Source organism: Perca flavescens, chromosome 1 (assembly GCF_004354835.1).
Source record: "Perca flavescens isolate YP-PL-M2 chromosome 1, PFLA_1.0, whole genome shotgun sequence".
Classification (NCBI taxonomy): Eukaryota; Metazoa; Chordata; class Actinopteri; order Perciformes; family Percidae; genus Perca; species Perca flavescens.
Genome location: NC_041331.1, coordinates 23681986 through 23826164, shown reverse-complemented (window position 1 = coordinate 23826164; position 144179 = coordinate 23681986). Strand labels below are relative to the sequence as shown.

The following is a 144179-nucleotide window of genomic DNA, read 5'->3' as shown; positions in this document are numbered from 1 at the left end:
TTCACTCTGCAATCATAAACCAAACAATATACATCAAACTTGATCCCGTTTGAATTGAGCCATGGATTACAAATATGATGTTCGTCAATTTAAAAGAAAATTTTTCACCCGAAGAAAGTCTCAGTTAACTACATCTCTCGTCTTACACAATTTACGTCACCTAGCTTGATGCTCAACTTGAGCTTAAGGAAAACTTAAGCAAAAGAACAAGCAAGATCCTCTGTTCATTTGAGTAATGTTACATCCTCGATACGATACACACAGACATCGTAGCTTCAGCGTGACGTCATCCATGCAACTTTGAAGTGTGTAGTCTTTCTAATTATGTATTTTCAGTTTAACAATAAATTGAAACTTTCTTCGATTGAAAAATTATCTTTTAAATTGACAAACATCATATTTGTAATCCATGGCTCAATTCAAACGGGATCAAAAAATAATAATTATCTCTCCATTGACTCTCGTTCATATTTTTCCAAAAGATAGGTCCCATTGGCCGGAAGTAGAAGGGCCTGACTTCGGCTCTCTATAAGCTTGGAAAGGGGCATGGTTTCAGTGGTGATTGACAAACCATGAATGAGGCAGGTCAAGTGGAAACCTAGAAACCAGTGTTGTCTACAGCAGCGGTACCAAATCAGTGCGTTTGTTGCCATTGCCATCTCTTTCTCCTTCTCTTTCTCCTTCTCGTCATCTCCTTCCCAGTGTGTAACTTGTTTTTGTCAGCTCTCTGCTCACCTCTTAAAACATGGCCTGTTCAGGTGACTCACATCAATACCAATTAAGCACAGGGGTAAAGGAAGGAGAAGTAACGCCACACAGCACAAAGCACTACAAAATAAAAGCATGCAAATCAAACACTACAAAATAAAAGCATGCCAGGCCAAAAGCAACATAACAAAACAAACCATGCAAACAGAAATTGAATCAAAAATTAAAGCACAGCAAAGAAATTAACATGCAAAACGGCGACAAATCAGGAATAAATAAAGCACAGCAAAAACATGCTTGCACAAAATTATAACCAAACACAAAAATGCTACCATGTGACATTTGCATGATCCAGCAGACCAAGGGAAAGTAAAAGTCAAAAGGTGAAACCAAATCCCTTCAATGCAACAAATGAGAAACATTTATTTAAAAAGATTCTACAAAAAACATTGTGTGCAGGCGTGAACCATAAGGCACGATAAACCTGTAATTATTGCCAAAATTGATAAGCATGGCTATGCATAATGTTGAAGATTATAAATGCAATACCCAAAGGGATATAATAATTGTAAATTACAGGCTGGATTGGTCCTGCCTGCTCTATAATGTGCACTTGAATGTGCATTGTAGCATAATTGGGCATAGGATATGAATAATACTCAAGTTCTAATCATTCTTGGTGGAATATAAAAACACAAAGGCATCAATCATAATATTTAAAGGTCCCATGGCATGGACATTTCACTTTATGAGGTTTTTTAACATTAATATGAGTTCCCCCAGCCTGCCTATGGTCCCCAATTGGCTTGAAATGGTGATAGGTGTAAACCGAGCCCTGGGTATCCTGCTCTGCCTTTGAGAAAATGAAAGCTCAGATGAGCCGTTCTGGAATCTTGCTTGTTATGAGGTCATAAGAAGCAAGTTTACCTCCCCTTTCTCTGCTTTGCCCGCCCAGAGAATTTGGCCCACCCATGAGAGAGAGACATTGTGGCTTTCAAATGAGCAAAGTGGCAGTTGGTCAAGGCCACACCCCCACCCTCCACCTTGCCCTTGCCCCTTCATTGATTTTCCTAATTTAGTCACACTCTAATTTATCATCCCAATAATCAAAAACACAAAGCACCTTGTGCTGTCTTATTTATCTTTTTTTTCTTCAAAACCTTCAGGTTCTCAAGTTTCAAGTCAAATCTCACAGCAGACAAGGCCTAGTCATGTTCCAAGTCCTAATTTTCATAACTATCTGTCAGTCTGACTCAAGTCCTCAAGTGACTCCAAGTCTCAAGTCTATGGCTCTGAATAGGTCCAATAAATATAAACTAAGAATACAATGTTTGCTATGCTCTTTAAAAGTTGTGATGTAGTTCATTTTACTAAATTAAAAACATCACTTTAATTTCATCTGGTTTTCTACTCAGTAAATTAAATCCCACATCCCAGAGGGTGCTTGAACGCTTTTTAACATCTCCTGAACATTTGAGTATGCATAGTAATTTAGTATGCACAATATCTAGTAATATTAAATGTGTTTGTCCAAAACCCTGAAAGAAAAATCACTGAAATGATAATAACAAAAATTGTGTGAGTGCACTTTTAAGAACCCTTTACACCTGCTCATTCTTCGTACAGAAATGTAATATTATAATTATAATAATGGTCTTTTCATCCTTTCCAATTTCATAAATGCATAAGCTACTTACAGTATGTGGCCTGTTTCTAATATATCCAGGCTTTTACATGGAGACTCACTTTGCCACACGCTGTAACGCGTCTCTGATTGGCACCCGTGGGTGGGCAGGGAACAGGATGTTCCTGTCCTCAACAGTTATTTTTCTGAAGTGACCTGTAACACCACATAATATAGTTAGCTAATGACATGCACCCTGCTTTGGCAAGTAACACTACAGGTTAGTACTGTAGCTGGGCAGGCGAACATTTGCAGCTTACATTAAAGCAGATAAACACAATCCATTTCTTATACTCAGAAAACAGATAGGATCCTCCACACTCTTGAGATACGGTATGGAGAATTGGTCATTTGGAACGAGACGAGGGGAGAGCAGACAGGTACTTCTTTAGAGCTTAAGACAAGAAAATCTTAAAGGAAATTGAACACATGAAGCAACATAAAAGAGACGTTTTTAATCGCTGTCAGTCAAAGAGACGTCCTTGCAGATGAACACTGCGTGACTCTATAATGTGAGCTAAAGATGACAGCTGTCCAATGCACGGTAAAAATGACATACAAGCTTAAACCACTGCAGACAAAGGTAGTGACTGAGCTCTTCTTCATGGATTTGTTTTAGTAATTGTTGTTGTTCTGTGTAGTGTGTAGCTGATTGTCACATCTACAGGGGGTAGACACAATAACATGAGCAATACAGTACAATAACTCTAACCTTTGTGAAAACTTTTTCTTGTGGCTGTAAAAGCTGTTGAAGTCCAACTGATATTAAATTGCATTTTTGTTGTCCGCTACAGCATACACATGTGTAAATCACTTGTTCAGAGTTCTCCTTTGAGAAAAAAATCAGAAACCAAAGGAAGAAATTTATATTCTATACGTTTTGGTTTCATGGCAGTGCCCCTCCAGCTGGCCGATACAAAAATAGCGAAAAGAGCACCTTTCTTCTTCCTTTAAAAACAAACAAACTATAAAACATAAAAAAAACATTATTATTGAGTCATACCCAAAACGGGATGACTAATGTGATTTCAGCTGGACTTTTATGTTTGAGGTTGTAGCTTTGTGGTGGTGTTTTTGTATTGGATTGCATCTTATTCCACAGGTGTTCATGTTATTCTGTCAGCCCCCTGATGTGATGTACCTGAGTGAAAACATACTGTACACGTGCTGTCCAGTCTGATTTAAAACAGAAAAAATGCTGTTAATTGAGCTTTACAAGTTGAATAATGACCATTGTTTTTTTCTGCTTGGACACAGCCGCAGGCACAAACATCAACACACAAAAGAGAAACCACACATTCCATGAACCTCGCAGACACGACAACTATGGTCAATACATGGAGGGGTTACAGTACTTCATCTGTCCCCAGGCCTTCTGTCCCAGGTTAAAAAGAAGAGCTGGATGTTTGGATCAAACAGACTCTGTGGGACAGGTTATCAGAATGCACACAGCCACAAGATTTCTCTAAAAACTTGAATAAAGAAATACATATACACTAGACACTACTGGGTCTGTGTATTGCCTGTTCATTCAATTATTTAATTAAATCTTGACACTAAAATATAAACACTAAAGCATGATTAAGCTTAACCAGCATTTTAAATGGAAGCCCACAAGGAACTGATATCCATAATAAGCCTTGCAGCATCCAGCATGGTAACTGTGACAAACTACGAGGAGGCCAAGGCTGATGCACCAGACTAAATAAGTCCTATTTTCATTCTCAGACAAATGTTTTTCATTCTTTAGTTTTACATTGTTTTTATTGTTTGCAAATAAAAAAATTTTTTGTTGTTGCTTTTTTAGGATAGTGAATAGAAGAGATGTGACGTGAAATGAGGAGCTGAAAAGAAGGGATGACATGCATTATGGCCCCAAGCCATTTGTTAAAGCATGCAAAGTACAATTATATTTCTTAAGTTTCAGCGTGGTTAAAAATGTATGAATGAGAAAGAGTTTAGAGGGAGTATGACACTTTCTAATAAATCTTTCTCATTTATTTACTTGCTTGAAAACAAAATTAACATAACACAAATTTCCTTAATTAATCTTCAGTGATTTTTATGTCCCTTGGCTAATGTTTTTAGCAGTATCTGACAAAGAGGCTGTTTACTTTTTACACATTCATTTACACATACAGTACCCTTCTGTATACATATTGAGTTGTAGTGGTGTGTATTGCTGTCTGCCATTGTTTCTTTTTTGATACTTTCTCTTGGAGAAGAGGCAATAGCTAGAATGTTTCATATCTTACACATAGTACTTACAAGGAAGAAAAGGTGAAGTACAATATACTGTATTGAAAAATTATGTTAGCAGATGATCATCATGAACCAGATTGCTTGTTTGGTGCAGATTCAATGCCTTGTGTTAAACAGTGAGCCTGAGGATGTGGATATAACAATAAGGATGCAGTACAGACCACCAGAACACTGGGGTGAATAAAGAAAAGAGATAATAAGCCAAACCCCAGATGAACGATGTTAGTGTGCTGTGAGGAAGATGATGAGTGAAGCCTCAGGGTGGAGCTGCTGCCTGCAAACAAGTGGTATTCACTGGGGGAATGAACAGAATATGTTGAGCCAGACTATCTAGATGACTGAAAGAGGAAGTTAAGACAATGGTTGATGTTCTTATTTACTGGAAGTAAAGCCCAGGGGAACTTACCAGACCCATCATCAGAGCAGTGGCAGCAGAAAAGTAATTAGACCATCCCCTGAGAGCATTTTATTAATTGGAATTATTCAAGGGTGTCATAGTGAGAGGTCAGAGGGAGGGTGAACGAGAGCAAATCAAGAGAAGTAAAAGATAAAGTAAAAGAAGGTAAACAAACCAAATACACAAAACACATATTAATTAACATGGCATTTAATGCAATATTTTATGCATGGATGCTTATCTTAAATTAATTTTGTATCAGCAATCAAGCTGTAAATGTAAAGTAACCAAGAGGGCAGTCGAGTTACAAGAAACATGAAGGAAGGCTGTTAGGCGGTGTTGTGTATTCTGTAGAAGTTTGTAGAATAAGACCTAAGAATCCTCATGAAGCAATGTCACTTGCCATTTTGACCCTTATTATTCTGAAAATAGTTCAGAAGTGTGGTGGAAATATTGCTGCTGTAAAGTCAGTGATACTGTTTTTCATTTAAAAGAAAGACAGAAGTTGATCCTTGTCTGTTAAAACACAGGCCTGAAGGACAAACGACAAAATGAGGTGCTGAGCCACAATGCAGGCTCCATGTGTAAATGCCACTGAATCACTCACTAATAATTTTAAGAAACTTATGTATGCCCTGTGCAGATTCAAATGGCCTCATCACTCACTCTCAGTCCCAGGCCAGATCATCCTCTCTTACATCACTTCCACAGTCTAAAACCTAATCAGAGACAGTCATTTATCCTGCTGAAGGAATATGACTGCCATTACTGCACTGAAAGTGCTGTGTGTGCAGGAATACCACACACTCATATATAATGCCTATCAAACTGCTCATTAATATTGTGAAGCTATTTCCAGCTTCCCTCACAAGGGTCTATGTTTTATGCTATTGTGCACAGTGGAGCAACACATGTTTTGTTTGGCAGATAGGGTTCGAGATGGAGAACCTCAGGGTAGCTATCATATATTGTAGCCATAATTACTCAATGATTTATCACTTGCATTTTTCCACATAGCTTGAAGGGACAAGGATGACATCATTTTTACAAACTTCCTGTCAAGAAAAATATCACAGCTAGCTACTGAACATGTTGGCTATGCTGGATAATGAAATCATTGCCATTTACAGCACATTTGTCCGTCACACGTAACTGCGGTTGTAGCTGCTAATCAAACAGATTGCAGATAATTGCACTGAAAAGAAAGATGTAGTTTGACATTTTGCATTTGTTGGCCCTGAACCCTGGCAGTCGATGTCTTCTTTTAATACAAGCATATGGGAACAGGAGACTTCAGATAGAAGAATTGGAGCAGTTATGTTATAAAATGTTAAATGCGATGATTGATTAAGGGATAACCTTTGCACCAATGACTGGGTTTGTGGTTTGTTGCTTGTCTTTTCAAATTTTACCCATTTTTGAATTCCAGTGTAGTGTCTGTAAAACATTAAAATACCCATGTGAGATGTTGTGATTGGATCTCAATATGCAAACTAGAAAATGCATTTCCTGCAGAAAATGCGTGGGAATGCTGAATAACTAAAAAAGAGAGATGGAGAGAACGAGAGAACGAGAGGAAAGAGAGGAGATGAAAAAAAGAGGAAAGAGAGAGAATGAGAGGATAGAGAGAAAGAGAGAATAGAGGAAAGAGAGGAAAGTGAGAAGCGAGGAAAGAGAGGAAAGAGAGAAGTAGAGGAGAGAAGAGAGAAGGAGAGAAGGAGAGAAGAAAGATAAGGAGAGAAGAAAGAGAGGAAAGAGAGAAGAGAGAAGGAGAGAGAGGAAAGAGAGAAGGAGAGAAGAGAGAAAGAGAGGAGAGGAAAAAGAGAGGAAAGAGAGAGAAAGAGAGGAAAGATAGGAGAGAAAAAAGCAGAGGTGTCAAGTAACGAAGTACAAATACTTCGTTACCTTACTTAAGTAGAAATTTTGGGTATCTATACTTTACTGGAGTAATTATTTTACAGCATACTTTTTAATTCTACTCCTTACATTTTCACGCAATTATCTGTACTTTCTACTCCCTACATTTTAAAAATAGCCTCGTTACTCATATTTCAGTATTTCTGAACATCGCCGCACGGGACGCTAGTCAACACTACAGTTGAAAGCAGGTTAGCCTAGCGTTAGCTAGTAGATGGAGTAAACATGATAAAATGCTGAGAGCTAAACGGTGTAAAAGTGTGTCTATATTTCACTGGAGAGGAGTCTGACACCAGACTGTAGCTGCCGTTGTCTGAAAAACACAGAAGAGATGTAGCCTACGTGTGACCTTTTTCAGCCCTTTTGAGTTTGCAGGTATTATTTTAATATACTGTAACATTATTATAGTCATATGATTTTGTCCCCGCGTTTTAGAGTTAAGCTGTTGTCCTTAATGGTATTTCCCCACTTGATCAGGGGTCTTGAACGTTTTTTAAGCCAAGGATCCCTTAACTTAAAGTGAGATGTAGCAGGGACCCCCTACTACATATTGTATGAAATTAAGTTGCATATTACACTGGGCCTACAATAACTGTTAGGGTAACCTAAAGCCTTCTTACATACCTTTTTTCATAAGCTATTAAAATATTAATTGTTGGCATGATTTTATAAATCATATTTTAATGTTACATACTGTATGTGACATACTGTATGTGGCACAGTAAATCTAGGATTAACTGTATCTGTGGGCTGATATCTTAGTGACTACCTTACCTATAGGCCAGTAAGCCTATCATCAGTGGGAATTTATATTTGCTAATAATATGTTGGAATTATGTTAAGGCATTTTATTTTTTATTTTTTTTAAAGACTCATAAATGTACAATAATTCGGAGGCCCCCCTGCAATGACTCTGAGGACCCCCTGTTGAAGATCTCTGCCTTACATTACTTTTACTTTTATACTTTAAGTAGTTTTGAAACCAGTACTTTTACACTTTTACTTAAGTAAAAAGCATGAGTTGATACTTCAACTTCTACAAAAGTCTTTTCAAACCCTAGTGTCTATACTTCTACTTGAGTAATGAATGTGAATACTTTTGACACTTCTGGAAAAAAGAGAGAGCAACTTTCAATTGCCATTTATGTCAGATTTTTAAAACAACTTTCGGAATTTTGTTTAAGTTTAATACATAAGATTGGACACCAGACACAGTAACGTCCTCCTAATCAAGATTTTTATTATTCAACTGTGACCGTAACTTTCCCTTACCTTGACCAAGTGTTTTAGATGCCTCACCTTGACATAATTGACCCAGTTAAGTGTGCAACAGGTAGAAACAATAAAGTTGATGCTGACAATAATACACAAAATTAAATAAGACAACGAGAAATATGATGAGGTAGAAGGTGACAAGTTGCAGCTGCCACAATAAATCACTGAAATGCAGCAGGTGTTTTAAAGGGAGGAAAGACAGCTGAGCACACACTGCCACACTAAGCAGGACCAACACACTCAGAGGAGCCTTATGTAAGCAACACACTCTGTCATGCCGACAGCAGACAGCAGTGACTGTAATGATGCAGCCCACAGACAACGGTCGGTGGCTATACTAATGCCATGTGTCGAAGCAGGAAAAGAAAGAAAGAAAAATACTGTCAGGCACAAACTAGACAGGGGAACTAGACAGAGGAAGCATTGGTTATATGGCAATGAAAATAGATTGGGGTTTGAAGTTTTTCAGTTTTGAAGAATTAGCTAGAGGAAGTTGGCTCCAAAATAATGGAGCTTGGCAGGAAAATGCTCGGCGGCCTCCTTATTTTTCTTCTTGAGGTTTGAGACAGCAATAAAACTGAGACCCTCTCAGGACATGAGGGGACAGAGAGTTCAGATAAACAGGTTGGTGAGCACTTCATTCAATGATTTACACACTACCGAACCAGTTTAAAGTGAAATGTAGCTTGATTTGGTAGTGAAAGTGTTCAGTGCACATACTGTACGAACAATTCCTAAAGCTGAACTGACAACACTGAATCATTAAGCTGAACTAACAACACTGAATCATTACTCACTGATTCAATCAGACAATTTTTTATTTGAAGTTTCCCTCACAGGTGACTGAAAGTGCAGTTGAGCTCAGCAGTGATTTACACAGGCATGGAACAAGTACTAGAATATTAACTCAATTATAAGTTTGTTATTGTATTTTAGCATTTAGCATGTTTGCCACATCCACCATGTAACCTGTTGGTGGTGTGTGTGTTTTATCTGGGTTAGTTAGCGTGTTCACCGGGTAGCAGTCTTATAATTTTTTTCTTATGTGTGCCAGAGTGTCAGCTGAGTGCAGTGTCACCCTCTCTGAAGCTCTGCCTTCCTGCAGACCCAGACACACATCACCATTTTCGAAATCACCAGCTTTGACTCTGCTGCAGCTGCTGATCTGGCTCCTTTCGTTTGTTCCATTCTCACAGTTTATCAGCTTCCAGGACTTTGTCATGTGACTTGTCATGAGTACAATACTTCAGATAAAGCTTTAATTAATATTCTAGCAGCAGAATGTTTTTTGAAGTTTTAATAATGTAAGTTTATGATAATGAAGTTAAGGACAGTAGGCCAGGTAACTGGACATTACAACAATCAAGTTTAAATGAAAGAAAAGCAAGAGTTTCATAGTTGTTTGCATGAACCAAACAAATAATTCTTGTCATAGTTTTCATGCCCACAAGTAAAGGAAATAAGCGAAACGTGAAAGATCTGAAAGATGTGACAGTGACAATGCAGACTGAGCAGAGCCGGCCCGAGGCATAAGCGAACTAAGCGGCTGCTTGGGGCCCCCAGGCCACCAGGGGGCCCCCAATCAAGTGTTGTTTTTTCTCCTTAACATTCGCCGACGGTCCCATCTGGGCTCCCGTAGTTCAGAATGGGCCCAGCCCTTCCCCCCCGCGCGTTTGCCATCGAGGTACACAAACAACATGGCAGCGATAGTGGCTAATATTAGTTATTTTCTTAACTAGTCGTTTCATTACTTACTTAACCGTAATCTCCGCCGAAATGACCGGCAACACATGGTGCTCTTTACCCGGCTCAAAGTCACCTATTCTCGAATAACTGAACCACGAACTACCGCTGACCTGACGGAGCGAGTATTGGACGGAGCACCATGGAGCACCATCAGCTGTTGAGGAACTCGGTTGCAGCTCAACACATCTACTAGAACGCGCCATTAACCCGCTAATACGACCGAGCTGTGACGGAGGTCTGTAGCGGCTTAAACAACTAGCAATTGCCGCTTTATAGCACGGAGCTCCTCTTCAATGTTTTTTTTTTTTTTTTTTTTTTTTTTTACCGCTAGTTACTACGATGGAGCTTGCTACAGGTATGCTACACTCATGAGACCATGGCATGTTAATGTACGTTACTCAGCAACAGGTGAAAACAGGAGCAAGTCAAACTACTAAACAACTAAAGTCAAAATGAATTGAACTTTTACTGAGGAACGAGAAGTGAATTACCTGTATGTGTGAAAACAGCTTTATCTCACGCATCCGTTTAGTTGTTGTTGATAGCATAATTATATAATTTGTTGAATACATAGCATAGGATTTTGTCATTCTTTTACGCAGGATGCCCCCCCAATACAATAGTAGGGAAAACACTCAAATGAATTTGCATAAAATTGGCATGAATAATCATAATGGTATACATGTCCCATGTGTGTGTGTGTGTGTGTGTGTGTTTGTGTGTGTGTATGTGTGTGTGTGATCTTGTCATTTATTTGTCATCTGCAGATTGATTTTAAGTAGGGGGGAAGAAACAATTTAAATCATAAATCAGATTTTTTGTGAAAAAAATCAGGGATTTTTTTGAGGGCATATCGCCCAGCCCTACTTCCTACTAACACACTGTATGTCCGGCAAACCCACAGCTGACAACCACGCAGCTAAACTAATTGATGTGGTTGCTAACTCTCCCAGAAGGGTGGACTTGGACTTAGTCGGCTGATTGTTAACGGTTAATAAGCAGTTAACACGGGCGGGCTATCGGTCAGGACAAAAAATCTAAATATGCATCCCTATCAGGATAAATAGAGAACATGAAGTCCTGTGGGATTGAACGTGTTGTTTGACCCTGAAGCCCAAGTAGTTGTGTGAAGTCACTACCTTATTAAGTCAAAAAGCAAAAGGCTATGAATCTGAACAAATTTAGGTATTGCCCTTTCTGAAGCTGACCACCCCAAAAATGCACCAGAATACAGGAAATCACATCTATCACATTCAAAATTTTCTGGGGGGGCACCACAAATGAGAGGATTTACACTAAAAATTAATTCAGCAAATGCTCCCCTCTCTTTTGCACTGGAATAGAAGTCTGTACTGAGGCAAGAACAAGTCCATGATGTAACACAAAAATTAGGGCTGTCAGCATTAACGCGCTAATCGCCTTGCGATTAAGGGCCGTGCATAACGCGTTAATTTTTTTTAATCGCATGCCGCCATTTATTAATTTATTTTCACTCTGCTTCACGTGATGCATAACAGGCTACTATTTTGACCCTTTGCCGCACCTTTACTTATCATCAAGCTGTCATACTTCCTCGTAACACATCCTACTGCTGCTGGCTGCAGGAATGATGGAGAAATGCAGCAGCAACACAATTCTGAATGGCGCTTTTTATTTTCCTCGTAGACAAGTTGCCATATGCACATTGTGTAAAGCCGCATTAAAATATCAACCTTGAGCTACCACCTACGAGGTAAGCATAGTACAGTTTTAACGTGACTCAGGTTGATGCTAGTGGGCTCAGGCAAAGCACTATTGTTATTGAAACCAAAGGGCAAAGTGAAAACGCTGTCTCATCAACCGGTGATCACTGGACGTCAGTGAGTAATCAAAATTATTTAGAAGTTACTGCACACTATATTGACTCTGGTAAGTAGGGTTGGGTACCGAAACGTGCCGACCTAAACGGTAGTAAGGAGACCGAATAAGAACAAAAATTTCGGTGCCTGACTTTACACTACACCTGACAGCAGATAACGTTAGCTTACCTTTAGCTAGCAGCTGGATTAAACATGGTTAAAATGCTGACAGCTAACGTTAAACAGTGTAAAGTGTGACTGTATTTCACTGTAGAGCATTCCAACACCGTAACAGTCTGCTCTGCAGTGAAGCAGCTGCCGTTGTCGGAATTAAACAACACAGACGGTGCGTTCACTTAAAACAAATAGCCTCGTGGTGCATTCACAGTTATTGTAAAATACCCTTTTCCCATCTGGTCGTTGTTTTTGTCGTTCAACAGCAATTTACTGGTGAAATAAGTTATTGTTAAAGTTATTACATTATTATGAAATCTTTAATTTTGACCATGGCCTTAACAATAAACAAGTTCCTGACTGTTGTTTAGTACCCTGCTTTTGTTTACAGTAAATAAATAATAAACTAATACAAATCTTAAAGTCAAGTTCATAAAGTAACTTTCTTTGCATTCATTTGATTCCCAATCCAGATACACTGGTAAGAATTGCTTTCCATTGTTAATATGTACTTAAAAACAGTTCTGAAATGCAAAATAATAGAATTGTAATCATGTGATAAAACATCTAAAACATCTAACATCTAATTAACGTAATTAAAAAGAATGATAATGATAATAAAAGAAATGATACACATATGCTTTATGGAAGAGAACAAGGGAACATACAGCACCATTTCATTAAGCAAATTCAACAAAGTTGAGGTATTTCTGTGATTGTGGGCTACTGAAAACTGTTAAACAGGCAGTACAAGTGGGACACATGGGTGAGAGGTGGATCAGAAACCCTATGTTTGTCTGTGAATAACATACTGTATAATGATCATAATAAATAAACATAATGAATAAATATGAGCAACACCAAATTGCAACAGTAAAACACAGCTGCTGCCAAGCTCCCAAAAAGATGGCTGGAGGAAAACTGCATGTGTAAGTAAATAGGCTTATCACTGCCAGGTCATTAAAGCACTGTGGGGATTTTTTTTCCATTAATACAGTATGATGTCTTTACACTGAGGTAGTGGAAGGATTTTCAAGTCACAAAGCTTTGCTTTGCTCTGTGTCCCCTAAAGGCTGTGCTGATGTAAATATGAGTGCAATCTATTGCTTCAGTCACTCTCAAGACTCAAATGAAGGAATTTCAGCACACTTACTGTAATATGCAACTGTAAATGTCATTCAGTAAAAAAATAGTATGACTATCTTTTGTATTCTGAAAAATAAATTCTAAACATTTATATGTGTCACAATAAATCATCACGTTCCATCCCTCATCCACAGGACTGCCCCATTTTTCCACAGAGTTTATGAAATTTTTTATATTTGGATTCCCACAGCCTGAGCAGGTAAGCTTAGCTTCAAACTGAGTCATTGTCGTGAGACAGAAAAGCCAGGGCTAAGCCCAACTTTAGCTTGGTAACCCACTAATCCTGCTTCGTGAGAGACCCTTGAAAACAAAATCTTAATGTCACATCTAATCCTAGAAGCCTCCATGCCCCAAAGTTCTTTACAACTAAGCTTCTTCATGTAGCCACTTGCAGTGCAAAGTTGAGCTTGTGAATGGAAAATAAGCTTTTTTCATCTTTCATAGCCCTCACTTTCACTCATGTGTACCCTACGTAAATGTTTACCAATTGTGGTTGCCAATTGAAATTCAACAGCTTGCAGTTTAAATACGCCCTACAAGACAAAACAAAATTTCAAAAGGATTTGAAAAAAATGTAGAAACACAAACCTTGGAACAGGATAGATGCAGTAAAACACTAACATAAGAGCAATGAATTGTAAAACAGCTTTGAAAGAACATCCTGCAGAGTTGCATTTAAATACAAGGACAAAAATGATACACATGAGATAAATTATATGTTTATTTTCCTTGTGATTTTTTTCACAATCAGTTCACAATCCAAGGTCAACAGAAGATGACACCTTTGTACCCTAGAAAAGAAAGTAAAGTTATTAAATGGATTTTCTTTTCACTCCATGTCATATTAAACTTAGAAATATTGTCACACTTACTTTTTTAGCTTAGGCTTTTGAGTGTCAGATTCAATAATATTGCCCTCCAGTGATGGGAAACCACCACCCCAGCTGTCACAATAAACAATGGCTCCCAGTAGAACCACCCCACTGACCTATAACTCAACTTTTTCTGCACACAAAGTCTTCTCTGTTTTTCTAACAGTACACTTAGACTCCTGCTCTGTGCTCATTGACATACCAAAATGCCTGAGACACGTGAGATACACCTGCTCTCTTCTAATCTCTGTCAGTGCAGGTGTAGTAACATGATGCACATCAGATTACTCTTGTGTCTGTATCAAATGTGTTCTTATCTAACACAGGTGTGCCATTCATAATGATTATGTAGCAATGGAAGTGAAACTTCTATAGACAATTATTAAAAGAATGCTTCTGTTGTAAGGCCGCTACACAGTATATAACCATATATGTGCAATTTTGGGCTGTTTCCGGTGAAAAATTATGTATTCTTGTTGTTGGTAGCAGGTTAAAGTTGAATAAATGCCATGGACGCCATGCTTTTTTTATTCCATTGGGAAAGGGCACTACATAGTGGATACATTTACACACTCAGAATTCAGATATTCAGTGTGATATTCAGTGTGATTTGCAATGAACTTGAAGGATCACTGTTATCACAAATAAGAATAAGAAGAGACAGCTGCAGATACACATGCATATGATCTTTTTTTATTCCACCAAGACAATATGGCAGAGAGAGATTAAAAATGGACAAATTTAATATTATTGATATTTTTATTCTACACTTTAAAGCAAAATGGTGTTTTTTGGTTTTTCACTCCATGTCTTACTGGTGGGATTTGTTGTTTGTTCTAATCATGTGGTGCATCTGTGAGGGCTTGTGTTCAAAGCCTTTCTGCTCTTATCTCCACCCTGAGCGCAGGATAAGACAGGGCAGGACTTGCTCTCTTAAGTTGGCCCTCTTTAGGCAGTTTGGCTCCTTGCCTATATATCCTACTCTGACCTGGATATGAAAAGCATGGAGTGAGGGCTCTGGAGAGATGACAGAGCTGTGTCCCCATCTTCCTGACAGAGCTGATCTTTAATACCGCTTTGCTTCTCCTTAGCTGTCAATCTGCTCTCCCTCCAACCGATAACTGGCTCTTTTTGCCGTCTCCTAATTGTGTCTCCTAAGCTTAAGTTTGTCATAACATATTGGTGCATGGCATCGTGGCGGTTATGAGCATGGACAGCCTTGACTGCTCTGACAGCTTGCTGCTTTCCAAGCTTATGCCTCAGATGCCCTGTAGTGAAATTGAAGATTTTTTTTTCTTGTCCATATTTCAGCAACATATTTTGCAGTGCAGAGGACAGAAGAGTAAGATCGCCTCCTTCATCATCCTGTGGTGCCACAGCTGTCCAGCTGTGGTGTAGTACTGTTTGCACAGCATGGCTGCACTTCTCTGTGGTCATTGGCATTTAGGAATGAGTTTTCCCTGGGACATTTTCACGCTAGCAGGGGCTTAATAACACATTAAGCTGGAAGGGAAATGGGTGTCATTAGCGTACACAGGATAACTGGCAATTACCTGCTTATTAGATATAGGTAGGTAATATACATTTAAATAGATAATTTGAGAGTAAGGTGTGCCATATGGAAACTTCAACAGCATCAGTGGCTAATTTCTGCAGCCCATAAGCCATTTGATTACTGTGGAAATATGTTAATGTGGATACTGCCTCTCTCAACCTGACAGAAATTACAAACTGAGAGTAAACTAATTACCGTAAGTAGGGGAGACAGAACCAGTCCTTGTGAATTGACATTGCATCTACCAAATAATGACTTCAGAGAGATGAGTATTCTGAAAAACAGACAGAAGTGCCTATATATACATATATACATATATATATATATATATATATATATATATATATATATATATATATATATATATATATATATATATACATACATACGTTTTCCCTATGCAGTAACTTAGAAATAAATCCTTTATATGGCATGTGTTGCACTCTTCACCCTGTAGGTTAAGCATGTCCCTTTGCACAGGGGTGCAGTAACTGGTTTAAGAGATTGGACAGGATAAGTTTCAGCATCAGCAGCTTGACTTGCTGGGCTTACAGTGCAGAACAAGGACTAGACTGCTGATATCACTGGATTCCCCACCTGTGGCTCATGCTGTCTCTCAGTGAAAACAATACACCCAAAAACCTGTTGTTTTTACTGTAAAAAATCTGGCAGCTGTGGTTGCCAGAATTTTACCGTAATAAATACAGTAAATACAATAGTATAATTAAAGTTTTTGCCATTAAATAAGACAGTGTTTTACTGTGCGATTAACAGTCTGAAATATAAAATAATACTTTATTCCATATAAATTCTCTTGAAATGCCATATTAGTAAAGTAGGGCTGTCAATCGATTAAAAAAAATTAACTAATTAATTGCACAATTTGCTGTAATTAATCGCGATTAATCGCTTTTTTAAATTGAGACTGAAGCTTATAATAATGGATATTTAAATGCTAAATATGAAGAAAAAAACAAACAAGGAAAGGTTCTGCTAAGTTCAGAATGTTTAATATCTTTCAGAACAACAGCAGCAACAATTTGGCTTATTTAGTCCTGCTGAAGGCTGCTGGAAACGACTAGAAACTGTCTGACTTGAGAGCCGATTTTTGTCACCGTCCCCGGCTGCTGTCGCCTGCTCTCGTCTACTTTACAGGCGAGGTGCAGTTCATCTCCAACGAGCCGAGAGTTCAGTCGGCGGCAGGGCAGTCGGGACTCACCCGGAAATGGCGAGCGGAGTGAGGTGACGTGACTAGTCTCTCAAAATCTGACGAAAATCTTCTAAACTGACCTTTGTTGAGCTGAAATGAAGACAGATTCAGCAACTGCACGGCCTATTTCTCGCTTAAAATGTTTTCAGAAACATGTTTCAGTGAACTATTTTAGTACAATATGAGATCGTATTCTGAACGGCCGCCATGACAGTCTGGCTCTCAATATCCGGAGAAAACAATCCCATGTGATGCGTTCGTCCAATCAGCTGCCGGTTTTCATTACTTGGGCAACAATACAGAGTAGCGCCGCCTGGTGTTATGGAGACGTATTACGTTTCTCAGCCGCCACATGAAGTAAACAAACACAGCTGCGTTAATTTCGTTAAATTTTTTTAACGAGTTAAATATTAAAAAAATAACGCAAAAATTAACGCATTAATTTTGACAGCCCTAAAATAAAGTTTTGCCATGAAATATGGCAGTGTTTAATGTGAAAATAAAAGTCTAATGATTTCACTTCTAATACTAACATGTTTGAAAAATGGTGGCTGACTGTTAATCAGGTTAGAGAGTCAGGTTGTCTGAAATCTGTAATCAAAATCTTAATATATTCAACTTACGTAAATAGCACAAGAAATACTCAATGCTATTTACATATAACAGTGAAATACATGCTTCTGTAAACCATAAAATAAAAATACATCAGTGCTCCGTATGACACTTACGGCTAAGCTTGATGGGTAAGAGAAATGAAACAGAACTGGCTCCAGATAGCCAGATAGCTTAAGGTGGCAGTTTGGGTAAAACAATGTACTTGAATAGAATTACCACAGTAGATGGACAGAAGCCCAACATTTTGAATGGTCCGTTGGCATAAAAGTGCCTTATATAGATATTTCCAAGGTGTTGCTTTTACTGTAGCTGTTAAGGCAAGGGAGCAGTCTGTGGACATCGAGGGTCCCGCCTGGTTGGATGGAATGAATTACCGAAATGGGATCCCAGGACCGAACATCAGGGAGGGAGCAGAGAGAAGAATCTCAGGATCAAAGGTCGTTTCATATACACTGTATATCACAATGTTTTTAGAATTTTGGACTGTAATGATACAGTATGTCACAGTACACTGCTTTTTCTGGTAATTTAAATTGAAAATGGTTTATAAATGAAAAGACACTCTCAAACACCTATTTTTTCATTATAAGTCTTGTTGTAACATATAATGAAAGCATTGTGTCCAGTTGAATCAATTGTAAACAAGGGCAATATGCCATAAAGACAGCCATATCTACGAACACACAGTACAAAGCGTTGAATTACTTTTTACAAACACCATTACAAATGCAAATGTGTAGCAAATTGTTGAACTGGAAGTTTTACTTTAGATTTTACAATGGATGACTCTGCTGGATGGAGTGCAAAGCTATACTGGTTCACTGGTCTGTGCATCGCCAAATGACAGTTCCACAGCCAGCTGCTCAATGTACAGAAGAACAAGCACAGATCCTGTCAGTGAGGGAGTGACCTAAATTCACCCCTTTCTGCCCCTGGCTGCATTGCGCACAATGGGAAAAATTATCTTCCACTTGATATATGACGTGTTGATACTCTGCTAGCAGTTGGAGTAATGTCACTTCATTAACGATAGCTATTGTAACACGAACAAGGATTAGCCATTGATAAGACTGCATTTCCGACTGCGTCCCATGAGGTTTCTCAGGATTCAGCTTCTAGCATCTGATAAAACTGTGGGTTTCCGATTGCCTGTTCCTTTCTCTGATTATTAACGTCTCTTGTGTGTAGCTGTCTCATTCTTGAGGTGATTAGGTGGTTTCAGTGCCTTGCCTAGACTCTTTCCTCTTCCCTCATTTTCTTCCCACAATCACAAACCACAAACATATTAGTCCCATTATGGATTTCTTTAGGGTGGTATCCTGCTTCCTGCCCAGTTGGTACTTCAGCCACACATAATGACAAAAATAACCATAATAAAGGCAACATATCAAGAAAGTAAAATGTGTGAAACAGCATCAGACATCTGTGATGCTGTTTTTCTGAAAGACAGGACCGTTCAGTGTGCTCAGTAATGAGCCTCAAGGGTCTGTCCCTAAACTAATATTTTTCTCAATAAGTGCACTGCCCTTGAGGCATATCATACAGTAGACATGATATTGGTTTCCATTGCTGCAAGGATGACACTTCCCATTGACTCTAATAGAACAAATCAATGTGACACTCTCTGGAGCTTTCTTTAGAGTCTGACAAATTCAATAATTCAGTAAAGATTTCACACTGAGGGGGACAAAAAACATTTTCAGTATGTGATTTAGATACTTAAAGTAGTAGTAAAGTAAACTACTAAATAAAAATAAATATCTGCCTTGCTTAGCTACACCTACAAGGATTGGGCTAAATGGAACACTTCACCATCATGATATTTGGTACTGACATTCATGGTCCCAAAAATAATCTCTGTAATTTTGCTGACTCCTTGACCTTCCAAGAGGCACCACTGTCGGGTCCAAACGTCCTCTTGCCTAACACTTGACATGTAATCTCTGAAATTACAGGCCATGATAACACAAAATGAACACCACAGTTAGCTGATACCTCAACACCCCATGTCTTGTTTTTATATGTCTGTGTGAATGTCTCTTTGTGATTGGAGGCTTGTCAAAGAAAAGTTTCTGTAACCCTTGTGTAACAGACAATAAAGTATTATCTTATCTTATCTTATATTTGTTGTGGATATCCATGGTTTCCCGACCTTTCCTCTGGAGCTATGCTTTAAAATATCCACAAAAAATGTAAAAAAAATAAAAAAAAGAAAAGAAAAGAAAAGAAAAGAAAATTATGATTTTTTTCCAATGTGGAGACTACTTGAGCTTTCCTCTGGCACCATCAAAGAAAGCACGTCATGTCAAATTACATTCATGCTCTCAGGGAAATTAAATCCATTTGAGTTTTATGATGCTATGGCATTTCGTTTGGCACTACCTTCTAAGCAAAATTTACATTTTTAGCTGCTCCGGGTCATAACAATGAACAATAAAGGCAGCAACCTCGCAAGACTTTGGACTTTGTGCTCTGTTGTTTTTTTTTTTTTATTGCAACAGTATTTTAACCACTGTGCTCTATTATCTAACAAAGAGATCCACTGCTGAGTGTGGTCATGTTTATTAAACTCAGTCGCAGTCTATAAGCCTCTATTTTCACAGAGGAATCACATTTCCTGAGCCAAACCTTACTTCAAAAAGAATCAGCTATGACTTATAATGCTGCAGTAACAGTCTAAACACAGAGAAAGGCTGGGAAGCATTGAGCAGGTGCCTTCTGGTCAAGTGAGAACAAACTCATGATCCACTTGCAGATTTTGAGAAAAACATCTCAGTGTCACCCAACAAACAGTCAAGGTTAGTGATTTTACTTTACTGGACTATCCATCTACAGTGGGGGAAATAAGTATTTGACCCCTTGCTGATTTTGCAGGTTTGCCCACTTACAAAGAATGCAAAAATCTACAATTGTAATCATATGTACATTCTAACAGTGAAAGACAGAATCCCAAAGAAAATTCCAGAAAATCACATATATGAATTTATTAAAATTGATAACCATCTGATGAGGAAAAACAAGTATTTGACCCCCTGGACAAACAGCAAGTATTCTGGCTCCTACAAGCCAGTTAGTCTTTCTTTAAGACACAGCCCCAATCCGAACCAATTATCTACATCAAATACACCTGCCTCACCTCGTTACCTGTATAAAAGACACCTGTCAACACCCAAACAACCAGCATCCAACATCACCACCATGGGCAAGACCAAAGAGCTTTCTACGGACATCAGGGACAAGATTGTTGATCTGCACAAGGCTGGGATGGGCTACAAGAGAATCGGAAAGCAACTTGAGAGAAAAGATCAACTGTCGGTGCAGTTATCAGGAAATGGAAGAAGCACCACACCACCGCCAACCTCCCTCGGTCTGGGCCTCCACACAAGATCTTGCCTTGTGGGGTGTCCCTGATCATGCGAACGGTGAGGAATCATCCCAAACCACAAGGGGGGAACTGATGAATCAACTGAAGGCAGCTGGGACCACAGTTACAAAAGAAACGGTTGATAACACACTACGCCGTCATGGATTGAAATCCTGCAGCGCACGCAAGGTCCCCCTGCTCAAGAAGAAACATGTACAGGCCCGCATGAAGTTCGCCATTCACCACCTGGACGACTCAGAAGAGGCCTGGAAGAAGGTGATGTGGTCAGATGAGACCAAAATAGAACTTTTGGCCTCAACTCAACTCGTCGTGTTTGGAGGGCAAAGAACACCGAGTACAACCCAAAGAACACCATCCCCACCGTCAAGCATGGTGGTGGCAACATCATGCTTTGGGGGTGCTTTTCAGCCAAGGGGACTGGACAACTCCATCGTATTGAGGGGAGGATGGACGGTGCCATGTATCGTGGAATTCTGGACCGACATCTCCTTCCCTCAGTGAGAGAGCTGAAGATGGGTCGAGGATGGGTGTTTCAGCACGACAACGACCCTAAGCACACCGCCAAAGCAACAAAAGAGTGGCTGAAGAAGAAGCACATCAAGGTTCTGGAGTGGCCTAGCCAGTCTCCAGACCTGAATCCGATTGAAAATCTTTGGAGGGAGCTTAAAATTCGAGTTGCCAGGCGACAACCTCGGAACCTGAATGATTTGGAGGCTGTCTGCAGGGAGGAATGGGCCAACATCCCTGCCGAAATGTGCACAAACCTTGTCACCAACTATAAAAACCGTTTGACATCTGTGCTGGCCAATAATGGCTTTTCTACAAAATATTAACATGCTGTTTGTCCAGGGGGTCAAATACTTGTTTTTCCTCATCAGATGGTTATCAATTTTAATAAATTCATATGATGTGATTTTCTGGAATTTTCTTTGGGATTCTGTCTTTCACTGTTAGAATGTACATATGATTAGCAAATCAGCAAGGGGTCAAATACTTATTTTCCCCACTGTAAATCTGAATCTTCCTCCACTGGGGGCTGCTCAGATGAAAAAGTAAACACCAACTCCTGGACAATGAACACAACAGCTCAGAAAAGGTGAAATGGGTTTGAGTTTGTTGAAGATTTATATTCTATCACAAGTAAGGCATGAGCCAGGAAAAACACAGCTTTGTGTTTTCCTGCCAAAGCAGGTGGTGCATATTTATTAATGTTTCAGCAGCTTCCACCAACTGTTCAGCCAGGTTTTTTCAAACTCTTTGGTATGGGATATCTTCATATTCTGTTATTCAAAAATTTCTGATTAAACCTACCTTTTTGGAAACTTGTTACTTGGAGTCGTATCTCTGACGACCTGGCAAATGCAAGACCAATATCCACTCTCTTTTAGCTCAGTAAGTTTGTCAGTCAAGACTAACTGTCTACAGCTAGCAGCTCTGTGAGGCTGTACTAAGCACAGTGGTGCTTAAAGGTGCTGTAGGTAGGATTGCGAAGATCCAGGATTTAGCCAAACATTTTTAACATCAACAACTTCTCAGTCCCTCCCCCTTTTCTGCTAAAGCCCAAAAGGTCTCCTAAGCCCCTCCCCCTACAAGGGAGAATGAATGCGTGTGCATGAGCAGTGATTGACCCGCAGTTAGACACCTCCTTGGCCCCGATTGGTGTATCTGAACAGGGAGCGGTGGATCTTTGCAAATCGCACTACAGGCTGTAGGTGGTGCCAGAGGAGCCAGATTTTTTTTAAATTACCTGCTTCATGTAGTTCTACTGGAACATAGGGTCAGTTTCAGCAAATATGAGAGAAAGTTAGTTTTATAAGTCTTACCTACTGCACCTTTAAATAGTAATGTCAGCATGCTAACATGCTCACAATGATAGTAATATTTTTAATTGTTTAACTGGATTCAAAAAATTCCTACTTTGACCTGGTGATAGCGCTGAATGAAAGGTCAGGGTATAAAAATATTACAACTTGTCCTCTTATAGAGACGAGTGAACTTCTGGTTATGTGCTGTTAAATAATTACAGCTTCACTTGCAATGAGCAAGCTGAATTTTGAACACATTGTATTGGCATTATTAATAAGGTAACAAGCTAACATTTTTTACTAGCAAAGTATTGAGAGCATCTCGCACCACAGTGTTTTTATATTTTACAACCATAAGGATGTACTAACAACATATTAATTAAAACAAGGGCTGTGTAAACGCAATAATAACAAGTTACGAAAAAAATCCTTTTAGTGCTACTCATCTTTTTGACGTGCAATGTAACGCGTTTTGTGATTTGGGCCTCGGGCCGCTCCATAGTTTGGGAAATAAGATAGCGATGCAGAAGTAATGTTGTGGATGGCTAGCAGAAAAAAACCTCCTTGAGCAGAATTCGATAAAGAAAAGGGTCTTTTGAATGGCAAGTTCAGTTTCAAAGCCCTTCGAGATGGTTCTCTCAACAAGACTAAAGTTGTTTGCATGTACTGTCGATGTGAATTGAGTTACTACCTTGAGTATGTCAAGTCTTAAATACCACTTGCTGGCCAAGCATACGGCTGATGCAGAGAAAACCCTCCTCCCCCTCGCCAAAGACGCCCTTCAATGGCATTTGCGCACTATGATTGGCCAGTCATCCATGCTTGCGTGGAGTAATGGAACCCGATTTGTTCAGGTCCTATACCTTGACCAATCGGCTATTCTGACCTTAACTACTCAAGGTCAATGCATAACCTCAACCAATCAGTCTGCTTCGTAGGGCGGGTCTTGCCAAGAAACCAAGTGGGATTCATAAGAACACGCCAAAGACAGGCCACGCTGGATAACAGGCTATGTGACGTGGTCTTATGTGCGCATCTGTTGTTTTTGATGGGCTTGAGTTTGATATTTGATACAAATTATGAAAGCATAATTTGGTATTATGATTTTCATTTTTTTTTAACATAAAGTAACTTTGAGATTATTCTGGAGAAAATTCTAGACAGTATTTGTCATTGTTTTGGATTGTTGTACTAATAATAAACATTTGCATAAAGAAAGCATATTGTCCCCTCCCATGTTGATAAAAGCATTAAAAACTTGAAAAATATCCCTTTTAAAGTACATTTAGAACAGATAAAAAATGTGCAATTAATTTGCAATTAATCACGAGTTAACTGTGGACAATCATGCAATTTATCGCGATTAAATATTTGAATTGATTGACAGCCCTATGAAAAACATTAACGCTACTCACTTAAAGTTAATATTTGCTTATAATACATGTTGATTTTTTTTTTTTAATTTTACTGTAGTTGCATCACTAAAACCATTATACAGTCTCATGTTAAAGTTAAATAGGTTTTTCCAGATGACAGCAACTACTGCTAATTTTCTCATAATGTTTTTACCCAGCCATTTGTTTCCCCAAATTAATAACCTTTATTGAGGTGAATTGCCCAGCCTCAGACAATGTGTGGTGTCTGTTAAGGAGCCATGAGTAAATGTGGAAATGGTTTGGAAGGAAAAAAGCTGGCAGATAAAAACTGAACAATAGAATCCCTGAATGCAATTAAGCAAAAGAATTAGAAGTCTCTGCAGTGAAAAAGAAATGTCCTGCCTCAGTAGATCCTCTTGTTCATGCAGCGAAATGTACTTATAAAGTAAAGCCTTTCATTCCTCTGTGCCGGGAGCTCCTGGTGTCCAAACATTGAGGCAAAATTCATTTTCATGCTGCAGCAGCGAACTCAGTGTGCATGATATTAAGACCACCTTCTGCGCATGGTGCAATATTTTTCTCTTAAAAAAGATGTTCCACATGAAAGCCAGCAAATACTTACCTTTGTGCCTTTCATGTTTCTGCTAAATTTGCTCATGGTGGGTCTCCACCTCTACTTATTTTGATTGCAAGCAAAAGCCCCTGATGTGAGTTTAAATCGCTTGCATTTTTATTAAGCCATTCCAGGAAAATGTAATCCTCGAGGAATGACGAATTATCAGATTTAAGCATGAAACAGCTGTCATATTGGAATGTGGCTAATTAGTGCTGATGTTAAGATATGATGTTACATTTAGATTGCTCTATTGTAATAAGGCTGCCCAATTCAGTATGTGCGACAAAAACACATTATTATCACCAGCGTGTCAGTGATAAATGTATTGATCGCAGTTGCATCTGTTTTTTCAGACAAATGCTGGTAGAAAACTAACACTATCTGATGCGCTTAAAGGGCTAATGTGGTATGGATGTGGTAATGGTCATAAAAATTTAGAAAAAACATTTCATTACATATCTCTCACTCTCGAACAACTGGGTTTACCGGAGGCAAAACTACAGCATAGCAGAAGAAAACTTTTGAATCACATCACGTTCTACTAAACAGCACTGCACTGCAACATAGTCAACACTCACATCAAAGACTGCACAACCTCCCAGGTGAACTGGACAAACAGGAAACAATAACACACTTGGGATATAAAAGAAAAACAGGATGGTGGAGCGTTGCTCAACCACACTGTTTGTGCAGGATTGCTGTGTACTGTAAATGCTCTGTCTGGTTGCTTCAGCTGATGATTATACTGTAGGTCTGAGTGAAGCAATAATAATGCATTATATAACAAGTGCTCCTTTTTTAAGTGATTTTGGATGATTCAGAGAACAGTTTCCTGATATTGAATGAAAATGTGTGTATTATTAATATTTGGTATGTATTTATTGTTGCTGATGTAAACACATCAAAACAACACTACCTGCACTGTAGCAAAATAACTACCTAATGTTGTTTGAGCTGCAGGGTACAAATGAGGTGTTTGAGGGGAAATAGCTTGGGATTATTTGCTTTCCAAATATAGAGCGAGCAATGGCCTGAGGGGAAAAAAATACTGTTAATAAGATGAGGATTTACACAGCAATCAAGTTCGGCTGCTGAATTAACAGACTGCAGTAAACTTGCTGACGATGCTGATTAGTAACAAAAGAGATAAATAATGAAAAGTCTGTGTTAAGCCCAATATAAGACATTAACTGTGTGGGTTATTAAGTTTTGATTTATGGCTTTTTTTTATCTCAAGACACAAAAGTGAGATGATTATCAGTATTGACTGAAAAACAATCTTTATTTTATTCCCCAAAAACATCAAGAAAAAGTCGAGGTATTACTTTTAAACTTTCAAAGCCAAAGTGAGAAAATTCTTACAATCACGGTGTTTTCAGGCTTTCATCTCTGGTTGTCACTGTTGCACATCATCATTAATTCATTTTTCTCTCTCACTTACAGTAGCAGATGACACATTTCAAGCAGAGAAGCAGATGTACAAGTTGATTGATGTGATTTGTAGAACAGAAGCATGCCATGCGTGGAACATTATATCGCAAAGTTTTGCATAGTTAGTCAGTTGGTGTAAGACAGATGTCAGGAAACAGAGGATGACATGACTGCTAAATTATCTCTTCTTGCTTCCCTTCCTGTTTGTAATTCAGAAACAATGTTGGTATCATTTGTAAAGTTTGACTCCATCTAAGCCTGAAAACACCTTTTAAATGAATCTTGGACTGTTGAATTTAGCAGTATAGAACACTTACTTAGCTACTTTACACATACAGTAACAGTTGGTGCAGTCCTATCAAAAAACAAAACACAACCTCATCTTTCTTTAATACCCTTCCCACATACAATACACAGCGGTTTGATTGACATGCTTCTGCTAAACAAGATGTACGTGTGTATCATGTGCCCACAACTCTGCATTGTCAGCCTTGAGGCATAATTAATACACAATAAATTTCACTGTTCACTTTATTGCTTTGGTTTTTGCAGCAACAGCAAGCTGCAGTGCAATGTGCTGTATTTATAAAAAGTTATTAATAGTCCTGACAGCTTTCAGTCTGTGACTTTGTTTTCCCTTTATTAAGTGTGGAGACAAAATGCTCTGTTGTGATCCTCCTGTGTTAGAGGCACAGTGAAAGTCTGCAACACAAGCAAAGACATACATACTGAGATCTGTTTTGTAAAGCCTTTCCATACCCTGTGACCTGTACTATCCAATAATACTTCATGAGCAAGGACCATACCATCGACTGAGGTACAATTTTGATTTAACATGAAACGTATGAGTAGTGAATGGTGGAGCAGTGTGGGAAAGGCTACAGGCGGATCAAGCATGGCTTTTTGAGATCGGCAGACATCCAGAGGACCTTATGAGAGAAGAATGGGAGAAGAAGGAAAGGGAGTGTGAGCCATGGAAAGCAGGAACAAACAGGTATGCAGGTCAGGAAGGCCTTCACAGTAGACACATGAGAGTTTGTGATGTGATCCTGCTCTTGAACGTTCTAGCTAAATTATTTCTATTTCCAATAACTGGATTGACAGTGAGGAAATGTCTGCCTTACTGACTGGACAGAAGCTTTAGTAATGTGATAGTAACTTGTACCAGGTCAAAAAAATCCTAGATCAAGGTCACATCTATGAATTTGTTGCTACATTGCCTTGGCAACAGTGTTACTAAAAACTCAATGACTGGATTTCAAGCTACTGTACTTCTTCAATGAAGTATTAAAAGCCTTTCTCACTCTATTGCTCTCATGTTGTGACAACAAGGCATAGAGGAAAGTTTGAGAATTTATGTTTCTTGCATCAATGGTTGACTAAGCCCATTATATGGAGGGTAGCCAGTCGGCACTGGAGTCATTACCAGTCTAGGCAGACAACAACTGTGCTTGCTCTGCTATCACATCCAGTGTTCCCCTCTGTGCACTTGTTTCTTTATCAAAAACAATTTGAAACTTTAATTTGGTCCCACTGACAAATTGATTTAGCTTACAGTTGGAAAAATGAAGAACTGTATATTAGAGTACATGCAGTAAAGAGAAATCTAGATGACCAGCATGCGTGAATTTACAAATTTTAATATAAAAAAAAAATACTATGAGACGTGAGAGCCATGCATAAGCAAGTTCAGTAGCCAGAGGCAAGTATTTATCCCACAGGTTTTTACCCCTCTCATCTGTGCATACAGGTGTGAGTTATTAGCTTGTTCAGTTGTTTGAGTGCTGATAACAAAGTACGCCTTTTCCAATAACCTTTACATTTTTAAAATCACATTCTGAACTCAGTCAGCACAAAGCTTGAAGGACATCCTTTGTTAAGGTGCAGAGCTTTAATACCCGACACTTAGAGGATTAAAGAGGGTGCGTGGGCGAGGGGGTGCAGTCAGGTTAGTGAGACTGCAGAGTTCAGAGAGGTCCACACCTGAACAAAACACTGGTCGGTCAGACACAGGTTACTGGGCGGTAACATACTGCATGAACAGTCCTGGAGGAGTATCAGAGCTCACAGGAACACTGGTAACATAAGATCCAGTGAGATGCTGTTTGATAGTAAAGTCAGACACAGATGCAACAAAAAAGAAAAGAAAAAAAACAGCTGTATTGTTTTGTGTAACATGTTCACAGTTTTTTGTTTATTTTTTGTGATTTAAAATGTCAAACCTTTCTTCTTTGTTTTATTAGTGAGTGTAATTGTTCTTGTAACAGTGTATAGGCTTGTCACTAGGAGAATAAATAATAATAAAAGTCATACATGTACATGTTCCAGATAATTAACCTATTTACAAAAATAAATCCTACTAATACCCCGATATTATTTGTATTATCATGATATAACCCAATTTTTTTATTTTTACTGTGTTATTACAACAATTATTTCACAATTATTGTCTTGTTATTGTTTTGAATAGTTAAAAAGCATATTGTGGTTTTAAAACTGTCAGAAATGAAGGCCATGTAATAAGTCTATGGGCTTGCAATTGTGAGAATACATTGAATATACAGTGTATATTGTGTATATATAAATGGTTGAATGGCCATTTCAACTATTGCAGTTTTTCTTGAAAGATTGAAGCTTAAATGTCTATATCATAAGCCATAGCATGATTATTATGGTGCACTATTGAAGTTCTTTATTTTTATGTATGTGTGTAGTAGATGGGGTAAGTATTGATATATATTAGAAGGTGAAAAATAGTTGCAAATCATTCAAGGATTAGTTTTTATCTCTTGGTTCTTTTTATATTGTATATTAGTGTGTAAATCAATGTACAACCACCTCCAGCAAATTATGTTGCTGTAAGTAGCTGAAAATACTTCTGTTTATCATGCTCCCGTGTCCCCTTATCCACAACAACATAATGGTGTTTTGTATGAGCACTATTACATGAACATAATAGATTGTCTACTGTCCTCTACATCTGTTGCCAGTTGGAGAGTGACAAGTTGATTTATGGGACTTGGAGGAACAGTAATGAATTAATTAGGTTGAAAAGATGCACTCCTCAAGGTCACTGTCCAGTGATTCCCTTACATCTGCTCATTGACTGTAAATCTGATGACTACACAAAGAATGAGAATCAACAAACAACAAATGACCAACACCACCATGTGTTATCCTCATATATATGTTTTAGATGTATTTATAGTCTTTAAAATCAGCTGTCGTCTTACTGGGGCAACATGTCCTCTAAACCATAAGTTTATTCCTACCTTCTAATACGACTCACAGGAGCGTTTCATAAATCAGCGCCCCTAGAGGTGGCAGGAAATACGACTCACAGGAGTGTTTTTTATCCTCATATCTAAACCACAGAATGTAAGTAAGTTTGGTTATGTTAAGGCACCAAAACTATTCTTGTTTGTTCTGTAAAGTTAGAAAACCCATCTACCACCCCACCTGCCTCCTTATGCAGAACTTGGCGCTCTTATACTTCAAACACCTTACTTTCTGCTTTGTTCTCGTCATAGGTCATAATTACTATGCCCACTGGAGGGCGCCGCCACTATAAACGTAAATAAGAGTCCCAATTGCTGCTTGAACTGAAATTACATATGTGGGCGTTTTTCAGGCAGGACATTCTCTACTGGCGGCTTAAAAAGTTTCCTTAATAAGCTGTCAGGAGAGGAGTTTCAACATAATGAACCATACAGTAATAAGGCAAAACCAGAGAACAAGACTCTGAATAAAAAAGCCTTAACTGAAAGATTGTAGTGGCAGATTAAGTTATAAGCATTATGTTGTTTAAGTCACAACTGGTACACAGACTGTATCTCATTATGTTTTCTATTTGATAAACACTGCTGAAAGTTTGGGGCCAGAAGTATTAGCACAACAGACAACACACACATTTTTGTTTGGTTTATGAAAAGGAAATAACCATGTTTGCATGTTTATTGTGTTCGGCCTGCAGCGTGTGCTAGAGCCATGGATGTCTGCCTACAATTTAAATGTCATACAAGATTTTAAGAAAAATCTCCTGGTGGAATGAACATTCGTGAATGAACATTGGGGGGGGGGGGTATTAAGGATCTAATTACCATCTGCTCATGCATGACCCACATATTTGACTTTGACATGTTTGCTGGTGGAAAACAGGTTTTATGAATAGAATAGAGTAGAATATAACTTTATCGTCCACAAAGATGTGCAATTGTCTTCGGTTCATTTGTCAGTTCATTTAAACATTAAAAAACAAAGCACATAATCAATGACAGTATGAAAACTATATATAAAATACAGTACACAAAATGTAAACTTCCAGTACATTAACTGATATTTTAGCCACTAGGGGTAGATGTAAACAACACTGATATAGTATCAAACTTTAAGTTGATACATGGCTTTACAGAGAAACATTATCATTAATTTGATGTTGTGTCACCTGGTTTAATGTAAGTCCAATATTCACTCTCTTTTAGCTCTGTTTTGATCTTAACCAACTACTGAGGAAAATATCTTGCTCTTTAGTTGCTAAATGCTCCACTGTGTTCACCAGCTAGTCGTTAACTGTGTCTGTCTGCTGTTTGGTGTTGAGCACATTGTGTAGTGGGTTTTTAGTGCTTTATTGCTGGAAACAGTTGCTTGCTGCGGTGGAAAACTGAACTATAGGAAAAACACCTGAAAAATGTATTAAAATGGAGTCTCTAAGAATTGAGCAGCCAATTGCTAGTGGGATGAATGAGTTCTTATATATGAGGCAAGGCAGTTTTATTTATGTATCACATTTCAGGCAATTGTTGACATTAGCAGACACTTAAATCGTGCACCAGGAGACCAGATTTAATTTAGTCCCAAAATGAATCCGTCACCTGTACTCACCACCGATTTCTTTTAGTTTACCACCAGCGACTGTAGAGATAGGCCTACCATTGATTGGTCACAGGAAACTAAGAACTTCCACTTTGCTCAGCAAAATGCCTTTGACTCCTTCCTGCAGAGGCCATTAACTCTCTGATCAGAAAGAGTACAGGCAGACAGGCTGTTAAATAGAGCCGGCATGTGGTTTGCTGGTTTCATTGATGATGCTACTGAACGTGCTCATGCTGTGTGAAACACCGTAGTGAGCCAGCAGGGAGCTCAGGGGGAGAAACTATTTAGCCAGCTCAGCGTGTATACCAAGCAGGCACCATTACATCCCATTTGCAAATAGGCATTGGGATTCAATGCTGTTGTTTGAGGGAGCCAATTTAATTTTACTGCACAGTATGCCTCAAGGACGGTATCAGTTAGTTTGTCTGACATGAATGCCTTTGTGGTGCTCCTGCATCTCTGTTTCTGTAATGTCATGCAATTTTATTTTGTCCTTGATTTGATATTTTTTGGAGCCATAATGTGCCAGCGATATCTCCAGCAACAGCTCCAAGGATCTTAAAGAAAAAAGTCGATAATTTGGGAAAGTGGCAATCTGATATTGCAGCATGTTAGAGTGTGAATAATTCCAAAGCTTGTTTCCTAGTCCTTCAAACAGACCAATCCTAAATTCACTTGTGGCATTGTGAGATGAAACTTTAATAATCTCTGTGATGAAATTCTCAGCCAGGAATTGGATATAGATTAGAAAGTTAGATTTATAGATTAGTTTATAGAACTCCTCGTAGCTTGAAAATTGTAATTTGTGGTGCTGTAACAACAAACATAAAAAATACATTAACTACTGAACATAAACTCTGAAGACAAGCAATATGTATTGGGTTCCCCTATGTGTCATTTGACTGTATCACAGCTCTTACAGTTGACAAAAATCCATTTAAATTTGACTATAACACTGTCTCCTACAGAAATGATATGTATATACTACTAATTTAAAACAGAGAATATGTTTGGAGAGAAAAGGAATTGCACCTGATTTCTGTTTTTTATTGGATTTAAGCGAATCCGAAAAATGTTCACTGATGATGTGTTTAAGTTATCTGATAGGCGCTGCTTTTTATGTTTAGGCACTCACAGCACTTTGATTAAGATCATCGTCTTGGTTAAACATTGAACAAGTCAACAGGGAGGAGACAGCGTGTTAACTTTATTAAAAATATAATATGTAGGAGGTATCGCTTACTGTTTTTGACCACACATTGTTTAAAGTTGGGCCCTTCACCCTTGCTCATTGAGCAAGAGAGCGGAAGAGAGAGAGAGAGAGAGAGAGAGAGAAAGAAGCAGTGGTCGAGCAAGCTAGAGCGTGAATGAAGAGAGGCAGCACCTAACAAAGCAGTCATTCACAGGAATAAAAAATTAAAAAGTTTATTTCATGGCGTTTACATTCTAAAGCACAAATAAACACACCCACACCTCTGCGGGAAGGTGCCACATTGCCAGATTTTGTGTGAATGCAGAGCTTCATCCTGTCTGTGTGTCGGTTAAACTTGTGCGTCAGTACCTGGGATAAGAACTGGCTGCACAACCTGCACGATGTTATTGGCTGGGGCTTACACACCCAAAGGCTGTGTTAAGGTCTCTACAGATACAGACACCGTCACACACTTCTAGTAGCTCACAAGTGATGATTGAGTGGGATTATTTTTTTATCAATCTTTAGATTGTTTTTTTAGTAAAATAATGCATATTATACCTTTAATGTTTAACCAAAATCACAATTTTTCCCTAACCTTAACCAAAGTGCTTTTGTTGCCTAAACCTGACCACAGACAGGACTCAGGTTCTGAAGCCTGGTCTCTGGAGTCAAAGTCCTGCGCTTTTTACGCCTACCTCCCAGTGCCTCCAGCGCAGTGCATTAATGTGGCACTTCATTCACTCAAAAAAAGCATGGCCTCTGCGATTACGTTTTCCACCATAACATAAATGGAAAAACAAATTTTAGGTACATAATTTCTAGGAGACATGTGTACTACCAGAGAAGAATTAGTTTGAAGACTACATGACTGAGATTTACAGGTGAACAGAGTTTTCAGACAACAGATCTATGCTCACATTAACAGCAGATAACAACCTGTAATAGAGCAGCAGAGTGTTTACAGCAGGAAATGTGTTATTTTTCTCTAGCACCTAGTGGCAGAAATAAAAAGAAGGCTGTTTTGACACTACTGATGTACTTGCAACAATTAAAGCTGTGAGTCATGGAAGCTCACAGGTTCAGACAGTGACTTTAGATGTCCATAGAAACGCATGTTACTGAAGCTTGCAGCAGCACTTGTATGTCTTCACACTATCAAAATAATTCACAAGGACTTTACATTAAACACGGTTGATGTGACACAACTTCATACTTATCTGCAAAGTAAAGCAGTGACTCTGAGGACATATACAATAACATGTCTGACCTCATTACAAGACATTCACATTACATTTTGTTTTTACATGTGATAATTATTCTACACTGTGTGCAAATGTTTTTGTCCAAAAGTTCTAGATTTTTGATAATTTAGTATCTTCAGAAAAGATGCAAAGAAGTGGACAGAAAGATAATGTTTAAAGGAACAATTTCAGATTAGGTCTGTATACGTACATAGAATGTACTAACAGTCCCCTCCTTGGGCCATGTTGTTGTTCAAACAACTTATGCTGTTGTTCTTCTGTCCACGACTTGCCATTATATGGTATACGTTCAAACACAATATGATATATGAAATAGGTATATATGTAGAGCATTTGTTAAATGATGCTTATGATTTTGCTATGGTAGTAGTCATTTATTGTATGTATAACTCAAATATAAATGCATCACTAATTTGGGAGTAATTCCTCTGTCATGCAAAACTGTGAAAACTGTTGGATGGCATGGAGATGCTGTGGGTATAAGGATACAAGTGTATAACACCAAAACTGTATAAAACCCTTCATGCCTAAACAGGTCAGACATACCTTTGCATGAAGACTCATATTTTTCACTTGTTTAAACCTCATAATTAAGACGAATAAAGAGCAAGGCTTGTTATTTAATGTTCCTGTTGGGTTACTGTTTGAACCTCTCTGATCATAAATTCAAAACACAACAATTGCAATTAATGAGATTCTGTGAACATGTAGGGAAGATAGATAACCTATTTGTTTTCCTATAAATAGCTCTTTGTTGTCTCCCTGTTTCCTCTGATGGTCTAAAGGACGACTTGAGTCAGTAAAGTTTCTCTCCAAATTACACTTAAACCAAATGAGCACTTTTGTCTTGTCATCTCATTTCTGCTGAACATCTGTCAGGCAACATATGGTCCCATATTGTTTGTCAGGCATGAATTGTGTACTGTATATTGATGCTCTGGGGACGTGGAACGTCACCTCTCTGTGGGGGAAGGAGCCGGAACTGGTGCGGGAGGTGGAGTGCTACCGGTTAGATCTGGTGGGGCTTACCTCTACGCACAGTCTCGGTTCTGGAACCATACTCCTGGATAGGGGTTGGACTCTTTTCTTCTCCGGAGTTGCCCAGGGTGTGAGGCGCCGGGCGGGTGTGGGGATACTCACAAGCCCCCGGCTGAGCGCCGCTGTGTTGGAGTTTACCCGGTGGACGAGAGGGTCGCCTCCCCACGCCTGCGGGTTGTGGGGGAAAACTCTGACTGTTGTTTGTGCATATGCACCAAACAGGAGTTCGGAGTATTCGGCCTTCTTGAGACCTTGACTGGAGTCCTGCATGGGGCTCCAGTGGGGACTCCATTGTTCTGCTGGGGGACTTCAACGCACACGTGGGCAATGATGGAGACACCTGAGAGGCGTGATTGGGAGGAACGGCCTCCCTGATCTAAACCAGAGTGGTTGTTTGTTGTTGGACTTCTGTGCTAGTCATGGATTGTCTATAACGAACACCATGTTCGAACATAGGGATGCTCATAAGTGTACCTGGTACCAGAGCACCCTAGGTCAAGGTCAATGATCGATTTCATAATCGTTTCATCTGATCTGAGGCCGTATGTTTTGGACACTCGGGTGAAGAGAGGGGCAGAGCTGTCAACCGATCACCATCTGGTGGTGAGTTGGGTCAGGGGTGGGGGAAGACTCTGGACAGACCTGGTAAGCCCAAACGTGTAGTGCGGGTAAATTGGGAACGTCTGGAGGAGGCCCCTGTCCGACAGACTTTCAACTCACACCTCCGGGCGGAGCTTTTTCGTGCATCCCTGTGGAGGCTGGGGGCATTGAACCCGAGTGGACAATGTTCAAAGTTTCCATTGCTGAAGCTGCGGCGAGGAGCTGTGGTCTTAGGATCTTAGGTGCCTCAAGGGGCGGTAACCCACGAACACCGTGGTGGACACCAGTGGTCAGGGAAGCCGTCCGATTGAAGAAGGAGTCCTTCCGGGATATGTTATCTCGGAGGACTCCGGAGGCAGTTGCAGGGCACCGGAAGGGCCGAAGGGCTGCAGCCTCTGCCGTGAAAGAGGCAAAGCAGCGGGTGTGGGAGAAGTTTGGAGAAGACATGGAGAAGGACTTTCGGTCGGCACCAAAGTGTTTCTGGAAAACTGTTCGCCACCTCAGGAGGGGGGGAAGCGGGGAACCATCCAAGCTGTGTACAGTAAGGATGGGACACTGTTGACCTCCACTGAGGAGGTAATAGGGCGGTGGAGGGAGCACTTTGAGGAACTCCTGAATCCGACTAATACGCCCTCTATGTTAGAGGCAGAGCTGGAGGATAACGGGGATTGTCGCCGATTTCCCAGGCGGAAGTCACTGATGTAGTCAAACAACTACACAGTGGCAAAGCCCCGGGATTGATGAGATCCGTCCAGAAATGCTCAAGGCTCTGGGTGTGGAGGGGCTGTCCTGGTTGACACGCCTCTTCAACATTGCGTGGAAGTCTGGGACGGTGCCAAAGGAGTGGCAGACTGGGGTGGTGGTTCCTCTTTTTAAAAGGGGGACCAGAGGGTGTGTGCCAATTATAGGGGTATCACACTTCTCAGCCTCCCTGGTAAAGTCTACTCCAAGGTGCTGGAAAGGAGGGTTCGGCCGATAGTCGAACCTCGGGTTGAGGAGGAACAATGCGGATTCCGCCCTGGTCGTGGAACAACGGACCAGCTCTTCACTCTCGCAAGGATCCTGGAGGGAGCCTGGGAGTATGCCCAACCGGTCTACATGTGTTTTGTGGATTTGGAGAAGGCGTATGACCGGGTCCCCGGGAGATACTGTGGGAGGTGCTGCGGGAGTATGGGGTGAGGGGGTCTCTACCAGGGCCATCCAATCTCTGTATGACCAAAGTGAGAGCTGTGTCCGGGTTCTCGGTAGTAAGTCGGACACGTTTCAGGTGAGGGTTGGCCTCCGCCAGGGCTGCGCTTTGTCACCAATCCTGTTTGTAATATTTATGGACAGGATATCGAGGCGTAGTCGGGGTGGGGAGGGGTTGCAGTTTGGTGGGCTGGGGATCTCATCGCTGCTCTTTGCAGATGATGTGGTCCTGATGGCATCATCGGCCTGCGACCTTCAGCACTCACTGGATCGGTTCGCAACCGAGTGTGAAGCGGTTGGGATGAGGATCAGCACCTCTAAATCGGAGGCCATGGTTCTCAGCAGGAAACCGATGGAATGCCTTCTCCAGGTAGGGAATGAGTCCTTACCCCAAGTGAAGGAGTTCAAGTACCTTGGGGTTTTGTTCGCGAGTGAGGGGACAATGGAGCGGGAGATTGGTCGGAGAATCGCGCAGCGGGTGCGGTATTGCATTCAATCTATCGCACCGTTGACGAAAAGAGAGCTGAGCCAGAAGGCAAAGCTCTCGATCTACGGGTCAGTTTTCGTTCCTACCCTCACCTATGGTCATGAAGGCTGGGTCATGACCGAAAGAACGAGATCCAGGGTACAAGCGGCGAAATGGGTTTCCTCAGGAGGGTGGCTGGCGCCTCCCTTAGAGATAGGGTGAGAAGCTCAGTCATCCGTGAGGAGCTCGGAGAGCCGCTGCTCCTTTGCGCCGAAGGAGCCAGTTGAGGTGGTTCGGGCATCTGGTAAGGATGCCCCTGGGCGCCTCCCTAGGGAGGTGTTCCAGGCACGCCCAGCTGGGAGGAGGCTCGGGAAGACCCAGGACTAGGTGGAGGGATTATATCTCCAACCTGGCCTGGGAACGCCGGGATCCCCAGTCGGAGCTGGTTAATGTTGCTCGGGAAAGGGAAGTTTGGGGTCCCCTGCTGGAGCTGCTCCCCCCGCGACCCGACACCGGATAAGCGGACGAAGATGGATGGATGGATGGATGGATATTGATGCTGATATGATGCTGAATTAGTGAATAAAAGAACAAAGTCAGTGTCTGTCTAGCTTCTTCCAAGGCCTTCTAAAGAGTCTGTATGTGATTTATGGAGTAAAGCTGTTTTCTGCAGGCTCTCGTGTGCAGAACTTTTTAGTCAACTACATTTGAAAAAGTCCAAAAAATCATGATGCGTTGCCTCATAATAATTAGACTTTTTTTATTAGTTTGGCCTTCTGTGTATTGTTAAAAACACACACACAAAAACAATGCATAATTAGATTATTAATGTAGATTTTACCCTGGAACCATGCAAAATTGGAATCACTTGAGACAACGTGGTATATCGACAAAGCAGGCAGTTCATTGTCATAACTTCATAGCAGCTTCTAATAAAAGGAAGCAGTGCGTTTTCAGCAGAGGCAGAGGTTAGTTGCTCATGACTCGTCCAAGCAACAGAGGAAACAAACTATAGAAACAGAAGTAGTTGTGTAATTGGAAGCTAGAGACGCTTATCAAAGCTGCGTCTGGATCTGTAACCCTACCAGCCGAGTGTGGAGAGCTCCTCTCTGCTCGCCCTGATGGCAGAGACAAACTAACCTGCAGTGACCACAGGGAACATAGATTCACACTTTAATTGATTTTGCTTTTATGTTCTCTTGCTTAATGAAAATCAAATCAAAATTAAGCCAGCGGCCACTCAGTCTCTCTTTCTTTTTCTTTCCCCCTTCCTCCCTCTCGCTCTTTTCTACCTCCCCCCTATCCCTCGCTGAGTTGCTTTGAAGTGTAAATCAGATTCTACTGATGTATGAAAGAGCAGACTGTACACCAGAGACCATTTCACAGCACTGAGGGCATGCAGGTTGTAACCAGATGTAAGTGTATCTTTTTCACAAAATGTATAGGTCAATAATGCTTTACCGTGTGTGTGTGTGTGTGTGTGTGTGTGTGTGTGTGTGTGTGTGTGTGTGTGTGTGTGTGTGTGTGTGTGTGTGTGTGTGTGTGTGTGTGTGTGTGTACAGCTACTTACCTTAGGAACATTCATGAGGCTACATAAACATGAAAGTAACATTTTTATATAGAACCTGCTGATTGAACTTTGCACCAACTGTATGGGCAAAAACACAATACGTGGATCACCTGGATTTACCTGATCAGGGTACTAACAAGTTTTAATAGGGCCTCGCAGTCATCCAGGCAGTCGTCTCATATGGTAGTCACATGTTACATGCCATGCAATCACATATGTTCATGTCCTGTCTCTTACATACACTTTGTGGTCCATGTTAACCTTTGGCTCTCGTTCACATGTGAATAAACAAAATGCTGAGCTCTGCATCCTTGCTGCTACAAAACTGCCTGCTTTAAGAAAATGAACTCTCTCTGTTTTATCAACATTCAGTTGTGTGTGAATGTTTTTTAAACAGCAACTGAAAGTCCAACTGAAGTTAAATTGCAACTTGTTGTCTGCTACAGTGTACGTATCTGGTCTATAAATTACTCGTCTAGTGTTCTCCTGGAGCCCATTCTTTGAACAACAACCCACAACCCCAATCTCCTTTATATCTAGCAACATAAACAGACATCTTGTCCTGCAGACGATTACACATCAAGGTTAAATTGTACTTCCTGCTTAATTCTCTCAACTGGGAATTCCTGAAATGCTCCTGTGTAAGTCATCAAAGTCTCCCGAACCTTCTTCACGTATGTGAAATGAGTTGTGCTGCTCCTGAGTTTTTCCTTAACAACCAGATCACGTCAGAAACGCAGGATCACATATCATGAAAATCCATCTTGTCAGGTTCATCCAATCACCTGCCAGGTATTTGTGTGAAGTACCTGCCCTTTCCCAAACAGTTCTGAAGGTTTCCTAGATGGTTCTGTGTAACAAACCATATGGCACGTCCGTTTAGATAAGCAGAGCCACACTGTCAAACTAACCTCAATGTGAGTGAGTATCTTTATTCAACTAATACTACAACTCCATGGTGAACTGTGCTATTTTTGTCTTCACTTTTATTGAATCTTTAATTAAACCACACCGTTTGGATTAAAATACTATTTTTCATGATAGTTCTCACCAACATTGGCAGCAATGACGAACATTTGACAAAAAAAAACAAAAAACTGACTACACATATAAAATGACAACATTAAACATAATGATACTTATGCTACTCTCTTTAAACAATAATAATCTATAAATGTTTTAATCTAATAGGCTACATTTACTGCTCATCACACTTGCCTCATTACACTGCTGCCATTTGTTTGAAGTACTGGGTAATGTTTATTGCACAGCTGATGTTAATAAAAACAAACATTTGCACCTGAATCTCATGTAGATGGAAAGTCTGTAAGTTTATGGATAAACTGATATTTGACTGTAATGTATTAATTCAGGCTATAGGTTTAGTTTCAGCATTGATTGTTTAACATGCATCAGAAGTATTCGACCACATGCCTTTACAGTATGAAAGACTTTGATTTATTATGGTAAGCTGTGCAGTCAGCAGTATGAGCTGCATATGGCCATGCTAGCATCTGATCATTTTTCAAAGACTCATCACTCTCATTCTATATTAGCGCATGTTGTATCTTTGCTTTTGCTGTGATTCAGCACTTGTGCAGAGTTTTAAAGATTTCCGCTCAACGCAATAAACGGACAATAAAAGTTCAATACAATAGAGGATCGTTATATATTCATGAGCAGCAACTAATGATTAAACTCCACACTTGTTTAACATACAGTGCCAGTTCTTTGCTGAATGACTTTGATTGTGACCTCATTTGTAGTGCGTTTTCATATCACATTCTTTTTTTTAATCCTTCAAGACAGAATTTCCTTTTTTTTCTCTCATCACAATAACACACAACCATGAACATGTCGGGTCTCAACTGCTGAAAGACTTTTCTGACTCAAAAGTGTTGAACTCATTATTAAGTCAGTCACCCACAGCCACAGACATGTCATCTTTAATATAAGTCAAAATTGTTTAAGTGGATTTGCTGCATGATTTTCTGCTTGTTACACCTTGTATTTTAGTTTTTATTTGGACAAATTGAGGTTCAGCATGACATGTTTAGGCTTGTTAAGAATAGCAAATCATTCCTGGCTTAAAGGCTTATAAACAAAGGGATTTAAAACAGATTTCTTTTTCTTCTACAAACCTCGTATTATCAGGATTAAACTTGAAGCGCCCAAGGGTGAGTACAATAAAAAGAGGACACACTATTTTAAGAGAAATAAGTGTTCAGGGATAAAGCGACTTACTTTGTTCATTTACTGTGGTAATGACAAAAGGAAACCATTCTGAATATTATACTATTAAAATCAAATATACAAAAAATATTCATTTTAGGCTGAAAGAAATGCCTTGATTGACTAAAGAAATTATCCTAGCCCCCATGATGCCACACAATGCCTTTTGCCATGAGCATGAAAGGATTTACTCATCTTCACCCACGGACAAAACATACTGCAGAGGCTTTCTCATTTTGGGTGATATATCTTAATGCAAGATGTCAAAAATTGGATACTGCTTTGCTCCAACAAGTTCTCCAAACCATAATACGACATAGAGAGACAAAGTCTCTCTCCTTCCAGTGAACCACCATGGGACCTTATTTCGGACAAAAATGTACAGTACTGAATGGAGAAAGACAAATATTTTTTTTATCCTGTTTGAATTGAGTCGTGAATTACACATATGATGTTCATCAATTTAAAAGATAATTTTGCAACTGAAGAAAGCTCCTGTTTGGCGTAGGTTTGCGTAGTACTACTTAGTTTTGTGTGAAACCGCTTAGTTTACAAAACACACAGACATCGTAGTTTCAGCAAGATGTCAGTTATGCGACTTTGGTGTGTAGTCTTTCTAATTACGTATTTTCACAGTCTTACGTCAACAGTTTTACGACAAACTGCGACTTTCTTGACTAGAAAAGTTATCTTTTAAATTGATGAACATATATCGGCAAAACTCCGACCACATCTTCCTTTTTTAAGAATGATTTCTGTGCCGTTCTTTGTTCTTTTATCAAAGAAAAGCTTAACTCCAAGTGTTCCCAGCAGCAGCAGACATAAGCCCCGCCCACCGACTGTATACACAATGTGATTGGCCTGACCAAAATTTGGTTTTTGCAGCTTGAAAGTCAACGGAGAGTGCCTAGACCCCCCCCTGGCTGCCAAATAAATTTGCTGCCACTAGGGGGGAGTCTAGATTTCTAGGCTATGTGTAATCCTTTGCTCAATTCAAACGGGATCAAAAAATTATTTGTCTTTCCCCATTCACTACCGTACATATGTTTTCCGAAATAACGTCACATGAAGGTCCACCGAAAGTGGACCAAACACTTCATTCCTGCATGAGAGATGAAAGGAATCTAAAGCTAAAATGGAGAAAGTAGGACAAATAAATGAGATTTTATGCTGGGCATTAGTTTCTGCTAATATAATGGTCAGTGATGATAAGTTCATTTCTGCTCCTCTGTCACTGAGTAAAAGGCCACCAGACTGAAAATCTTTATCAAATTCTGCAGTGTGATAAGAAATGCATCTAGCTGCAAAAATACTGCATGGAATATATAAATGTAAAAGTTGGCTATTTGACAACTACAATATGACTGGAAAAAGAAATGTATTTGCAATCATGTAATGATGCTCAAATAATCTGTTCAAGTGACTCTTCCCCCTAACTGCTATTGTCCAATCACAGCGGCGCTACAACAGTAACTAGGCAAAGCAAGCCTGTCGAGCTTATGACATTTTTTTTATTGCTTATCCAAAACCAAAAACACAACCATAAGAGCAAAAGGAATTGAATGAACTGTGTGTCAGTCTGCTGAAATGTAGTGTGGCGTGAGTAACACGACAGATGGAGAAAAGAGAGTAAGCAAGGGTCTAGATGGAAATTTGACCCAAAAACACGCCACCCTGGGAATTTCACCCAGGGACTTGTTTTATTTTTAACTGTACCAATAATATAAAGGCATACAGGTTCGTTATACAATAAGCCAGAGATGTGGTTCAGTTTAAAAAGGTAAGTGAAGTTTATTACAAAATACGAGGGATTAAAAACCACATTAATCCAGATCTAAATTGGGGAGAGGGAAAACTTTATCAGAGCTGAGGCACCAAGGGAGAAGAGGGGGTCAAAGAGGGTGGCGAGGTATTCCAGGGAGAGTCACCCCAATCACACGTGGATTCCTAGTTTTTACAGTCTATGGTGGATTCACATATACACACGCAACACACTCCCATCGCATCAACGTTTGGTCAGGTGCCTTTGGCTTTGTTCTTTACACAAAAAGTCTCCTTTATATTTATATTTAGATTTGCTTGGTTGTGAATCTTGGCGTTACTTTTTGACGGTATGGGGGTGGGATTTTTGGCATCACTATTTGATACTCGGGACTCGCGTCTAGCCCTTTGGCGTCATATATAGACGCGCTTGGTCAAGACACTTGGCATCACTTTTTGATGCTCTGGGTCAGGACATCTGTTAAACTGACATGCGGCACAAGAACAGGACAGTTAAGGAAAAGATCGTGGGTGGGTTACAAAATGTACGTTTCAATGACACACGGGACAACAACAGGGACACGAACGGGAGACGAACCCCGGTCTCTTGGGTGAAAGTCTTGTGTTGTTTGACCCATTCACCACCCCAACCAACCTCCTTACCCGGTTTTTCGGTCTTTCATACTACGCGCTACCGTTGTAGCTCTTAATACTACATCATCTTACGGCGCGGTCGAGCTGCTGCTATGCCCATTCCATACAGATGCTAAATGGTGATTTTTGCATCGGTCTGCGACGCTGAGAGCCACTGACCAAGCATCAGTATTTTACGAGTTGGGAGTGAGAACGGGTTGGCACATAAAGAGAGTGTCTTTAATAGTGTATAAAAACATCAGATATCAAGAGGCCTTGTTGTGTAACATGTCAAATGTGTCAGAAAAGTTAAAAGATAGATGTTTTTACCGTACTTCTCACATTCTATTCCACCTGTCACAAGGTGTATTGTGATGTTTTTTTTATAGTTTAAGGTGAGGTTGAGTCATCACAGCATAACAATAAATAATTCGTTAAGACTATTTTTCAGTTTTTCTTAGACAAAAGGATGTTTACAGAGGAGTGTAGTGTGTATTTGGAGGACCAAATTGAGCTTATAAACTCTATTTCCTTTACATTTCTCCTTAAATATTCCGCCAAAACCTGACTGCTACTTCTCCACAAAACCCCTGTCATCACTTTCTGCTCATTTTTCTACATTAAATAAAACAATTGCCAATCAGAGTGCCAATCATCTTGTAGAATTGTTTCTCCCCAGCTGAGAAAGTTAAAACCACTCCCCTCTTTGGTTACCTCTGGGTTTGGCTTTTCATGTTCAACCATAAGCTCATTTACTTTCCTAATACTTAACAAAATTAAAGACAAACACGTCTTGCTTTCTTGGTCCAGTAAGGCAGTGTGCCTACCAACCTGTGGGTTTTTATTTTTGGTGGTTTTATTTGAAAAGATGAGCTGCTGCACTTCACAGGCCCCCTGATGAGCACAACATGTTATCAACACACTGATGTGAAAATGAACAGAGAGATGAGATAATTAAAATTAATTTTAGTGAGGGAATGCTGTACTTCAAATGAGATTTCACCAGGTGGACGGGGCTTTAACCGACACAAAGCAAAGTAGGAGGATTTTCTTGCAGGTTCAAGGTTGGTGGTGTCGGGTAGACAAAGCTCGGCTTCAGTATGTGCTGGACACAATATCAGAAATAACCTGTGCAGCCTAACGCAATCTTGTACAGTGCTGAAACATTTACTACAGGGAAGAGTCTTATGTGAAGCAGAATTTAGCCAATAGCCATTTCCATAAAGATGAAGCCCATTTCGTGTTTTATTGCTTGTTATGTGATGATTTAAAGGCTATTCTTTTTTTGTAACATGTCCTTCATTTCTGATTAGTTCTTCTGGATGAATGCTAATAACAACTTGAGCTGTGTTTCAGGAAGTGTACCTTTTTTGTGGCTGATTTTATTTATAGACTCTGAGACAGAAGACAGTTATGTCGTTGCAATACAGTATGATTATATGTGTAACAAGTTATGTTCATATTTGACAAATGTTTCACAACTGCAACAATATGTCTTTTAAGTCCATGTGGGCTAAACACATGTATGTGCATGACACAATAAATAAATAAATAAATTATATATATATATATATATATATATATATATATATATATATATATATATATATATATATATATATATATATATATATATAGCAAATGTATGAAATTGTGTTCATTGTGTTTAGTCCCCATCAGCTCCACTGAACACTGTACAATATATTTCAATCCACATATACAGAAGTAACAATACACTGTAAGATTCAAGACGCTAGCATTTAATGCAGACTTGTTGAATTGCATTAGATTGTACAGTTACATGTGATATTGTGTCCACATTAATTAGACGTGGGAGACTATTCCGAGTCTTGTGCTTTGTTTGCTGGCTTGCATTTCACTTGTTTCATCATGTATTACAGCACTTCACTTTGTCATGTGTATGATTATGATTCGACAGAGCTAGATACATTTCGTTTTGCCTTCTCCCTGTGAAGTCCTCTGAGACATACTTATGATGAAAGGCTCTATAAATAAATGAGCTTGAACTCAATGTGATTCTCATCTCACAATTCCTGTGTCCACATTGCTGTCTTATTTAAAAGTACAAATATTCAAAACACTTCAGTGTAAAGTCAAAAAAGGACTCTTTTAATGAGATTTTTTGCCCTTCAGCTGTTTCTTAACAAGGTGCAGGTGATGAAAAGTCAGATGGAGACTGATAGCACAGGTGTAATCTCTAGAAAGAAATATTCATCCAACTGATTCTTGAGTAAATGTTGTGATAAACAATTAGAAGAATATCAGCACAGTTATAGCAATTTTCCATGTGAACACACATTCTGATCAGAAAGAAAGGCTTTTTTCTATCATGACATATTATGAATATGTCTGTATAAGTCTATGATCAGAATGGCATCCATAGCAATGCTCTGTTATTCAAAAATAACAGACCGATTGGTCTTGACAATATATTCCATCTTGCATAAGGCCTCCTGTAAGCCCCTTTCTATTGACAGACTGAAAGGACCTCTCACCAAATAGCTCCAACCCAATTGGAGACTAATCTAGCAGAACATTCAACTATCTTCAGGAACCCCATCAAGTTATTCATTATAATTTCACACACAAAACATACTTTACTCCCTGCACATTGCATAGAATGAAAGCTTCACCATCACCAAACTGCACTCTGCACAAAAATTGTGTGGTGTGGGACTGCCCAGGGGTTACAGGGTTCTGGAAGATTTCAGAAATGCTATCAAACATACTGTCCAAAGCCATTCCTAACTTGCCAGAAGTAATATTACTTAACGACAGCTCCAACTTGGAACTCTGTGCAAAGCAGAGACATGGCTAGCTGGCAACACAAATGCTCGCATGTTTTTCTATTTTTGTACTGTTTGTGGTTGCTTGCCAATTCTGTGCTGATTAATGCATGGACATTCGTGATTATATTCATCAATTTTTCAAATTTGTAACCCCTCCCCCTACATGATCATGTTAAAATATTAATAAAAAAAATTATTACAAAAAGGAATAACAGACCATAGAATGCCGTAATTAAACAAAGCCGTGTAATAAAGCATGATGAAATACAGTCCTGTGTATCTACCTGTAGGTTAAATTAATGCTAAAACTGAACAGATACTGTTATTAATCAAAAAGAAACAACTTGAGAACAGCCTTACACCTGGCACCGAAGTGACTATATTTATTTCAAGGCTATAAAGATTTTTTGAAACTCAAAATAATTTACTTTTCTTAGGCTCCTGTGCAATTGGCAGTGTGTGGCAGTTAAAAATGAATTAATTGAAAGTGATCCTGTGTCTCGGGGGAAATTTCCTTTTTCTTATCGGTCCCCCCGCCACTGGAGAGTACAGAGTAAAGGGTCAGCCTCCCACACCATATGAAGGATGGATTTGTGTCGACCATTTCTACCGTTTAATGGGGGGATTGTGAGGCAATCAGAGGGTCATCCTCAGAATAGCACCTTTTCAAGCTGGTAGGATTCAGTTTCTTTTCTCTGCCTCAATGTGGACAACATGCTCTATAATTTATAGCAGTTAATTAAAGGCATCACTTCAGAAGTGGTTGTTGTAAAATATATCACAATTATTTACTTATCTTTCTCGTCAAGGACTAATCCTTACATGTAGAGTGTGTGGTTTGTTGATTAATGGCCGCTGTCTCCACAGCTGAGGAACTTACTGTGGTAGTGTCTTTGTCTCTGGGACCTCGCAGTGATGATTACAGGATAACCTCTTACACACAGTAATTAATCAGCCCACAAGAAGAGCATTCGTTCAGACTAAATGTGACAGCTACTTGGACGGGTGGATCACTCAGTGGGAGGATGGCAGATCCCTAATATCAACTTCAGAGTCCCTGCGGCTTGGCTCCAGTTCAAAAGAAATCGATAGAAGTTGCACTTCTTACACCTGCAGGTGTTTATGGCTTGTCAATTAAATGCGTACATGGCTTTGAGGTTGTCTTCATGACAACATCCAGTGACTGTGCTTGCTAGGACAGGCTTCGTTTTTCAGTATGTCCTTTAAACAGAGAAGAGGGTCATAAATAACATGAACAAAGTGACACTAGAGCTGAAACTACTCATACATCATCACATGTAAGTTAGAAAACAAGCTAATCTTTGGATCAGTCCTTCAACGTGACTGTCTGGTGACTTAGCCGAGATATAATTTTCTCATTATAATTTCAATCCACTTAAATTGTGTTCATCTCTACACAGTGCACAGTTTGCAGTCTGAGAAGCATCAAGCAGGCCATTTGAAGTCAGTGGAAGTAAATTTGATTAGAGTAATTAAATGTTCCTCAGATTTCAATGAAATATTTCTCTAGCTCTCATGTCAAAAATAAAATTTTAGGTGATCTGAAAGTGAAAATATGGCCCACAAAGACCCGCTGTGTGAGGGAAACTGGTGGTTGAATATTGGCTCGTTAGATGTTTTATGTATCATGGTACTAACATGCTAGAATGCGGACATTTTCTTGATTAATCGTCATTAAAATTTGGGAAAATCCCTATCACAATATTCTATAGCAAAATGATTAGTCGATTGATCCAATAGTCAGTTGAAATGAAAGGCCAATTATTATTTACTTTTTTTAAGATTATTTTTTGGGAATATTGACCATATTGTTCCAGCTTCTTAAAGCAATAGTACGTGGTTCTGTCACAACACTGTTGTTGCATGATGCAAACCTTCGATGATTGCACACCACTCCCCTCCTCTACGCAGCTGCTAGTAGTGTTTATCCCGTCAAATCAAGGAGGACACAAAGGATTAAATAAAAACACGATGGACTCATCAGAAGAGGTAATTATCTTGTAGTTGTTATGTCCTTTTTGTCTCCAAAGTTGACGTAAAACACATCACTCGAGCTGCTGCGCGACTAAACATAGCTATACTCAGAAATACAGAGAGAGTTTGTGGAGCTGATAGGCTTAATCAGCTTTATATCAACTAATTTTGCATTGGCTAAAATATATCGGAGAATATATCGGAGAATATATCGGAGAATATATCGGAGAATATATAGTCGCGCATTACAGCTTTAAATGTGAAGATTTGCATCTTTTCTATGTTTTATATTGTTAAAAACTGAATTATTCTACTACAACTAATATGTCACATTGGGATAAGACTAAGAGTAATTGACATTTCTGACTATTGTCTGATGTTTATAGCCCAAGCGACTAATCTATTAAATGAGAAAATAACTGGCAGAATAATTGATCAGACCAAGCTGACGTCTTTAAATTGTTTGTTTTGTCCAACCATCAGACCACAACCCAAAGATATTCAATTTACAGAGATTTAAAACAGACAAAAGCAGAACATTCTCATGATTGAGAAGCTCAAACTAGAAAATGTTTGACTAAAAAAAATCTGTCAATTAACTGATAAATGAATTGACTATTTGTTTCAGCTCTAGCAGACTTACATAAGTGTAAATTACATCCTATCCATAGTCAGCATTTCAACCTTTAATACCAAAAACACAAAATCCTACAGTTTATTGACTTTCAATATAATCTCATGGGTGAAGATGAGATTAAATGAGCAGATAAGGCGAGAAATACTTTTTCGTCACATCAATGATAATAGCAAAAAAGAAAAACCCTTCATATTGCAAACTGAAGAAAATACCTTTTTGCACTCTGGCAGGTCAGTTAGCTGAGATGAATGGGCAGCATGCTCCTGCATTGATCATCTCACAGCCATAAATGGCTGCTGCTGAGCAGGCAGGACAGAGGAGGTGGTCTGTCATAAGGTCTGGATATATGGATGAAAGGGTAAATTAGGTAACACTGATGCTCTTTGACTGAGAAAAAAAATTATCAATTATCGATGACAAAGCATGTTTTTAATAATGAAGCTGCATATATGCACTGCCGTTGAAAATAATCAGGTTTAAAGTGTTTTCTTTTTTAAATGGCAGCCTATTCACAGCTGATTCATATTGTCACTATGATCAAGGTGTATGATAGTCAGCCGCAAAGACAAAGATTTAGTTGCATTTTGCTCTGAAAAGGCAGTGATGCTGTAGTCGTCGAGGAAGAATACTCAAGTGTCATAATAATGCTGTTTATTCTATTAAAAATGTATTTTATTGATGTTACATTTATTTTTCCCATCATAACATGCTTTCACTCTGACAGCCTGCTGTGTTGTAGCTGTCTGGCAGATTGGATGACAAAGGCTGTTATTAGCAAATAATCATCTGGCAAAGATGATATTGGAAATTATCATCAAAATACAATTAAGAATTTTGATAAAAATATAGTAGAAGATCTGACATTCATTCAGTATTGGATCTTGCAGTTTCCATGTGCATTCAAAGGTTCTTCAGTTACGGACAAATGCAAGATGTCCTTAAATTAATAAAATCATCTGATGTTCTTAAAGAGTAGGAGGACAGCTTGCAAGAAATGACAAGTCAACCAGCCTCAAAAGAAAAAAAAAGAAACAACTGTCAGACACAGAATCCAGAGGTGCTGCAGCAATCATATCACACTCCTGCAGATATGAATATCAGTGCATGGTATTTTGAAAGTAAACATACACAAAACCTTCTCAATTGCTACATTTTGAGCTTTTTCTTTTTGCTGTGCCATTTAATGAGCCTTCATCTGGTTAGAGAAATATGCAATTAGGTCTATACTCCAAACAGGAAATTCCACTATTTAACATCCAAAAATTGCCTCATGCAAAAAAAAAGAGGACCTATACAGAAGCAATAACCATGCAAACTTGCCTCAAAAGTATTCATGATCAACATTTGATTTACAACTACTTTGTCTCACCAGGCTCACCATGCAGGTGCTGCAGGTCTTCACGCTCAGTGTATCTACACTATTTGCGCCCTTTGAGCAGGTCTGCAGTAATTATATTTCCCTGCACTGGTCTAATTACAGCAGCGCGTGAAATGAGTGCAGCCTCTCCTCTGCATCCTCCTCATATGGTGAGCTGGACCAGAGCCAGACCTATAGCCCAACATGACCCCACCACACCTTGATTCCTCACGGAGACCCCGTTGTCTCTATCTCGTGGCTTGATCCAGTATTGCAGCAAGACATCGCACTCCTTCATATGTTCGTTTGGGTCTCATCGCATCGCAATAACTCCAAAAGTGTTTACTACTCTTGCGTGACACTGTGAAAGAAAAACTGTCAGAGATTCAGCTGGATTTGTCTCACTGCTAGAGAAACGAGCATTGCACATCAAATGAGCAGTTTAAGGTCGGTGTGGGGCAAATATGTCGCTGTTCGGACAGAAATAGGTCTATGGAAATAGTCCGGTCAGATCCACTTTCACAGTGAATCAGTGCGCAGCGTGGACGCGTGCAGCACGGAGGCTGTCAGTCCTCACCATCCCTCCCATTGGCTGCAGCAGGATGCTCTGTGTGTCTCCTGTTTCCTTGATCCTCACATTCAACTGGAGCCGACGGAGGTTCGCGGTGGAGCAAGAGGGAGAACCTTCACCTGTAGATATTTGACATTAACCTGTGTTTAACCAGCGACAAAAACCCACACACACACACTTTTGAAGTGAAGGCTCGCGCTTCGGATATCGCATCGCTGCACAGTCACTGGAAATAACTTAAATTTTCCAGTTTTTTGCGGGCTGCTGTCGCCCTGTCCTCAGGTTTGACGGGATACTGCAGGCTGTATGGAGGGATGTCGGCATGGCTTGCACCAGGAGAACCAAAACTTTGGTGTCCACATGCGTGATACTGAGCGGCATGACCAACATTGTTTGCCTGCTCTATGTCGGATGGGTAACTAATTACATCGCCAATATTTACATCAAAGTTCCGATGCCTTTACCGGAGAGAAAGTTAGAGGGTGACAAAAGAGGGGACACTCTCCGGATCATGGAGAGGCTTGATCGGCTGGAGAATGTGGTCAACCAGCACATACAAGGTAAAGCCTCTATCATTACTTCACCTACACCTTCACCATCAGGGCTCCATTAGAATGAAGTTTGAATAGGCTAATTGCTTTGCTTTGAATGTGATTTCACAACAAGGTGCATTTGCATTGTCTATTTCTGGAAATGAATACAGCAGGAACATATTCTGTCTGTTAAGATCATTGGAGGGTGTGATAAAGACAAAGGATATGTTCATAGTTCAGTGAGGCAACATATTTAAGAATGACACTACACAAGAGCAAAATAATTAGTTATAAGTAGGCTGCAATAGCCTAAAAGCCTATATATATATATATATATATATATATATATATATATATATATATATAATCTTGTCATGTCATAAATAGATACACATTAGATTGTATTACTGCCGAGTGCAATTTAAAGCAGGCTATACTACAGTATTCTCCTGATTTACGGACAGTGAAATAACCTGTCACATTCATTTATACTGTTAAATACATGCTTGTGCCTTTTTATTATGGTTAATTTCAATGTTGAGTGTGCTAAAACCAACTGCACATTCTTCAAAAAAGTACACATGAAGGTCCTTATATCCTGAACTGCACTCCACCTGAAAATGTAGTGTGACAGAACATAATGCATCCGTATTGAGAGCCAGAATCCAATAAAGTGCTACATTAAAATACAGGTACAACACACTTTTTTGTTCAGATTCCACCATGGAGTCTGACTATGTCCTGTTGATGAGTTCCTAAGATAATTTTCCATTCATCCTTCAGTTACTTTGTATTTTATTAAAGTCAATTGGGAATATTTATAAAACACTGCTCCTACCACATTATTTAACTCATACATGTTCCGTACTTTTAGGAATGTCAGGAATCCTTTTTCTCAAATTCCTTCAAGCCTCTCCTCCACTGCTGGTGTACAGTTACTTTACACTTGATCACACACAGTTAATTTATCTCCCCTCTGTGTCTTTAAAATAGCTATTCTTGTCATCACAGGGGGTTCACTTTGGGCAGTTCCCAATCTGAAATGGCACATAGCTGGTGCAGAAGTGAAATGCAGACAGAAATCTGCTTATGCTGCTTTGAGCAATAAGGGCTCTGTGCTAAGCTCGGGTAAACATTCCTCCTGGAGGCAGGTCTCCATTTCAGCTTGGCACCCATAGGCATCTGCAGGCCGGAGCTTTGTTCAGGTGACTTACCACCAAAGTACATGTTTCAACTATGTCTATTACTCTGACAGAAAAGATCATTTCATGATAGATTTTTGCTTAAAAACATCAGCATGGTCTGGTAACCTTTCTAAAGGGATTTTCCACTTTTGAAGTCCTTCATCTAACAGTTAAAATAATTATGAAAAGTATGCCTGCATCACCTTTAAAGCACAAGTGATATCTCTGAAGTTACTGCACCTGTCCAAGAAATAGTCCCATGCATAACCCCAACTTGTCCTTTTTACACTTTGGTGTTGTATAGATTACAAACATGATACAACAGGTTAATTGTGGAGCTTTAGAAGTGCTGGTAGGTGGATATTTTATCCTAGCTGTTTCCCCCTGTTCCAGTCTTTATGCTAAGCTAAGCTAACCTGCTGTTGGCTATACAGTAGCTTCATATTTACTGTAAAGACATGTGAATAGCATCAATCTAGTATTTTATCTATTTCCCAAAATGTTGAAGTCATCCTTTAAGAACTAGCTGTGGCTCACTGTCTTTTTATGGCAGTTTTAAAAAAGAAAATAAAACAAGTCATGCTTATCAAACAGTTTAACTTTTTTGCATTCCTTTTCTTATGATCTTATCAGCATGCATCAATATTGTCTGCCTTGGGTATTTGTACTTTGTTAATGCCAATGAATACAAAAAATCTCCATGCTTGTCGTTTTTTAGAGTTTAGGAGGCAGCTCAGTGCCGTTGTTGACAACAGAAGCTGTTTGGATGAATGCTGGAGGAGACTGTTGATGTCATATCGGTGAACATTTGCAACAATAAAAACGTTCCAACAAAATGACCTTTCACTTTAAGTACGAGCCATATTGTCTGGATTTCCCTGATAATTGCTTTGAATGCATTCACTGCAAATAGAGACCGATAATCCGAGTCTGTAAGTGGCCGACGGCGTCAACAGTCGGAGAGCTTCGGGCAGAGCCAGAGAGTCATTAGTGCACTTACGACATCTCTAAAAATACATCTTCCTCCTATATCACGTTGTGAGACAAGTGCAGAAATTGTATATTCTGGCTCTTGCATTCTGTAGTTTAGCACGGTGACTTGCACACTTACTCTAAAGGGTCCTGATGCACTGTTCACTCAGCCACATGTACTTAGTTTTAGTGCACTATAAGACCAACATGAGCTCCTACACCACAGAGCATTACTGAGAATGAAAGATTAACTGCAGCTGACTCACTGTGGACAGTCAGAAGAGATGTATCTGGTGTCAGGTCTCACTCGGGGATGCGCAAAAATATTCCACTTCTCTAACTGTGTGATGAAGTTAAGTGGCCTGTTATCAGAGTACAAAGTAACGTGGCAACTGCACATAAACCGGCTGAGCTCTTTGTTGTATTAAGTACAGTCAGCCGAGGAGAATTTATTGGCAAGTTGGACTGAGCAGGTTCACACACGCCCACCATGAGGGCTGTTTGCGGTGCTCTTTGCATGCTATTGCACTAGTGACCGTCTATAGAAGACCTTTCCAGCTTTTACATTAAAATACAAATCATTAAAGTACATTATGTTTGCATACTTATTGCATATACAGTAAATTAAGTACTCTAATATATATTATCCACAGTAACCTAATTGTGCAAATGTTTACACCATTGTGGATATTATATTTCTTTATCAATCTATATACTATCAGAATTCCACGTATAGTTTTGTTTGTTTTTGCTTTGTTTTATTGTAACAGTGTCTTCTTCTATTTATTGGGGGCGATTTGTTGACCTGGGTTATGAACTGTTGCATACAATTACTCTTGCAGGGATGCATTAAGCAGTATTGAATTGAAGTGAATAGGGCTTGCAAGTAACAATTATTTTCGTAATTTCACAAACTGTTGATCATTGTCTTGATTTATTGTCTGGATATATCATTAATCTATGAAACATTAAAAAGAACAAATTGCATTCACTACTATTCAGAGCACACTGTGATGCCTTCTAATTTGTTTTGTTTTTTTGTCCGACAGTCCAAAACCTAAAGATATTCAATTCACTGTTGTATGTGAAAAGAAAAACGGCAAATTGTCACATTTTAGATGATCAAACCCAAAAATGTGTGGCATCTTTGCTTGAAAGATTACTCAAACAATTAAGATCAAAATAATTTACTTAAAAGTCAACTAATCGACAAATCATTGCAGCATCATAATTTAATTAGATACAGTCAATGCCTCAGTTGAATAGTGATTAGTGTTTATGTCAACAAAGCTAAACCAATCAAAACTGTGTAATTCTGATAATAATTACATTTCTAATGCAGGGTTTACATTAGTTAGTCTAAGCAAACAGTGCAAGATATGTGTATGAATGTATGGTGTGTCAAACATGCTGTTTTATTAGGATGTTGTTCATGAAAAAGCAGTTTGTTTTTATGGCTTCTTTGACCTCTGAAGATGTGTATTACAAGCCTGTAGTCTGATTGACCGGCCACGAGGCCTGCGAGAGGCAGTCATTAACGCAGTGCTGATTTAGCTGCAAATGATGCCGACAGTTCCCACGATGGCTTTAAGCTAATCCACCCGTCAAGTCAATTGAGAAGCTCGGTAATTCAGCGTTTCCGTTGACGCTCCGAGGACAGTTACATTTGGATATTTATCTGATGTGATTTTCCAGAGCAACAATGAGTGCAGCTGTAGAATAAATAAGTGAAATGTAAGAGAGGTGAAAGCACATGCGATGTGCCCAGGTGTTTGTGTGCATGCTTGTGCATGCAGGCTGTGGTATGCAGCTCGGAAAAGTACAAGTTACACTCAACGCGCATACTTCAGTTCCTTTTTCAAGTGCTCATTCCTTTGGGAGAAAGAACCGTTAAAAGACTGATGAAGGCTACCTTGTTTCTTATTAAATAAATACCCTTTTCTCTAATATTCTTATTTTCTTTTTACTACTTACGTGTTTATATAAGATGTCCAAATGGTTCTGAAGTCAATATTAAAATATATTAAATACAAACTTATCAAGGCATAATCAGTATATATTGACTCATACAGTATATCTCCACTGCTGACAGAAATAGGAGAACATCTATGTTTTTAAAATGGGCTTCGTGTGGAGAGAGCCACAGTATTTGCAGCCAGTGTTGATTGGGCTGTTTCATTCTGTCGTGTTACTTCTTCTGCAACACATTTTCATTTGGCAGCTAGAGAGTTCATTTTCTTTTTTGTCTCACTTTTTCTTACAGATGCAGCATGATGCTAGATGTATTTATAGGTGATGATGATTATGTTGTAATTTTGCTTTCAAATGTTAAAGATTAGCATTATGTAAGCCTGTCCATGTGTTGTGTTGACAGGGGATATTTACCAAAATAAATTAAATTCCCTTCTTAGTAGTTATTTGATTGGGTTTTACTTCTATAGTGGCACAATGCAAACAGTCAGAAGACTCTAGTGTTAGTCAGTATAAACTGGGTGGCTAATTAAGGTGAATGAGGGACAGGTGTGCTGGCAGGTGATTGGGGAACGGCAGGAGCAGCTGAGGACTAATGCAGAGTGAAGGCAGGGCCGCAAGTGAAAAAACCTCAGTATCATTTCCAGGAATATACACTCGGCAGGCAATTCATGAGTACACCTTTAACATTTAATGCAATCCAATAACAGTTCAGCCATGAATTCTACCATTTTAAAGATCATATTGTTCAGTTTTGATTGACACTTTCTGAGGTTGTTGTTTGCGGTGGTGTAAACTGGATTCCACGTTACTGTATTAATAAACATGAAGAATATTTGAAACAGATTTAACTATAATGCAGTCCAGTACAACAACACTAACTATGACCGGGATTTCATTAGATCGTATAAATGTACCTAATTAAGTGTTCAGGGAGTATATATTTTTAATAAATATAGGCAATCGCTCCAGTCTCTCTTTCAGTAGAATAAAACTACATTGCAACTTTCTGATATCAGACATGTTCTCAAGCAACTTTAATATGGAACTCAGACTGCTCTTTTTGATGAAAATAATTAGAAATATGTCTATTACAGAGACCAACAGATACAGGATTTTTTTTGCACAATACCAATATTGATATTTAAGAATTAAAACAATGCAACGAGAAAACAGCCATGCTAGCGGCTCTGTGAGACTGCACTGAGGCACAGTGGTGCTTTGAGCTAAATGCTAATGTCAGCACGCTGATATGCTCATAACAATGATGCTAACATGCTAATGTTTAGGATGCAGGTATACAGGTGGCTCGATACACAAGCCTACCAATGGTTTCACACCTATTTGCTGATCAACAGGTGGTGGTAACACACTGAGATATGCTGCAAAGTGCCTGCAAGCTAGTTAACACCAATGTAAACAATACAGAATGTAAAACACTTGAAAAATTGGCTTTCAAAAATGTTTTATTAAGAAGGAAATGCACTCAGCACGTGTTGGATCTCAAGGATACACACAATGCATTTGGGTGAGTAACAACAAAACTCTCAGGGCCCCTAACATGCTAATTATCACAAAACACAAAGTACAGCTGAGGCCGATGGGAACGTCATAAATGTTGCCTCAATTTTAAGTTCTATGTGGGTATTTTACAGTTTAAAAATAAACTTGTCTGTGCTCTCTGGTAGACAAACTAAGATTCTAAATTACTGCAAACATATCTTGGGCATTTCACATGACATATTGACATATATCGACCTGTGACCAGCTAATATCAGCTATCATTGGCAGGTATCGGCTGGTGGATTTATCAGTCGGGCTCCACTGTTAAAGGTTATGTGATTTAATAAAAAACATTATTTGAGGGAATATTTCCATCTTGCTAGGTTGGCAGGATTTCATGACTTATTCAGGAAGCAAGGCACACTGGGCACATTTTGAGCGCTAGACAGGTGTACGCAAATATATTTTAATTTTAAAATAGACCAACCTCCTTAAAGGTTTTTGTGAATTCATCAATATACAGAGATAGTGCTTGTCGGGCCTTGGCATCTGTTGAAATAGAGTAAAGAGAAGAGACTCTACTGTTCTTCATAACTGATAAATAAGAAATAAATGTAACCACGGCCTCTATAAACATTCTGCTGTAGATTTATTACAAGTCTGACTCATCTGTCAGCACTTGCAGGCTGCAGCCTGTAGGCAGGGATACAGACGGTGTGAGAGAGAGAGAGAGAGAGAGAGTCTGGGGTGAGGAGTGGGAATATAAAACGGGGAGATATTCTGGGTGGTAATTCCAATAAATTGTGAAGTTATTGAAATACAGGGATATGAATGCACAAGAGAATGTTTGGTAATGAAAACAATTAATTATTCTGCCTCCAGAGTGCAAAGTCATCATGAAGAGAATAAATTAGACGTTTAAAAGCCTCTTACAAGAGTGTCGATTCAAAGGTCGTCCCCTGACAATTTCTACTAAACAGATCAGTTCACTATTGCAAATGTTCTGTTCTGTTGTAATTTTTCCCCCCACTGACTTTCTGTACCCACTAAAAAAAATGAAAACAACCCTGAAATCTGGTTTAGCTGCGACTGAGATTTACATCGCAGCTCAAGCTGACAACCGTCCATTTAACCTCACATATTGATAAACAATGATGTACTGAACTTTACAGCTCGGAGTCGGTTAAAGAACTGTAAATGTTTTGGGATGAACTTACAGCTACATTAAATGATTTTTGACTAGTAGAGAAATCTCATAGAGCTTCAGTAAAGCCAGCTGCAGTAGGGACAAATGGAAGTGCTTTGTTGCTTCATGCTTTCTAGATTTGTCAGCATTTGTTTTTGAGTTGCTTTTCTCTCTCCACTGCACTTTCTTTCTCATATTTAATGGCACTAAGTGAGGAAGCGAGCTCTGGTTAAAACACATCCATGCCATAATGTACAAAGTGTTTTCATCTGCTGTGTAGTGTTTACATTTTATCATGCAGGAGTAGAGCGCAGTTGTTTCTCTTTTCTGAGTTAAAACTCTTTCTGACTACATCTAATCTGTCAGCACACATTTTCAAATCCATTGAATCGTTTTTGATTGCAAAAGTTGTTTGCCTCTTTTTGAGGGTGAAGCTGCAAGTAGACAATACTTCTAAATGTGACCACTTGTATGCCAAAAAACAAAGGAAGAAACAGTAAATAGTGTTAAGCATTTCCTTCAAAGATTTATGTCTGAAAGAGCATTTAATCAAATGGACTTTTTAATATATTAAAACTCCGCAGCTAAATGAATGAATGAAACACGCAAACAAATTCATAAATAAAATGTATATATATCTCTGTCAAAATACTGTATGTATTTGATTAGCTCGTAAAAAGCCATTATTAGCATATTTATAAGAAAGGCTACTTTTCATCTGTAGTCCCTGGGCAGGCAATAGTTAACACAGACGTTAAGAATAAAAGCATTGAAAATAGAATCAACAATAAAAAGCAGTGAAACAATCACAGATAGCTACACACTTTTTTCAAAGCAGCGCTTAAGAGCGAGTGCTCACATATGCTGTTAACAGCTTCTTCCCTTGTCTGGTTGCGGTGATCAAGATGATGCTGAATATATTTTAAAGTAACTATTTAAGCCGTGCTTTATATCAAACATAATACATCACATAGGGTAAGTGTTTCAAATTTTGTGTGCAGTCAGTACAGAAAGCAATTTGTTCACACCCAAACCAAAAACATTCACAAAACAAATAGATTCAGTAACATTCTACTAACTAGCGACTAGATTAAAGGCATTCTTAGTCGACTCACTCATGCGATTTTGTTGACTAATAGATTAGTTGATTTAATCAGCAGATCTGTAAAACTGAGTTTTGTGCAAAAGCACCACTTTAAATTAAATCTTGCGTTTACCAAAGATGTGCTCATAAGTTTCTTGTAATAAGTAAATAAGTAATTCAGAATGAAAAAAGCATAAAACATGACTAAATAAACAAAAATTAAAGACTAATCGACTAAAGAAATCTTAGTCCAGACCAAAATGACGATTAGTAAACTAATCGACTAAAAGGGGAAAGCCCTACTGCTAACTAACCTCTTATATGTGACTACATCAGTTGTGTTAAAAGGAAAATTTTTCATGCAGTAGATTGAAGCTGCATGTTTTCCACTCCGCAGTTCCTTCTATCCATAAGACAGTGGACTTCAGCTGTCAGTATTCCATTTGTCTTTATTGAGTCAGCTGGTGCTGAGGTGAGGTTATGATGGGGGAGGGTGGAGATGGATTACTGGGTGAGACTCGATGAGACAGAAGTGAATTATCGTGGCCTCGAAACGAGATTCATCATAGCTAACTTTAATTGAGATCTTCTATCACAACACATTTTCCCAACCTTCACTCATCATTAATCCATTGCTGATGTAGAAGAAACTTCAACTGTAGTTATCTGCCACGAAGCATTGCATTTCAAATCAAGAAAAAAAAACCAGGAGGCATGCATGTTATGTTTCTTCCATTACAGAGGTTGCTGTTGAAGGACTTTCGAACATCAAATGTTTGAGCGTCCTTGAATGCACCACCAATGTTAATTTTAATCTCCACAGTTAATCACACTGAAGCTCTGGTCACTCAGGACAAGTATTACTTGGGGTCCTCTTGCAATTTGTAATAAGGTTGCCCATGTTCTTCATTCCATGTAAATCTGCCGGGTTAGTCGTCTCTTAAATAAAAATTTAACAGGACAGGATTTATGTCTCTCAAAGAGGTTGGGTGATTTTAATATTACATGAACTGGAGAGTAATTTTGAAGCTGTATATGCATATGTGTTTGATATTTCTTGCACTACCCCATGCACGACCCCACTAAATAATTACAGTCCCAATTTATTACTTTTGTATGCAGTGAATTAGTTGGTTTTCTCATGGTCTAGTCTGGCTCAACGGAAGTACATTTCCAGGATAATTGTGCATCCCTCACTTTCCGCTCTCTGTGTGTTGCCTTTCTCAACTCTTTTTTGGTTTTGGGAAACCACAACAAACTTTGAGCTAGCAAGCTACACGCTGAAAATGGCAAGTTCTGAAGAACATTTGGATCGTGCAACAAGGCAGGCCTGCTTGGTTCTTTCGGGGAATGATTGTAAACATTTACAAAGAATATTTTATGCCATTTACTATCTAACTGGGACGTTTTGGGACTGATGAGTGGGATTGCTGTGGACGAAGTACACATGGCGATAAACTGGTAAGAGCAAATTACTTTTAACCATGTATCCAGCTAATTTAAATAGCTCACCTTACTGTATTGTGTGAACAGTTAACTTTATTTAGTATTCTATTTGATGTTTTTTTTTGCGGGGTGCAAATATTCCACCAAAACAAGTTACTTGCCGACACTATTTTGGAGAGCCACCGTCTCTGGGTCCAGAGCTTAGCTTACCAGCAAAGATGATTTTGATTGGTTAAAGAAAAGCAAACAACCCAACAAGCATTTTTTTTCCCAGAAAAACTGAAAATGAAAATAATAATTATAGGGCTCTCAAACGATTAAATTTTTTTTATCGCAATTAATCACTGAATTTCTATAGTTAATCGCAATTAATCGCATGTTTTATCACATGATTAAAATTCTATTATTTTGCATTTCAGAACTGTTTTTAAATACATATTAACAATGGAAAGCAATTCTTACCAGTGTATGTTGATTGGGAATCAAATGAATGCAAAGAAAGTGGCTTTATGAACTTGATTTTAAGATTTGTATTTGTTTATTATTTATTTATTTACTGTAAACAAAAGAAAAGTGTGTGAATCTAGTCACACATTTGAATCTAGAGTCAATATAGTGTGCAGTAACTCCTAAATAATTTTGATTACTCACTGACGTCCATTGATCACCTTGCATCACTTTGCAGCAGTTCCAGTTTGGCTGCTTTCTCCGTGTCGCACAGACTGTGTGTTCTCTTACATCCATGTTGTGTATGCGTGCGTGAAACCACTTTCCCCCTCGACGGCAATTCATAAGACGGGTCAGAACATGCCAACCATAGTACGTCTTTAAGACCAGTCTGCTTCGATGCTGACAGGTCTGCAGTTAGTTGCCACTCATTTCGCAAGAGCTGTAGTAATTTTTTTGGATTTGGGTTTATCAACAGGTCGGCGAGTAGCACTCTCCAAAATAGTGCTTTGCCTGAGCCCGCTAGCATCAACCTGAGTCACGTTAACTGTACTAACTATGCTTAGCTCGTAAGTGGTAGCTCAAGCTTGACGTGCTTCGTGATATTTTAATTTGGCTTTACAAAATGTGCATATGGCTTTCGACCCGTCCGGGAGTTTTGGAAAATAAAAAGCGCGATTCAGAATTGTGTTGCTGCTTTCTTTCTCCATTATGCCTGCAGCCTGCAGCAGCATGATGTGTGGCAAAGTATGACCAAGTGTGGCAAAGGGTCAAAATACTAGCCTGTTAGACACGACGCAAAGCCGAGTGAAGTGAAAATAAATTAATAAATGGTGGCATGCGATTAATGCGATTTAAAAAAAAAAGAAGAAATTAACGCGTTATGCTTGACAGTTAATGCTGACAGCCTAAATAATTAATATATAAGGAGTTGGTTGCAGCACAACAAGATGATATAATTAAAGAGCACAGTCAAACCTCAAAGAAAGAGAAAATGTAAAAAACATAAATAAATATGGCGTTTGTTGTGTGTATTTGTATACATTTTGTATTAGTCTTCTCATCGCTCCACACAGATCTGATGTTTTCCTCTTTCGTTTTCATCATGTACGTCATGAGTTATTCACTTAGTCTGTTGCACATTGCACTTTGTCACATTTTGCTGTACACCAACTTTTCTACCTCTACTTTGACTTTTCCGATCAGGTATTTTTAATGCGCAAATTAGTAAAAATGCTCATTAAAATGGGTGGATGAAAACTTCCACACACTTACAGAGATCCAAGTCTTTCTTCCTCACTACAGGCTTTGCTGTTATACGACTGCACTTTTTATACACAAAAAATAATTATTTGGCCCCAACAAATTACTTGAAACTTTTACTTAGAAATCCAGTCACACATATTTCCTCAATCAACATACATTTGCAATAAAGACAGAAGCACTGCTGACAGGCAAAGTGTGCTCAGAACACAAAGAAGGTGCAGAAGACTTAGTAAATCTTGTTGTAAATCACATAAATTCCCCGGCTAATTTTATTTAAGTTTGAGTTGGGCTTTGAGCAGATGTTGTATGATAATTAATAACGTCTTGTTTTTAGATTAGCATTTCTACTTTCCATCTAAACACATTCCATACTTGTAAGCATCCAAAGTGAGATCCACCTCCTGTACTCCTGAAGTTTTTATGACTCTGCGTTTAAATCATTGAGAAAAACCTTAGGTCATGTTCGTGAAATAAAGAGGTTGTTAAAGTGTTTTATTCCCCAAGTTCTCAACTACTCAACCTTTTCTTCACAAGATCAAATTTAAGACTGTGCGGTCGCTGTCAAAGAGCATCTTTAGTATCTGTTAACTGGGAGATCACGTTTCTCCATGACTCCGACGTCCTCTGCTGTTTCTGACTCAGAGTGTCAGATGCCTCATGGTCATGACAGACTGTGAGTAAAGCTACTGTATGAGGAGCCTGACTCTTTCTAACTTTTAAGAACTTGCTTTTGCTATGATGAAAGATGTGTTATTTATAGCTGAAACAATTGGTTGATGTGATCGATTAGTTTGTAGACAGGAATTTAACATTTCAAAAATCGATTAATAATGAAAGTCATTTTTCATGGAAAAATGCCACAAAAAAAATGCTGGTTGCTTCCTACCTCTCAAATGTGAAGATTTCCCATTATTTTTCGTTTCTCCCGTATGATAGTAAAGTCAATATCCTTTGATTGTCAACGTTTGCACAAAACAAGCATTTTAAATCTATATATATATATATATATATATATATATATATATATATATATATATATATATATATATATAGGGCTGGGCAACAATTAAAAGTTTTAATCGCATGATTTCCCTGATTAATCGCGATTAATCACATTGTTATACGCAAAATCCAATAATTAATTCAAAAGTAGTGTATAGCGCAATTTTATTTTAAATGTTCTGCCATATGAACGAAAGTGCCATAACATTTGTTCTGCAAACACTTAACATCAGCATTTTGTTTATACAGTAGCAGTTAAATAACATATTTAGTGTAAATCTCTACTTAAACAATGTAATCAAAGCAAATACAAAATGTAAGCTTATTGCCACTGCCAGGGCATTAATGTTATCCTGTTTGTTATATATAAAATAAAACTGCCCACAAAATCCTGAGCCACAATCATAAAAAAAATTCTTTTATCAGGGAGTAGCATAACCAGTCTATGTTCAGTACCAAATGTCCCTGTTAGGGGAAGCACAAACGTTTCATAATATCTCTCCTCTGTTTTCATTACAGTCAGAGCATGTGAATGCAGCGCCCACTTTTCATCAATATAATGCACTGTAACTCCGAGGTAATTATGGTTACCCAGTGATGTCCAGTAGTCCCCAGTGAGAGTAACACGTTGTAAAGTCCGGCAACTTCCGCGCACAGAAGCTCGAGTGATGCATTTTACGTCACCGCTGAAAAAGAACAACGGTCAACTTTGGTGACTAAGAGGACATAAAAACTACAAGATAATTACCTCTTCTGAAGAGTCCATGTTTTTGAATCCACTGTTTCCTCCTTGAGCTACTAGCAAATGGTGGGGGAGGGGGGGATGGTGCACGACCACCAAGGCTTGCATCATGTGGACAATGTTGTTGTTATCATTACTTAGAATTCCTCATGGGGGCAACAAAAACTACGGGCTATAGCTAATGTTTTGTCGTAAAAACAATAGCTGCTAAACCTAAACTAAACCTTTTCCTAATAAAACGCTTCTTCTGATATATACAATATATCACTGCATAGTTGGAGTTCTGAAAATGTGATGAATTCTTTTTTATTGATTGATTGCACGTTAAAAAAATACAATTATAATATGTACTTAGAGACATTCACATATATACAAACACTTTACCTCTATATACATATATACATTTATTTAGAGTAACTAACAGCTTGTACAGAAGGGGCAGAAATCTAAAGGCTTATTCAAAGTCAAATGAAAATAATGAAGAATGGAAAAGGCTACTTCAAAATAAACCTGTGCTACTATTGGCATTGTTTCTGAATCCCCTTTTGCATTAAATTTACAATACAGTGAGCTGCACACAACTGATTTTGGTCGTACTGGGGAGCAGTTGGTGCCTAAAGTTCTGCAGCAGCATCCCCTCTTCTAGTCTGTGCCTCTTCCTGGTGCCAGTGTAAGTCATCAAATATACACAAATGCCTCTAGAATGCAAACGCTTTGCATAAAAGTAGATCCAATCCATTGTGAGGCGCTTGGTTTGTATTTGTGTCACAGCTCTAGAATCATTTCTTTACAACACTTTCAGTTACCATTGACAGCCAGTTAAAGGTAGATGTGGTGCATTTGTTGCCATCAGAAATGTGCAGTGTTTGTGGTCACAGGTTAATTTGCCTCTTTTTCCACATTTTTTAGAAGAATATGATCCACATTTAAATTTTCTAATTAACATCGAATCCATAAACTTAACAAAACGTGGTCTTGAGTTGGAAGATCACAGGGTGTATAATATTTCATTTAATGTTGATATTAAAACTAAAACTATGCCTAAATGTCCCCTTTTCACAAGACTGCACTTTTTGGAAATCTTCTGGATCTTCTGACAAAAAATGATAGGGGGATACAGCCGTCAGGCAGTGCTTTGTCAGTCTGGTACAGAGGGCAGTGGCTGCCATCAGCAACCAGCCAGCAGCCATTCAGTCGGCCTGTTCCGAGGTGCAAACCAACACTGCAAAAACTGTGTTGTGCTTTTGTGGGACATCTGCTGTGCAGTGATAAGGATTGGGCTGTTTCACTTTTTGCAACATAGCACAGAGTTTTTGAGCTAATTATATACCTCATTGTATTGTTCTAGGAGTTCATTTTAGATAAAATTGTCCCCCAACCTATATGTCATGACTCATGATAGTGTGAAAACAGAGAAGGATGTAAAACAAGGCTTTTTGTTTTTTTTCAAAGTGATGAAAAACAAAACGCAGGAGCACATCTGCTCTGCTCAGATTACAGAACTGAAACACAGAGCAACTGAACCTTTATATTTCTGCGCTTAGAGCTTTTTTGCCAGTGCCTCTGAATCAGCAGCCTCAGGTTCATCACATCAACACTCACTGGACTTCTCAGGGATGGCTGTGGCTCTACAGGCTGAAATGCTGCTTATTGTTGCCTCCTGGAAAGAACATTTACTGTTGGTCGGTTTATTCATTTTGGGTGGTGGCTAAAACAGCTCGTACCTTGCATGGAAGTACACACTGCCAAAAAAATTCAGCTACCTTTTTTTGTGTTGTGAAGAGTAAGGCATCAACAAAGAAACAGTTTATATATCCTTGGGGTTTGCTTTGACTTTTGTCTTATCTTTCTGCAGCGATAGCACCCCCGTACATTAGTTTTCCTTGGTAGGTTACTGCCTAGTGTCGCATTGCCAGACCTATCTCCACAGCGCTGTGGAATAAGGTCTGGCTCCTCCACAGATACATTTCATGATAGGGGAAAAAAAGAACGTTCTGGGTTGTTTGTATTTCTTTAAACCAATCACAGTCATCTTGGGCGGCGCTAATCTCCGGAGTGTAAAATAGTCTCGTAAGTAACTTTTTTTGGTGGAACATTTGCACCCCGCAGAAGAAAACACCACATACAATAATAAATAAAGTTAACTGTTGTCACAATAAAGTAATGTGAGCTATTTAAATTAGCTGGAATAAAAACAAAAATTTGCTCTTTACAGTGTATTGCCGTTTGTGACGTTACTTCATCCACAGCATTCTCGCCAATCGGTCCCAAAACGTCCTAGTTAGGTAGTAAACATATTCTTTTCTTTTAAAACAAAACTTTAATACATCCCCTCCCCATCTATCCCACCACTTGCCACCACTGCCTTCCTATTAAAAATGTTGGTCACTTGCCAAATAACATATTTTTCAAACATAAGTTTATATTTTAATTTGTTTTACAATCCCCCCCTTTCCCTGGTTACGCCTGAGGGTTGGACTAATACCTGGAACAATCATTCAATGCAAACGTTGTTCACTCCTCCAGGAAATAGGAAAGACCTTAGATAAGACTTGCCTCCCTTAGCAACGGGAGATATTTGTAGTCCGCTCAGCTCGTAGAACCCTTCAGATTAGCTACGAGCCAGAAAGCTAACGCTATGCTAGCAAGATCCAAAGTCAATAACATTGTGTACAGTTGGCAATCAGTAAAAATGATTTGATAGTATGTTGAACAACAAGACAAGCTAGCTATCCAGCCATGTCATTGTCCCCAAAACAATATAACGACTTTTACGAACAATTTTATCCGCAATGTGTAACGTTACTGTCAGCCGCAGCCTGAAGTAGCGACCTGAACAGCGAACGGGATGTGAGATAATGTTATTCGCTGTGAAACAAACTCAGTTCAGAGGGGAAGCATAACTTCTTGCAGCTTGTGTGATGTGTTTAGGTGACGAGTTGGAAATAACAATAGACAGTATATAAACTGGACCAACAGATCCCGTTGGTCGGGACAGAGACCAGTGAAGGATATTAGAAGCACTTTTCCGGTGAGCGCTGAGCGTTACTGCGCAGCCTCCAAATGAGAGAGATGACATAGATGTGACGTGAGCAACCTGTCTGAAAGTTGTAAGTCTTCTGGTAGCTGTGAACAGATAATGTAAGTCGAAACTGCCTGCGAGCTTCTCCTGTACTATACGGTAATTCCTCTACTACGCAACAGTAAGTCGCTTGGTTATGACACAATCGTTAGCCTATTTTTACAAAACCGTCTGTTACAGAGCCATAACGTGAGATACAAGGTAATGGAACCATTTATACATTGTTGTGTTTCTTTAGAAATAAACAATGGACAAATAAAGTCTTTAAACGCTTCAGATGTAAAGTTATTCGCTGTCAAAGTGACATCAAAATGAATGGCAGTCAATGGAATGCTAACAGGAGGTGATTGTTTTGTAACATCAAAATGGCACCATAGGAGGTTTGAGTTCTGAATCAAAGCTCACCCCCTTGGAAATAACAGATCCACATTTCCTTTTTGTTTTAATGTAGCGCATTCATTTAGAACAGTAAACAGTCAGTTTCACCGGAACTCCTTTTAGTAGGTGTCCTACATCACTTTTTTGTGGACACCCTGCAGCCAATCAGAATCGAGTGTTCACCCAGACCATGGTATAAGATAAAATAATAACCATAATATTCAATACAATAAAATAACAACAAAATAGACAACAAATATTCTTTGTAAACAAACATATTCTTTGTAAATCTTTACAATAATTCCTCGAAAGAACCAAGCCGGCCTGCCTTGTTCCACGATCCTAATTGTCCTGATAACTTTCCATTTTTAGCGTGTAGCTTGCAAGCTTGAAGTTTGTCGTTTCCTGAAGCGAAGGGATTTTAAGAGGCAATTATCCTGGAAATGTACTACCATTGATCCAGACTAATCCCTCTCTAAAATAAGATAAACTCTTTTGTAACAGACTCACAACCACTGTGATGTTTCTGGTCTTTCACTAGTTTGTTTATCACTGGCAGTGTCTTTTCACTCAAGGCTTGATAAGCCTCATTACTGGCCTTTAGCTTGTTTCTTCACCTTTAACGGGTGATGTGAGAGGTGCAACACATTTAGCCAGCTGCTTTTGCAAAAGGAGACAGCCTGAGGCTATTTTTCACCATTTCCTCATGATTGAGCATGCCAGTTCACACTTGCATCTGGGCGGTAAGGTTTTATATGACTGACACCAAGGATTATAAAATGTATTTTATTTTGTATCAAATGTTATTATATTTTCCTATTTTCTTTATTTTGCCTTCAAGACTAGTGTTGTTTTAGGAACCTTTTTTTTTTTTTTTTTTACTGTGTTTTATCCCTTCTTTGTATACTTCAGATGGATTTTAGACTACAAACTGTTGTATTTTACATTTTTCAATAATTACAAAAAAATGCTGAATCACTTTGTCCTCTATGCTTTATAGCAAGTGCAGAGTTTTTTTCTTGCCTTTCTCCTCCAACAAATCAGCAGGTCATGGTTATACAGACATTGTCATCAACAGGGGAGCTGTGTCAAGATTTTTCACCAGCAAATCACTGCACCATCTGATTTATTGATATGTGCACTGTCAGTAACAAAAACAGAATAAGTGAAAGTACAAAGTAAGTGTAGCCAGTGTGTTAACCGGTTGAAATAAAAAGCTGTCTAATGTTGTGCTTTTCCAGAGTTAGTATACGGTCACATACTATAAACTCTATCTATTATGAAAAGCCTTTTTACCTGTTAAATGTTTAATTCCCGCAGAATATTTTGATTCTGTTTCTGAACCTTCAGTCCATCATTCTCTTTTTGGTTTCCACAGCTCTTAATTTACAGGCTGCAATGTTTATTTCTACATGAAAGTGAAAGAACAGAGGGAAGGGAGAAAATAAAAAAGCTTAGATGTGATAAAAAGAAACCTCAAAGGTCTTATTAAAAATATCTCCATTAAAGGCAAGGAAGGGCAAACAACAAATAAGGACACTGGCTGTGCTGAAAATCCGGTGTGGCAGATGTCAAGATGGAGAAATAACCTGTAAAATAATAATGTAAGCAAGTAGATACAAATAGAGCTGATATCAATGCTGCACGTAAAGTGATTCTTATCTTGTTTCAGATCAGTGTAGTGGGAAATGGCCGGCGCAGAAGTGAAAGATCTTTGATAAGATAAACATCAATGTATTCTTGTTGGGCCTGTTCAACAGGGCCTTGACTGTAAGACAGCACTAGTTGATGTAGTGTATGTTTGGAGTGGAAACCTGACTACATTTGGCCCTTGTTGAAAACAGGTGATTTAGGCTAAGTGATGTGCTTCTCTATAATGAGATGACACATCTAATTTCAGTAATTTATCAACAGCGTGACAGAAACTAAGGCAAAATCTGAGTAAAATGTATGACCAATCAAATGGATGAATGCATTTAGTTTTGAAAGGATTTTGTGGCTCCTGGGTTTGACAACAACTTTATCACATTTCAGGCTGGTTTTATCCGTCCTCCACAGGCAGCTCTGCAGTGCGACCCACAGGTCATTTCTCCTCCTCTGACCAGAAATGGAGAAATCTTGATTGATATTGTCCGGGCCTTCAGCTAAACTTGCAGATGTTGAGAATGAATAGTCGGTTATCAAACCTTAAGAGCTTTGACCATTATCCGTCTGAGTCTATCTACCTCATGAGCCAATTTTCTACACCCTAGCATTTGTCTCACTTTCTCTCACTTCACTTTCTTGTGAGCTTCTCCAGCGACAATAACGTTACTATTAGCTCTGCTGGTTTAAAGCCACAACACTGACTCACACACCTCATTCTTCTTTGTTACAGAGGTGTCTTTTTCCAGCTTAGACTTCCTGTGAAATTCCCAAATACACTCTGCTTTTTATACTTTATCAAAACAAATTGCTAAGAAAATGTTTCATGTGTCTTAAGGGTTTTGTGTCAACTGAAGTCCTAATTTTGCAGCAGGTGAGACAGAAAGCTTCAGTTTCATCCTTTTGATAGAGAGGTTTTTTAAGACATTGATACTTGTGTCAAAGGCAACCATCAAGCAGGAAAGTGCAGTTGATTCGTGGCAAGCAATACATATTTCATAATGTCCTCAGCAAGATCAATAAAATGTCATCTTATTTTAGTTTAGAAACTGATAGTTTCTGCATCCAATTTAAGATTATAAAGTGGCTAACAAAAGATCAAACTTGCCAACAGATGAAACCACCAGTTTAAGCATTTAGTTGTTTCTCAAAAACATTCTTTAAACTCAGTATGTTTACGTGCACACCAGAAACCAGGTTACTCTTTTGGACATTGCATTTGCATTCAGTGTAGTGATCTAGTTACTGTAAATCAGTCTATACATGCAGCAGGTCGGTTATCACTTTTTTCCCCCTAACCTCAGACCCTATTTATTTTAGATGCATTCCTTACCTATTTCACAGTAACTGTAATAATTACACAAAATGCTGCTACCTGATTTGTGACTTTTACACGTTTAAGTTTTGATAGGAAACATAATTGCTGCCTGGATTTTATGTCCAGTGGCACTGTTTCATTTTTTGTTTGTTTCTTTGCTTAAGGTCTGGGAAAGATTGTGGTTTCGGTAAAATATTGATAAGGTAAACACGTTGCATTCTGCTTGAGGGCACTGTTGAATTGTGAGTGCTTAAACATAACTACAGAAATGTATTATTATTAGCTGCTTTGAGCAGACACTGTAATGTAAGCAAATATTGTCAAAAAATGAATTAAATATATTGCAGAGATTTGCAAATACATTCAGTATCAACATTGTTTAGTACTTGTTGCCAAACAATGTAATCCAGGTGGCATTACATTTCTTTTCAAAAGTATTTGCTGTTGCAAATTAGTAGTATATGAACGTAATTCTTAGGAGACAGAGTTTTGTGTGAGTTGGTGTGTGTGTCGGGGGCTCAGAAAGGCTCTGTAGTGTGAGTGCTTTTCTTTACAGTTTGAATGTGTCTGAATTATACAAATAGTAAAATGTTCAGCAGTAGGATACTATCAGTTTTAGTCAGTCTTGATGATTTTAATCAGAAGGCTGCATCCTGCAACACTGCTATCGGTCATGGACATATACATTAAAAAGCCGATTAGAAACCTGGGGTCTCATTTATAAAACTGTGCGTAGGATCTTTACTAAAAGTGTACATATGCTATAGTTGGGTACCTTTTGCATCTGAACCAATACTAGTATCAATACCGGTACCTCAAATTTGGTTCCGGTACCCAACGGTAGTTTTTTCGGTACTTTCCCTCTGTCTGTTACAAAAAAAATATTTCAGTTGTAAAAATAATTCCAAACCTATTTATCCTATTTACTTAGAACATTCTGTTATTTATTCAGAGTATTTTACACTGTCAGAAATGAAATAAAATAAAACCCCTCCCTCTCTCCTCCCAAACCCGTTCCTACAACCTATTAAATTGAATAATTATTAAACTTGTATTCTTGTATTTTTCATCATGACCATTTTTAATTGCTCTTTAATGTTTTATGTAAAGCACTTTGAATTGCCTCGTTGCAGAAAGGTGCTGTAGAACGTCAACAGCACCACGACTGCTTTCGCCTCGCCATTAATATCATATCGCAGCAAACGCTGTCTGCGTGAAGTTTTCAAAAACTGTAACCACACTTGAAACCACTTTATCAGCATTGCAGTGACTCACTGTGACTTCAACAAAACTGCAGAGCTGACGTAGTTTGCTCCGTCTGCACCTCTGCGCGTGTGTGTGTGTGTCGGACCTCTGCTCTCCATCAACATGCAGAGAGGACAGATAAGCTTGCGCTTACACGCTCTCAGGTACCGAAATTTGGCAACGTTTGATTTTACGTGAACCAATACTTGGTAGTACCAACGTTATTCGGTCGGTACCGGTAATAGTACGCCCCAAAAGTCAAAAATGGTGTACGCCAAAAATTCAGATTTATAAAACCATGCGTACGCACATCTGTAAGCAATGTTCCCTTCATAAAATCACAGATTACCCACAAGTGTGCATACGTGAATCAGCCTCTTATCCCGCCCTGTACATTTTTAACCATAAATAGTCAATGCAAAGCACCTCATGAATGCGGATAATTAATGACCCTGGCAGTTGTTCTTTCGTTACGCCGAATCAGAGAAAAAGCAAAAAACTTCTCAGACGCTGGTGAATTGCTGCAAATTGAATTATAATTCCGGCCTGTTCTTGCACAATGTAAACATGATAGACTACCTATATTAATAATAGGCCTACTGTCCAAAATGGCAGGCATGACGGCACTCGGGGACAGCTTCGATATACCCCACCTAGATTTAACAGGCTGTATTTCCAGACTTTGAAATTTGATGATATATGCACAGTATTAAAGACAGATATTTAGTTGTTTAGGCTACACAGTGCTCTGCCGTTATCTAATGCTAAGGTATTTGATGCTATCCTGTATTCCATGCAGTCGGGCTATCTCCTCCTCCTGCGCTCCAAGCGGACAATAGGACGGTGAAACAACGCTGATTAAATATTAAGAATACATTTTATTTAAGATTTGAGTTGGATTTTACAAGGTGTTTATGGAACAGTTATCACTCAGTACAAGCGCAAATAACACTGCTGGATTTCATCTTCATGGTAACGTGGATGATATGGAGTGAAAACATATGCATGAGGCATCAATATAATAATATAATATTACGAGTAATCGTTATTCCCACATTTACTTTCTGCAGTCTGACTTCAGTTCACCACCTCACCATCACGTCGCCAATTCTCATTGTCTCCAAAATGTGCGTACACATGGGTCAGAGTTTGCGTGGAGGACCGCACATTCTCACGTCGTTTTTTTTTTTTTAAATCACAACTTTTGCATGGGAAGTGGCGTACGCACATTTTCAGCCCCGTTTTGTGTGTATGCCACGTTTATAAATGAGACCCCTGGTTATGCGTATACGTGGCTAGAAGAATTATATCCGGGGAAATCATGATTCTCTGATCCCCTAACCTGGTTACAGAAGTCGGGTTTCTCATATACAGTACATGATGTTTCAAAGGTTTGTGCAGAAAGGCAACTGTAATTTGGTTACTTAAAGGGATACTTTGCATATTTTAAACCAGCGCTGTGTCATCTTTGTGTGGGCGGTTAGTTCAAGTGAACTGTGTTTGGACCTCCGTGACGTGTTTCCGTCATACGGCGGAGCTCAGCAGACCTCCGCTGCTTTACTCTGCTCCTTGGTGCACTGACGCCATGGAGGAAAGCAACGCATTCTCATGAACAGACTCGTATGATATCGTACGAAAACTTCTGCCCAACAATTAAAATGATATCATATGAAATTACGACGACTGCTGGTCACTTGACCCGGTTTAGCTGGTCACATGACAGTTAAGTTTAGCTGAGAAAAAGTTACTGTGAGCCGAGTACAGTCCGAGGGAAGCATAACACTGTTCATCTAACCACACTGTACACACCAAGCTGACAGCGAGCTGGATTTAAATCCGCAAAATATCTCTTTTTAGTGCATGTAAACGCACCAACTTAGAGCAGTTCAGTAATTGTACCAGACTGAGGTACCACACATGTAACAACATTGAACATTCTCTTGTCTCGTCCTATTCATGATGGTGAAAAAAGTGTGAATGGTACATTTTTGTATGCTGTGCACCGTTTGTCAGCTTTTCCATCAGCACAAACCCTGGGAGGCTAGCAGCTTTTTGAATAGAGACTCTCACAATAGCTCTGGTTGTTAAGTGACCTGCGCCATATTTTCACTGAAAACTCTGAGTGCAAAATCAAGGAGCTCTCCACCTGAATAATTTATATATGCCCTATACCAGCCGTCTACAGAGGCCATGATCAAAAACAAAACTCCAAATCCATCTAGACTTCATTAATATAGAGCAGAGACTTCTGTTTCTATGCAGCGGGTAGAACAAGACAAACTCAAAAGTGTTTCAAAGATTCTGTTACTACTTGCCAGTGAAATATTAAACACAGTATGTCAGAAACTTTAACACTTCTTAAGATCTTTTTCTATTCATTAAAAAAAAATGTCTTAATGGAGTGCTGCCATTGTACAGTAGGTGAAAATTTTTGCACAGCTCGGCTGGAATTATTTACATTGCTAGAAAGAATAGTTAAATATGGAAGAAAAGGAATTCTCTGCGAACTCAGTAGACCCTCTGTGGAATACGTCTAGTTCTTTCACCAAAGGCCAAATAATTAAAGATAGTGATATAACAATCACAGACAGACCTTATTGCTAGTCACGATCCTTGAACAATATATCATTTGATCAGATGACTTGGCTGCCAAGCCTGCTTTGATTTGGATTCATAAACTATTCTTCATTTAAGTGTTTATTTGTTAAAGCCTGTAGTTTAATCTGATGAATAAGGAGAGGGAACTGTTTCATTCTGAATTTAAATCTGATCGCCATTTTGAGCAAATAAAAAAAAATGACAAAAGTTGTCAGTGTTATGGTTTTCACATTCTCGCTGTGTAACACAAACCCATGCAAACACAAACCTAATTTCTATCCTATGCTAAAGTGTGCTTTTCTAAGAGGAGACTACACCCCATAATCCACTTTATAAAGAAAACAACTCCCTGTAAATGACAAATGAGGTTAGGTGTGGGGCAAAGATAAAGCTTGCAAGATAAAAAGTGAAAAGATACAGTGAAGAAGCACTTATTTCACAGGCTGAGTGCTGAGGAAGTCAGATCTGATAGGACGTTAAAGAAAAAGCATCTCAGATGACTGAATTTAATGGAATAACAAATCCAGCTTTTCAACTCGAACAGTGGGAATGAGAAATGTAGCGCAGGAGCAAAAAGTCAGGAGCTTGATATCAAATAATGTCTGTGCTGTCTCATAATATTTTGCCGTTATTCAAAAGAAGGGAAGTATTGCAGCTAGTTGCTCAGAATTTGTCAGCGATAATGCCATTGAATTTCTAGAGGAGAATTCTTCTCCTAAAGAAGGAAAAAACACAAAGAAAGCCTTTGTACCCTCCTGAAGGGCACGAGTGATCTCAATGCTTTAATGAGGAGAAATGAACAAAAGGGGTAGAGATGAAGAAGGCCGCTGCAAGTAAACATGACCCTCCTCATAAATTCTGCCACTGCATATCCCCTCATGGAAATAAACAAAGACAAAGCCACACACCCCTCCTCTCTTTCAAGAGGAAATGCCAGTGTGACGTGCCAGCTACTGATCCGTCCTAATGAGAGAATTTCCCTCTCCTCCAGAGCCAGTCACAGAGGCCCATACAGTACCTATACAGTGATGGACTCAGCCCCCCATCCAGTAAACAGACTAATTGGTTATTAGCTGTATTTACTGTCACAGAGTTGAGAGTACTGTGATTAGGGCTGGGACGATTTGTCGACGTAGTCGATTACGTAAATGCGTCGACACAAATAATTTGCGTTGACGCGCCACGCGTAGAAAAAAAAAAAACATAGCTGCCTCCAGCAACAGCACAAGTATGGATTCCTCGCAAGTTCAACAACACGTTGAGAAAAAGGCTTGCACACGGTCTTCTAAAGTGTGGGAGTATTTTACTCTTAATGCCAACAACAACAACGTGGTAGTCTGTAGACTGTAAAATGCATCACTGAGTCAGGATAACAGCAGCAAAACACCGTAAGTTCTGCTCACCTTTTCGTCCCTTTCCCTCCCAAGTAGAGTTTTGATTCTCTGCCCGAGCCCGAACTTGACCCACGGGCCGAGTCAGGCCGATATTTCCTGCCACTATCCCCGGGCCGGGCCCTTGATCAAGCATTTGTGTTTTTTTAATCATTACTTTATTAGCCTAATTAAGTGGGGAGTAAGCTATGCCTCTCCAGCTTCTCCCGTAGCTCTGGGTATATGTCTTGCACTGACTTCAGTGTGAGGTAAACTGTGCTGTGTCTCCCCCATCTGTAGCACTGTCTTCGATAATTGCGCAACCAGGCCAGATTGTTTCAGATATCTCACGAGTCCTTTATAATGTCAGTTATAATGGCCCACGTATTTAAAAATTGCTGGGTTAAAGTCGGACTCGGGCTCATAATTCCAGTTAATGTGTCGGGCCGGGCCAGGCTCAGACACAACGTGCACGGGTTTGGGTAGGGTCGGGTGTGATTTTGTTGTGCTTTAAGCTTTACTCCCAAATGTTTGCGATTATCAACATAGTGACACGGAATGTGTCCCCAGTAGTAACCCAACTGTACGTTAGTCCGTTGATTTGGTCCTCATCCTCAACAAAATACTTTTCAATACTAATCTGGATTGAAGCAGCAAACATTCAGTGTAAGAGTAAAAAATTAAATTACATTATTTATAATACGTTTATTTGATTCACAGCTGCTATATAGTGTTTTGACCTCGACAACCCAACTGCATTTTACCGCAAACTTGCGACTAGTTAACTTTCTAAGGCGCAATCGCTTGTTTGCTAAGAGTCGGGTCGGTGATTGTGAATGTGTGATTGTGTAAAGGTGTTCACGAGATAGATACCAACCTTTCGTGAACTTGTGAATTTGGCCAGCCGTCTTCTCTCCTTGATGGAGACAGACGCTGTGTGCACAGTGGGATCGATGGTGTTTTAAGCCTCCAACGTCGCCTTACAGGCAGCTAACTCTCACCTAAAACCATAAACCTGTCTTTAACATAACCATTGCCGCGCTGCCTGGAAGGCAATGTTGGGGGCTAAAAACACCAAACACCACACGGTGTGTGTGTGTGTGTGTGTGTGTGTGTGTTTATGTGAGCGAGACACAAGTGACCGAGAGACGGAGGAGAGCAGGGAAAGGAAATGCAGAAGAACAAGAAAAAAAAATGAATAACTAAACGCAATGTGCGGCGGCCGGTGTTGATAGTGAGGCGCACTGCCACACATTAGTCGATGTGTGGGAAACACTGCATCATCATGAGTGACCCAATCGGTTACAGACTGTTATATTAGACACTCTACAACTTGCCTTATGTTGGATTTATTTGATACATCTGATTTCATATGTTGCTAAAATTGCACTTTTTTTTACTGTAAAATTAAAAGGAGAAGAGCTTGGATGTTAAACAAGAGCTTATTCATTATTTTACCTACTACTGTTTAAAAAAGCAAATACAGACTACTCTTTTTGCACTTGCTCTGTTTACTTTAAAGGTGCAATATGTAATATTGTGTGTAATACTGGCAGCTAGCGGTTAAAATAGTTACTGCACTACCAATTCAAAATACTGGAGAGTCGTCTCCCCCGCCCCCTCCTGCCCAGACTCAAAGTTCACGGGGGTTGCCAGGCTGAGACCGCAATTCACAACAGTGTTGCTAGACGCTTTTCTCACATAGCCATACATTAATCCACAGCACAGTGGAGTAGCTAACGGTAGATGCTGGCTATATTGACAGTCATAAAAGCCCGTGCTCACGCGGAGCTCTGTAACCAACTGACAGACACACTTTTTCGGCTTAAAATTACAGTAGGAACCGCTAAAAACACAACAAAAGCACTGTCCTCTCCACACTGTTAATTTTAACAAGTTGACTTGTTGAATGAATGGAAACTCATTGCCTTGAAAACAATAAGTTCAATGAACTTAGTAATAGTAAATTAGTGCAACTTTATTGTTCTGAGTAAACAATACTTAATAAACTTATATTTTCTAAGTGAACACAGCTTGTTTATTCTGAGTAAGTAACACTCAATAAGCTTAAACTTATTAAGTGAAGACAACTTGTTTATTTTAAGTAAATGACACTTAATTAGCTCATGGTTTTTAAGTTAATCAAGCTTGCTTTTTTTAAGTAAATACTTAATTAGCTCACATTTTTTAAGTGAGCACTACTTAATGTTACTGACTTGTTTTCTGGTTCAGCAGGACTTTATCATTATTAGTATGTTATTTCTCAATTCTATTAAGTTGTCTTAAGTTATGTTTTTAAGTTAATGAAGAACATGTTACACCAACTTGAAAAAATTAAGTTAGTAGAAATTTTTCTAAAACTTTGAGTATACACTACTTAATATATTTAAGTACTTTGAACGTTCGGATTTACAGCGAACCAGAAAACAAGCTTGATTAACTTAAAAACCATGAGCTAATTAAGTGTCATTTACTTAAAATAGACAAGTTGTCTTCACTTAATAAGTTTAAGCTTATTGAGTGTTACTTACTCAGAATAAACAAGCTGTGTTCACTTAGAAAATATAAGTTTATTAAGTATTGTTTACTCAGAACAATAAAGTTGCACTAATTTACTATTACTAAGTTCATTGAACTTACTTTTTTCAAGGCAATGAGGTCCATACATTTTTAAGTAAAGTCAACTTGTTAAAATTAACAGTGCAGGACTTTATCATTATTAGTATGTTATTACTCAATTCTATTAAGTTGTCTTAAGTTATGTTTTTAAGTTAATGAAGAACATGTTACACCAACTTGAAAAAATTAAGTTAGTAGAAATTTTTCTAAAACTTTGAGTATACACTACTTAATCTATTTAAGTACTTTGAACGTTCGGATTTACAGTGCACACGCCAGTCAGGCACACTTCCTCGGCTTAGAATTACAACGCTAAAAATATCACTACCTTGCCGACGGAACACACTTCATTGTCTTAGAATTACGGCAACAATCACTAAACACACTGCAAACTCGAAAAATAGAAAACAAAATGGAACTCATTTTCTACATCATTCAAACAGCACATAGGACAGATACGTTTTTCCTCTTCTACATTAACATATCGTCCTGTTTTAATAGTCAAAGGCAAAACACCAGATCTCACTTGAGCACATAAGGATCTTTGCCTTTTTGACAAATTATATACAACATAATTCTCAGTGCCATATTCTGGTTTTATCATTACAAAGCCCATATATCATCAGCCCACTGCTTTTTGTCTTTAGCAAACACAGATTATTTAAACAAACCGATATTCAGCTTTTCATTATTAAGAAACAAATCCCCAAAACCATAATTACAAAACAATTTGCATATGTCGTTAGACCAAAGACCAAGAATGTGTTTATCCCATAGAAATATTTTCCTTGTCAACCTATTTGCGTCCATATCTAATAGACGATTCCATAACTGGACCATACATAGCCTCACATGATTCCCATCCCATGTCTCCCACTATCGCCAATGTAGGGGTATACTTATGCACACCCAGAAAATATCTTATAGCACTATTTTGCACTAATTCACAATTAGATATATTCCTAAGTCCTCTAACACCCACAATATAATCAAGTATAGGGCACACACAGGCTTGAAACAATTTAGAATACGTTTGAAAACGTATGTCTTTCAGATTCCTACTTTTACCAATAATTCCTCCCAAAGCTCTACGTGCTGAATCAGCAAGAACCTTAACACCATTTCTAAAATTCATATGTTCATCAATATAAAAACCTAGATATTTATATGAGTCTACAAAGTTCAGCTTGTGTGACCCAATTTTAAACTCATAAGTGCTGCGAGTAGTTAAAGGTTTTCTAAAGTGAATTATTTCCGTTTTCTTTCTATTGATGAACAATCTCCATTTATTACACCAATCATCAATATAAGAGAGCATGCGCTGCAGATTATCTTCAGATGGAGACAGTAGTACTATATCATCCGCGTACAAAAGAATACTTATCATTTCATTTCCACATCTTGTCCCACAATTCAATGCTTTAATTTCCTTTGCCAAATCATTTATATAAATTGCAAATAATGTGGGAGACAAAGCATCGCCCTGTTTTACCCCTGATGATGTTGGAAACCAGTTGGTATGGAGTTCATTCAATCTTACACATGCTATGGGCTTGTGATAAACAGACTTCAGTGCCATATAAAAATGTCCATTTACCCCATACTCTATAAGCTTATATGCCAACAGATCCCTATTGATCATATCAAAAGCTTTGTGAAAATCGATAAAGCACGAATATGTTGGCTTATTTTCACTTATTCTATTAGTTATAATTGTAGACAATACAAAAATGTGATCTAAGCATGATCTTGATTTACGGAATCCATTTTGTTCTTCCACAAGAAGCTCTTCTTTCTCTAAATACAACATGAGCCTCTCATTAAGTATTGTAGGATACAATTTATAAACTGTGCTCATTAGACTAATCCCTCTATAGTTTAAGGGCACCCTTGGATTTTCATTTTGGGATTTTGGTATCGGATTAATAATTTATTTAAGCCACATAGATGGTATTTTGCCACATTCAAAAATCCTTTAAATAAATCACACAAAATATCAAATAGTTTGGGTGATTTCAGTATTTCATTTGGGATATTTTTGACCCCTGTCGCTTTTCCCAATTTAGCCTTATTAATAGCCATTTGAACTTCTCCTTTTGTAAGACCGTTATTAAGATCCTTATTTATCCAATATTCCTCTTTTAATGAATTTCGCTACATGTACGTGTATGTGACAAATAAAGTACCTTTACCTTTAAAATGTAGCTCTCTATTACATTTTTCCTCTGACATAAATCCTCGTAATACCCTCCATCAAAATCAAACATCTCACAAGAGAAAAGATCTTTAAAATCTTTCTCCCACCAATTAATTACATTAGACAGCCCAGTCACTAAACTACCGTCATTCCCCAGCACTTCCATGGGTATTTTACAACTACGCCTTGGCCCTAGTTTATTCATTTCTGACCAAAATCTCTTAGGGTCAGACGTTTGGATTACTGTACAACCGTTACAGCTGTAGCGCGCTGGGTTTACGTTTTTACAGGTATATCTGGCAACCCGGCCTGCCTGTCAAACTGGGCCGTTGATAACTACACACAGATCAAAACATAAACATAAATTCCGTCACGGAATGTAAATTTCAAAAAGAAAAAATACTGACATTAGCATTGTTGTCAGAAAAGATAGTATTTCAGTTTAACAGTGCAGTGTTAAACAATTTTAATAAATAGAGATTTGAACCTTATCGAAATTTGTTTTGTGTAAATTATTAACAATTGAGCAATGGGAAAATAATCACTAATTGAAAACTTAATCGTTAGAGTAATCGTTTAAAAAATAATCGTTTGGGACAGCCCTAACTGTGAGGATTAATAACAGGATAAACTGTAACTGTGCTGTATAAGCATGCATACCCCAGGTCACAGTCAGTGTGTAAGAGCTGCAAAAAATAATCTTCTTCATTATACACTTTTTAGTGAGTGCGTAGGTAGACTGGTGGCGCTTGGGATGTCAAGAGTGCTGTGCACCATGACAAGAGTGACTCTACTGTCATCGGTTGAACAAAATTGTTTTAAGTTTTGAGTCATTTTGTAAGTAACCCTTACATACTTCTACCTCACTCACAAGTTATTGTCCTTTTTCCCCTCTTGTCGACTATTTTGCGAGCAGGTTTTTAAGTTTATCAAACCTGCATTAATTGATTTGTTTTGGCCTCTTGGGGGCAGCGCATCAAGATGTTAGCAAGCCATGTACACATCCAGTAGGCACAGAGCAACATAAGCATTTGTGTTGAGTCATTTTGTAAGTAACCCTTACATACTTCTACCTCACTTGCAGGTTATTGTCCTTTGTCCCCTCTTTGTTTAAACTCATTCTGTCTAGGAATATTTTCATCCAAGTATGCTCACACCCTATCAGCAAATTAATTGATTTAGTTTTTTAATTATCCAACTCTAGAGAGTACATTAACAATACAGTTGCAGCATACCCCAGATGAAAGGCAGTTATATGACTGTGTTTGAAAAAGAGCAGTGAAGGACCATTTTCCCTCAGACTGCAGAAGAGCCGGGAGGTTGTTTCCTTGGAGACCTGTATAAGGGTAAATATGTTGCAAATATTGACATTTTTTACTCATGGAATATATTCACACACCAGTGATCTGATTGTGAAGTCACAGAAAACATATTCACAAATGTGTAGATAGATTGTGGATTACAATAAATACAATGGCCGCTAAAAACCAATCAATTGCTCTGCTGTCACCGGAGCTGGGGGGGTTCTCTCCACCTCATTCCCCGCCGCTAGAAAACTACTTCGCCAGGGGGATAGCAGACAGATGTTCCGAAAACCTTCAGTTAGCACTGTAGCAACTCAAATTCAGCCACATTTTAACATAAAAGTTCAGACGTTGTACAAGCTCTAACATTTTCCAACATATTTACCTTCATAGACCTGAGAAATGATTTGGAAGCAGGTAGAACCAGCTCAGGGGCAGCAAGGGCAGGGATGATACAACAGGAGTAATATGATGTGATATAATATAATATGTTATTTACAGTAGCGTCTGTTCTGGAGCCTACCAGCAATATTCCCAACTACCTGCAGCTAAAATGGTGAAGGCAGGAACAGAACAAGATGAAAGCATGATTCACCATCTCGATGTCGCTGTAAGATAAGAGCATTTTTACCACAACAGTATTTCTGAACTGAAACCTTAACCTGCAAACATGTCAAGTTAGAAAAAACACAACTAGCTACACATTTAGACAAGTGTATTTGAGAGTGGTGGGAGGGGAGCCATCTTTGTTAAGCTGTTTTATGTGACTACTCTGAAGAGAACGCTACATGGTGAAGTGGACTCATTTTGAGTTGCTGTTTGCTGCTTTGTATGCTTTTAATGCAGGTTTTGAAAGGATGCTTTTTTCAGTTTTAAGGCATTATATAAATATATAAACGTTTTTTTTTCTTTTTGCCGTCCTTGTTCAGATTTCAAATATGAATATGGATGGAAATTTACCTAATGATAATATTTACCCTGGCTATTTCACAACAGTTCACACCTCCACTCATTTGAGGTTCAGGCCTTTAATGAGTGAAATCAGTTCTCCTATGTTTAAGGTTTCAGGATGGTGGTTTGGAGTGAGTTATGGTGGCAGATATCTAGGATGTTGTTTTTCCTCCATTCAGGAATGGTGACTTACCAGGAAGTCCTGTTGCCTTTCATTAACTGCTACTGGATTTTAGTCCAAGTGTGTTTCTTATTATGTCATTTATTTTTGAGGGAACTAATACAGTAGTGTTTAGAAGACCAAATAAATTATTCAAGCATGCACATTTATAATTTATAAATACTAGGGGTGGGAATCTACGATGGAGCATTAGGGCCACAGGGAAAAAAAATTAAGGAGGATGATTTTTTATTTATTTTGCATTTCGAGAATAAAGTCGAAATGTCAGGAATAAAGTCAACATGATGAGAAAAAAGTTGAAATACTTTTTGAAAATAAAGTTGAAATGTCAAGAATAAAGTCAACATGACGAGAATATAGTTGAAAGTACCATTTCGAGAATAAAGTCGACATGTCGAGAAAAAACTTGATATTTCAAGAATCAAGTCGGACTTTTGAAACTAAGTCATACCTATAGTCTTCTACAAAATGCATTGCGAAGGCCTATATGAACTCGTGAAATTATACTTCAGAATCGGTTTTAATAACAAGGAAATTCTTTCTCTTTGATAAGTATTAGGACTTTGAAGAGATTTTGCCGAAAGTTGCATCTGTTCAGAGGGAGAAACCACACAAACTTGGAAGAGGTGGCCATGTTCCTGCAAACTGAAATAGCTTGTGATGGACAGATGCAAGGGTATCGATGGTTACACCTACACATATGTTGTATCGCAAGACACAATGAGACAATTGAAATTGTCTCATTGTTTGATCCTGAAGGAGTCCTGAAGGACGTAACCCATATATATGATTTTGCCTACATGGCAGCTGGCATGGTAGACAGTCGCTCTAATGTGATTAAGTGATAAAGGAGTTGAATTTATTCTCGTCATTTCAACTTTAATCTCGACATTTTGACATTATTCATTTATTGTAAAACAATCAAACAATGTGTTCATGTGTCATCATCACAGTATTATTCCACTGAAAGTACATCAACAATAGTATTGAATTAATGCACATTAAGATCTTTGCTGTCAAAGTCTGCATCACAGTGGTGGAGGACTACATTTGAGTAATCTACTTGATCTGCATTTCACACAGCACCTGCGTTGATTGCATATATAATTGTATCGGAACACTTAACATATGTATTAAATTATAGTATTATTCAAGTACGATAACAAGTGACTTATTATAACTTTCTTTGAAAGGAGAAGACAAGAAAAGAAGCTCAAATATCAACAGCTGAATCTGTTATTCAGATGTGTAGTTTTGAGCTGCTCTGCAGGAAATGCATTTGGAAAAATGGTAAATGTGACTGTGGCAGCATGCAGGGGGTTTTATGCACCATTGTCAAAACCACCTGAAATGTAAAAAGTAAAAGAAATCTCTTTTAGCTGACAGCATCTTTGATATAAAGTTGTAGAAGCGTGTGTGTGTGTGTGTGTGTGTGTGTGTGTGTGTGTGTGTGTGTGTGTGTGTGTGTGTGTGTGTGTGTGTGTGTGTGTGTGTGTGTGTGTGTGTGTGTGTGTGTGTGTGTGTGTGTGTGTGTGTGTGTGTGTGTGTGTGTGAAATGTTTCATGTGGATGATGCGACCTGATTTTTTTTTTTTTACAGTGGGAAGTCTACGTGAAGGTCTTCTCTTCCCACTCAGTAGTTGTCAGGCTGAATATACAATGAATATTTTGACTGTGCCGCAGCGTTTGATGTTGTGGCTTCATGCTCCCCTCTCATTATTTTGGATGTTAAATGACACAATGACTGAGGATAAATTGTAAACTGTCTGCTGTAATTGGAGGGTATTTACAGACAGTGAAATATGCAACAAAGAACTACAGACTTGTTTTAAAACAGGTTGTGTGTCAAGGTCAAACAGGGATCGTCATGTGATTAAAACAATATTTGCTTGTCAGTTTTAGTTTGTAGTCCAATACCTGTGACTTCTGCACTAGCTGCCAAAAGTATCTTTCTCCTCCTTCTCTCCTAAAAGTCATTGACTTAACCAGGTTATAGCCGAAAGGAACTACGCAACATGTTCTTTCTGTCTGTCTAATGTATGTAACAGCTGTTTCTATGTGCCTCCCTCTGCTGATTGACAGAGAATAGTTCATAAATTCTAAATATATTTAGCCCTCTGCTAGTGCTACGTTCTGTTTTTGAGATAATTATCTCATTAATAAAAAAAAAAAAAAAAAAAAAAACATTTTTTTCTCAAGTGAATGCATTACACTTCCGTACACATGGGCAACATTACCTGTTATCACCTGCTACTTAAATGTTATGAAAAAGCAACATTCTTACATATCTCAGGTCCCTAAAAAAACATATAAAATATATACAGGTAACACAAAACAAAGATTTTCACGTTTATTTAATTTATATAGCATTTTAGTACAAAAGGTTTTGCACCAACATGCTCCACAAAGACAGACATATACAGTATGTATACACATACAAGCATAAAGACCTGTGCATGGATGTGGAAATAAAACACGATTAAAATAAAAACAAGTTTAAACACAATTTAGACCCAGGGAATCAGATAAAAACAGAAAAACTGTTTAAAGTTTGACACCAGAAAATTGTTCAAAACGTAATATTCACAAACGTAGTTTGAGGAATAGCAGAGATTGAGGCCATAATTGAACACAGTGAATATAAAAACACAGACCTGAGGCGTTGAAGAATGAACTACTCCTGAACTGACTCTGGTTGTCCATTTGACAATTGGCTGCATCTGTTACACAGTAAAGATCTCTCAACCAAGATTTTACCCTTTTATTGATTTTCACTAAAATAGTTACAACCACCAAATGCTTTTCTGTTTCCTCCCAGTGCATAATAGGGTTTAGAGTATGAAGAGGAATGTTCAGGCAAAAATCCAGGCCTACAGCAGTTTTATCAAAAGTCTACATCTGTACCGCCGTCAGTTAGCATTGCATGGAAGAGAGTTATCTCTAAGGTGGTTAAAATTATAACAATTTGTGTTTGAAATTCAAAACATTTTCCTCTCCACAGACAGGAGGGGGTGAATAAATATAATTTGATAAAAATCTTTGTGCATTGTGGGGCAGTTTAATCACAGGGAACAATCTTTTATGGGATCAAATTGAATAATTTAACTTGTGTTGCTCTGCCTCTAAAACGTAAGTTCATATATAACCTGGGGGTTTATTGAGCTCTTTCAGTGACTTCCTTGTTAACTGTCCAAGTGTGGTCTCCAGCGATTTAGTTTTTTCAGCATGTGCATGTTGCATGTGCTTATCTTTATTGGTGCCTCTCCTCTGTGACTGTGCGAGCAGACAGCTATAACTCAAGTTGCCTTGCTGTCGAAGCTCACTTCCACACACGCCTGGAGTGCTGCTGGGAAGTTAAGGGACTACTTTACCTGTCTACACACACACACACACACACACACACACACACATACACATACATACACATACTGTACACACTGGTTTTTGCCTCAGGTATTTGGCTGTGCTTTACTTGAGTTACCACCAAGGTTAGTTGACTGAATATGTACTCAAGAGGAAACCACTCTCCAAACAGCAAGGTTACAGATGAAAAACAAGCAGTGTGATATATTTTCTGATTTCTTTGAACCCATTTTAGTAAGGTTGTACTATAGCATGTTTGTTAATCATCTACTGTGTGTACCACTAAAATGACACACCACGTAGCCAAGGTAACTCTGTCCAAACAACACCAGCCTGCCCTAACCTCTACTTTAGGGATTCACCACAGAGGAAACTCTGTCTCTGTAGGCTTAATTAATCACCACCACGAGCAGGGAAATGAATAGGCCTTCAGGCGTACTTGCCAGGATTGAAAGACTTTCAGAACCTTTTTTCTGTCTAATCACAGTGTTCAAGAGCTGAGACACTTCCTCTCTGCTTCACAGCAGTGAAACTTTAACAACTGTGTGTTGAAGTTATTCCGCCTCAGGCTCATACTGTTGGCTGTGCACTGGGATCTTAAAGGACCACTCCGACTTATTGGGACAAAATAATGCCAACATCCTGTTTACATGTTGTGATTTGTATGGTCACAGGGTGTACAAATAACAAGGTCACTATGATTTTACTATCTAGTAATTGTTGACTCTATTACTCCAACTCCAGGCGAACTCTCTGCTCCACACCACAGGGCTTCAGGTGCTGCAAGCAAATCACTCCACCCAAGTAGCAGAAGTAGCAGTGCTTCGCCTTTCTGAGAATATAGTTCCCAGTATGTATACGGTTAGATTACGGCTGTGTCTCATATGACCTTGTTATTTGTACATGCTTTGACTATACAAATCACAACATGTAAATAGGAAAATGTTGCCGTTATTTTGTCATTTATTTGGAGCAGTAGGCTAGTTGGAACCGGTTACCTCCAGTATCTGTGCTAGGCTTAGCTAGCGCTGGGGGCGTCAGACAGAGTTACAACACGCACGGAGATGAGAAGGGTATGTATGGACTTATCTAACTCTGGGGGTTACTGTGAATAAGCTAAAGTCCCAATAAGTCGGCGTGTTGCTTTAACCCAGATGCTGGTTGACTTTTTGATTGGTTAATTTTTCACAGTATTTTTTTTAAATGCAGCTATGTCATTGTGGTGTGAAAGATAACTGTGTGTGTACAATACAGTAAGCTACCACAATTGGTATTATAAATGTAAGAGATTTGGTCACTCAGGTAGCTCTTAATTAGCATCATTACTTACAGTAGCTGCAGCTAAAGCTGTCATAACAACTAACATGCATACATTATCAAGAGGAAACAAGGCTTTGGCAAAATCTCTTGAATACATTCCCTCACCATTTAGAGCTAACAGTTTAGAGCCGACACAGGGACAACCATAAACTGCTAACAATCTACCAAACTGTCCACTCAGGGCCAAAGTTAAGCCGTAAAATTGGTCTGCATTAAATCCTATTTGATTGATACCACTACACTTACCGGTATTTGCTTTTTGCCAAGAGTTGGATGGTAGGCAGAGTTTGATTTGCAGGTAGGCACATTTTGTTACCTTTGGACAGAGCCAGGCTAGCTGTTTCCCCCATTTTCAGTCTTTGTGCTAAGCTAAGCTAACCGGCTATGTCCATCTCATCCAACTCTTTGATGTGGGGCTGATTTAAGGCTTGAAATTCTAAATTTTGTAAAAGAATATTTTCTTTTGGTGCCTGTGTGAAAGTCTGAGTCAGTGTCGAGATCAATATAAACATTTCCTCTTAATAACCACATGCGTAAGAGAGGTATTGCATGTTTCAATTTTACAGAATACAAACTCTGTAACTACTGGTACAATAGTTTCCTTCACCTTCCAAAGACATTTACTGTAAGCCTGTGCCTTTTCAGAAGCAGTTCTGTTTGTTTTCGTAATAATGTAATCCCTTCACACCTGCCTCCATATTGTTGTCTTAGTTATTCTGTGGCTGACTGTTTGTCACTTGTATGTTAAAACAATTTGCTCATGAATATTTACCTTCAGCAATCTGCTTCAAACACATGCATACTGCACACACACGCACACACACACACACACACACATATACACGCACACACTCTTAACCTTGTCTTCTTTGGTCTTTAAAGGAACACACCGACTTATTGGGACATTAATTAAAAGGAGAAATCAATCTTATCACTCCTCTCCTGGCTTACATTTCATTTTACTCTGAAAAAGAAAACAAAACCTTTCATAATGCCTGTCCGCTGTAAGCTGAAATACTGAAGCTTTATAATGCAATGTGTCTCTTTTGTATTGTTGTATAGCCTTAAATGTGCTGCCTTCTTTCTTAATGAAATTATTAACATATGATACCAGCACCAATTTTCATTTGCTTTCATTTCCTGCTGATTAGAACATTTTAATTAACAATATGCAATTATTATCCATGACTTGGAATTTAGTCATACTCAGTCCCTTTCGATTAAGGGATTATTATCATGTAAATAATATTCCAGATTTGTCTTATTCACTGGGTTGCCACCAGATCATAGATATCACTGTGCTGTTAAATAAGCTCTGCAATATTCAGACCTGACTGGAGCACACTTTGGAGTCTCTGTATAATGTTCCAACAGGTACTAGAAGTCAAGGAAATGGCTGTATTAAAGCTGGAGTATGGGACTTTTTCATATAAATGAACATCTGTTACATTCAAACCCTTGTCAAACCAGTTCACACAATGCTGATTAAAACTATTTCCGCAGGGAAAGCTCTCTATATTTCTCAGTATACTCAAGTTGTTGTGTTTGTGGAGACATTCCTGCGCTAGCGCACTGTAAGTGATGCAGTAGCTAGGTAAGCACTGCTAGCTAGTCAGAAGTATAGTATGAGGGCGTGCCATGCTAGCAGCTAGGCGAGCATTATAACGTGTGTTACAAAGTGACGCACGTTCTTTACGGAAGTAAAGGCTGGACTACAATAGAGCTGTTTGGAGCAGTTTGTGAGCAGTGTTTTCTGTTGGAGATGGTAAGTCCCTTTGGGGTGGACTTTGGGCTTTTTCACTTTGTAAACCTATAACGTGCACAAAAAAGATATATAACACAATAAAGGAAAGGGGAAAAGCCAAAAAGCATAATATGAGCACTTAAAAAAAAAATCATTATTACAATCTAACAAGTTGTAAGGCATTGTAAAGGTGTTGTATAATTGTCTCAAATAAGTTGGTTAAAAAAAAAGGAAGGGAGGAGAGACCATAGCTACGGCGCAGCAGCTTTAGTATGGTGAAAAATCCTGAATAAGAATCATCCAAGAAAAGTTTCAGGAGTGGATGTTCTACATAAAAAAAGAAACTTGGTGTTCAGAGGAAGGATTAAAGTAAAAAGAACAAAAAAACTGCAATTCACGGCAAGGACGGTGGGGGAAATCACCTGCAGGCATACGATCATAAGCATGCGTCAACAGTGTTTGTGTAATTACTCTCGCTGCCAGACTGTACCCGACGGTACACGACGGGCCGGGCCAGTTTCGGACAGATATTTAGAAATAATAATCAACACGATGATGCGCTCGGTTGACATTTCCAAATGCCTTCCTACAGTTGCTTAATAAAAGCGGGCTTTCCACACAAACAAACGTACGTGTCATTAGTATGAGAAAAAAAACGAGATTTTAACTGTGTCGGGCTCGGGTTGGGCTCGGACATAAATATCTTAATACCTGTCAGGCTCGGGCTGGGTTCGGTTACTGCTCTGTCGGACGCGGGCCGGGCTCGGACAGAAAAATGCGGCCCAATCCGCACTCTACCACACTCTAGCTTTAAATGAAAAACCTGAAACATATGTTGCACTGTTTTGCACACATTTTTAATTACGGTGCAAAAGAAGATATAATCACTGAGATTTTGGATCTACATACTGCAATCATACAAGTGCAGTTGGGAAACTTATTGTATATTATTTAAGATATCACTTCATTTCAATCCCCTTTATATACTGTATTTATTTATTTTTTGCATTTAAATCACTTGGCCGTGGGTGAAGCTCCCTGACTGTTAAACACACTCAGAAGTTTGCCTCTGAAGTGCATTAAAACCCCTTGGAAGCAGGACAGAATATTTAACAGATGCCACCGCTGTTTTATGGAGTCTGGACATGAACCTAGTCTATCAACAAGGACCACAAGCAGTATATACTGTTCGTCACACTAAATGTGTGTTTGTTAGATGTCTTTCTGCTCTCAGTGCTGTCAGTGCTGCTCAGTTATAAAATGAGTCAGGACTGCACTCATTTTGAACCCCTCAGGTTTCAGCCCTTTAAACACAAAGTCGTTCTACTGCAATCTTCTGTAGTGCAAAAACACTCCCAGAGAAAAGTTCACTTACTCCAAAGATTATCACACATTACCACTTGATGAATTATTAAAGGAAGCTTGTGTGTGTTGCTCTAGCAATACCTTTAGGGAAATTAGTTTCACTTTCTCCTCCCTGCATAGGTCAAAGAGCAAGGTTAGCTACAGAACATCTCGGCTGGTAGGGAGTGAATCTTGTTTTAAGGACACCAGAGCTTCTTATCATGTGGACACTCTGAACTCCCAGTGTTTCTTTTGAAGGATGGCCAATCTGTCTCTGGAAATAACAGGCCACCCTTCACCTGCTAACATACATCACAGCACAAGGGAAAGTAGCATTTATCACAGTGATTATATTAGCGCTATCATTTTTCTACATTTCTTAAATGTCACCTTATGCACAACCTCACCGTTAGCCTGAGAAGCTGTGGCCTAGACAAATATTCATGCTATTTGTCTTCCTGTACCTCCTAGAGACTCCAGGGAGGGGAAAGGACGGTCAGGCGGACACATCATTCTCTGACTCATCGCTGTTCGCTCACTGGGGTCAGGAGCTCGGCCCGGACAACCGGCGTGTGGCATTGAAGATGTTCCAGTACTATGGATATAATGGCTACCTCAGTGATCGTCTCTCTTTAGACAGACCAATACCAGACCTCAGGCCTGATGGGTAAGACAGCAGGTAGAATGGTGCTCAAACAAAACAACAAAACATTGTTATATGCTATCACCCTACACTAGGTGCTACTTGTTGATATAGATCTATAAAGTATCCTCTGATTATATTCTTTATGTCACTGTTATTTTCTCGTATTGTGTCCACATTTTGTGCTGGAAAAGTGCCAGTTGTTTTCAAACAGACTTTTCTCCTTACTTTTGCAAAGAAATAGTTGGAGTACTACTGTATTATGACAGTGTCAAAACACTGTGGTATCAAATAATATGTGTGTGCCTCCACATAGGAGTCAGTAATAATTCCTCTTCCATAACAGTATGCCATTTTGTATTGTGATAGCAATAGATTATGATAATCCAGCAAATTTAAACCGGAACAATCAAGGTAGTACATAACATTGATGAATAATCATAAGCATCTACAGCCATGCTAGAAGCACTGTCAGGCTGTGCTTTAAGCTAAATGCTAACATCAGCTGTTGAGACATTTCAGCCTGGACCAAAGTAGTGGACCGACCGGCCGACAGACTTTGAAATTGCCATCACTAGAAATCTTGTAAAGATCCAGTATTGACAAACATCAGTTCTGCTCAGTAATTTCAACATTGCCCATGGTGGCCTAACACACCCACTGAGCCACCACAGTGTAAACAGTATGGCAAAATCTCTGACAGCTAACAAATTTGCATCGTCTCAGTGCTGCAACTAGCAATTTCAATTATAGATTCATCTGCCTGTTATTTTCTCTGTTAATCGATTTATTTTTAAAATGGCACAAAATTGTAAAAGTGTACCCTATATTATTTACCAGAGCCCAAGGTGTCCAACAGTCAAAAAATAAAAGATTGCGTTTCCAGTTATATAGACAGAATATCAACATAGTTACAGATACATTTTCTGTCAAACGATTGACAATCATTTCGGCTCTAGTCTGTATGTATCCTCATATCGGTCAGCCTTATCTACCCTGGTGTTCTGTGCTCTTATTTTTTAGCTCTGAGGACAATTCACTTTTCAGTAATAAACAAATGAAGTCATCAGGGACTTGCCACAGCGAAAAACACATTGTTGTTTCCGCTCAAACACCTAAGTGCCTATAATTGAAAACCACTCTGCCTACAGCATTCAGCCCAATGCTGCTGTTAGAAAGCTCTTGTTCATCGTAGGCTTGATTAAGGGGTGACTCTTACTGTATCAATATCTGTCTCAAACCCCTACGGCCATCTGAAGGCGGCAGGACAAAGTACATGTTTCCATATGCAGCATGTAAATTAAGGGACAAATGCATTTTCAAAGCCTTGTGCAGTACAGTATGTGTGCACTGTGGGCACTTTGATTAAGTGCTGGACAAAAAGGAATCCTGCAAAGTCAATACATCAACATCTTTCCAGGAAAGTGCTCCCACCACATCGGTTGGCTGTGACTCTGTTTTCAGCACAGCTTTTATGTTCACATGTGACAGGAGTGCACAAGGTGACATCCTGGTGTGAAAGTTTACACAGCTCAAAGACCTTCAGGGCATTTTCCCCACTGCACATCACTAGACTCCCTTGAGAGCATTCCCACTCCTACTGGCTCTGTACACTCATCCAAAACTGTTTTGGGGGATAAATTACACACATTTCCCAAAAGTATTGCCCGAGCTACGCCATTCTGTGAATAAAACAGGCAGCATGATGTGGTAACGGCGATGGGATTTTGTCAAATTGAAAATTTGAAACTCGTAAGATGACAAAATTCACTTTTTACAATTAAATTAAATAGTCATGTCAAGATGATTGAGAGGGGAGCTTGCCACAGATGTTGTTACAACGATCTACTTACACATTTGTGTCATTGCACACAGAAAACGTTATGATCAAGATTTTAATTTAAAAAGCCTTAATTTAAACTAAAAGGGATATTATCTGCAACAGTATAGTCATTTTTACATCTTCCTCTCTCTGCATTTCCTGGAAACAGTCATCCGTTTCAGTTTATTTTGGGAGAAGAGGCTTCACTCCTTATTCACAGTTAAAATGTCAGCATGTGGTGGCAGAAAACAGTGTTTTAATAGAAAAAGAGATAGGATAGATTGATGTCAGACCTAAGAACACAACCAATTATTTATTCCTCTCAAACGGGCTGCATTGCAGGTGCACCACTATTGCAGTAGCACTTTAATTGCTAAATTTCCAAAAATCAGCTGGACATAAACTGGTGCCAGTTCCTGCATTTATACCTTGATCCATGAAAATAGGGTCCTGATATAGTCTGCCAAGTAGCTGGGTTGGCATGGAATCTGCCATTACCCTGCTCTTTAGGAATCAGTGTCAAATGTATCTGGTAATCCTTTAGACAGGTCTAAACATTGCCTCACCAAGGGTTTTCTTATTTGTCCTCCACAGGTGCAGAAACCTCACTTATCCTTTAAACCTCCCTCAAGTGAGCATTGTGTTCATTTTTGTGAATGAAGCCTTTTCCGTCATCCTGCGGTCCATTCACTCTGCCATCAACAGAACGCCCTCCTACCTTCTCAAAGAGATCATCCTGGTGGACGACAACAGCAATAACAGTAAGCAGCATAATTTTATCATACAGCATCTGACCTCTTGTTAAACCCCTCCCCCAAACAGCGAGTTATGGTAGCTTAGCAACCATAACTAGGCACGACAGGCCTGTCAGGCTTTGTTTTTTCTAACAAGATATAGTGCTGTGCATGGGGCTTTTTATTTTTTTTATTTATTTATTTTTTTACAAATTATCTTATTCATGTATGTCAGTATATAGTGACAGTTTGACAGTATGACCAAAAAATGTATAAATAAAAACTATAGCTTTAAAGGAGGCCTGTAGTTTACATATCATTACCTCATGTGTGAAGAAATCTGTATCTGCGATATTTACTGCTACTCTGGCCCCAGACTCCTTTAATGTTTTTAATAAAGTGCTGTTTTCACTGGATTTAACTGATAGATGAAAAACACTGATTAGCTGCAAAGCCAGAAAATATGCCCCGAAGCAGATAACAATCCAGCAAGGTGATAAAGTGTTTGTATATCTTGTCTGCATTTGAAACCCTATTTCTTACATCTGTATGCATTTGATGTAGTGCAAACAGTATCAGGTAGAGAATATATCCACTATATGCTGACAATGTGTAACTGCTGAGCTCTGTTCACTTATTATTGAGATGACTGATGCATGAGATCACTGATGGGTTACTTGAGTCGGCCATGCAAGGCACAAGCAATAGACATGAAGTAGCTTGTGAAAAGTGGACGTGGTAATTTACAGTGTAAGACTTAACTACATTACAAAGAAAGCAGGCTATAAAAAGGTAATGATACTGTGCCAAGGTCATTTATGGGCAATACACTTTTAAATGGGCTGTGCTGCTGGAAACAAGGACAGCTATTAGGGGCAATCAACATAGGAAATACTAGCCTGGGAAAACCCTGACGAACTTCCGGCAAATTTGAGATTTGCTCTACAAGTCAGTCTGGCCAAGAGCCCATTCAAGCCCATTTCCAATTTTTCCAAATCGAGGCACCAATCTCAACCATTGAGGCGTACTTTACACGATGACGATAGCCCAGTAACGGCGAGCAGCTTTTTGTTTACATTCAACATGATGGCTACCAAAGCGCAGCAACCCGTTGATGCCGCTGTCACTGCTATGGCACCCGGATCGTTGATATGATTGATTGAAGGACTATCCGAAGCAGCGAATGAACCTTGCCCAGACCCACTCTCAGTTGCAACTGAGAAGGGTCTGGCATTGGGAAGAATATGTTTACCAAAGTCAATAATGCAAAACATGTAGCATGGCCTGAACTGAAGCCTGATGGAACAGAATTTAGATTGCTATAGTTTGTCGTGGGAACTTATCTCAACACACTGTGATAAGATTGTGATTCTCCCTCTGGTTATCATTGACCAGAAAGTTGAATATATCCAAAGTTATCTGTTAAAAAATGTAAATCAGAAAACCCTAAAGTGTGCTCCTCCTAACACATTATTGGATTGTCACCCCATAGACATTCATATTTCATCACGTAATTGAGAGCTAGGGAGCAGTTGCCTTTAGCTCCTTCAGGGACCCAAGTCACGCATTGACATTTCGCTGATGGCATTTTACCCTGTTTGCCTGAGCAGTCTGTCACACTGCGTCTGATAGGCCCGGTGTTATCATTATCGCCATGACTGTGAATCTTATCTGTGTTAAATGTCGTTAGCCTGTTGACCCATGATTCTGTTAAGATTGTATAAGGGGTCATCTTCCACAGCTCACCTCCCAGGCATTCAAGCTTTACATTAGTCATCTGCCACTGTCACAGCTCACCTCCAAGAGGCATTAGCATGCAGGAGGGCGTGTTGCCATCAAGGGAGAGAAGGGCAAATTGACCTAGCTGATTCCTCCTTAATTGGATAATGTCCCAAGCTGTGGCCCGAGAAAGGCTTGTCTTTCTACGAGTGGGGTTTTGAGGAGGGCTCACTTATTAGAGAAGCTGTCAGAAGACTTATGATTCCATACTTTAACTTAAATCATAATACCAAGGAGTCTTGTACAGTGAGGAAAATAAGTATTTGAACACCCTGCTATTGTGCAAGTTCTCCCACTTGGAAATCATGGAGGGGTCTGAAATTGTCATCGTAGGTGCATGTCCACTGTGAGAGACATAATCTAAAAAAAAAAATCCAGAAATCACAATATATGATTTTTTAACTATTTATTTGTATGATACAGCTGCAAATAAGTATTTGAACACCTGTCTATCAGCTAGAATTCTGACCCTCAAAGACCTGTTAGTCTGCCTTTAAAATGTCCACCTCCACTCCATTTATTATCCTTAATTAGATGCACCTGTTTGAGGTCGTTAGCTGCATAAAGACACCTGTCCACCCCATACAATCAGTAAGAATCCAACTACTAACATGGCCAAGACCAAAGAGCTGTCCAAAGCCACTAGAGACAAAATTGTACACCTCCACAAGGCTGAAAAGGGCTACGGGGAAATTGCCAAGCAGCTTGGTGAAAAAAGGTCCACTGTTGGAGCAATCATTAGAAAATGGAAGAAGCTAAACATGACTGTCAATCTCCCTTGGACTGGGGCTCCATGCAAGATCTCACCTCATGGGGTCTCAATGATCCTAAGAAAGGTGAGAAATCAGCCCAGAACTACACAGGAGGAGCTGGTCAATGACCTGAAAAGAGCTGGGACCACCGTTTCCAAGGTTACTGTTGGTAATACACTAAGACGTCATGGTTTGAAATCATGCATGGCACGGAAGGTCCCCTGCACATGTCAAGGCCCGTCTTAAGTTTGCCAATGACCATTTGGATGATCCAGAGGAGTCATGGGAGAAAGTCATGTGGTCAGATGAGACCAAGATAGAACTTTTTGGTCATAATTCCACTAACTGTGTTTGGAGGAAGAAGAATGATGAGTACCATCCCAAGAACACCATCCCTACTGTGAAGCATGGGGGTGGTAGCATTATGCTTTGGGGCTGTTTTTCTGCACATGGGACAGGGCAACTGCACTGTATTAAGGAGAGAATGACCGGGGCCATGTATTGCGAGATTTTGGGGAACAACCTCCTTCCCTCAGTTAGAGCATTGAAGATGGGTCGAGGCTGGGTCTTCCAACATGACAATGACCCAAAGCACACAGCCAGGAGAACCAAGGAGTGGCTCTGTAAGAAGCATATCAAGGTTCTGGCGTGGCCTAGCCAGTCTCCAGACCTAAACTCAATAGAGAATTTTTGGAGGGAGCTCAAACTCTGTTTCTCAACGACAGCCCAGAAACCTGACTGATCTAGAGAATATCTGTGTGGAGGAGTGGGCCAAAATCCCTGCAGTGTGTGCAAACCTGGTGAAAAACTACAGGAAACGTTTGACCTCTGTACTTGCAAACAAAGGCTACTGTACCAAATATTAACATTGATTTTCTCAGGTGTTTAAATACTTATTTGCAGCTGTATCATACAAATAAATAGTTAAAAAAATCATACATTGTGATTTCTGGATTTTTTGATTTTTTTTTGGGATTATGTCTCTAACAGTGGACATGCACCTACGATGACAATTTCAGACCCCTCCATGATTTCTAAGTGGGAGAACTTGCAAAATAGCAGGGTGTTCAAATACTTATTTTCCTCACTGTATATACCGTATGTGAGGGTGAAGGATTGGAAACAAGACTGGTGAAAACTTGGAGACAGAGCGAGTATCAGTTAAACACAAACACAGATTGTAACAACCACAGAGTTGTGTAGTGAGAAATTGCCAAGTGGTGTTGTGCAAACTACACAGCCACTGTGAGTCCTGTATCCATGCCGATTTGCCATCTGCTGTGCAAGCAATAACGCATGTGTGGTGATAAATGCTTAGTTTGAACATGCATGAAGAGAACGTACAGTATTCAATAACAAATAAATACATTATATATAGGTTTAAATTAATTTAAACTTTATTGAAAGTAATTTAAATTATCCCCACCTTTACCAGCTGCAGTAATATAATGCACCTTATTCTGAAATGGACATTTCTGCATCCTTAATGCTTTAACGTTTGGTACTTCATGTATATTTTGATGCTGATACTTTTCTACTTTTACTAGAGTAAAATGTTAAATGCAGGACTTTTATTTGTAACGGAGTATGTCTGTAGTATTGCTTTTTTTTTGTACTGAGCACTGAGGATAGAATAGAGATGAGCTAAATGGCATATTTACTTTTTAGCAGCTCACCATTAGCTGTTTTTTTTATCTTCTGAGAAAAACCTTTTGAACATTTTGAATATGTTACAGGATTTATTGGCTGACTGCACAGTGATGTTAGAAACCTGTTTGCTTGTTGTTCCAGTCCAACTCCATCCCAAAGCCTATTGCTTTCCAACAGAGTTTCAACATCCTGAAAGATTGATGACTGTTGGCCATCAGCCATGCCTGGTGTAATGAACCGTGCTTTATTGTAATTTGTTATGAGGCGTAACACAACAATTATTCTTATTTTCAATTCACACACACATCAGAATGTCTTAATTATTGATGGCTTAAAAATGATTACAGATACAGTAATCTGGTGGAACGTCACCAGCAGCTGCTCGCGTGAGTAACTATAGTAGCTTTCCTTTAGCCATAATTAAGAGTCCAAAGTGAACAAATGTTTCTATTACATATGCTAAAGCTTGAATTAGCACAAGTGAGCTTTTCTCAGTCCTGGCTTGGATGATCCAGAGTCTCTCTGCTTTAAGTTCTGGATATCTAATCTAATATCTAAGGGCTAAGGTACACGTGGGATGTCTGCTTCAGGGCCGTCACAGAGGGGGGAAGGGGGGAGGTGGGGAACGCAGCCCAGACGATTCTGGTCTACTGATTGCAATGAACCAGGAAAAAAGTTTTATGGACCAGCAGCATCCATTGTGATGATAAGTGAAACACTGTGACCCTGATTTATTTTTATAAATGTAATGTAATGATTTCCCCAGCTGACTCATGAGGTTAGTTCTTGCCTGAGGAACAGTTTAAACACATTGAGGTAATTGAACAAATTCAAGAGTTTGAGTATCTGTAGTGTTTTAGGCAAAAGTAAGAATATGCTGTAACTTAAACTTAACACCCTGTGTAGTTTTTGACCATTAAGCAGCCTACACATGATCCCCTGTAAAACCTCTCTGTTTTCCTATGGGAAGAGCAGTGAAGACAACTCAGAGGAAGCGCTACCCTTGGCGTGGCACACTGCTCGAAAATGTAGCTCAGCTAGTTAAAGTTGAAATTATTTCAACTTTGACCATATTGCCGCTGACCTTTCAAGGTGCAACCAAAGCCAGAAGCAATGATGACGTATACCTGCGCTGCGCTTTGCCTTTGTGCCTGCAATATGCTTTGCACCCTAGTTTGCGTGTTTACTTCTGATCATGTGTAGGCGGCTTAATGGTCAGCAATGCTTTTATAAGCGCGTCTCCATTTTGTTTGTATTGCTGCAAGCAGATACATTCAACACATTTGTCTGGACTAAGGGATACACACAATGAAACATCATCCTTGACATACAAAATCTGAATGGTGTTCATTCAATAATGTATTGACACATTGACTCATTCATAGTGGGCAGTACTATTTAGATTTTTAGATTAATTAATTGATTTGCTTTGTGTTGCTGTTGTTATTTTTCTCATATTCCATAAAAAAACAACATAACTTTATTAACTTTTTATTGAATCAAGATACCATAAGCAGTTTATCTATATTTACAGTTAGGGATGTAACGGTATGAACATTTTACCTCACGGTTATAGTGACCAAAATAATCCCGGTTTTCGGTATTAACGCGGTATTTTTAAAAGTGTGTTCAATATGTTCAGAAAGCACTGATAGGCCTACATAAGCTGAAATAGTTTCAAAAAGTCTAACAGTGTTTATCTTATTACAAAAATATAGGCAATAGGCTTGTAAAAACTATTGAAAACAGACTACTGAAACAACAGCCCGCTGTAGGGTGTCCAGTAAGAACTTGAACCAGAGATGTCTGACTTTGAGATCCAGGAAGATTTATTTACAATTCGAATATGAAGTTGTATTTGACGTTACATGTGAAGTTGGACGTGGTTCTGAAATATAAACAAATAATAATGCACATTAATAAGCATCTGATTTACTATAAACATTATTTACCAAAACTAAATGTTATAGCCACCAGCATATAACAAGAAACAATACTAAGAATTACATCCATTTCTCTGTAATAATTAACATAAATGTAACATATTGCTCAGTAACACAAACTGAGAATAAGCCACATCTTATTACAGCACACATATCCATAATGGAGCAAACAGTGTACAGTGTTTCCTCTATGTTGATTTGACCTTTCTCCAAATAAATCTCACGTTGTAACAAGGGCTAAACTTATCCACATTGAAGCAGAAAACTTATTGAATGGCCTTTTTTGACAAGGCTGATAAATGTCCTGTCCTGCAACTTCAGGAGACTGATGAAGCTGGGAAGGATTAAACACAGGGTTTCCACACCGTGGTAATCGACCGTGATAATAATGATATTTTAAATGAAAACCGTAATTGTTATCGTCAGTATTTTTACCGTGGTTTACCGTTAAACCAGTAATCGTTACATCCCTATTTACAGTGCATGCTTTTATATGTGAATGTAACATACAGTACAGCGTGTCTCCTCTGGCAATACTGTTGCTGTTCATACCTGTAAATTATTATTAATAATAATAATAATACATATTATTTATTTAATAGTTGCCTTTCAAAGCACTTAAGGTCACCTTACAAGAAAAAACAATGTACTAAGTTAAAAACAATATAACAATCGTTCGTAAAAGGTACAGGGCATATTTACAAAGTAAAAAATCAGACCAGCAATTGATGTGAACATACTGTATATACAGTGATCAAAAAGAATAAGCCAGTTTTAAAAGGTGGGTTTTTTAGTCAGTGTTGCAGATATTAGAAGAAAAGATTATAGACAAAACATTAGCAAGCGCTGTCGGCTAACCTGACATTCCACATAAGGGTGAAGATAATTACTACTGTCCTAACCTCTTAAGGGATTGCTGATAAAAAGATATAAGGGTGAGTAGAGTAGAGGCACCAATTAATATGTGCTGTGAGGCTTGTTTACAGCGAATAGGTGCTAGGTGTTTGCAAAGAAAGAGAAAATAAAGCTGGCGAAAAATATTTGGAAACTTCAGTTAACAAATAAATGCTAAAGACTTTACAGAATGTGTCCGTGTTTGTCAAAAAAGTGCTGCATATTTTGTGCAGTTGAGAGATACAGATACAGTATATACACAGTATATACCTAAAAAATACAGCTAATGTCTTCGAAAACTAAATGATTAGATGAACTACTTCAACAGAAGTTCTTTTTTACAGTTTTGTTGGTTTGGAAAATCAAAGTGTTTTTCGACTTTTAAAAATTGACTCACCCCGCTCGAAAGAAGCCAGACACAGCATGACTTCACGGCAGCCGCTTTCTGTCTGCTTGCAGCTGCTCTCCATTCCCTTCAAACTCGAAAGGTACTGGCAGTTAGAAGTGAAAGCTTAGCTTAGCTTGGTTTATTAACACAGAACCAAGCAAAGGCGGCATAATGCCGTCCCAGTGTGTGAGCTCACATAGTTTTATGCACAATTTTCAAGAGAAATGCGCCTGTGTGTATGTGTGCGCTGCTACAATGTAACAACTTTCTTCATCTGTTTTTTAATGTACTTTAGCGAGTGACGGAGAGCGAGCTGTACCCAGCATGTCATTTGCCAATGTAACAGTTAATAGGGGTCCCCTCTCAATACATTACAGTACACATACCCACTACCCACACTGTATAACCCACTACTAATAAATATGTCCCAAAGATCTCAAGAGCTTGCACTTAACACTGCACTTCCTTGGGTCTTCAGCAATACACCTTTCAAGTGTGAAGTCAATCAGGTTGTCGAGAAAACTAAAGGACAGACATGCATACATACATACTGTACATACAGACAGATGGAGACTCCTTCCATGTTTATTCATTTCATGCTACCACTCATAACTTGTTGGGAGAACTATGATTATTTTCATATAGTAGCGCTGACTCTTTCATCCAGCAGGGTATGAATCATTATAAAATATATACCTCAGGTAATAACGGTGGTAAATTGCAATATCCCGTTATGACTGGTAAGCCCCATGGAGGTCTGCAGTGCTGGCTCAAGCTGCTGCCTCTTTGGTCCAGTGATCAAAGCAGTGAAGCAGCGAGTACTTTTGGCCTCCTACCAATGAAATTCTGCCCACTGGAGGAGGACATGACAACGTCTTGTGGGTGGAAGTTTGCTCACAAGCACTTTACTCACCTATCTCATACGGGATCTTAAAAAACTTTTACTGATGTAAAGTGTGTGTGTGTGTGTGTGTGTGTGTGTGTGTGTGTGTGTGTGTGTGTGTGTGTGTGTGTGTGTGTGTGTGTGTGTGTGTGTGTGTGTGTGTGTGTGTGTGTGGTGTTTTGTAGATGAGCTAAAGGAGAAGCTGCAGGATTTTGTGTCTGAGACTAACAGCCAGCATCCAGGATTCATCAAGATGGTGCGTCATGCCAAACAGGAGGGTCTGATCCGGTCCAGAGTGAGCGGGTGGAGGGTTGCCACTGCCCCAGTTGTTGCCCTGTTTGATGCCCACGTGGAGTTCAACGTTGGCTGGTGAGTCACTCGCAACAAGTGCGGCATGACGATGGCACAGCTCAACATTCACTCTTGAGTCATATCACTGTGTGGGTTTTAAAAACATTATTTAATTTCAAAAGAAAGACTGTAGCTTGGCTCTTTTTCATTTTAAAATGGGCATTTACAGTATCCATTAAATTGATACTTTAAATGCCCATTTTAAAATGAATACATTTGTGATTGACAAAAAACATGATTTATGAAAATGTAAAACAACAGATATACCTCATTTTGAAAACAAACCCCCACAAACAGTATACACACAGAGTACACTCATACCATATTCATACTCCACTGGATAACTGCACACAGAAACTTTTACTATTATTGAGCCGGGTTTAATTCCTCATTGTACAAATGTCGAATTTTAAATGTGTAAACTACTGCAATCTGCTTTCTTGATCCAAACATGAACTTATTCAAGCAATAGCTTGATATTTTGGGAATGTGCTTATTCGCTTTATTGCCAAAGCTAAGGCTATTGCATGCAGCCAGTTATCTTAGCATGAAGACTGGAAACTGGGAAAAGAGCTAGCATGGCTCTGATTTAAGTACTGAAGGACAAAATCCACCTACACGTGTTTATTTTTTACAGTTCAAACAAACACCATACAGTATACTGTATTAGTTAGAGAACTTTAGGGGTGTTGGTAGGCAGATTTTGTTAACTTTGGACAGAGCCAGGCTAACTGTTTCCCCGTTTCCTGTCTTTAAGCTAAGCTAAGCTAAGCTAATAGTAACTTGGCTGTAGCTTCATGTTTTTGTCATACAGACATGAGAGTGATATCAGTGAATTTTCTCATCTAACTCTCAACAAGTAAGTAAATCAGCATATATCCCAGAATGTAGAACTATTGCTTCACAATTTTGTATTCCATTCTTTTAAATTAATTACCTCATGGCAAAAACATCACACACTGCCTTGTCATACATGTCTGCCGTGTATTTAGAGGGGGGAGCATAAATCCCTTTGATCCCTTTTGCCACGTGCACATTGAATTACCTTGTAAATGTATCGTGTAGATTTTTTTGTAGTGTTTATATATTCTATTGCTTCATATTTTGATTAAGCAAAATTCTATCAATTTATCAGATGGGAAATAGTGGTATGTCAGACTAGTAAATTGGATGGAATTAATCATGAAATTGTTTGGTTTTTAAAGTGCCTTTCCATGACAGGCATGATCACAAAGGTAATGGAGAAATCCTGTCGAAACAAATACTCTGTAAAATGACTTTCTCTTTCCATATTTAAAGGGCTGAACCCATTCTGCAGCGAATTAAAGAAGACAGAACTCGCATAATCTCCCCATCATTTGATAACATCAAGTACGACACGTTTGAGATTGAAGAGTATCCGCTGTCTGCCCAGGGCTTTGACTGGGAGCTGTGGTGCCGCTACCTCAACCCCCCCAAGTCCTGGTGGCACAAGGGCAACAAGAGTGCACCAATCCAGTAAGTGAACACAACATGTCTTGATAGCCTAAATCAAATAATATGATTATATGATATTTTTTATTTGGAATTAAGTTACAAATGTCAACCCTGCTAAAAGAGTAATTAATGCAACATTCATGAAAAAATTATATGTTTTGCAAGGTCACATTTCTCTTCTTTTCCCTGCTGTTACTATAGCAACTGTGCCAAGCTAACATTACCTACAAAAGACAAACAAAACTGATCTTCATCATCTTTCATCCCTCCAGGAGCCCGGCCTTGATTGGCTGCTTCGTGGTGGATAGGCTGTACTTTGAGGAGATTGGTTTGCTGGATGAGGGAATGGAGGTGTACGGGGGAGAAAATGTTGAGCTGGGCATTAGGGTGAGTAATACTGTCACCCCCCGAGGCCATGGGCCATTGTTCATCCAGGTAATGTGTGGGAAATTAACTATGATAATGACACTTAATGGCTGTTAGCAAGGGGCAATGTCACTGAGAGCCTCATTGTCTACTTTTTATGTAAAATACTTAACTCATTGAGAAAGTGTCATTTAGCTGCAAGCAATGAGTTCTGTGCATTTAAACATGGTGTACAGGTGGAGTGACATATATGTATTCTTCATTGTTGACCTACAATTGTCAATTTATAATATACTGAGTCCAGAGATTGAGAGAGACTTGAATCAGTCTATGAAATACCTATCATGTGTACTTTAATGTAAATTTAACTGTAGAGTGTAAACTCAATCTATAACCGTTTTTACATTTAAACTCTGGACTATGTCTGAGGAATTCCGTCCCGATATAGTCCGGAGTTTCCCTTTCACACATGTAGCACACAACAGGAGATTGCGTCAGATGTGTTTTCACTTACTGGAAATACTGTTTTGTTTAGACGCGGGGTAGCACTGGGCAGAGCGTGCAGCAGACAGGAGATGATGATGCTTCACAGAGCCATAATTTGGTCGTAAAACAACAAAGTCTCTTGCCATAGCTTGAAGTTGTCTGACAATTCCGGCGTCACCCCTTACTGACAGAAGTTTCCAAATCTCGTAGTCTATCCAGTTAGACATTTTAGTTGCCGTCATGTAAATCACCCTTTGTTTTTTTCCGGTTTTGCACGAGCGGCATGAAAGTTCATCAACACGCTCATGCTTGCTGTGAATTTGAACACTTACGGCTCAATCGGAGAGTACACAGATGTTGTACTAGGGAGCTGGCAGGGAAAAGAGCGGTTGATGTCTGATTCAACTGATTCAGATATTTACTTTTTTATATATAGCTCCGCCGGGTAATTACTATATTTTCTCAGGTTTTCAGTGCTGAAAGGGGCTTAAGTTACTCAAACCCTAAATAGTCAACATCTTCTTTTTTTTTTTTTTTTTATAGTTTTTGGACAAGAATTGAGGTCACAATGGCACAGATGCTATATCAGGCTTTGGCTACACAGACAATATGTGTTACTAGGATCTTTTTGGTCTCTTAATGGGATTTGTTGACAATAAGAAAAATATAGAATATTATCAGAAAGGGTACCTTATGTAATACCATACTTACTGTACATGCTTTGATAGGAACAAGTGAACACAGTGAAGGAAATGATCCTTAAGCAGATGTATCCAGAACACACTGTGACATGCTCTCTCTTGTATAGTGACAGCTAGAATAAATAATCACTACTAATTAATTCTGAAGTCTGAATGATCACCTTCCTTCCCTGGTGATCCCACTGAAGCATATGTGAGAGTTGTAGGACTAAAATTTAGTTACTGTTAGCAGTGATGTGCAAAGTGAATACCAATTGTTCAGAGCAGATAGACGTACTGTGTCAGTACTGATGTTGCATTCATCTCACAGTGCTGTACTTAATTTGTACACCATCACCAGCTCTGACTTGGATGACAATCAGTTGTTGTTGTTTTGTTCAGTCCAGCGTTACCACAAGCAGATGGGCCAGAGAAAGAACAAGATACCTAATAATAGCATGCATTTACTGTACAAAGCAGCTATCCACCTGTAACAATAACAGCAAGGAGCAAGAGACAACTCCTCCTCAGCTCCACTCTGGCTAGATTGCACTGTGAGAAGGAAATGGAGATAAGCTTACGACAGTGTGCCCAATGTGGAAATATCCATCCTCGCTAATGACAGAGATGTAATCATCAATAAAGAAGGGAGATTAGCCCCATAAGTCATTTTCCTCCAGAAATTACATGCTTTTAGAATTCCTGGGCCTGATAATAGCCCTAGGGATTGCTTTATAGCTGGACACATTGATGATTTTATCACATATATAATAAACCAGGGTCCTAGCCTAATGATTTTTGCTTCATTGCTCTGTATTTTAGTTTTGTATTCAGTGTTACACTCATGTTGTTTACTTGCTGGGATTTGTTGACTGAAGGAACTTGCCCTTCCCTGGAGGTTAATGTAGTTTAGAGGTTAGTAATGTTTTTGAAACAGAGGGTGACACAATGAGCTTAGAGCTACAAGACTGGAGGACCCTGGCTTGGCCCCAGATTAGCAGTCCCATAGAGCCCCAGCAGGGTCTGTCTGTCTGCAGCGTATTGGTCATGCCTCCAGACCACCTGCCAGCACACAGACTGGCTGCTGACGGATCCTCAGAGACACACTCAAACCAGGCCAACAGCTATAGGCTTTGGCTGAGGCTTGAAAGTGATGTCCTGGGTAGTGTCAGGGTGAAATGAACCACTGCTCTCTGCTCACATTTGATCACAAAGTCGAAGCTGAATTTTTCTATCACAATGTACAAGAATTATTATTCAAATTAGTCATAATGACACACATGATTTTATTTATTTAATTGTATGTGTCTGTGTCCTTGTGTCCTTTGCATCCTTTTATGCAACTGTAGTGGTATATGTGTTGTTGCGCTAAATTATGAACAGGGCATTAGAAAATCCTGTAAAATCATATATGAATTAAGCAGAGACTTTTATTTTGAAGGCTACACATCAACACAGTGGTTCCAGTGTTATTTTCCCTATGCCTTATAAAGTAATGTCACTATATTTTATGGGTATACAGTAAATGTATATGAATGTAGAATTTGTACACTTTCCTAGATGAATCTGGGTGAAGGGTTCCAGTCTGTGGAGGTCGGACAAAACAGTTGGCTAATGCTTTTTTCCCAAAAAGCTGTCATAGCCAATTGATTTGAGCCTGAAAAACTTCACGTTTACATCTGTCGGAAAGGGAGCAATTGTAAATTGATCAACCCAAATATCTAAGGTTTCACTGACAGTGAATGCATTTGTTGCATGAGGGAGCACAACACATAAATCAGCTGGCGGATTTGTCTGCAGAGAAGAGATTGCACTTCCACTAGCTTTACTTCATGTTTTAGTCCTGAGAATCTATCCAACCTTGTGAATACAGGGAATTTATGATGATGCCATCTGTGGCACTAAATTGCTGGAAGATAATCCTGGGACGCGTGATCCTTGTCCACTGTAAAACCCAGCACAGTTAAAGTACCAGCTGTCTGTTTTGAGCTTCAAGTCGCAATGTGTTGATTTGTGTGTTTGAGATGGACGTGCAGCAAACCTAAGGTACAGTTTTTGTGAAGTGATCATTCAAGTCAGACTGTACGGTGGGAGGGACAGCAAATTGGACAGGACCCTGAAACAGAATTATAATACAAATGATTTCCCAAAACACCTGTGAATATTGGGTGTTGTGCCAGTGAAGCCGTGGAACAATGCATCACAAAAACACAAAAACAGACATCATCACTCTCAACCAGTGCCAAGAAGGTTGTGTTGAGAAATGGGGATCATTGACTATGAAAAACAATTCTGAGATGGGCTTTGTGCACAGTATTTGTGGCAATAAAACACCATTACCGCCAAAGTAATGATTTACACATCAGATTTCACCCAAATATTTAGCATTGCAATTTTTATTCACTATAAACAACGTGTATTATTGTCTGTATATTAAAAGACCATGTGAAAGTCACAGATAGCACAGAAAAAAGACCTCACATTGACACATTGTCATTCATCAGACCTTGGCAACTTGTGCAATGTGATCAACAACCAATTAAAAACAATTCATCTACACATTAAAAGTTGATGATCTGTTGCTCTGAACAAATAAATTAGGTTTTTTGCACCTTTCGAATTTGATAGAAAGTGTTGTAAAGAATATGCTGCTTTATCTACCTTTAAAAAATGAAGGCAACCTTTTGTATCAGATTATGTAAACCAAGCAAGATAGTATTTGCAATGATTTTAAGCTGTATTCTGAAAGTGTAATTACTTGAGAAGATAATAGTTTCAAACCACACGCGGCTGATTGGATTTATTACACCTCTAGTTTTTATTATGACCTTTTAAACATGTGGGACCATTGGTTTCTTGTTCATTGAGGGGGATTAGAGATCTTTCCCTACCCCAACCCTGATTTGGGTTTAACAGCCTGGCATCATGGAAACTTCCAGCGGCCTAAAGCTTCGGTAAGCTCCAAAGGGTCCAGGGTTGATGTGGTCCAGCATGACACACAAGTTTCAAGTTCAAGTTTCAAGTATAATTCATCACATGTAGGTTAGGACAGGGTCACAATGAAATGTATTTGACAAGAAAACCGGTCAGCTCAGCAATAAAAGCCTCTAGTCGCCCTTATAAGAGCACTAGTCATATCAAAGGTAAGCTAAGATAAAATGACAATAATATGTAAGTAGAGATGCACCAACAGACCAGCCGGTGACCGGAATTGGCCGGTTTTCACGACCGGCGACCGGCAGGTCAGTCTGACATATGCCGATTGCATGCCGGTCAATGCTACAATTAACTGACAACATAAGTTATACGAGATACAGTTCTCAAGGACGCACGCACGCACACACGGACGCAACATCGTAATTGGCTAAAATCGGTATCGGCTGGCCTAACTCAATGAAAATCGGAAAATCGGCCTATAAAGTTGTAATCGGTGCATCTCTATATGTAAGATAAGATGGGAAGACATAAATAAAATATAGCACGATATACATATATGAAAATGAGGATTGTGTGTTTAGTTTAGTTTATTTGTTTCACAGAACATAAAAACAAATTACATTGAAGAAATACAAAAATACATGTGAGGGTGTGGTAGAAACCTGTAACGGCTTATATAAAAACCACAACCATAGTACATACACTAATGTAGACGTACAAAATCAAAAAGACATTTTAAGTGTCAGTGTGCAAAAAGTTCATAAAAATGTAATAAAAATAAATACATGTAGAGAAACAGAAATAATTGCCATGTTTACAGTAAAAACAACAGTTTTCTAAGAGTTATCTTTTTTCCAAAATCACATACGTGGCAAGTTTGCACAAATGTTATGAGACAAATGAGTAGGATTTGGGATATGAGAGAATGGAGTGAAATAATTTTTTTTTAAATATAGCGCAATGTACAAACATGAAAAAGAGGATTGTATAGCACTCATTGTTCCCGATCCCTATTTTTGGGGGTGGAGATTTGTTGATTTCCTTCGTTTGTATTCTGGAACCAGCAGCTTCTTCCACTTTGCAATTATATTAGAACAGAGTAAATAAAACAAGATTGTTTGTTGTGTGGGTGTACCTAAGAAGTTATATAAAAGTTATACCATAATGACACAGGGGGCCCTATCTTGCACCCAGCACAGCGCAGCACAGCGCAGCGCAAAGTGTCTTTGCTAGTTTAAGACCGACGCATTTGTCAATTTCCCATCCAGCGTCCACATCGTTTAAATAGAAAATGCACCTGCGCCCATGGGCGTGCTGGTCTTACAAGGAGGTGTGTTCAGGTGAATTCTTGGCATATTGCTATCTTGAGGCAGCGGGAAGTGATCGCGCCATAGACCAACAAAAACCTGGTCTAAAGTCAATAGCGCAGCATTTCATTGTCATTTTAACAGCAAATTAGTAAAATGCGCCTAGGCTTATGCACAGCGCGCGCACACTGTGCTTGTTATACACACACAGGGAAGCGCAGTAGCACACAAACATGCAAAAGATTACGAATAAAAATATTACGGTGCAAATCCGCCATCATAATAGCAATGCGCCAAGGAACAAACTCGACTGGCTTTTAAAAGGAATGGGAGATGATTTATTGCATGTTACGCCCAAAACACGGCGAAGACGCTAATTACAACCCTTTTGAACCATGCGCCTGGCGCACAGACCTTTTTTCGCCGTCAAACTAGCAAAACCAACCCTAAATGCACCTGCGCCATGCGCTTCATGCCGTGCGCTTAGATCGTTAAAATAGGGCCCTGAGTCTGTAATTGTAGATGAGCACTGATTGAGTTTCATGACCCCTGTGTTGCTGAAAATCTATAGAACCCTGCTGCATAATTTCAGCCCAACAGGACAATCAATGACAAAGTCCTTTGTCCAACAGAGGTAATGTGAATGGTAATGTAGCCCAATAAGAAATACCACCGCTTTGTGCAATATAAAATCAGCATAGTTAAATATAGTCATTCTATTTGAACCATTCCTAATCCCAAAAACAACAATGGTTTACAGTAACCAGAAGGGTGTTTGTAATATGACAATATTTTCTCTAATGTACTGAATAGAATCAATATTGTATTAAGAGTCATATTAAGAGTCATATTAACAGTAAACGGCTATGAGCTTCCAGACTTCTAATGTTTTAATTACCTACCAGTTTGCAGAGCTCCAGAGTACATTGTTGAACTTATAACTTAACTTTTTAAACCATATACAAATGAAGCTTGTTGTTACTGTATTACGACTACATAATAATTATAGTTAACTACAGAGTCACTAACCACATTACTACAGTTCAGTACAAGTAACTAAACAAAATAGACTAAAATATGGGTACCGTGGTTTATTTTAGGTACATTATAATTCCCTAGTACTGTATTATATTCGACCATACCAGCTAATTTTCTTTGGCTTCTTTAACTCAATTTGAAACCAGGCAAAATTACACCCTATAGTCATACAACACTTGATTGATTTATTGAAAAGATGGAGCTGATGTTGAGAGCTCAGCTGTTTCTAATTGGCCTGGGGAAATAATTTCACCATTGTAGAGAAAAGTTAAGACTGGCTAGAGAAACCGAGGAAAGGAAGAGCAAAGAGGGATTGTGGTTTCCTTTACGGTCTTATTGCCGTGGGCAGGAGGGGAGTGATATTGGAGGACTGGATGAGGGTGAACACAGTCTGGCTGCAGCAGAGTTTTTCAAGACACCCTCTGGATGGGAGATTCAGTAGCACAGAGTGAATACTAAAGCTCGAACATGGATCCCCATAGAGAGGAAGGATCAGATTTGACAGATTTGGTAGATGGCAAAGCTGCTGGATCACGTTTTGGGTACAGTATGAGCTTTGTGCAATATTAACCCTGTTAATGTTTTGTTTTTCACATTTCTTTCTGAGCTTTTGGTCCAATATCTCTAAATTCATATTTATCAGTGGTCAATCTTTCTTTAGCCGTGTCCCTCTAATAACTTATTATTAATGGGTTACCCTGCATACAGTTATATTTATTGTATTGTGATATGAAAGTGGATATGCATTTACATATTCACCATCTCAAATAAACGTCTTGCAGAAGGCCACATACTCTGCAAAACTCACACAGCTCCAGGGGAATATTTAAGTTCAAGTATAAAAATGTAGCTCCAAATTGGACTCTTTGCTATCATGAACAAAATCTAGTGTTTTCACGAATAAATAAAAATACCTCATGGTATATACCTTATGTATTAGGTGCTTATAAAGGTTATTGTGTAGATAGAGAACTTGCTTGATGACTGTGTGAAATGTTTCACCCCAAAAGGTATTAATTATCCTGTGTGCAGGAAGGTGTGTATAATTTGCCAACCTGTTTGAATATTTGTCTCAGATTCACACTTTTGTGTGGTGATGATAACACTTGTGAGGAGGAAGGAAGCTACTTAGATTGAAAAATAAATCAAGTCCTTCGTCAAAAAGATGTTTTTTTGTTGGCAATAAGCGCCTCTGCAGTTGCAAGTGGTTGCAACCGGCAGGATTTTCCCAGTACAGATGTGTGAGAGATACTTTTAAATTAAATTAAATTTAAAAAAAATAAATAAAAAAGTGTTGCTTCTGAAGATAGACTCAGCTATCACAGAAGCATTTTGAAAAAAAACAACACACTCCTCTCTGGAGTTTTAGAATAGTGAACTTGAACTTTACACAGATAATGTATTGTTCTTTTTTATAGATATAGTTTTAAATTCCGAAATAATGTCAATCATACAGTAGCTTGTAAAACTATGGTTGTCTTAAAGGAGTCCAGCAAAAGTCAGCTTTTTAATTATATGATGCAAAAATAAGCATAAGACAACAATAATAAGGCTAGTTAGGCTAATATTACAGCCCCTGGATAATTAGACAACACAAACAACCAATCAAGAAACTCCTATGCATCTCTACCCTTCTAGAAAACTCCATGTTTTTAGTTAGATGGGATGTGATGGTAAGTGGTACATTAATAATTCAAGGCTGTGACTCTTCACATGGCTGTCTGCATGGATTACTGCACCCCTGTCTCCTACAAATTACATTTATATGCATTTATTCTTCATTAGTGATTTATGTTCAAGGGCAACATTCAGAGCCAAGAGAGGGTCAGCAAAAATAAAAAAGGATGTTGGATGTGCTTGTACACTTACCCTCAACACCGGCAGCCTGGCTCAATTTGCCATGTCAATTTAACAATCAGCAATTTGTTTTTTTAGGATTTACAGGGTCAGTTAGCCAAATTACAAAAAAACATATCTTCTTCTCACTTCTAAAGATAACAAGCCATGCTAATAGTTTTGGTTTGATTGGTCTGTCTCTAAGACTTCTGCCTCAACCCACATACAATTGAGAGGAATGAAATTTGTTTTCAATGCTCACAGCAATTATTTAAAGAACTCAGTCAGACACAATGTCATATGGGGACCATGATTACACTAAATTTTAGGGCTTGGCTGATTGTCAAGCTATTTTCTGTTGAACTGAAGTGGTGTACAGAAGGATTGAGTAACATTTCTAAATAGGCTTATTGTAGGGCTGCAACTAACGGTTATTTCCATTATCCATTAATCTGATGGTTATTTTCTTGATTAATAGATTAGTCGTTTGGCCTATGAAATGTCAAAAAAAAGTAAAAACTGCCTTTTACAAGATGCCAAAGCCCAAAGTGTTGTGTTGTTTTGTGCAACCAACAGTTCAAAAGCCAACCTATTACTTTTACTATCATATAAGACAAAGCAAAGCAGCAAATCGTTAAATTTGAGAAACTGAAACCAGTGAATGCCATGCCTTTTTCCATAAAAACTAAAACATGACCAACTTTGCTGATGCTCGCAATATTTGGCACCTGGTGCGCGATAGGGAGTGCTGTGATTCATAGAAATAATGATATTGAGTAAGAAGATCATTTTCAGTTGACACACATGCTGCATCAGTGAGTGAGTGAGTGGATTTAAAAACTTATATAGCAATTGAATGACTCCATGGTTTAATTAATGACCATAGTGAGCATAAGGGATGCAGGCCCCCCGCTTCTTATAGTCTAATCAAGCCAGATGAATTTTGTCATCAGTGTCATCATTTACTGTATTAGATAAAATATAAAATGATGTTGTCTATTTAATTGCCTACAGTCCAACAGTATACAGTACAAATAACAGGACCTTATGTATTAGCTATTGTGCTTGTAAAGCTTGTTCAGCTCTGTTCAGAATCAGCTTTTCTTTTTTTTTGGCCATGTAGTATGTTAAAGCATTTAAGGCATCTGACTCCAGTGGCTCTTAATGTAATGTACGCACACACAGTGCTAAGAACAAAGTACAAGAATATGCACATATAGACATACAGCTAAAACAAGCACAACAGAAAGACAGAAATAAGCATACATAAAGAAATAGATATTATGTACAGACATAGGAGAATATACTCTATATATATATACATAAACAACAAATAGACAACAACATATAATGTCTACAGGTCAAAATGCTACTACAAACTACTGTATGTATACAGGGTCTCAAAAAGGGCAAGACTGCGTAGGAGTGTAAAGAGAATATTTTATGGGTAATAAGGTACTTTATGTAGGCTACATACTGCAGGCGATTGTATACTGTACTGTATTTGCATGTACATATACATGTCTATCTACAGTTTAGTTTTACATTCAGAATAAGGGATAATATGTCAATAAAATGTTAATGTGTATATTCAACGGTAATACATATAATTTGTAACATGGTTATTTTTATTGCAGGTATTGTTTTCTAACATCATCATATGTCAAATTCAATTGTTCGTGAGATGTGGAACAAAACTGTTGTCCGGTTGTTTTGGCATACAGTAGCCTTGTTGGATATTAACGCTGCAGGAAGTTGAAAGTTAAGCTAGACTTACAGTCTGATGATTATTGTAGTTTTCTTGGACCAGATTGCCATGACATCTTTTTTTACCTCTGCCAAGGAGGTCATGTTTTCAGCTTGATTTGTTTGTTTGTTTGTTTGTTTACTTGTCTGGGAGCAGGATTACGGAAAAACAACTGGCCCAATTTTCATGAAACTTGGCGGTTTGAAGCGAATCCGAATCACGGACCAGATACACAAATTACTTTTCACTTTTGTTAACATTGCGAGAGGGCATTTGTGCTGCATTGATGTGGTGTCGGAATAATTGGAAAAATGAGATCCCAACTGAGAGAATTCACACTTTATAAACATTGTGAGATAGGGCATGCCTTGGTGGAGGTCCGGTCTCTCAGAGTGCTCTGTTAGTTCAAATGAGACCAGTATGTAAAATTAGCAGCACATAATGGGAAATAACTCAGATCAATATTTGGTCATGGATGTTGTCAAGTTAAAGAAACCCATCCCTCATACTAGAAATACTTCACTTGTGTAACTCTGTACCATCCTTAATGTATTTCCAGAGACTGAAGGACAGTGGTGAAGATGTATTGTGTCTTGCTTCCACTACAAGTTGATTTAGAATTGTCTGTAATGAGTCAGCATTTTTGTAGAGATGATGGAAAGGTACTCCTCCTTCTCAGACAGCAGACAGAGCGAGTTGATACACATACAGTGGAAACTCCATGCCAATTGTCTGCACTGCTTCAACTCTGTGCTCTAGGCAGCAAAAACGTAAGCTTAGCTTTACCTTAAAAGTAAGTCTGTGCTTTGATGTGAAGGGTTTTATCATAGCAAAATACTGAGGAAATGTGAAATGAATGCATTGGGAAATATTAGGGTGTTTTTTTTATAAAGTCACTTAGGGCTTCTTGTGGACAGGAGAGGTGGTGTAGGGAGATGAAAGCAGATACCTTCAGATACACAGACAGGTATGAAATGAAAACAGAAATTTCCAATAGCAGCATAAATCACAGGGATATATGGCTGCAAAAAGTTCCTGAGGTTCTGTTCATCCTGTCAGGTTTCTTTTTCTGTTGCATTTCTTTTCTAGTTTGACAATTATCATCAACAAGGTTTGGTGAGGTATACTTGTAACATAATTGCTACATGTTTTATACTACAGTACCAAAGGAGGTGTTGGTCATATATGCATTAACTTTTTAGACTCCAGTTTTGTAGCCATTTTTCATTAGATTTCTGTATTTGATCTCTGTTTTTTTTTATCATTCCACGTCTGACAAAAAAACATTAGAAAGACAAACTCACAAACACACTGCCATGAAACAGCTGGTTGAAAATCTGACCTGGTTTTAGATGTAGTGACTGAGCAGACTATTAGAAAAACTGAACCCTTTTTGTCCTTTTCCTTATGCTATCATGCTAAAAATCATTAAAGAAAAAATATGCTGTGCTTCTATCATATCGTTACATCTAGTGGTATTCAAATGTCTGTCAGCTTTTATAAAGGGGCACATTCTTTATCATGAAAATGCACCCTACCTCATAATTTCCCTACCTCCAGCACGCAGTGACTACGTTTACAAGCAGCCAATAACCCGTTCAAAACCGCAATATTAGCAATAACTTTGTCGCGCACGGCCATGTAAACACTGGCAAAAACACGAATATGCTCATATTCCTGTTATTAAAAACCCGAAAATGATCCCTGGGTTACCCCTTTTCTAACCCGAAATTTTGGTCATTTAAACGCGTATCGGCATATCCCTATCAAAAGGAACATTGATTTGTGTTCTATTCGCAAGGAATCTTTTTGAGTAGAGGAACTTCTTGTATGCACCAGAAAACCTGCACGCAGTATACCGGAAGTAAACAAGAAGTAGAGGTAAACATTTTTTAATTTTAATTTTATTCTTTTTTATTTCAGAATATTTTTGTTACAATTTGTCAAAACAAAGAGATTGAACTTGTAGTACACAACTCATTTCGTTACAGAACATGTTTTCATAAAGAATAAAAACAGATAAAGTAAAAGAATAAAAAAAATAATAATAATAAACTTGTTATATGATATTTATTTAAATTGTCTATCTATTGATTGATAGGTATTATTATTTATTATTATTTATTTTTTTAGTAGAGGTAAACATGGCGAAACGCAGCACAGTACCACACTTTTGGAGCGAGGAGGAAACCAATTTCTTTATTAATGTGGTGAAAACCATGAATATAATGTCTTTTGTTGATGGCAGAAAGTACCGAGATAGTGAGATTTATAAGAAGGTGACCGAAAAAAGTTACGCGAAGCAGGGTTTGTTCGTACGTCCAGACGCTAACCATGCGTCGCCGTTTACATCGGGATATTGCCAATTGATTACAAATTCCATGTATACGGGAGTAACTCTCTCTGCTCACGCATGTAAACAGGTTATTCAGAATGTTTCAGAAACCCGAATAGTGACCTAAACGTAGTCAGTGACTCATGGCATGACTGATGCATAAACTCTCTCCAGATATCAGTCCGCCCTGCTTGAAACAAGACCCTATCATCCTCTGGTGTCTCGAGTTCACAAGCCTGATTAAGAAGCAGCATCCCATAGCACTCTATCAGAGAAGGACTGGAAACTAATGTATACTGTACTCTTACTAGTCATTGTATATAGGGACTGTAGTGACTGTAAAAGAGACTGTAAAATATTTTTTGAGGAATGCATTTGTGAGAGTAGCACTCAGGGGCATAGCACAAACCTCTGGCCCTGTAGAAAGGCATTTTCTATGGGCCCCTCCCCGCATCCACAGCTATTCATACTAGCATTTTTTTGTGCCCTCACATAAGGGCCTTGGGTATTCAGTCCCCTTTTTCCCTCCAGTCTGACGCCCCTGGTAGCACTTAAGGCTAAAGCTTGGCAATGAGTTAATATTGAGTTGATATTGAGATAATATCGTGTACAGAGGGAATTACTGTAACTTGATAATATTAGGGTTTAATATCTGTAAAAGAGTAACAATGGGCAAAAATATCCCAAGGTTATAATGGGGTAACGAATGAATAATATGGTAATGAGGGGGTAACAAATCGAATCCACCCACCTTAGTTACTGTTGCTACGCCTTGTTGAACTTGACATTCTTGCGTACAGCATTATGCAGTTTAAAATGATAAAAGTGGCAGATTTAACACTCAATATTTATATTGTTTTTTAACTGTCACTAGCAGATTTTATCAGCTTTAGCCAGCTTTAGCCAGCTTGTGTTCACCTAACTCATTTTAAAACAAAAACAGCTTTGATGCTATATACTGGCATCTCTCCCCTCCTCTTTTGCATCTTTTTTGTTGGGGATGTAATCTCTGTAAATGTGCATGTGGCACTTATTAATGTGAATGATAGCCTACACGATGATGCATTATTAATTAATTAGTAACTCAAGGTTACTACTGTAGGTAGTAAGATGGTTAGCTAGGGAATGCTAATATTTGCAACTTAAACAATCCATTTCTTACAATTTGGCTGTTGTATTGTGGGTTTTGGTAAGGCAATAATAGCTCTTACAACAGCCCCATGCACACAACTTCTCTCCTTTAACATGGAGAGAAATCCAAAGCTTCATGCACCTGCTGTGCCTAGTTAGAGTTACTAAGCTGTGATTTGACAATCATAGTATCTCCATAATAATCAACCATAGAGATAATAGGGTGATATTAGTGTAAAATGTGTAAATACACTATTTCTAGTGAAAACAGCCAGAGAAGATTTGGGTTTAGCCAATAAAACAATACTGAGGATATGAATGAAATGTTTCATGCTGCAGAGTGGTTTGAGACATTTTGTGTACACCTTTTTTGGGCTTCTAAAGGTTTGGAATCCGTTGTAATTGATACGACGTAAAGCTGCTGCTGTTCCTCAGGAAGAAGAAAAACACAAACATGTTGCAGCCGCCTTTCAAGCCTGCAGGGGGTGGGTGCTTGACACTCTAAAGATAGATTTTGTGTGGAGCACAGGCAGCGAACCATACACAAACAAGAGGTTGGAAAAAGTTCATGAAATTATAAAGTTTTTCTATAATTTAATTTGACATAATGCTGCAACATAAAACTGCATCAGTAGTATGCTTCATGTCCATTTTGTGAACTCCCATCAAAATCCACTTTACACCACTAGATGCTCTGCTTGGTAACTGGCACCACAATAGACAGAACAATGAATAAAGCACTTCCATTTGCATTACATCTACATTAAAGGTATTTAGCTCTTGCTCTTATCCAAAGCAAATTATGATGAGGGCAGCAGTAAAAATTAGCTTAGGCTCAGGCTGATGGTGCCCTGATAATAGATCAAAACAAACACTGCTGTAATGTGAGACCTCTTGTCTGCCAGAAAAGTTCTACAAAAAGAAATTAGAGGAAGAACAGCTAGATCAGATTTAGACAGGATCATATTTGCAGGAGAATGTGGCACAAAAATATGTGTAATACAAGTGGGAGCAGGGGACGTGAGGCATTTCCTGAGGAGATGAGTTTTTAAGTTTATAAGGGAAGGGAGTGGTTGTGCTGTCCTGACTGAGATTGTTCCAGGGAGTGAGGGAGACTGAGTGGAGTAAGGACCTGACTTTTAATAACACAAAGTAGACCAAAAGTGGTGGAGTGGTGATTGGATTTTTTGTACCCGCAGTATGGGTAAAGTATGATACTGCCCCCTAAATGATACGGACATAGCGTCAGAAGTTTTGTAAACCTAATTTGCTATTATACAACTTTTTGACAGCATGGAGATGGAGCCTCTCATCCAAGATCATGCCACCATTTGAGCCGTGCTTTTCGCTTCGGCAGTGCACTGGAAAACAGTTTGCATGAGTCATGCATATAATTTAGATGGTGGGTTACATGGGGAGTGCACAATTAGGAATATCCAACTATATAAAATTGTTGTATTTTGAATGGAATAACCATAGATATAACACAATGGAATAACAATGCAGCCCTCCATAGTAATGGAAGACTCAGACTTCTTTGTTTACAGTAATGACCCATTTCTTGTGATTAATTTGGAAAAAGGCAGCAGACTAGTGCTTAGTGGGGCGCCACACAAGCAACAAAATGTATTCAAAATTTGTTTCATTGTCAGAAAGTTGACACTGAAGAATGGGAGGATTGTTATTTTGGGGGACAAGGTTGCATACAAGCTTTAAGTGACTGATGGCACAATTGTTCCAATGTTTCACTGCAGCGTTTCAGCTTGAACAAATCTTCAAAGTCATGTGTTTAGTTGGGTTCGTAGGGATAAGACTAACTGATTATTTTAGTTGTCAATTTTTATTTATTAGTTAATTTTTAGCAAGCACTGCTCTAGGAATAGCAGTGTGGGTCGGTCCACCACTTTGGTCCAGACTTAACTGTTGAATTGATTGCCATGAAATATTTGGTACACACATAAATGTTCCCCTCAGAATCAATTGTAATAACTTTGGTGAGCTCTTAACTTTTCATCTAGTGCCATCATCAGGTTTAAAAAATTAGGTTGTTTATGACTAAATACAATAGACTGTATAAAATATGGACGTGGTCTGTGTGACATCACCCATAAGTTTCTGAAGATTCAAAATTAAGTTCAAAGTGCATGGCTCCAACCGTCGCCATCTTGGCAGTCCCTGACGTCAGCTAATCCAAAAATGGACAAAGAGGTAGATTGTGGATGGAACAGAGGTGGGCTGAATGAAGCCTACAGTCTATGCTCACCTCCTGTGATGGCAGCCCACCTGTCACTGAAAGCAGAACATCCTTAATTATGCATACATTTAAACCTGAATATAATTTCAATGGCCAAGTTAATAACGTAATGTAACAACGTAATGTGCCAATAGCCATTGTTGTCATGAAGGGTGAACTTAGCTAAAACCGTTTTTTGTACCAGGCTGTGAACAAAAGAATGTTTAATTCTACTGTAAAGTTGGGCATTTCAACATTGGGGTCTATGAAGATTGACTCCCTTTTGGAGCCAGCCTCAAGTGGCCACTTGATAAACTGCAGTTTTTTGCACTTCCGCATTGATTTCATTTTTCAGCGCCGGAGGTTGCCACTTGCTTCTTTGTTTTAATTGCTGTAACATATTTTTTCATGTTACAATTATTTTACTAATCTGCTTTTGGAAACGGCACAAAAATAAGAATATCAGTTAGTAATCTGAAGTTTGACTGTGATGCCAGGACACCACTGCAGCTGCCACAACTACCCAGTTTATCTTGAGACATTGAATTTAAATACCACATAATGCTCTAATTCAGTATTACTTACAGAATATCCACTTGGCTGAGATGACAAGCTCAATTCTTTGTCCATCTTAAAATTGGAGAAATAAATTATACAAGATGTTCCTCATATAGCTTCACAGTGTATATTGATTCAGTTTGATCAATGGCCTCCCAGAGAAATCTCACTGTAGAAATACTGCACATGTTCAGCCTTGTCCTGCTGCCTGTTAACACAAAGCCCCTTGAATTAAGTGTGTGTATGTGTGTAAATACATAGTGTGTATGATCATTATGTACATATTGCTCAGCTAATTACTAGCTGTGTATTCTAATTGTGAGACCTCCGATGGGGTCAGGGTTTACTATTGCTGAATAAATTGAAAAGCACTTTTTGAAGGCAACTTTCTATTGAATAACTGTCAGTGAAAACACACCAATAGGCCATTGCCACATCTGCTTTTAACAGCCAGTACTAACACAGGAAGGATGTCAGCTGCACTATTTGATCCTCACATAACAGCACAGTGTGATGATTTCAACCTTCTTCACACTAAAGCGCCGGGTGTCCTGGACTAATGTTAAACTCAGCACATTTAAGTGGTTTCTGAGGATCCTCTACAAACTCTGATAGTGACATCTCCTTTGGTGACCCCTTACAAATGTGAGCATGTAAACTGAAGAGCACATCTTCATTGCTTCTGCTGAGTCTTTGAATTGCTCTGCAATACCATTTAAATTCTTCAGATACTAATCAGCAGCATTGTACGGCTTAGTTAATTTCCTAATTCATTTCCTTCCAACTTTTATTCTTGTATAGTTCTCTTCAAATTTTTTGTAACTCATACATTCACATCCTTTTTTATGTGTAAATGTCAAATCAAAAGATGACAAAAACATTGAAATGTTAATGACGATGCGATTAGGGCTGAATAACCATACACATGTAATATATTTAATACTTAAGTACATGTTGACTTTAAATGTATGGAGGTAAGTATAGAACAGGCTTGTTATGTAAATAAGTGTATAAGCAGCGAATGTCAAAATGCACAGTATGAAAAAGGAAACTGCACTGGTGTCTTTGTTCTTTGCTGCATGAAGTGTATGGAAAGATTTGAGTGATCTGAGAACATAAAACTAAAACTTACATATAGATATTTTTTGCTGCAAACCTACAGAAAGTGTCATCGCATGCACTAAAAATATACTAATACTACTTCACGGAGGAGTCTTTTATTGTCACCATTTGCTGGATAGAGGTATCACAGTCAGGGAAAAGTTCACAGAGATCCCTGCACCAGGGTCTCGAGGATCCCAGAGGTCTAAATTATGTGAGGAGTTAGTGACACTGGCTTTTAGTCATCAAGGACTCGAGCAGCTCCTCCTGGGCACTGGGACGTTAACGTTTCACCACAGGGACTCCCATGGTTCAAAGTCTTGAAAGATGTGTGTGTTGTGTAACTTTGATTTTCTACTTTCTTTGTATTTGTAATGTCTAAAAACCAGGTATGGCAATGTGGCGGCAGTGTTGAGGTCCTGCCTTGTGCTCGAATCGCCCACATAGAGCGTGCTCATAAACCCTATACCGAGGATCTGACGTCTCATGTGCGGCGAAACGCCCTCAGAGTTGCAGAAGTTTGGATGGATGAGTTTAAAAGCCATGTGTACATGGCCTGGAATATTCCCGTGGAGGTAAGTTAATTATGTTGTTTTTCTAACAAGCGCAAGTCACAGATCACATGTATTAAAGGGGACATATTATGCTTTTCCGTATTTTCTGTCAAATCTACAATGTTATAATGTCAGATTTTAATGTAAAATGTTGCCAAAACTTATAATGAGGTAAACGCTTTTTAGAGAAATCCCCGTGAGCTAAAACGTTCAGTTTTCCAACTGCTCTGAATGCACCAGTTTTTTTTCTACTCTTGGCTAAGTATTACGCAACTCTAAGCCGGACTTCTATGATTGGTTGTCTGCTTCAGGCAGGAACAACTGAAGTGTTTTTTGAAGTTACTGCGGTGTTAACATTGTCGCATGTAGCTACGCTACGTCAGTAAACAATGTCATCTTGGCTGCCAGTGTGGTTAAATTCTCCCCAATTCCGGGTAAAATTAGTCCTGAAACATTTCTGGTTATGGAGTATTTGGTTTAAAAGCCTTATCTTCAATTTTTGACTGTACTGTAAGTGCTGCTATATTCCATTAGTGTCCACTTCTAACTATAGTAGCTACATGCTAACAGCAGTAAAAGCTGTCATCTTCGCTGCCAATTAAATTCTCCAAAATTGAATACGCTACATGGTGATTTGTAACCATTTCTGTGAAGCCACTTTTAACATGCTCTGCTCAGTTTAAGTTTTGTGGGCAGATTATTCCACTCTACTGCTGCACTATAGAGACATGTGTTTTTGCCCATTAGGCTATTATTAGTGGAAGAGTATTCTGAGCTGTGCTCGCTATTAAAGGACCTTTTTACTGCAGTGTCTTCTGGGAGTAGGACATATTTGGACGTGTGGAGACATAGAATCTGGGTTAAAAAAAAAACGGTTTATTAGATTAAACCAATCTGTTCCTTTGAAAAAGAATGCTTATGTTTTTGTTGACAAGTGATTGAAAATGAAAACCACCCTCCTTAATCTGCGTAACTGAAGAGAAAAATATACTCCTAAAATTGCAGTTTTTTGTGAAGCAGAAATCCATCGTCATGAAGTTCTTTCAGCTTCACAGTTTTAAAGACAGCTGAGGTGAAACAGTGTATGCTGAACTATTTAAAGCTTTAGTGCACAACTTTTTGATATTAATGAACGTCTGTTACATTCATGCGGTGCGCGGTCATGGAAGGCTTCTATCATGCGGACGCGCCAACAGTGTTGTTGTCATTACCTATAATTCCTCATGGGGGCGGCAGAAACACCGCACTATAGCGTAAAACACAATCCTCATTCATGTGTCCCATCTATCTATAAATTGCAGGGAACGTCTGTCTGTGTGGGTGTTATGTGCATATCTCTGGAACCGTTAGTCTGATGATTTCAAACTTGATAGGTGTCTTGCTACGGGCACGAGTAAGTGCAGTGCCAAGTTTGACGTTGTTTGGATAAGAAATGCAAAAGATATCGTCGGTAAAAGAAGCACACATTGGCTTTTGCCGCTCTAGCCGCTGGCTACTCCCCCTCTGCTCACTGAGTGAGCAGTGAGCAGGACCAGAGACAGAGAGAGAGCAGTGGAGCTTTGGCAGCTAAAATATGACATACACCTCAGGCCCACAAAAATGTGCAAAGTAGCATCAAACAACACAAGACAACGTCTCTCTCTCTCTCTCTCTCTCTCTCTCTCTCTCTCTCTCTCTCTCTCTCTCTCTCTATCTATCTCTCTCTCTCTCTCTCTCTCTCTCTCTCTCCCTCTCTGCGTACACACACACACAAACGGTCCGGTTCTGGTGGTTGATGAATGCAGATGTGCTGATTAGCTCTCATAACGGGCCAGGTGGGTAGTGCACTGCCATGAGCCCATGACGCTAATGTCTGATTACTCCACAATGTCGTTGTGATATTTTGTGATTACATTCTGAATCTGCCGCGTTCTCTATCAGGTAAATATAGTAGTACAATGTCTGCCTCTGATGTAGATGTAGCCTACATTGTAAGTAGGCCTGTCATGATAAATTTTGCTGGACGATAAATTGTCCCAGAAATTATTGTGATAAACGATAATATTGTCATTGAGAGACCATTTTTATCTAATATAATGATAATGGCATAATAATGCAGGTACACCTTTTCAAAGATCAATAAACTTTTATTTCTAAAGAATATTTAACACTGCAACTGGAAGACATTTTAAATATCCACAATATGTCTTTGATCTCCTTTAGTATGTCGTCTTTCATGCTGTTGTACAGTTGTGGAATTGCCATTTGTGACACGTATGTTCTCTCAGGCAATTCATAGCCTACTGGCTGTCAAACGTTTGCAGGATTCCTCAAGTGTTTGTGCGATAGACTACAGACTCTGTACTATATTTAACAATTATTTAACACTAAATATTAAATTTAAATAATATATAATTAATAAATTAAATCTATCTATATGGCTATCTGCCACATGGCGAGTAAATGTTTGTACCAAAATAGTTCTGTTTTTCAGTCTTCATTTTGTCAAAGGTGCGGCTTCTGCTCCTCTGCAGGTCGGAGCTTCGTGGGGGCAGGCCGACACAAACACACACAAACACTGGTGCAACTCTGACATACTTTCTACACTCCGTGTCTGCGGACAGCTGTAGGCTCGTACCGTTAATGTTCTGTGCATTGTCGGACACATGCAGCCACTTTCCTGAAACCGCTTGCGAGACTGACAAGTCCACAGCGGCGTGTATGTCCGAGCCTGTCTCCAACGCCTCCACCTGCAGGTTGTCAGCTGTGTGGTTTGGAATGAAAGGGAGAAAACAGGACGCCGAGTAACATGGTGGATATCGCTCATATACTTTTTTTTTTTTTTTTTTTTTTTTTTTTTTTTTTTTGACGTCGCCTTAACTGCAAAGTGCTGCGGGAAACCCTGCTCCAACTCTCAACTAACGTTTTCTGTCTCTCTCTCTCTCCACTTGCAGTCCCGCCCATACAAAGACCATGCGACTGACAAGAGGGTTCACTTCTCGTTACTCTAAGGAACCGAGAGTGGTCCACCAGTCTCTTTGGTAAAGAGAGACGAGGAAAACAAACAAGCATGCAAATGGAAATTATCGCGGCCGGAAAAATTATCAAGCAAATTTTTTTTATCGTGCGATTAATTGATTTATTGACTATCGTGACAGGCCTAACTGTAAGTCAGTAGCAGGCTATACAGTGGAGTTTCATTGTAGTTTGGGGTCCTTGGGGTGCAATGAAGGGGGTAAGCTTCTCTCCGCAACGCTCCATTTTGATGCTACCTAGTTCTCACCCGCCGTTAGCATTCCATTGACTGCTATTCATTTTGACGTCACTTTGACAGTGAATAACTTTACATCTGAAGCGTTTAAAGACTTTATTTGTCCATTGTTTATTTCTAAAGAAACATGACAATGTATAAAAGGTTCCATTACCTTGTATCTCACGTTATGGCTCCGTAGCAGACGTTTTTGTAAAAATAGGCTAACGATTGTGTCATAACCACGCAACTTACTGTTGCATAGTAGAGGAATTACCATATAGTAAAGGAGAAGCTTGCAGGCAGTTTCGACTTACATTAGCTGTTTAAGTTTAGTTACTAATGTTAACTAGCATTTTAGTTAGCAATAATTAGCCTGTGCCTATGTTATCTCCTTACATATACCTACACTCTCCATCTCTGCAAGATTGGGAATGATTGAGATTTCTCTTGGCACAGCTACCAGAAGACTTACAACTTTCAGACAGGTTGCTCACGTCACATTTACGTCTTCAAGCTCAGTTGGAGGCTGCACAGTAACGCTGAGCGCTCACCGGAAAAGTGATTCTAATATCCTTCACTGGTCTCCGTCCAGAGCAACGGGATCTGTTGGTTCTACAAGCAGCAATACCGCAGGCCAAGCAAGGCATATTTTCAATGGGCACTGCACTAGTTCTTCAAATGTTCGATCAGATGTCAGCCATAAACTGACTACAGGCTTAATTGACAGAAGGCAGAGTAGTTGTTTCTTACGTTACCTATACGTAGAATTTTCTGTTGCAGCCTTTAGCGTCATAATCCAAAGGGAGCATTCATACACAAGTCCAAGTCAGATGTGAAAAACCTATGCACAAACCCACAAACATGAACACAGATGATACCATCATAAATCTACAGCAACAACAGGCAGCTCCATTCTGCAGCCACCCAATCCAAATGTCACAGGGTTGGGTGTTGTTTGTTTTGTTTGTTATCAGCAGTACTCCTCCCACCCCAGATGTTTAGTTGAATCAGGTCCCTGACACCTTCAGAAGCCTCAAAATGAAATGATCTCTTGTTACTTACAAAATGGCCTGAATTAATTACGTGCCACAGAATAAATAAATACTTAATATAATTCAGTAAAATGGTCTAAATGGAGACATTTAGAAATTTGATACAAAGGACAACAATAACATTTTACAACATGTATTAAAGAAACTGGATGAAGCAAAATTAAATTAATTATACAAAAAGAAGAAAGAAGAAATGAAGTGAACAGAAAAATGAGATGTACATAATTAATTATATTCAATTATGTATTTTTTCAGCAGAAATGCAATCAGTTCATTCTTTTGAATCTCTTTTATTCGGATTGAACAGATTGAATAATGAGATCTGCAGTGTTGACAACAACTTATAAAGTTACAAAATGCCTCCCAGTTTGCAGAATCACATGAATCTGTATCTGACAAAACATATATGCTGCAAGCTGCCTTTTTCTTTTACGGTTGTATTTGTGATGAGTTTCAATTGATCTTAACCTGGATTCAGCAAATTAAAGTAAATAACAGCTCTACATCGTCTTATGTTAAATACAGCAGCCCTCAAAGGCTAAGTCAAATGTTTGCTCACTGAAGCTTTTTTTCTTCTCCTGCATAATCTGTTTAAATATGTAAATCCACGTTATGAATAGATGAACATCTGCAGGCAATTCATTCAGTCAATAATGAGGCGTTTAACAGAGTCTGTACTCAAGAAGCATAAAATTTTGCCCCAGCTTTAGCCCCTGAATTAACTACACAGCAATATAGTCATTGTTAATTTTACCTCTGAGAGGGTAAAAATCAACACTGTGGCAGTGTTCAAATGAAGTACGTTTGAGTTCAATTTTTGATCTTTTTGAGTACCAGAAAGCCATGTCTGCAACATCTGCACCCACTTAAGCTTTTGATTCAAAAGAGGCATCAGTGACGTTACATAAGATACAGCGGGCAACATGGGGCAGTAACTACTAATATCACACTGTGAAAATACAGCCTTTAAATTCCTACGTAAAGAGATATTTTGAAATTTAAACTGTGTCATGGCAGTGTGGGCAGTGTGTTTAGATGAACTGGCTTCCCTCCGTGGCGCCAGTGCATGGAGCTCGTTTTCATTCGGCAGATCTCTGCAGACCTCCACTGCTGCGCTTCTCCGTGCACTGGCGCCACGGAGGGAAGCCAAACATTGTTCATTTAAAAACTCTGCCCACACAAAGATGACAAAGATCTGGTTTAAAATCGGCAAAGTATCCCTTTAAGTAAAAGTACATTAGCAGCTTAATATACATAAGGTATCAAGAGTAAAAGTACTCATTCTGCATAAAATGTGCCCCTATGACTTTATATTTATAATAATTTATTATTATATATGGCGTTATTACTCGATTGATTTGGTGCGGCATGAAGCATTTTACTGTTGTAGCTGCTAGAGGTGGAGCTAGGTTATCTACTTTAGATATGTTTGGTTTGGTCCAGTACGTAGGGTTCAGACCCCTCCAAAGGGGTTGTGAAATTATCGATGGGAGAGAGAAAAAGAGAAAACAAAGTTCTGATGCTGTAATTTTTATTTGTGAAATATTGGATCATTTGATTCTTTGGGCCTCAAAGAGTTATGTAAATGAAACCATGTGAGAAGGTTAGAGGCGGAAAAAAAACACTGCTTTAATCTTTACCAATGTATTGTATTCTATACATTTATAAACATTTTTTTTATGTATAATCTTAATCTGAAAAAAAGTAAAAAGTACATTTGCCTCTGAAATGCAGTGAAGTAGAAGTATTAAGTAGCATAAAATGGAAATACTCAAGTAAAGTACAAGTACCTCAAAATAGCTTACCCTTACAATTTGCAAAAGTGCAGTACTTGAGTAAATGTTTAAAAAATACTTTCTATTAGAGATGCTCCGGTATCGGCTCCGATACTGCCTAAAACGCTGGTATCGGTATCGGGAAGTACTGGAATGTATGCACCGATCCGATACCACGTAATAAAGCCCTAAAGAAAATCTACATTAAAGTAGTTTATTTATGTTCTTTTTCCGTTATAACTGACTGTCAAACTGGAGAATAAAAGAAAGTTCTGTGGCATTCGTTGTTTGTGTTTGTTCATGTTTCACAAAGAGTTTAACCTGAGCCAGACAGACAACAAAGATAGAAATAATATCACATCCATACAGAGATAGTAGTATACAGCTGTTAAAACATAATAAAATATATGACACACTGGTATCGGATCGGTACTCAGTATCGGCCGATGCGCAAGTTCAGGTATCAGAATCGTTATCGGGAAGCAAAAAATGGTATCGGGCCATCTCTACTTTCCATCACCGGTAACATGAGACTGGCCATGCTTTTGACTGCGATGTAGCAGCTGGAATGGAACAGTTGTTGGTTTCAGGAAAAAAAATCTAAACCGTACAGAAGCTATTCAAATACACAACAAATGGCTGCACAATTCTCCTAAATGGCCTATTATCTGATTTGCTTTTCCACTAGCTGTGGTTAATCGATTTTGTGCTTTATGAGCATCTGTGTGCTTCTCTCTCTCTCTCTCTCTCTCTCTCTCTCTCTCTCTCTCTCTCTCTCTCTCTCTCTCTCTCTCTCTCTCTCTCTCTCTCTCTCTCTCTCTCTCTCTCTCTCTCTCTGTTTCTCTCTCTCTCTCTTTGTATGTGTCTTTATGTGTGGCTGTTTGTTTCAACCCAGGACCCAGGGATTGATATTGGCGATATCTCTGAGAGGAAGGCTCTGAGGAAGAGGCTGCAGTGTAAAACTTTCCGATGGTACCTGGTCAACATCTACCCTGAGATGAGGATGTACAGCGACACCATCGCATATGGAGTAGTAAGCCACCTCCCTGTTCATCCCAAATGCAATCCAGCCTCTGCAAAAGCCAAAACAAGTCTAAACCGTGCCTGAGCAAATCATTTTAATCCCTTGTGTTGGGATGCGGATGGCTGCTGTCAGGAGCACAAACAGTTCACAAAGAAGAGGTTTACTGCAGCAACTTTGACTCTTTCCTTCTCACTTCAGAATTTACAGAAAAATTATTTCCTGTTAGATTAATGTGAGGAAATTAGATACATATATAGATGAGTTGAAGCTTACTTTAAATATAGATGTAGTATTTCCCACTTGAGGGCTTTGCAGCAGAATTTTATTAGTAAGAGAAGCCAGAAAAAGTGACAGCCAACAGGGCTGGCAGTGTTCTCTATTTGCCCATTCCGAGTTGTTCTCAAACAGCTTTATTTCCATGGTCCTCCCACCTCACATCACTGCGGTGCACCCTAATACACAGTGACACACATACCGCTTTATGTTGTATGGAAGATGTTTTTATTACAATCTGACAAACGGTGGAAGGATATATTGAGGAAATAGGCCGACCTCATTACATTCATTCATTACATTCATTTCTCTGAGTTACTTGACCTCATTATTCTGTATTTGTAACATGCATTTGATAGGCTAGTTAGTTGTGGTGGTTTGAGGGGTCGTCACATGCCGTGCCACTTGCATGGATAAAAAATATTTTTTGTTGGCAAAAACACTGTTGACATTTGTAAAAAATGTGTTTGAGGTTTAAATTATTCATTTCTCTTTCACCCTCCTCCTCCTGATCTAAAAATGTGGGTGAAGGGACGTGCAGGCAGGGGCGGATCTACAGGGGGGCAGCTGACACCCCCCCCCCCCCCCCCCACCCCCATCCCCCCCTACTGTAGGGCCTTGACCCCCCAGCTGCCCCCCTAACTTTGGTGTTCAAAAAATTGTGCTTGTAAAAACAAACTTCCACTATGTCCATAAGCTTCTTAAAACATTTAAACAAACAATGAATTTATATTAATTAATAACAAAGGTGAAGTTTAAACACACGTTTAATGTAAAGTTAAATTTGTAATAAATGTAATGTATGCTAAAGGCGAATCAGCATCAACAACAGCATGTCTATTACGATAGCCAAAAGTCAAATCGGTCCCTCGTGATTTGTAAAAGCATTCTGCCCTTTGATTAGTTTTTGATTTTAGGAAAGACAAGAGCAGCATAATACAAAATATTACAAACTGGCATGTTTGAATTCATAACATTTACAGAGGGTCGCCGTTTCGGTGGTGTTACGTTACAACACACTACACAGTGCTTGCTGAGACCGATCATTTGCATGTGATTAGTTAAGGAGTACTATAAAATCCACTTCCTCTCACATATCACGGCAAGAAGGCTGCACAAATGAAACCAGGTGACATCCTTTACTGTCAGACTGGGAAAACAACAAATACAATGGGATTAAGGCTAGTCTAAACATGATTGTTGTGTGCATGTAATAAATCTCTTCTGATTTTATGTTTGTTAGGCTACTTATTAGCTACAGGGCCCTACAGTGTAATGTAATACAAGGATAACCAGAGCTTTTCACATCTTGACTTTTGCAGGCCAGAGTAGCTGGAGATATTAGCTGAAGCGTAAAAGTGGGGATATTGCTAGCCAAGAAAATTCTGAGTAGTGCACAGGAGGAAGACAAGGAGGGAAATGAAGAAGGAGAAAGCAGTAAACTGGAGAGACCAGGCGAGTCAGAGCAGGAGAAGACCACAAAAGGAGATGCAGAAATAAGTGAAAAGGGAAAGGAAGACTTGACTGTGAGGGATGAAGAGGAGGCCGCAGATTCATTCAGACATACAGTATGTCACAATTACAGAACCTAAAGACGCTCTAAATGCCATTTCACTCTAAGCTAATGTCCCCACAGGTGTCACTGTTGCATATTTACTATTTTCCACTGAGTTGTTGCTGCCTGTGGATTTACTCATTATCAGATAGAAGTAGACATTTGGAGCCAATGTGGAGCTGAGTCATCCACTAGCTGCGTTCCTCTGATCTGACATCTTTACCTAATTCACTCCCCACGCAAACCACCATCCCTCGAGCTCCCTGCAGTGCAGTTTGTATCTAACAGTCAGGCAGACCTTTGTCATGATGCGCATGAATAACTTTCTGGGCCTCAAAGTCTAAGTCATGTTCATCAAGCGTAACGCTTCTGATTTACATTTTTACAAAGCAAAATAAAAATTTAAGAGAATTCAGTGTATGATTCACATTTTAGATGTTTCAGCCCGCACAGGCTAGTTCTGTATTTTTCTGTAAATATCCTTTAATATTTATATTCTCTTTTTGTGAATCTCAGAGAATATGCTGGGCTGATGCTGGTATATTGCTGTAGAATCTACAGCAATATATACAGTGTAAATGGTCATTGTGGGATAGAAAGATCTTTCTCCTTTCTTTTTTTTGGTTTATAACGCCTGTCCCAACTCACACAACCATGTGGATACATTTTCATATCAACAGTGAGCACCACAGGAGGCAATGCTTAATGTTTGAATAACAGTTTTCCCTGTAGAGGAAATGATGTACTGCAGAGTTGAAGAAAGCAGGTGGTAGATGCAGCTTCCTCACTCTCACTGTGTTTTGGCAGTAGATGATTTTATCTGTGGACTGGACACCACACAGAAATTATTAACATTATTCATAGTCCACATACATAACATTTAATTAACCTCACCAAACAGCTATTTTTCCTTCATCAGGAAGGTGTCTATGGTTGTTTTCAGTTTCCTTATAAAATATGCAGTCTATTATATATATTTAAAAAAAAGAAATATATACATATATATATATATATATATATATATATATATATATATATATATATATATTTCTTGAAGCTGCACTTTCATATGGCTTTTTGTAGTTTTACTTATTTAAAGCTAATGTACTTGCACTTACTACTTGTTGTCTGGAGTTTGCACTTTCAAGGTTAAAAGCACTTAATTGGAAGTCACTTTGGATAAAAGCGTCAGCTAAATGACATGTAATGTAATGTATCATTCATGTGACTTAAAGATCACCATCAATACTTAGCAGACAAGACAGTATTGTCATTTTTATGATTGCAAAACACTATATTTACTCTACAAATATAAATGACCATAAATACAAAATATATAATATAACAGCAAATATTGTTTTTTTTATCTTGACCCATCATTTGGTAAAAAGCTGAATATCCATTTTTAAAATCAAAGCAAAAACTCTGTATTCTTTCAACCTCACTAAATTTTCAAAACACAGTATACCCAAATCTCTTTCATCTCTTAGAATTTATGGATAACTGGGTCATTTCAAAGTCTACCTTAGAGCCCATGAAAACTTCAAATATTTCTTCTGAAATCTTAAAACATTATATATTTATGAATCAATAAGTTCAAGAAGAAAAAGTTTAAGAAAATATTTAGGTATTATTTAGTAAGAGTTTAAGAATCAAAAACCCAGTGTGGGTGTGACTATCGTGAAATAACCCAAACTGTTACAACTTTATCACAAAATAGTGTGTTTATGTAGGATCTCAACATTTACAGTAATAAGCTGATTCAAAAAATAGGTTTTGAGGGCTTTCAACACATCTAAAATGTCTAATAAAAAAAGTTTTGAGAGCAAATATAATCTATCAGACACAGAATCCTTTGAAAGAGGTCCACCCTTTGTTTGATAAAGTGTACAGGAGAAGAGTTGAGCAGCATGTTTTAATTGTGATGGACTTGAATTTAAGCTCACACTGGTCTGCACCTTGCTCGGTGTGCATTCTCAAAGTTAGAAAACATTATTCATAGTAGCATAAATACTCACTGTGTGTGTGTGTGTGTGTGTGTGTGTGTGTGTGTGTGTGTGTGTGTGTGTGTGTGTGTGTGTGTGTGTGTGTGTGTGTGTGTGTGTGTGTGTGTGTGTGTGTGTGTGTGTGTGTGTGTTTGTGACTGTGTGTGTTTTTCTTTGTCTGCCAGCTGAAAAACTCTCTGAAGAATGATCTGTGTCTGGACCAGGGGCCCGACAATGACAATGTCCCCATCCTGTATCTCTGTCACGGGATGACACCTCAGGTTAGAGCCCTCTAACTCTGCACCACTGTTTCATGCAGCGTACAGCATAAAGCCAGATTTAATATATCACCTCTATATTTTATTTCCGTCTTGGGTTTTTCTTACTCAATAGAAGCTGTTCTATCTTGAAGAAAATAACTTTCCCTTTGCTTTCAGATTGGATCAAACTCAGTAGCTTTACCTCATAAAACAGGTTCAGGTTTTCTATTTTGCCCTTTACAGAAACACTCCTCGATGTTTTTGGATACAAAATAAACTGTTCCCCAATTTTTCACACCTCTGCATTTAGGGCTAACATGTCCTAACTGAGTCCAGCTCAGGATAAAATGCCACGTTATTGATGAAACTCAGTATAAAATCCTGTTTTTTGATTAAGATAACTTGTACTTGAACATTTGTCTGTGTGTCTTTCTTCACTTTAATGTCAATGGTTTACTTCCTTACACACAGCCTGATAGACCTCTGGTTTACTTCAACCGCTTGCTTCTGTTTTTCATTGGTTAATGTCTTTAAAACCGTATATGTGGACTACTTGTTCAGGTCATATCTCAGCCCAAATAATAGTGAGTTTAAGTGTCTTCAAATGTTAGCATAGTTTGATTATCATTTACTTTCTCCAGCCTCTTCCAGCTCCTATTGATTCCTCGATCCTATAATGTCTGAGAAGATTGTTTTCAGAGATTGTTTAACCTTGCTGTGACAGTTGTAAACCTGTCTTATAAAGCTCACCCAGGCTGGTTGAATAAAGGAACACAGCTACTAAAGGCTAGCCTTAATCCCTCCCTGCGTGTTGCACTTAAAGGTCCCATGGCATGTAAATTTCACTTTATGAGGTTTTTTTGAGCTGCTGTTTCAGTTCACGTCTGAAAATGGTTGCTGGCATCACCCTCTCCAGCAGTCTGGAGGCCACCACTCAGCATCCACTCTCCAGCGCCCTCTCCTTCGTCATCACTTGGCCAGCCCCCCGCTCTCTTTGTTGTAGAGAGCTGGAGTAGTTCAGGTTTTAAAAGGTGTATTTACAAAGTTGTGTTGTAGGAAAAGGAGAATAGTCTTTCAGCGTATTTGTCTTCAATAGTGTTCTTCATGTGGTAGCGTGTGGTTTGCAGCCGTCAGCCTGCTGTGTCCTGCTTCTTTTCTGAATGAATCTCCTGAATGAATCGCATCACTCCCACCTGCCAGTGGGCTGGGTTAAATCAGATCAACACCACACCCCTCATGTGTATACATCAGTCCCGACCCCCTCATCAGGCTAACTACACACTAAAACACAGACTCAAACATAAGACTTGATCTCACATTCTATTGGACGTTTCACACTCATTACGCTTTATATTGATATTTGCACTGCCGTGCAAATTAATACTGATTAAGGAGAAATCTGTGTAATCTTAATAATACTTTTCCCTTAAAAACTTCTACAGTCCTTTCTGAGATCTAGATAACTTTAAAACTTGCTCATTATAAATCTGTTATATGCTATAAATCTCTCATAAATCCAGGCATTTCAAACAAAGGATTGCAGTAGCACCAGCGTTCCTACAGTAATCAGATTAGGCATCTCCTCTGCAAGACAAATCTAGTTTGCTCTATTTTAATGTTTCAGTTTTAAATCCTCAAGAGGATTTAGACCCTGGATTGCTTCTATAATGACACATATACATAGCAAATGTTTACTGTAGTCAGTCAAAATGTCGCAGAGTTGCTTTGGGAGAGCTAGACTTTGCATCTGAGGTGCTGCATTAAATGCAATACATCAACATGCTAAAAGAAAATTGCACAGCCACGCATGAAAGGAAAGGGTATTACAAAGCTAACAATCCAACACGTGACTGACTTTACAAGAGCATGTTGTCAGCAAACATGGAGTACAGCGATTCAGCTTAAGCAGTAACAAAACATACTGACTTAAGCACAGCAACAATAGAAAGCACAGCCACGTACGGCCCTGGCAGTCTGCACTGCTCCAAAAATGAGCAGCACAAAAAAAATCACATTCATCAGACTGTTTAACGTCTGGTGTGAACGAGGCAGGAGGCTGTTTGGGCAATATGAGACAAATAAGAGTAGATTAAAAGAAGCATCAGAGTAAAAGTTAAGACAAGCTGCAGAATAATCAAACATGGCCCTGATTTTTTTGTTTAAAAGAAAGAAAATATCTCTGACAGCTAATGAAGGTGCTGAGTCAGAGCCCGGGCCCACTTATGAAATGTATAGACTTTAACAGACAGAGTCACTGCTTAAAGTAATTGTCTGTTCTGATATGGATCTAACTCCCCTGTTCTCTTGTTACGCATCTTTGTCATTTGAATTCTGCTAACAAAATGATGTTGCCTCCCTTCTATTTAGTTTTTGTTAATTTGTTTGTTTTAAGCTGCTAGTAGCATCTACTACTAGTAATAGTGAGTACTCAGATCATTTACTTAAGCAAAAGTACCAGTACAACAATGTAACAAAAAACAACAAAATTCTACTTCAGTAAAAGCACATTATCGGCAAAATGTACTGTATGTCAAATATCAAAATATAAAGAACTCTTTATTATTTATTAGATTAATACTTATGCTTTGATGTGTTAGCAGCATTTTACTGTTATTGCTGGTCAAGGTGGAGTTAATATAACATTAGAAAATGAATAGGGGAAACAAAATTTTAAGAACATGAGCCAAACCAGTTGGAAGCCATCTTTAACAATGCATTGTTTTCATAAGCTTATATATATGCTATGCAAAGTATGTAAAATAAATGATAGCTGAATTGTACTTAAGTACCCCACTGGAGTAAATTCACTTACACTGAGCACCGCTGTGTCTGTCTGTAAATGCAATCCACAATTTCCCTCTTTACTCTTCTCTCTCTATCTCTCTCTCTCTATCTCTCTCTCTCTTTTTATCTCATGCTTATACTGCTATTCCTTTTTCCCGTTTCTCCGGCTTTATTCCTGCTTTTCAGTTTTTGTCAGCTGAATATGAGCAAAAAGGCTATCAGAGAGGGTAAAATTATTTGGGTTTTCTCCCCATTCCTGAATTAATAATGAGCTTCTTTTGTGTGCCTTGCCTTGTCCTCCATTAGCTGTATAAATATACATTTAGTGTATGTAAATGTCTAAAGACAACCCAAGAACATTTGCTGCATAGTTTATTACCTGTATAGTCATATACAGATCTAGAGGGACCATTATCTAAATGCCAACCACAGCCGTCTGAACCTACATTACAGCACTATGCACATTGTTTTATGTGTTGTTTCTTGCAGAATGTGTACTACACCAGTACTCAGCAGCTCCACATCGGGCTCCTCAGTCCCACCGTTGATGACGACGACAATAAGTGCCTGGTCGACGTGAATAGCAAGCCACGCCTCATCGAGTGCAGCTATGCCGCAGCCAAACGCATGAAGCTCCACTGGCTCTTCACTCAGGTGACAACCCATGAACACAGCCGCCACACATCGTCAGAAAGCACAACATTCCATTTTCAGTTTCTATTCAGCCTCATTTAAGGTATTTTGTTGAATGTGACAGGAGAAACCAAATGTGGTAGCTTGCAACCAGGCCAGTGGTTTAATTTACTGTTTGACTCAGTTCATTTCAATGAGTCATTGAAACTTAATGATTGTCTTTCTTCATTAGCTGTGCTTGCAAACTGTGTTTTAACAGAACAAGCAGCCACCTGCTCAACATGGCCCATGACAGTGGGTGAAATGGATTTACTGTAATGTGCTTTGATTTGGGCTCAAAAGACCTCATATTGTTGTCTGCCATGCTGTGAGTCCAGTGTTAATTATAGATTTTGTTCCTCTTTGTTTCCTTTCAGCCAAATATGTATAAAATCTCATCATATTAGACACTTGTTATAACACAGAGTACAATATTTCAGTGCTGGACTGCTGCTATACGTGTATCTATTTGGTTTTCCAAAGCAATTGACACAATGTGGGAAGAGGTTTTATGTGCTTAAGCTCATACGTCACATATTCTCACACAGAAGTTTAAGTGGTTACTTTAGTTACCTTTTGTATAATTTAGTAAGCAGGATGGGGACATATCAGCAAGGTTGGGGAGTATCAAGTCTCTGAAATACGGCATCAATAATTGACAAAGTTTTGACTGCACACATGCAAAGTGTCAAGCTCAAACTGAAATAGATTTGCCTTGATGCAGCCATAGCAACTTTGGAGAACAGTGCACTAATGCACTAGTAATCATTTAGAATAAATATCTAATTGATTATTTTGATTGATATTGCAATTGCGATATGAGTCACAGTATTGGAGGGAATGATATTTTTTGCATTATTATTCTCATTTTCATTGACTTAACTTTGTAGAATACAAATCTCTGCAGCACCATGATACTTATTCAGAATGGTGCTTTAACACATATTTTGCCTTGAACAAGTATTGCGCCTCCTGTGATTTGGATATTGCACAAGTCCATATTGTTATTTTGTTTTTGTTTTATCTTAATTCAAATGTTGCAGAAAACCTGATTTACTACAGATATTTTAATCTCATCCACTGTAAAGACCTCCTTTATCCACGAAGGACTGCTCTTGATAAGCCTTGATTTGGGAAAGAAATGAAATACATGCTTGCATGTAAAGATTCTTCATGTGTTGGTGCTGATTAAAATAGCAAGCACATGTTCGGTGGGTGGGGAACTGTATGGTTTGTTCTGCTTGTGTGTTTTGTGGATATGTGTGGGTGATACTTTTTTAATTTTTCTGTAACAAATATTGATTGTTCTGTAGGCCTATAAAGCATAGTAGAATGTGAATAATGAAAACCATAGCAAACCATAGCACCCTAAACCAAATAACAACCTTCCCACATGCTACATGCTCACTGTTAACATAAACGTTCATTAGCCAACTCCTGGAGGCTGATTTTATAAGCAGCATGGAGATGCTATATAGAGAACTTGCAGCTCTACAGGTTGTAAGTCAACTTACAAAACTAACTAATGTTAACTGCTCTTAGCAGCTGCTACCATAGCTTTTTTGTCTAAAACATGATATATCAGAAAAAGAACCTCTTCTTTAAATAAAATAATCTTTGAAGTGCCTTTCGTATTCTGCGGTCATTCTGTATATGAAATATATTGTAGCATAAGACTATTAGATGATACTTGGTTTTGTCTAGTATAATATAGTTTATTAGCATACAAAACATTAGCTGCTGTCGGTCACTCAGTCCTTAACAACAAAAATATTTTACTTTAACAACAACAGTAATAACTAAAACACAAGGAGGTATGCTGGGGTCCAGGTATGCACCAACCAAGAGTATGAGGTTGTTTCTGAATCAGGCTTAAACAGGTGGTTTTTGGTGGTTTTTTATAAGCCCTAAGGCTCAGAGGCTCTCCTGCAGTACACACTGCCAGGATCTGATCCAGCCTTGGAAAACTTGGCCATAGAGCTTGTGTCTGCATCAAAATGTCTAAATGATTTTTTTTTTTGTGTGTGACAGTGTTGGGTACTACTCACTGCTCAACATTTGAAACCTAAAAGACAGAAATAAAAATAAACACATTATGTTCTGTTTCATGTTTTCCTACATAATGATTGAGCTTGAAGGTTCACTGTTGACCCTGCAAACAGCAGCTTCACAAAATAATGGTAATGTTGTTACCAACTTGTGGCCTTCCTTGGCAGATGGAGTTGCTCAGTTGTCATGGAGATGGTTAAAATTCTATCACATCATATAATATGTTTTTTAATATCTGCAGTTAGCAACTCATCTGAAAGCTGGTGTAACCTAGAGTGGGAATTTTAAACTAATGTGGCTTTATGTAGCTGATACTCTTAAGTTTACAAAAAGCCTTGATTGCCTACTACTACATAGTTGTCCATAAATGCCCACTTTTAGCAGTTATTCCCTATCTTTTATCTATAAAATAAAATGTATCTTGGACCACACACAGGCCAAACTGATAATAGTATTGACAAGAGCTTTTTCCTTGCAGCTCTCTCCACACTGTATTGACTGTTGAAGGCCTCCTCTTCAGTCACTTGCCTTGGTCTGCCTTGACACTGTAATGAGAAAATCCTGCTGGAGTATTTTAGAAGTGCTGATGTGCTCACTCTGCTCTGGCAACAGCTGTCTTATTAAAGGTCCCATGGCATGAACATTTCACTTTATGAGTTTTTTTTTAACATTAATATGCTTTCCCCCAGCCTGCCTATGGTCCCCCAGTGGCTAGAAATGGCGATAGGTGTAAACCGAGCTCTGGGTATCCTGCTCTGCCTTTCAGAAAATGAAAGCTCAGATGGGCCGATCTGGAATCTTCTCCTTATGAGGTCATAAGGAGCAAGGTTACCTCCCCTTTCTCTGCTTTGCCCGCCCAGAGAATTTGGCCCACCCATGAGAGAGAGACATCATGGCTTTCAAACGAGCAAAGTGGCAGTTTGTCAAGGCCACACCCCCACCATCCACCTTGCCCCCCTTCTCTCCTCCTCAATATCTACAGACACAGAAATGGCACATACTAAGCAAAGCTCATTGTGGGACTGGCTCTAGTGGCTGTAATTCTGCACCACGGCTGAATTTCGGGAAAGAGATTTCAGATACAGTATAAAGAGCCGAAGTCCCGCCCTTCTACTTCCAGTCTGTGGGACCTTAATTGGGAAAAAATGTGAACGAGAGTCAATGGCGAGATAATTATTTTTTTAATCCCGTTTGAATTGAGCCATGGATTACAAATATGATGTTCGTCAATTTAAAACATTCATTTTCAACTGGAGAAAGTCTCAGTATGTTGTTAAACTGTTGAAGTATAAGACTGTGAAAATACGTAATTAGAAAGACTACACACTTCAATGTCTCATGGATGACGTCTCGCTGAAGCTACGATGTCTGTGTGTATTGTACAGGGGATGTAACGTTACTCAAATGAGCAGAGGATCTCGCTTGTTCTTTTGCTTATCTGCTGAAAACATTTAACTGGATAAAACACAGCAGTTAAGATAACGTTAACATGTGTTGTGGAACAGAGCTAAGCTAGCTAGCTAGCGAGCAAGCCGAGCATCAAGCTAGGTGAGGTAGATTGTGTGAGACGGGAGATGTAGTTCACTGAGCAGTTTCACACAAAACTAAGTGGTACTACGACACTGGTTCGCGAAACTTCATTTGACAATCACTATCTGAAACTACAAGATTTCCATGTCTTTCATGCCTTTTTTTTTATTTCTCTTCCACCTCGAAACCAGGTGTTTTTGTCTGTATTGTCTTTGTGTCTTTTTTTTCTTCGGTGTATTCTTTCAAAATCTTGGCCCTTGCTTGGAAGAACGCTAATGACTACACTGGCAATTGCAATGTTTTTTTTGCCTTGAAACCATGTTGATGCTATCTAGTGGGCCCAATGAGGATGGTAGTGTGATTCAGCCAAAACACTCAGGGCGCTTCAGCAGCATACATCCATATCCATTCACAGCAGTGTGGGTTTAAAGGAGGCAAGTTATATTGCGCACACAAATTGTTCTTCTGGAGCCCAGCACAATTTTCACCAGCCTGCTTTTTTATCTTTTCAGGGAGGATCCATTCAGAACAGGAAATCAAAGAGATGCCTAGAGCTTGTAGCGAGCAGCGACAATGAGTTTGGCTACCAACTGGCTCTTCAGAAATGCACTGGACAAAAATGGTTCATCACAAACGTGATGTTTAGCAGCACCTTATGATCGACCTCTGAAGGTAACACTGGAGTGAATAGATGGAGTTGTTTCTTTTGTGTGCACATGTGTGTGAAAGGATAAGAAGCAGGAGTCCGACAGAAGAGCGGTGCAAGGTTGAACACCATCATTTTGAGCACCACGATGTCCTCTGGTTAGCTCGAGTCGAAATCACATCGTAAATGTTAAACATTTTATTTTGCTTACACGATCAGCCATAGTTGGCGGATATTTTGCAGATTTGACAAGGTAGTATATTTAGTATATTTTGTGGTAAATACAGTACAGTCAGATTTTCGTTGACTTAAAAGATGTAATGGGTCCAATATGTTTTTGTACTTTGTTCATAATTGCTACTGTGTAGCAAGCTTTCCGAAATCTGTCCCTGCTTTAATTATTTTATTTTAGTGTCTCAGGTTTGTAGGTTTATTATACTGTACAGTTGTGGGGAAACATTGGAATAAATACAAAAAAATTATAGATTATTTTCTAAATGTAAATATTTTGATTATTTGTAATATATAACAGTAAAATAACTGATGTAAACTACTGAGTGCATGTGCTTTTTTTTCTTTTGTTGTGGCACATCTTGTGATTCAAATCTTTAATCAAGGGTCGCCCTATGATTTAAATCAAAAGTACTTGAATCTGCTATCAATGCCAAATAGATTTTTGGTGAGTGCAGTGGCCCTGAGAGTTCAATGCACTGCAACTAAAGAAAACACATGCAAATAGACAAAACACAAGCAAATGTGCAAAACTTTTTAACCAGTTTGACAACACATAATACAGCATAACAAAATGGAGTGCAAAGTCAGAAAACACAACCAAATACAGCAAATTGCAGAAAACTAAACAGAACTGAGTTGTAAAACAAGTTTCCAGGGGACATTCAAAACTGATGAACATACCCATGCACACGAGTCGTGGTTTATATAGCTGATAGTTACTTGTGACTTACGTGTCTCCACAGGAGGCGTAGCGTGAGCAGCACATTGGCCGAACAGCTGAAACGCCTCATGTAAACATGCCGTAGCGTGAACACTATGTACACTATATATATTTGCTGTACAATATGTAAAATACAATATGTAAAATACAATCAGAATGTTGTTGTTATTTTGCATTAGTTTAGTTTTTTCTGTGTTGAACTCTCAGGGCCACCATACATTTGGCCTTTAAAAGGGAACTTTTTTTAAACAACACAGACTGATCTACATGCACACACAGCATTTAGAAATGACAGAGTCATGGAAGTAATGTCCTCAGTTTGTAATGACAAATGCAGGGACAGGAGCTGAGAAACGGGCTGCTTTCTGCACTGACTGTTGTGTGCACCTGGGGAGGAGACGAGTGGCACAGCCTGTTTTCAACATGCCAGTCCTCATTACCATCCACGTTCAAGCAGAGCTCTGCAAACCATGGCATTAAATAAACATGGAAACCCACTTTCATCAAAAGGACCTCCCTCACTGACACGTCTTAATATATGCAATGCGAGCGCCTCTGCATGCTCAAACCTTTGAATGAAAGCAATTCAACAAAACAGAATTCCCATGCATATTACTTACATCTTCTTTTAGTTGACCACTCATCCTGTTTGCCTGCTGGTACTCATTCCAAACATTAGCTTTCAGCTTTAAAATGACTATAGATATGGAATCTGTGTGTACATTTGTTTAATATTCTATTATCTTACATACATTTATTACCCTTGTTGATTTACCACATCATCTTGTGCCAGAAAATGATTTGAAATATTTACATATTTAAAGGTTGGCACAAAGTATACAGCTGAGATTAAATTCCCTGTAAATGTGGAGTAAAATATACATCCAACTGTATCAAAGTCTCTGTGTGAACATTAGTCACGTACAATATCTCAGCAAAGTGCTGGCCTGATTTGGATGAAGCCGGGGTGATAATATGTCTGTCTTCCCTTTTGAGATCTAGCATTAGCAAAATTACAGTCATTTGCTTTGATATGAGAATTAAAGACTGACAGGTACATCTTCTGCCTGAACATTTTAATCATATGAGCAATTTGTAATGCTGTATTTTTGTGTGCTTTATTTTTGTAAATGTTAAATGTAGTTTTGAAATCCAACACAAGATCCATCTGACGATTAAAACTAAATCTACTGCTAGACATAGTGTGGCTACTTTTCATGACATACTGTAGCTATTGTTGAAGAACATATAGGCTATTGTACTAGGTCAAATAAAACTATTTGCATGGCAATTTATTTCTAGGTCCCTCCAAAAGGCAAATTGGTTACACCCTTATTCCATGTACTTCTCTACTTGTACCTACCAGTAGGTACACATTATGTATTTCTTTTTTTGGCATTTTTAGGCCTTTATTTCTGACAGGACAGCTTAGAAAGGGGAGAGAGAGGGCGAATGACATGCAGCAAAGGGCCGCAGGTCAGAACCGGACCCGCAGCCGCTGCGTTGAGGACTGAGCCTCTGTATATGGGCGCAAGCTTTACCAGGTGAGCTACCCAGGCGCCCACTCAGTAGGTATTTCAATGGTACTCTGTATGTACACAATGTAATTTACAGGCTGTAATTTAAAGCTTGACCGTAGCTCACATAGTATGGATGGCATTAAAGTCCAGTTAATGAGCTTTAGCAATAGTTGGATGAGAAGATTGATACCATTCTTATAAATGTACATAGTCCGCAGTAAGTCAGCTTAGTTTAGCACAAATTTATTTACATATTGCGGCGAGCACTCTGCTTGGTGTGTTTTCGGCGTTACTTGCGGTTTGGGAGTTCCAGGTGAACTCATTGAAGTCATTGCTATTTGGTGATGCCAAAGGCTTTGGCTTCAGAACAGACAGCAGGTTCAGGAAGTGAGATGTTCTCTCCTTAGTATGCAGATTATATTGAAATCACGCTCTCCTCTCCTCTCCCCTCACACCTCTACCCTCCACACCAAAATGGTGACAGAGTTGAAACTGAAAACCTCTGTCACTAAACAAAACTGAAGATTGTCATTGAAATACACATCAGAATGCAAAAAACAAGTGTTCAATTTTTTTAATGCCTGTGTTTTATTTTTCCATGAAACTTTTTTTTAAATACAATTGTTTCAATGCTAATGTTTCCAACTTGTTTCTTACGGTAGCTTCATATTTAGCGTACCGATATGGGAGTGGTATAGATCTTCTCTAACTCTTGACAAAAATCAAATACTTGTATTTCTCAAAATGTTCAACTACTCCTAAAATAAAATCAACGTCGCACCCCCCTCTCTCTCTCTCTCTCTCCTCTCTCTCTCTCTCCCTCTCTCTCTCCCCCTGTGTTTCTGTTTCTCTCTCTACCTCTATAATTCATCTTTTTGTTTCTTGTGGGAAAAAAGCTTTGAGAGGCAACTTATCATGTCTTTTCATTATTTTCTGCCCCTGACACAGAGACATAAAACATCGAGGAATATATTCCTGGCAGAAGTCTTTGGTGTGATCAGGGGAATCAGTTGAAATTTGAATACCATATGGCAAAAGGAAGCAGCTTGTC

General features: G+C 38.8%; 1 protein-coding gene and 1 long non-coding RNA gene across 2 annotated transcripts; one reads left to right on the top strand and one right to left on the bottom strand.

Moving 5' to 3' along the window:
* Nucleotides 1-44938: 44938 nt before the first annotated feature.
* Nucleotides 44939-48603, bottom strand: LOC114556705 (uncharacterized). The gene is made up of 2 exons (XR_003692735.1): nt 48484-48603; nt 44939-46860 (listed from the first exon to the last, which is right to left on the bottom strand). It is a non-coding gene; the product is annotated as an uncharacterized LOC114556705 (long non-coding RNA).
* A 1107-nt stretch (nt 48604-49710) lies between these two features.
* galnt18b (UDP-N-acetyl-alpha-D-galactosamine:polypeptide N-acetylgalactosaminyltransferase 18b) lies at nt 49711-141110 on the top strand. The gene is made up of 11 exons (XM_028579730.1): nt 49711-50759; nt 90664-90859; nt 93252-93418; nt 101866-102049; nt 103331-103528; nt 103780-103894; nt 121652-121837; nt 128771-128908; nt 132898-132993; nt 136246-136410; nt 140520-141110. The coding sequence occupies exons 1-11, from the start codon at nt 50522-50524 to the stop codon at nt 140664-140666; spliced, it is 1830 nt and encodes a 609-aa protein (XP_028435531.1). The 5' UTR covers nt 49711-50521; the 3' UTR covers nt 140667-141110.
* Nucleotides 141111-144179: the final 3069 nt, after the last annotated feature.

Bases quoted from the DNA above. Each gene is read 5' to 3' on its own strand.
- galnt18b (XM_028579730.1), top strand. From the start codon at position 50,522: ATGGCTTGCACCAGGAGAACCAAAACTTTGGTGTCCACATGCGTGATA. The intron at 93,419-101,865 runs GTAAGCAGCATA...GGTGTTTTGTAG, and splicing joins GGACGACAACAGCAATAACA to ATGAGCTAAAGGAGAAGCTG. The intron at 102,050-103,330 runs GTGAGTCACTCG...CCATATTTAAAG, and splicing joins GTGGAGTTCAACGTTGGCTG to GGCTGAACCCATTCTGCAGC.